The following is a 106,070-nucleotide window of genomic DNA, read 5'->3' on the forward strand; positions in this document are numbered from 1 at the left end:
AGTTTGTTGCACTTCTTCAAATTTGTTCCTAAGTATTTTATTCTTTTTGATGCTATAGTAAATGGAATTGCCTTAATTTCATTTTCAGTTTGTTCTGCTACTGTATAGAGATCAAATTGATTTTTGTATAGTGATCTTGTACCCTGCAACTTTGCTGAGCTCATTTATTAGTTCTAATAATTTTTCAGTTAATTCCTTAGAATTTTCTGTTATCTACAAAAGCATAGCATCTTTGCTCTGTTAAATACACATGTAGAGTCTCAGGTGTAAACAAAAAGAACAAAGAGTGTCGCTCATTATCCCATTACACAAAGGGTTAAATGGTAACCCAGTGCAGTGGCCCTCCCACCAACAGTGCTCCCTGAGGGGAATTCAGGATGGGAAAAATAGGATGAAACATTCTGTGCTTAACAGATAGTTAAGATGCATAGCTAAGCAAGAATTTCAATGTCCCCAGATTCTTGCATCTTCCATGTATAGAAAAGCACTAAAATAATTAACTTGAGATATCTGTTCTTTGTGATTTGCAGTAATCTTATACCAAGATGTATGCTTGACTACATGTATTTTCCAGCCAAAAAAAATCATATACATATTGGCTCCTCCCCCTATCTCTTTGGAGCAGTCCCCTCAGAGCTACTGAGAGGCTATTTCCCAGGCTATAGTCCTCAGTAAGTTCCCTGAATAAAACTTAACTCACAACTTTTACCTTGTGTGTTTTTCTTTAAGTCGACACAGGAAAGCAGACCTTAGGCTATAAATGTCCAGAGGTGAAGAATTAGATTCCTGAAGTCTGTGGACAAACTTAGTTTGTAAGTATTATGGAGGCTGTCATTGACTCATAAAGGCTTTTCAAGGGCATTAGAGCCTGAAGGTTCAGCAAAAAGGATATGTACTGTAAAAAAATAAAACTGGCCAGGAGTATTATAATACCTGTGCCACTACAAGTTAATGGGCTGGACTTCCCTGGTGGTGCAGTGCTTAAGAATCCGCCTGCCAGTGCAGGGGACACGGGTTCAATCCCTGGTCCAGGAAGATTCCACGTGCCACAGAGCAACTAAGCCCGTATGCCACAACTACTGAGCCTGCGCTCTAGAGCCTGCAAGCCACAACTACTTGAGCCTGCATGCCACAACTACTGAAGCCCGTGTGCCTAGAGCCCATGCTCTGCAACAAGAGAAGCCACCGCAATGAGAAGCCCGCACACCACAACTAGAGAAAGCCCACGCGCAGCAAGGAAGACCCAAAGCAGCCAAAAATAAATAAATTAAATTAAATTTTAAAAAGTTACTGGGCTGTCACTTGTAAGTTTTCATTTACTCCTCACAACATCTATGAAGGATAATGAGAAATAGAGTATATTGTGGTAGCTAAGCGCACTAGGACCTTGGATTCAGAAAGAGCAAGCAATCGGCAAAATCCAGAGCATAAGACAGTCTACTGGACAAATAACCTGGCTTCTCCATGAAATCAATTACAAGGGAAAAAAAAGTATGTGTGTTTTGGGGGAGTGTAGGGTGAGGAGGTGACTGTCAAAGAATACAGTAGACTTAACAACTAAATGCAATGTGTAAAACTGTTTGGATACTAATTTGAGTAAACGAACAGTAAAAAGACACCTTAAACAATAGGAGAGGCTTTTAAATGGACTAAATATTAAATGATATTAAGAAATAATTATTAATTTTGTTGGATGTGCTAATGGCATGGTGGTTATATTAAAAAATTTCTCACTCAGAGATGTATAATGAAGGATTACACATAACCCCTCATTATATGAGTAAAGTAATATCCGGGATTTGCTTTAAAATACTGGAAAAAAATGAGGAGGGATAGATGAAACAAGACTGGAAAATGTTGATAATTGTTAACACTAGATGATGGGTATGTGGCGCTTCACTTTACTACTCTCTTTCTCCTTTCATATATATGTTTAAAATATTCTATAACCAAGTTAAAAATAAAAATAAATAATAAAATATATAAAAGGAGAGAGAAAAACAAAAAATACCTGGTCTGCTTCCTGGCTCAGCCTCTTACTAGCTAGGTTACCTTGGGGGAGCTATTTGATATCTGTAGAATGGCAATAATAAGGATACGTAAAGCATTTAACACAGTATGGGCTGCATAGTTAAGCTCAATAAATGTTACCTAATATTGTTATTATGAAAGAAATAAAAAATATGTAATAACAGATTTGATTTACAATAATTTTAAAACTTCTTTGTGTCAAAATATCAATCATTAATTACAGAATAATTTGTAACTGAGAACACTGGAAACAATATAGATATTCATTTATTGGAGTTTAATTAAATAAATTATATACATTTTTATAAGGGAATTTCATGCATCTATAAAAATAATCATATTTCTAAGTCAAGACCTATCAATTCTATCACTTAGCATCATTTTGGAGATACTACCTAATGCAAACAGACAAGAAAGAAATTAGAGGTAAAAATGAGAAAGAAAAAGGTAAAATTTACCTCTGTGGATGATATGCTTACATACTCAAAAAAAAAAAAAAAATCAAAAGAATCAACTGAAAAATGTATAAACCAAAAGAGAATTCAAAGTAAGGTAGCTGAGTACAAAAACTAATATAATAGAAATCAATAGCTTTCAAATATACATCCAATTAGAAATTATATTGGAAAAGACCCCATTTAAACTGCAAAAATAATAAAAGATAAACTCCCTAGAGAAGAGGTTAGCAAGAAATGGGCAATATCTATAAGAAGGGCACAAAAGAATACTTGACAAAATATAAAGGCACCTCTTATTCTTAGATAGGAAGATTCAATAGTATAAAGAGGTCAATTTTCCCTAATTAAAGATATAAATTTAATGTCATCCAAATAAAAATACCAGCAGAATTTTAGACAACTTGACAAGCTAATTCAATAGATCACATGGAAAAAATAAAAAGCAAGAATCTTCAGGAAAAAATCTAAAAAAAGAGAGTAATAAGGGGAAGACTAACCTGACTAGATATTACAACATTATAAATGTGTGATACTGGTCAAGGAGAGATATACATATTGATGTACCAGAATAGAAAATCTAGAAATAAACCCAAATACATACAGGAATGAAATAAATTTGTTGCCCACATATCCATACAAAAGGAAGTTCTAAGGGATGTTCTTTATGCAGAAAGACAAAACAAATAAAAATAAAAATAATAGAAATGTGTAAATTTGCCTAGTTGGAAGTCAGACATCTCTCAAGCTTGTCTTTGGTCTTTACAAAGCTCAACAAAAACTACTTGCAGATTATCGAATGTGGTCTCTCATGCTACACATTTCAGTATACTGTTCTTTGTGTCTGAATGCCATTTTACATCTCCCAATCTGCCAAACCCATACCCAAGCTTCAAAAAAGTTCAGGAGTCATTCTTCCATTAAGTATTCTTTCTTTGAGAAGAAATAGAGTATGTGCAGTGTCTCCTAAATGTTGACTTAACAATTTCTTGCATCTCCATTTTGTTCTTCATCTGTTATTTGTTCTTTATACCACTGCCAGAGGAATATTGTTAAAATATAGATCTGATAGTGTCTTTCTCCTACTAAAAAATAGTTGATGCCTACTAAATGCCTGAGTGTCTATAAAATAAAATACGAACTTCTAGGGACATGAGAGGCTTTCAAGGCCTTCCAGGACTCACCTCCAACCTACTTTCTGTCCTCAGCTCTACCATGTATATGTGTTAGCACCCTATATTTAGAGCCACTGCAGCCCTTACCATTCACACACACAGCTCTCTTGGTGCCTTTGTTCACCCAGAACCTTCAGCCTGATATGCCGACTTCCCTCCCCTAACCCTACTCCTCACCCCCAACCCAAATCTCTCCAATCCCTCATCCACCCCAATCCCTAGTCTTCTCTGCTCACTGAGATTTTTCAAAGCTGTTTTCAATGAAACCACATCTAAAATCGATTAAGAATGACTCATTCCTGAGCTTCCATAATTCATATTTATTTTATTATGGTTGATATTATTAATAATATTGATATCAGTTGTTTATATGTCTGTCACTAGTCTATAACATTCATAGAAGTCAGGGCCATGTCTTACTAATTTGTTTCATCCTGGTAGCTCTAAATACTCTGCTTACCACATGGTAATAAATACTGACACACAAAAATAAATAATTTTTGCACAGCAAGAAATAAAGTAGCGCCTGACACATGGTAAGCATTCAATAAATGTGAACTCTTTCTAGTGGTAATAACAGATGCTCAATAAACATTCTGTGAAAAATGGCAAAACCAGTTGTGCTGATCTATTATTAGCCAGCTAAGCTATTTTAGAATTGATACTGCTTGGGAATCATTATAAAGAGTTTCAATTTCCTCTTTTGGTGACAGCAATATTTTAGGTTCCAGAACCTCAGAAAGGGCCTTAAGATATTTTTCAAGACCTAGGTTCATGTATCACTTAATCTGGTCCCCATACAGATAGAATTAAATATTGAAATCTTTTTATATCCATTTAATCCCTGAAACTTAGTATAATTCTTTTTTTTTTTACACTTTTCTGTCTGTTTTTAATAGATGAAAGATTTACAAAATCATAATTAGTCTCCTTCAGCAGCTAGTGTGGCCAAGACAAATCACATCAAAAGTACTTGTCAACTTACTTCCTGTAGACTAGAGGATAAACAAGTCTCTCTCTTTTCTTTTTTTTTAACTTCTCTCTCTTTTTTTGTAACTTTTCAAGGTAAATAAAGTATATATTATTAGGACTTTTCACAGCCAAAAGTCAGTTTTTCACTTCCATTCCATTTGCTGTGGCTTATTTGTTTTCACAGCAGTATGATATTCTGTAGCGTATCTGTTTCACAGTGTATTCATCCATTTTTCTCTTGCTGGACATTTAGATTGTTCTAGGTTCTTTTCCTCTTTCAAATAAGTCAGCAATGTATTCTTCTGTGTGTCTCCTTATGCACATGTGGGAAAGTCTCTAAAGATGGGTAAGTACTTCCTCATCTTTTTTAAAAAATATATATTTATTTATTTATTTATTTTTTTTTTTGGCTGCTTTGGGTTTTCGTTGCGATGCCCTGGCTTTCTCTATGAGATCAGGCATCTTTTCCTGTATTCATTGGCTTTTTAGATTTCTTCTGTGGATTGCCTGTTTGCATCTTTTGCCTAATTTTCTATTGAGTTATTTGTTTTTATCTCATCAATCTGTAGTTTATTTGTTTTTACATATACATTCTAGATACTAGTCTTCTGTTATTTATAGGCTATGTCTGTTCAGGTCCTCCAAGAAGCAGACACCAAGAGGGAATTAGAAGTGCAAGACAGTTACTGGGGGTCAATGCTTCTGAAGGGTAATGGGAAAAGGAACAGGAGCGGTTGGGAAGAATCTTTAGACCCCAGTGCAGCTCTTGATACCGTCTCATTGTGGCTTCTCCTTTGTCTTTGGATGTGGGGTATCTTTTTTGGTGAGTTCCACTGTCTTCCTGCCCGTGATTGTTCAGCAGTTAGTTGTGATTCCGGTGCTCTCGCAAGAGGGAGTGAGCGCACGTCCTTCTACTCCGCCATCTTGAACCAGTCTCAGTACAATTCTTAATACTGAGTAAGCACTTTAAAAATGTTGGTTGTAAATGTCCATCAACAGATGAATGGATAAAGAAGATGTGGCACGTATATACATGGAATATTACTCAGCCATAGAAAGAAATGAAATTGAGTTATTTGTAGTGAGGTGGATGGACCTAGAGTCTGTCAGACAGAGTGAAGTCAGAAAGAGAAAAACAAATACCATATGCTAACACATATATATGGAATCTAAAAAAAAAAAAAAAATGTTCATCTCACTGATGAACCTGCAGGGCAGGAATAAAAACGTAGACATAGAGAATGGACTTGAGGACACAGCGGGAGAGGGGGAAGCTGGGGTGAAGTGAGGGTAGCATCGACATATATACACTACCAAATGTAAAATAGATAGCTAGTGGGAAGCAGCAGCATAGCACAGGGAGATCAGCTTGGCGCTTTGCAACGACCTAGAGGGGTGGGATAGGGAGGGTGAGAGGGAGGCTCAAGAGGGAGGGGATATGGGGATATATGTATGCATATGGCTGATTCACTTTGTTGTACAACAGAAACTAACACAGTATTGTGAAGCAATTATACTCCAATAAAGATCTATTAAAAAATAATAAAAATGTTGGTTGAAGGAATGAACAAATAAATGAATTAGGACAAATTGTTTATGCAACAGAATCTCCAGACAAACTGTGAGCACATCACATATAAGGAATATGTTTTGTTCATCTTTTTGTCTCCAGCACCTAGCATGGTATCTGACACAAAATGAATGTTTACTAAATAGCTATTTATTAAATTAGAGATAAGCGATAAATACAGTTCACTTTATAAATGCAAAGAAGGAAAAACAAAACACGTTTGTTGTATCATGTAACCTTGTACCAAAGATTTATGAATAGATTTATTAATGGGGTGGAACTTCTACCTTGAAGATATAGAAGTAAATGTGGAGACTGAGAAGTCAGGTCACCTTAGTCCTCTAGAGTGGTTAAAGCTAACTAGTCCCTGTGAATGAGAATGTAGCCTAGCTGAAGATCTCTAGCCTCTATTTACACAGCATTGGCCCCAGGACAACACAGTCAGGGCAGGCTGTGGTCACATCTCTTAGCCTAAGAATGCATACCTGTTAGGGAAATTTCCTATTTCTAATGAAAAAATAAAGACCTTGGGTGGAGAGAAGAAAAGTAGTAGGAGTGTCACTTGAAGCACAAACAAACATGGAAACTGAACAGACAATCTCTGTATCATTACATCTTCTTCAAGAAAGGCACACCAATTCCCTTCCAAGGTATATCAGTATGTTGCACCATTGTGGAAGGAATGGAAGAGCAGGATGGGGTTGGCTGGCTGAAGTCACATCTTGGGGAAGCTGGCCAGGTTGGCAATGCCACAAGCGTTGTTCTTATTCCGGGCCATGAGGATATAGCCTTTGTTTCCCCAGTTTTCTCCCCAGCTGTAGGACCAAGCAAGGAAAATACTTAGTACCCTCAGTTTATTCAATAAAACATTTACTGAGTATTGTATCTGAGTATAGGTACCGATGTTTTACAAAAATGAATAAGACAGTTTTTACCTTTAAACAGTTTAAAGTCAAGAAATGGAGACATAGTGCTATAGGAGAAATTGCTTCTGACCAAGGGGATCAAAAAGGGCTTAACAAAAAAGGTGGCATTTGAGCTGAGCCCAAAGGCGGATAGAATTTGGACCTGTGGAAATGGAAGCCAGCAGGGGAGTGTGAAATGAGTAATAGAGGCAGGAAAGCATGGGACATGTGTTAGGATCATGTAGCTGAAAAACAGGGTGCTTGACAGGGTGTAGTGGGAGATCAGGTTGAGTGATCTTTACTGCCAGGCTAAAGAGTTTGACTCTCTGGCCCATGATAGTAGAGGAGACACTGAAGTTTTCTGATTGGGAGAGTAAAATCATTCAACTTGTGTTTTATGAAGAGTAATCTTGAAAACGTGAGTCTAGAGCATAAGAAAGAGGCAAGAGAGGCTGAAGCTGGTGATCTTGGTTTCACAGAAGAAATGAATGAAGCTATGAGAATTGATGAGATTGCTAAGGAGACAAGTGGAGAGACTGGAAGATTAGATACAGGTAGACAAAGACAGAGACAGAGAGAGACAGAGAGAGGGAAGATTGGTCTATACATCTTCCTAAATTGTTTTCATGAGCTTTCTGTCCTTTTTCCCCAACAAGAAAATTCACCAGTTACCCGGTACATTTTACTTAAGACTTTTACCCTTCCACCGTTCCCTTCTCCAGGGGTCCTCAATGATCCTGATCCTGCCTAGGTGTGTCCTTTATTCTTCCCAGCTCTCTTGGCACTTGATCAAGAAAGGACAGGGTAAGTGCTTGGGCTGGGAGTCGAGAAAGGGAGAACACAAGACAGAAGCTGTGGGAGAAGGAACATCCTCTTAGAAAGGTGCTCAGGTTCACTCTTAATTGGGACTGTGATATAAAAAGTTGCTTCAGGTTTGAAGCAACTTCCAGCCTTACATTCTATCCTGCCAGCCCTCCAGGCAGCAAACCCAACTTGGTTATACTACTGCATTGGCCTGTGCACTCCCCAGAGTCTAGGACCCCTGCTCTTTGGAGTGGTGTTGACCAATGAGGAAAGAAAAAGAATAACTACCCTAAATCTGCTCCCCTACAAAGTCACAAGGGGCTAAAGAGAAATGGGGAGCCAACTACTAATAACGTGTAGTTTTATTTGTTCCCAATAATAGAGAGGGAAACACTAATTTTTGTTGTTGTTGCTCATATCTACTTTCTGAAAAGCATTTCTCTTCACAGACTTCAAAATCTTTGGCCAGTTCTTATATATGTCTATCCTAAGTGTATCTGGAAGGGCAAAAAGATGCACAAGAGGATATTAAACTTTTACTTTGTTTATACTGTACCCTACTGCTTATAGACAGACTGATGATGGAAACCTCCCTAAAAAATCAATCACATTAGAGAGAAAAGAAAGAAAAAAACATAATTCCAAAGCTCCTGCTGGTTCTTGGTGCTACTTTATGTTCTCATTAGCTAGGTCTGTCTTTCTTAGGGGGCTATGAGATCACTGAAGGCAGACATCTGCTCATGTGTTTGTGTATGTGACTAAGCACCTTGAACATATAGCAGCTGCCCAACACATACCTTTAGTACTCTTGTCTGGTCGTTAAATGTTAGAATTAATAGCCTCTGATTGGGAAGGTAGAATTGAAACATCTGAGAAAACTTTCTCTTGATTTACGAGAAAGAAAGAAATATTGGGAAGTTGGAGTTGAGGGTAAGTGTTAAGAGGATGACATGTAGTGTTCCCATCATTACCTGTTTTTAATTATCCAGTGCTTGTTTCCCTTCTGGATCCCGTATCCCACTGCCAAAACGGCATGGTTCAGATTATCGCTATTGCAGTTTTCATCGTAATACACACCTAGGAAACAAACTATCAAGGTGAAGCTTTCTGCAATCCAAGGGTCGCCCTGTGGGGTCTCCCACTCTAGGAGACCCTCTGTAGAATCCCATCCCAGTCAGGCGGGCTTACGACAGAGATGCTCTGTGCTGTGGCAGCTGTTTCTGCCTGGCAGACTCAGTCTTTATGGAAACAAGTACTGAAAATGCTCAGTACCCTTCGAGAAGCTGCCTAGCCCACGTCATAAGAGAAGGTTGATTGTGCTCCATAGGAACAGTGTCTTACCTTTTCTGTAAAACTGGAAGGAGGTCAGGCTTGCATCAATGGCCACAGAGACGGGTCCCACTCGGGCCACTGCCCTCTTCAGGGCTTTTTCATTTCCCTCAGGGATCTCTCTGTACCCTCTGCACTTAGCTGCCTTGCCTGTTGGGTTGTACATACAACTTTCATCCTGGAAAAAACAGGTTGAAATAGGACTAGGACTAAGCAACAGGCAGCGAATCAGTGAGTGAGGAATTCTGCCAATGTTTTGGGCGATGTCAGTGCACTAACAGGGGCAGCAGACTAGAGTCTCTAGAAAGGGTCTGTTCTCTCCTCACCATTTTAGAAACTATAAAAAAAAAGAATATGGGGCTTCACTGGTGGCGCAGTGGTTGAGAATCTGCCTGCCAATGCAGGGGACACGGATTCGAGCCCTGGTCTGGGAAGATCCCACATGCCGCGGAGCAACTGGGCCCGTGAGCCACAATTGCTGAGCCTGCGCATCTGGAGCCTGTGCTCCGCAACAAGAGAGGCCGCGATGGTGAGAGGCCCGCGCACCGCGATGAAGAGTGGCCCGCGCTTGCCACAACTGGGGAAAGCCCTCACACAGAAACGAAGACCCAACACAGCCAAAAATAAATTAATTAATTAAAAAAAAAAGGATATGAAAAGTGGGTACCTTGTACCGTATACAAAAATCAGCTCCAGGTGGTTTTAAAACATAAATGTGAAAGGAAACACTGTAAAACTTAAAAAAGAGAATATTTTTTATTTCTACCTCAGGGTAGAGAAAGATTTCTGAAATAAGATTTTTTTTAAAGCACAAATCATCTTCCGGTAATGTAGTATGTGTGATCCTCAGTAGGCAGGGAGGCAGCAGCTGCTGTGTGGGGAGGAGGCCAAGGCCAAGACCCAGCTAGAGGGAGGCCCTTGGTCCCATGCACATATAACAGGCAAAGAGTTTTGGCTGGACCCTTGTGCTCTCATGAGATAAAAGCACATAACATGACACTAAAACAAATTAATAAAGAACTTAGCAATTTAGTCTGTGAATTTCCAGTGTTATGTTTTGCAGGTCTAGTTAACGATGATATGTTTCATTGTCAAGCCACAATTATGGAATCTAATGGGAACCCACATCAAGGCGGTGTATTCTTTTTGGCAGTTCATTTTCCTACAGACTACCCCTTCAAAACCCTAAAGTTGCATCTACAAGAATACATTATCTAAATATTAACAATAATGGCAGGAGTTGACATGATATTCTAAGATTACAGTAGTCTCCTGTCTTAATAATTTCTCAAGATTCCTTTGTTATCTGCCATATGATCCAAACCCTTGATGCCTCCTAGTGCCAAAAATTGCATAGATCTACAAGTAAAATAAAATATCTAGGGAATGGATTTGGAAGGATACCACGTGATGATACTTTAAAGTAAAAATAACCTGCATTATGGCTGGAATGAACTTAAATTACTGTATTATCTGGCTGCTGCCCTATCAGATCTCTTCTTTTTCTTAATTTTGTTTTTCTTTACCTCCTTCCATTCATTTACACGTTCATATAAGAAGTTCTTTCAGTTTTGGACAATAACTGCTTTTTAAAACTGTAAAGTAGAAAAGAGAACAGTTGTCCAAGATTCAGAATGTTAAAAATGGAACACATGTCTTATACGGCTAATTCTTCATTTTAATTGATTATGAGACCAAAATCATTGCACATTTCTCTAAAATGCTGACGAGATCATTTGAGGGGGTAGGAGAACAGAGATTATAAGTCAATTGCTCCTTCTATTCCAAAATAGGGTTTCAAATGTTATGTAATTTTCCTTTAAATTATTCAGAGTTTCTGAGTTATTAAACTGTCTCTCAACAAACTGGTTAATATAGTACTGAATAAATGATGCAAGCTGTCAATGGATAAGTGATCAACTAGTAGCTCTAATAATATTTAAGTTATGTTTTTAATATAGTTAGACAACCCTTTAAATTGGTTGCCTGGATTAATCAATATGAAAAAAGTTATAAACATGAATCTGTTTTTTTGTATACACTGTTAGGATGTGTTTAATTTTTTTGATGTCAAGTGACAACAAAAAGTTGTCAGAAGAATATTTGACAGTTTTAAAAAGAATATTTTGCCACGCCCAGGTTATCTCACTGACTGGCCTGATGTACTCAGAATTCAAAAGCTAACCTTTTAGGACAGCTTCAGTGTGCTGCACCTTACGGCAGCAGCCCCAGGGTCAAATATGGACTGGGGACCCAGCAGTTCTGAGAACTGTACACAGAGTAAAGAAAAAGCTTTCCACACACAACCTCCAACTTCTCTGACTTACTTACCTGACAGCTAAAGAAACCATAACATGGAATACTAATGGCATGACATTTATGAAATGCAGTAGTTTTGATGTGGCCAATGTCACGATGATGTGCTGAAGTGACATTACTATGTAGGTTGCTGAGTATCCAGTAAAATGGATCTGTTCAGTCATTTACATTAATAAGCATTTTTGTTGCAGGAGATACCATTTCAGATGACTAGACACGAATAAATAAAACTCGTTGTTACTGGATTTTTTAAAGGCACAAATTGCAAAGGAAACAAAATTAATAATTTTTCTACACTAAAATTAAGAACTTTTCTGGATTGAAAGACATCATAAAGAGAATGAAAAGAAAAATAGACTCACAACACACATAGTATTAGTATCCAAATATCTTTTTTAAATTCCTAAAAATCAGTAAGAAAGAGAACACAACCTAATTAAAGATGGGAAAAGATATAAACAGTCAATTCACTGAAGAAGAAATGCAAATGGCCAGATAAGTATACCAATGAAGAGATGAATCAATAGGATTTCTTATACTGTGCAGGTGGGAAATACAAATTTTTCCAAACACTTTGGTAAACAATTTGACATTATCTAGTAAAGAGGAAGATGCACATACCCCAAGACTCAGACAATTCTGTTCCTAGATATTATATTCCAGTAAAGAAATTCTTGTACATGTGCATAGAAGACATGCCCGGGAATGTTTGCAGCAGATAAACAGATCCAATAGATAGATCTTGGCTCTGCTACATAACTAGAGGTGTGAGTTTGAATATGCTACTTTATCTCCTTAAGTGTCAATGTCCTCACCTATAAAGTGAGGATAAGGGTACCTTACAGGGCTTTTATGAGGATTAAATGAGAACATGCACTAAGTACATGGCTTAGCACATGGTAGCCATCATTTGTATTACTCAGACCTGTTATCCCTGCTTCAAAGGCTCTTATTGCAAAGGCCCCATATTATATTATCTATCAACCCCATGTATATAAAAAGCCCTCAGATCTTCTTCCTTTTAGATAAGAAAGATCTTCCTATTACTAAAGGACCTTATAGGAGGAAGTGAGTTGATCTCTAAAACTGCAATAAATATGAAGCAACTTGCTTTTTCTCTCATTTTATACATGTTAGCATGTTAACTTACATAATTTGCTTAAATGTTCCCCAAACCCACACTGAGATCATACAAAATAAGGCCAAGTGATTCATGAAATTAGCATGGTGGGCTTGGAGATTTGTGATGGGAGTGGAGGAGTTGAGCAGAGAGTTACAGAGACCGACTCAGAGATGTATGGGATAACCTGTCCTCTGTTTTTTCTTCAGGGCAGAGAGGCAGATAGGAACCACGGTAGCCTAAGCTCCCCAAATTCTCCCAGACTGTGGGAATCTTCTTGGCCTTCTGTGGGAAATTATCCCATCAAGAAGGCTGGATAGGGTAACAGAAAACAAGATTTCTGGACTTGTTTCTGGTACAAAATGTCATGCTGGGGAAGGAGGAGCCATTACAGAGCTGTATGACTGCACGGGACAGTCTCACCTGTCCCACATACGGGTAGGCATCTTCAGAGTCAATGCCCCGGTTCTTCTGCACATACTGGAAGGCATTGGTCATGTAGCCCCCTCCGCAGCCATCATTCTCAGACACACAATCCACCAGGTTCTGTGGACTCAGATTTAAGAGTTTGCCAGTTTTCTTCTTGAGTTGGCCCTCCAGGGCACCCACAGAGCTAAAAGCCCAACAGGAACCACACTGACCCTGAGAGGCATAACAGAGAAACTATCAGTCATTGCTGTTCACACTTTTTGTTTCTTCCTTCTACCTGCCTGATGAAATTCCATGTTTTATAAATTCCAGCACCTGTCCCCTTTGCTGTGAAGTCTTCCTATTTCCCTTCATTTAACCTTTGTTTCAGTGTTCTATTGCTATTGTTGCTATTGATAACTGTTGTTACTATTGTTACCATTAGCTGTAGTAAAGCAGAGTACAGCTCTTCCTCCAATGAGTCCATCATAAATTGAAAATATAGTAAGTCGAAAATGCATTTAACACCCCTAACCTACTGAACATCAAAACTTAGCCTAGCCTACCTTAAATGTGCTCAGTACACTTACGTTAGCCTTCAGTTGGGTAAAATCATCTAACACTAAGCCTATTTTATAATCCAGTGTTGCATATCTCTTGTAATTTATTGAATACTGTACTGAAAGTGAAAAACAGAATGGTTGTAAGTGTACTGGTTGTTTACCCTCATGATCAGATCATGTGGCTGACTGGGAGCAGTGGCTCTCTACCACAGGCCAACATCAAGAAAAGGTTTCGTACCACATATCGCTAGCCTGGGAAAAGATCAAAATTCAAAATTTGAAGTACAGTTTCTATGGAACGCCTATCACTTTCACACCATCATGAAGTCAAAAAATCATAAGGTGAACCATCAGGAGCCGGGGACCATCTGTACTGGTTTTGCAATGCACTAGATGTGTAACCTTGGGTAAATTACTAAACCTCTCTGTACCTCACTTTCTTTATGTGTAAATTGTGGATAGTAACAATATACTTAATGGAATTATGAGAATTTAAAAAGTTAATTCATGTAAAGGATGAATTATTGTGTGTAATAATAATCTCTCAAAAAGTGCTAGCTATTATTATTAGTGTTTGTTCAGCTAGATTATGCATTTTTCTTTCTTTCCTGTTCTATTTTTTAAGATTGGGGATTTCTTGAGGACACAGGTTATGTCTTAGTCATCTTGAATCTCTACTGCCTAGCACTATATCTGGTAGGTTCTGAAAAAAATGTGTTTGTTGAATGAATGTTAAATCAAGTGTTCATCTGGTGGATAAATCAGCCTTGTTAAGGTTGTGGGAAAACTTACATTCTCATGCTGGTAAGAATGTAAGATTGTACAAACTTTTTTGGAAAGGATTCTGTGACCTACTGATTCCAATTTTGGGATTTGCTTTGCATAAATATTTGTATATATTCACAAAAATATATGCACACAGGTGCTTACAGCAACACTTTGTAGAGAAGAAAAAACAGAAATAACCTAAATCTACAAAAACAGATGATGAGTTAAATAACAGAATAGACTTTATTCTCTTAGCAGGGGGAGAGGTAACTTAATTCTTTGCCCTCTTTTCCTGATGCCCTCCTACCTTAAGAACAAAGAAGCAGAAGGGAGAGGTCATGCCAGTTTCCATACCCACACCCAAGAGAAAGAAGGGTACCTGGTTTTTGACAGGAGTAACATATCCCTTCTTCCGATAATCAATAGAGTCTGGGCTGCCTTCCCAGTCTGGGATATAGAGGGTGTCATTACTGCGGGAATGAGAGGGGGGTATTTTGAGTCCAGTCATCTTCTGAACCACTTCTTCACTGGTCTGGGACAAAGAAGAAAGAGGCCAGGCATAAGCAGGGAACCAAGACAAACAGGGCAGGTAGACCAGGAGCTAAGGATCAACTCACCATATCCCCCAAGTGGTTCATGGCCAGTTCATATGTATGGACACCAAGAGAGGCCTCAAGATTATGGATGGAAATATGCTTCAGGTTTTTTTCCCAAATTAAACGCCGAGAGATTTCATCCACCTAAACAGAGCATAGTCAGTATTGGCATAGACTGTGTCCTATGTACAAAGTTATCTACATAATACTGTGGAGGTTTCTAGAAGATATTAAATTTACAATCATAGAGGGTTTACAATCTAGTTGGGGAACGGACCATGGGATTATTAAGAGCATGCAAAAGAAATATATAAAACAAATAATAGAATGCAAAGCTCTGGAGAGACATATAGGGAAAAAATTGCTTACGGATTAATAGCATTAATCTGAGAAGGCTTCCCAAAAGAGAAATATAAGACAGTTATGAAGAAAAGGAAGGATAGGACTTGATGGAGGGTGAATTGAGGAGTAGTAATGGAAAGTATATGTTAACAGTTAGGGACCAGGGGCAGGTTTGCTTGGTTGTAGTGGTTAAAGTATTGGGGTTGAAGAAGGGAGTCTGGAAGCTAGGATTAGATGTCTCAGGTTCCAGCCCTCCCACCATGTTCCCCTCCAGGTTTCCCAGGCACCTTGCTGTTATACTGCTTTCTGTAGGTCTTCTTCCATAGCTCCCACTGGGTGTTCAGCATCTCTTCGGGGTACAGAGCAAGGCTCACCACAGGCAGCAGTAGTAGAACCTTGAGCCCCCACATCCTGGAGAAGGGGATAATTAGGGGACACTCTTCTCTTTGCCCAGAGGTTCCTAACCTGGCTTGGGATGAGGAGATAGCTGGAACCATATTCTCAGACAGGTGGTTCTTAACCTTTGGGACACATAGACTCCCATGACAAGCTAATAAAAATTTTCAACCCGCTATAGTCCCTCTCACCAGAAAAATGAATGCACACACAATAATTCTGGGGAGTTCATGAACCCGAAGTTAAGAACGCCTTCCTCTGGACCACGAGGCAGAGGAAAACTAGGCTTTATAAGGAAGGTAGACAAAGATTGAGGATGACTTCCATATGATAAAAACAGTGATAGTCAGGAGGGTTCTGGGTTTGGGTGGGATGCTGATACATCTGGTTACAAGTATTTTGACCTAGGGAGAGTCAACACACACACACACATATACACATACACACAGATGCACTTGCACAGATAACCAGAAATGGGGTAGAAAATGGACAATCAGGATGGGACAGCACCTGTCTGCTCCAGTGTCCCCAGCAGACTTGGAGGAGATAGACAAGGTAAGTGCAGGGTGGGATGAGTGGGGTCGAAGAATACACAAAGGAGAGATTTTCAGCTAAGTTTTGCTTCCTGATCATTTCTTCAAGGCATTCTTTTGTTCCTTGCCTAAATTCTGATACTTCTCCTGATCTTGCCAGGAGAGGGCACAACGGAAAACTTGACAGCGTTTCCTATTCTCTAACTATGAGATGTTTACTGTCTCCTCAGTCTTCTTACGCATTTCTTCCTCCTTTCTCTTCCTGCTCCTTCCTCAGGCAGGAAACTGTCCTAATCTCAACCAGCTGCTGTGGGCAGGAAAGTTTTTCTTTCTTTTTCTGACCAAAAACCCCACAAAACCTCTGTGACTGCCTCACGGGACAAAAAGCCTCAGAACCAAAGTTTGTTAGAAGAATGTAAGACAGAAAAGCAATGTTCTGTGATTATTAGATACACAGTTTTTCAGTTTATTCTAGCTTCATCCACTTCTCACAGTGTCTCGCTAATTTCATGCCCTCCATTTTAAGAGCAAGTTAGTCTGCATCAAGTCACACAGCTTGCATAATTTTTGAATTTATAGTCCATTTTTGTGTAATCTTTGCAAAGTGGCAAAATGTCCAGGAGGACATTTAATATCTGGAGTGTTAAGGGCTTTGGGATGTCTCAAACAGTAGGAAGACCTTACTGAGCTACCACCTCCCTGCACCACTCCTCCTCCCGGCTAGTAAGTTAACCCTTTTGGTACCTGCCCACCCACCCCCGCACCCCACCCCCCAAAAAAAACAACCTTGAGAGGTCACTCCTTGAGGGATGGGTAAAGGATGCCCTATATTCTTTGCTTTCACTAATAACCATGTATACATACACACAAACCATAAAAGGAGTCCTAAAGATTTCCAGGCAGATTTTACTTAGCCAGGAAATAACCTAAGAAGGGCATCACTGTTTTCATCTGCAAAGCCTATAAAGTTCATTTTGATCCCCAAGTCACTACATTCCTAATATTCCTAAAAATGGAGAACTGAAAGGAATGAGAAGCTAAAAGACCTAGGAAGTTGAAAATGTTACCTGCTGATGGGGATCTGTTCTCTGGGCTCGTCTCAGCAGAGAAGTGTGGATAATGTGGGCGGACGACTAGGGGTGCTGGATTTATTCCACCAGGATTGCGGAAGTCAACTCCAGCTGTTGGCTGGAAAATATGGATGGGGAGGGCAGTGGAAATAGAAATGCTAAGAGAGGGGGATTAGGGAGGAGGGAAGGAGGCAGCAGATTTGCATCCTTTCTGCGTGTGCATGTGGAGCATGTGTGCCAGGGCAGAGAGTTGTTAGGTATTTAGTTTCACGTGGCTGCCTGCCTTTGAGAGCAGACAAAAAAAGACCTCAGTACATATTATCCAAGTTGTGGCTTACCTTCTCTTTCGTGGACAAAATATTATTTATTACACTGGTGGATTACAACTTTCCCAGCCCCTTTCCTGTTATTATTCATCTCTCCAACTTTGAAACCTCAGTTTTCCAATGTCTGACCCTCACATGAGGGATGAGGAAATGAACACAAAAGGCTAGAAAAAAGTATGTAAGGGAAGTCACAGGCTCCAAAATCATTTGTATTTTATAAACGTGTTGACTAAGAGTTGTCATTGCTTCCAGGCAGGGGAATATCTTTCCCAGACTAACATGGTTTTGCTGAGGAAGGATACGCCCAGAAAAGTCCAGATGAAACCAGTTCTAAAAGTAACCAGAAACAGTATTCCTGGTTATTCATGACAGCACTTGAATCAATGCCATAAGCACTGACAAATTCACATGTGACTTCTTTGTTGCTAAAACTCTCAGATGGGGGGTGCCTGATGAACATTATGTCTCAATTATTAAAGTCCCCGATCCAGGTCCAGTCATATGAGCTTCACCAAATGCTTCCCTCAACATCCAGGCATGTGACAGATCATAAGAATCTAGTTCAGTCCCTAAAACACAACCCCAAACATTTTCGTCCATAAACAGATGTGTGGGAAGAGGAAAAGGGGTCCTTGGAACAAAAAGGATAACACATGGGATCTAGAGTCAGTTTCTAGCTGGATTACACACATAGACCCTCAAGAACACAGGCTTATGCTTATGGGTTTTTTAAATTTCCTAATGAAACACATTGTCCTAGAGGGAAACCAGGTCTAGACCTGAATAGTTTAAAATTTCCCCATCCCTAATTCCTTTAAATCCAGAAGTGCCCTCTTGGTCTCAAGTCCCAACTTTCCCCCTCTCCCAAGGACTTGGGCAATCCCCCACCCCCATCCCATGGTCAGATGTCTCTGATGATTTTACTCAGAATGAGTCAAGATCAGGAGGACAACCAAGGAATGCTGAGTGATCAGAGCCCTATGATTTCTGATTCCTGAAATTATAGACATACTGTGCTTTATGTTTGTATATTTGAAGCGCAAGCTATGGATTCAACTAGTTGTGGCTGTTTGTCGTTTATGAGCTGGGAGGGAATAATAAAGCCGCAATCAAGATCACACAACACAGGAAAGTTTACAAAAGGAAAAAATATTTTGTTTTAAAATCTTTGCTACATGTCATTATTTTTGCCACTGTAAGGCTCAGCACAGATGCCAGCAGTACAGAAACGGCCAACAAGGGAAAAAAAAAAAAACAATCAAAAATAAAACCCTGAAGGAAAAGCAGAAACAAAACCCCCAGAGCATCTTCTCCCGCCCCTCCCCTTCCCCAGAAGCCCTATAATAACTGTACAATATTATAGTCCTGATCACATTTAAAAACAGCTGATTATTAAAAAACAAGGATTTCATTGGAAACTCAACTTTTTGGTTTCTTAAACTGTGATATAAATATATATGTATATTGTATGTGTGCACATAGAATAAAAAAATAAACTGTCTCCTTTTCCACTCCACTACCTGGCACCAGATTGGAGACAAAAGGGAGGGAAACCTAATGACATTCTTTCAGCCTCTCCAAGGCCACCTATGTTCCTCAGTCCCCTATGGCTACATTTAGTATGTCTTCTTATTCAATCTTGCACTTAAGATACTGGCCCGAGCCAAACAAATAAACAAAAAAAGGCCGATACACATGGCTGTTACCTGAGGAAGGTAAAGAGTGAGAGTAGTAACCTGTATCCGCGTTTATATGGCTATAGTTAATTGCTAAGTGACCCTGTCGGGATGGGAGTCCAGGTCCCATTTATCACATGGATTTATTACACTTGTACTATAAAGCAAAATCCAATCTCAAGATTGGAAAGGGAGCAAAGAGGAAAGAACTATAGGCCCAGAAGAGACCTAAATCTCCGTTTCCTGCAGACTGGATACTTTGAGAATGGGATGAAAGAGGTTACTTTGCAAGAAGGCTTGGTATTTGGTTTAAACTCCACCAGTGAGGATTTTCACTGGGACTGCTAATCCAAGAAGTTGAGTTTCCGTGCATATATAACCTCTACAGAACACACATCATATGTGATTCTGACAGAAAAATGCAGCATTATCCTTACGGCCAAGTAGGGGGTTTCTAAAAGTGTTTATCTTGCCAGCCTACTTCTGTAATGTTTGCAGATCTTCCATATAAGGTGAGAGCACCAAAAGCAGGAATGACCCAGCTTTATCACTATATGTGTTCGATGAGAGACCAACGATTTCAATAGAAGACTTTATATATTTGCTTATAGTTGCCTATTGGCTGGGCATAGATATAAGTGCAGCAAAGACATTTATTTAAATACTCTTTGGCTGCAATACTAAGTGGAAAATACATGGAAGAGTTAACTCCTTAGGACTCTTTAAAAAACACAAAGAAAGACAAAATCTGGGACAAATTTTGCATAACTCCCCAATAGGGAGAAAGAAACACAGAAACAAATGTGTACGTGCTCATGCACAAATATGTGCACATGCATGCATGCACACACACACACACACACACACTCTCTTTCTCTCTCTCTCTCACACTTCCTTACTCATGTTTCTTTCCAGAGGAATTGCTCACAGGCAGCAGAAAGAGCCTATGCTCACTTCCTAAAGCCCCATGTATACCTACCATGTTTCATGGTCCTCAAACATGAGGACATTTCTCCCCTCCTCCACCTTATTCAGAATTTCTTTCCAGAAATAAGCCATAGTATCCAAGGCAAATAGTGGATGCCAGGTTCTCTAACCTGCCCCTTGACCCAGCACAAATCATCTCTGCACAAAATTTCTGGTCAGGAGACATAAGGAAAGGCATTCTTAACCTTATCCAGTCTCAATTTTTCAAAGGGTCCCCAAAGCCTTGAGGATTCACTCCATTTCTTCTATAAATGTTATCTCAGAGAGAAACAAGGAAGACAAGGGAAAGGACAGAAGGAAAAGGGGGTATACATCAGGGGTGAGGGAAGGGAAGGGAGAGGAACTTTTATTCTGTTTATAGAAAGATTTGCTTTTTAAAAACAAATGGTGATCTTTTTTTTCTCCCCCACCCCTTATCCTCACCCCAATAGTTCTATTCTGAAAAGGAGGGAAACATAGTTAGATCAGGAAATTCTTCATTGTTGTAACTGTTGCTCTGGTCTCCCAGCATGGACAGCATCTCCTAATAAGAGAAAAAGAATAAGTTTGGGTCACACACCTTGATCCTTTACATTTATCAAGCTGCCTCCCAACATTCCCCTGAACTGTCATCTCTGGTCCCAGAGAGTTTCTGCTGCGCTGAGTTCTCTTAGCCTTCCTTACTCCCAGCAACACTGACTCCTTTAGATGACAACCTTTTTTCCTAGTTCCTTCTCTGTCTTCCTCCTACAGTTCCACATTTTCCCTCTTTTCTAGACCTCAGTATTTTCAAAAGGAGAAAAATCTGTTTGTCACATTTCATAAAACCCCCCTCTGGATACATATGGAATATCTCTTATCCTATTATGTTTTCCACCAAACCCTTGTTTCGCCTTCTTTCAACCTGTGTTTTAAACTAAGCTCCTCCTTTGTCCCACCTGAGATTACTCCACTGACTCTTGCAGTCCCCTCAGGATGTATGTAAATAGACCTTAATAGCTGTATTCAGTATTTTTATACCTAAAGTACTATCAAGTGGGTACATGGTTCTCCGTGAATGGGCCAAAATTACTTTTTTTGACGTCTTCACATGGCGCTTCACATCACTAATGATGGTCTGGTTAAAGGCTGTGCAGCACACTAAGTTCACAATCTTTTCAATTAATGACATCTATTCCTATATGTCTTGACTCTTTTCTTCTCTTCTTACTAACCTCAATCAAACACCTGAATCCATGCATGCTTTCTTCTCAGTCTCTCCTCCCTGACTCTCTCCCAGTTTCTGGTTTTCTGAAGTCTGTTCACCCTCTCACCTGGAAGACCTCTGGCTGGCCAGGTTGCTGTGCTGATGGCTGTTGAACATGTTGCTCATTAGAAGTTGAACGATGATGAGGCTGCTGGCCCTGCCACTGTGGCCAGACACTCACACCCTCTGCTGTCCGTGTCTGGAATTGTCCTGCAGTCTGTCCAGTCTCAGGAGCTAAAAATACAGCAAGGAAGAATAAACAACTTCAATCTGCTAACTCCACTAGAGAGGAGAAACTAGCACATTATCACATGCAAATCATTAATTTTACCCAGATACTTTCTGCCCTTCTTTCTGCAAATCAATGCCTCTTCTATTTCAAACCCTGGTCCCAGATTCATTTTTCTTCTCTAGGTACCCTTTCCAAAGAGTCCTTTGCTCATTCAGACTATACTTGCATATTATTAAATGTATAATACTTTACATGCTTTTTGTTATATGTGCTAAAGTCTTTTTCATGTGGGTAGGTTTTATATTCCAAATGGACTGTCACCTTGCATTTTCCTATAATTAGGTCAGTACAGCCGTGACAAAAGCAAGCCATTTTAACTACAAAATCCTTTCTCTCTCTTTTTTTAAAAATAAATTTATTTATTTTATTTATTTATATTTGGCTGCGTTGGGTCTTCATTGCTGCACACAGGCTTTCTCCAGTTGTGACGAGCGGGGGCTACTCTTCGTTGTGGTGCGTGGGCTTCTCATTGCAGTGGCTTCTCTTTGCTGTGGAGTACGGGCTCTAGGCGCGCGGGCTTCAGTAGTTGTGGCTTGTGGGCTCTAGAGCACAGGCTCAGTAGTTGTGGCACATGGGCTTAGTTACTCCGCGGCATGTGGGATCTTCCCGGACCAGGGCTCGAACCCGTGTCCCCTGCATTGGCAGGCGGACTCTTAACCACTGCGCCACCAGGGAAGCCCAAAATCCTTTCTCTTTAGTGGTGTGATTTTCCTCCTAGTCTGAACTCACCAAAGTTGGATCCACGATTGGTGAGACTTGGGTAGGCAGCGGCACCAGGTGATGCAGTGGAAGCTCCAGGGAGGGACATGGGGCTGAAGGAGGATGGAGTCTGAAAGCTGCCTACACCAAATTGGGAAGAACGAGTCTTGGCTGTAGCCTGGGTAGCCACCTGCTAAAAGAAAGAAAGGGGTAGAGAGCAAATGGAACATTAACATTATTGCACAGGCCATTCCTGTGAGAGTTAACATTACCTCTGTCAATCACTGGATTCTTTTGAGCCAAGCTCATTACTTATATCCCATTGTATATTTCTTCCAATTAACTCCCAATCTCCCTTGACACTATTTTTAGACACTTGTGATAAATTGCAAAAAACAAAGAACTATGGGATTAGTAATAGCACACGTTTAGAGTTGTGAGAATTAAACGAAAATGACTTAAACGAAAGCATTTTATAAACTGTAACGTTATACAAAAACTAGAGGTATTAATAATAGTATAGCATTATATATAGAGAAAAAACACTTTGTATCATTTTATTTAGTCTGTACCACATTTGTTTGTTCCTAATGATGTTTTTTTTTTTTTTGGTAACTAAACATTTTTCTCACTACAGTAGTAATGCATATGCACTGTGGGACACTTTCAAAAGGAAGGAAAATAAAAAGGAAATAATCATCCATAATTCTACCACCAAAGACCCATGGTTAACATTTTTGGATAACTTCTTCCAGTTTTTATTTTCCTATGCATTTTTTATACAATGAGGTCATACTGCATATAACAATTCTGGAGCTTACTTCTGGTTTTGGCTTTTTTATTTAAGATATTACTTATGCAATATAAGTATATATCAACATAATGACAGGACATTAGCTTTAGCCTTAACATATATTTTATATATACACATATATACTATATGAGGATTTTTCAACACAATTTTTTTTTTTGGTAAATAGATATCACTGTGTATAAATTAGTGATTAATTTTCTCCTTTGTTCCTGTATTTTGTAGCCCTAACCAAAGTGGAAACTTCTCAGAATTTACTCCAAAACAAATCTGAAACTGAAACCTGTTCAAGATGTTTGTGACCAATTTTGATTTAAGGTGAATGTGAAAACCATGGACTCTGAGATGTCTGTATTATCTATGGTTTTTAATTACCTAGCTGCTCCCAATAAAGATAAAAATTGGAAGGAAGGGGATGGGAGGGGTGGAAAGAAGATGTCTAAGACAGACAGCAATAATTTTACATATGTAGAAAAGCCTAACCAAACAAACAAAAAATACACAAGGGACAGACACAAGGGACAGATGAGAAGGTTTACCTGGGCAGAGAAGCCTGGGCGGGTGCTAGGGGTCCAAGCTGGGGCTGCTCCCTGGGTAGGATTGGAGTGGCGAGAAATCTGGGCCAACATCTGCCCTGCAGAAGCTGATGGCTGGACAATGGTTACAGGAGGGGCCAGACCACTATTTCTAGGAGTGAACAAATAGTGAGGTAAGGATTAAAAAGGTGCATTTATCACAGAATCTAGGAATCAAAGGAAAATCTAGTGCTATACCTAGATTCCCTTGACTCCCTGGGGTCAAGGAAAACTTGATAACAGAATTTGGAAAAGACAAGAAAGACTGACAGTCACACACTGATCAGGACACACAGAGATGGAACCTAGAACATGGCAACAGGACAGGTGCAAAGAAAAAGGAGGAAGAAAAGCAAGCTTGTCTCATCCTAGGCCTACAAGTTCCACTGCTTTGTCTGAAATAACCAGAGAAAGCTAGGGAAGAATAAAACTTGGATCCAGTAACTGAATCCCTCAGTTGCCATGTAAAGCAGCACACACATATGGGGCTCACCTGAAATTCTCTGCCGGCCGGGAGGTAGGAGGGAATGTGTTGCCCTGGGAGAATAACTGTTGGGTGGCAGGGACAGTGCTGGAGGAGATGCCTTTACTCTGATCTGTGGACCAAAAGGAGTTGGGGGAGGGCCAGTCAAAGGGCTGTAGTATATTAGTTCAGCAAGTTCCTATTTACTCATGAGGTATTAGAATTAAATGGAAATATACTGGGAGACTACTGATTGGGCAATTGTAGGCCCATCAGTAAGTGATGAAAATGAGAATTTAAAATAAGAATAAGGAAGAAACATACCCGTATTGATGTTGGAGTAGATTTCTGAAAATCTTGGATCTCTATCTTGGGCAAATAGACCCTCTGACTTCTCGAGGGGCTTGCTGTGTTCTGGCCCTGTGGTTGTCACAGGCTGAACAGAAACCTGTGGAAATACAATGATAAAAATAACCAAGAAGGTTTAACATGACAACTCAATAACCCTAAAACTCATGTAAAGATACACATATACTCTAACTGGCTCTCGGGGATACTTCTTAAGGAAATGTTCACCATCCTTCAAAGAAGACACACTAACCTGGGAATGATTGTAGCTGGCTAGTCCATCTCTTCCTGGTACCACATCCAATTCTGTTTGCTGTTGCTGCTGCCTGTATGTTAAAGGCAAGTAAAGAGAGAAACGGGAAAAGAGATTTTTAAAAAGAATCTGGGGAAAGGGCTTAAAACAAACAAATAAACAAAAAAGTGGGACTGTATACGGCCACCACCGCAGGCTAGTCACTGCTCAATAAATGATTCTTCGACCATTTCTCACCTGGGTGCCAGCTGCCCTGCGCCCATCTCCAGGGATAAATTAGCTGTGGGACCTAGCTGTGGCCTCTGGATTGTGTTGGGCAGTGTAGGCCGTGGTTCCTGGCTAGAGTTCCTAGGAAAATGAAGAGTAGAGAGAACAAAGAAACAAAAAGTATCTGACTCTGTTTGTACATAAGACATTATAGATTCACCTGTACATGGGGTAATCACTGATAAATTCCCCTTTCAAGTCCAATCCTACGATAACCTGTAACTTCAGATTCAGCAAATAATTCACACTACAGAAAACATGGTACAAACAGAAACTATGTCCTATGGAACAAGAGTTCATCCTGTTTGGGCTCTAACTCCTTCCAGGTATTCAATACCTAGTCGTTGTGGATGTGTGTATGTATATGTTGTATATCCATATATTGTGTTTTTAAAAAAGCGTAAGTAAAAAACTGAAAATACACAATGAAACATTAACAAAGACTATTTCTGGATAGTGAGAATTTTTTTCCTTCTCTTTACTATTTTCAATACTTTCCGAATTTTCTACAGAGTATTTATTACAAAATAAAATATTAAGAATCAACTAAAACTTACTGTAGTGGGAAAAACTGTAGTATGCAAAAATGGGGAAAGCCATTATTTCCAGAAACAACTTCTTAAAAAGACTTAAACATTTCAAAATTTAAGCAAAACAGAAACACAAAACAGTTGTTGTTTTGTAATATAAAGATACAAAATCAAAAACCCAAAAAACTACAATGACCTGAGTCCTAAGTTAATGAAAATTTCTAACTGAATCCACTCTGTTATACTAAAATTAATTAGCAAAGAACTAAACTTTACAAGCCCTAAAAGTTGAATTGGAGGACAGAGACTCAATGTTGTCACTGATATTATTCACACTTGCTAATTATTTATAATCAGATCTTCACACATGGGTTTAAGGCCAATTCTACACAGAGAGATTAAATGGAAAAGAAGTACCTTGACAACCAACACCCACTAGGATGGGTACAATAAAAAAAGACAGCAAGAATGTGGAGAAGCTGGAACCCTCATACATTGCTGATGAGAATGTAAAATGGTACAGCAGCTTTGGAAAACAGTTTGGGAGTTCCTCAAAAGATTAAACATAGAGTCACCATGTGACCCAGCAATTCTACTCCTAGGTGTACACCAAAGAGAATAAAAACATATCCACACAAAAACTAGTACACAAATGTTCATAGCAGCATTCTTAGTAGCCAGAAAGTGTAAACAACTCAATATCCATCAACTGATGAATGGATAAACAAAATGTGGTATACCAATACAAAGCAATATTATTTGGCAATAAAAAGAAATGAAGTACAGATACATGCTACAACATGGATGATCCTTAAAATATTATACTAAGTGAAAGAGGCCAGTCACAAAAGAACCATATATTATATGTTTCCATTTATAAGAACAGGCAAATTTATAGAGACACAGAATAGAATAGTTGTTACATAGGGCTTGGGGAGAATGACCGTTAATTAGTACAGGATTTCTTTGGAGGTAATAGTTTTTTTGTGTGTGTGGTAATACTTGCACAACCCTGTGACATACTTAAGAAATTGTACACTTTAAATGAGTAAACTGTATGGTATATGAAATCTATTTTAATAAAATTGTTTCTTACAAAGCTGAGAAAGTTCAAAGAGAAAAGAATCAAGGAACAGAGAAAGAGAAGCTAACAAAAGAGTGAATATAGCTATGCTCTAAAAGCAAACTATGGTCCATGGGCCAAATCCAGTCCATTGCCTGTTTTTGTAAATAAAAGTTTACTGGAACACAGCCATCTTTATTCATTTCATTTGTCTAGAACTGTTTTTGTGCTATAACAGCAGAATTGAGAAGCTGCAATAGAGACTGTATGCCCCACAATGCTAAAATATTTAGTATCTGGTCTTTTACAGAAAGTTTGCAGATACCTGCTCTAGAAAAAGTTCCTGTCAGACTAGAGTAATAAACAGGTGTATAAAACAAAATCCTTTCTAGAAAGGGTTGAAACATAAAGTTGAAATACAGTTGACCCTTGAACAACACGGGGGTTAGGGGCACCGACACTCTGAGCAGTCGAAAATCTGAGTCTAACTTATAGTTGGCCCTTCGTATATGCAGATCACGTAGTACTGTAGCATTTACTATTGAAAAAAATCTGCATATAAGTGGACCCACACAGTTTAAACTCATGTTGTTCAAAGGTCAACTGACCAAACCCTTCACATTTCAGAATCTAGTCTCTAAGCTACTGTTTGTTAAAATTTTACTCTACCTGTATAAATCAACTATACTCCAGTAAAAAATTAAATTAAAAAAAATTTTACTCTACCTGGATGAACTACCCCAAATTCTAAGAAGTTGGAAGATGAAGAAATAATGCTGTTTACTACTAGAAAAGTAGAAGAGGAGGTAACGTGATAAGGCTAAGCAGACTTGGCCTGTGAGAAATCCCAACATTGGAAAAGGTCTTTATGGTACATACTTCACATTGGTGTTGGTACAGATGATGTACTCAATTTCATCTGAGTAAGGGTTCTGGAAAGTAAAAGAGCTGGTTCTCATCCAGAGCCATTCTCGGTTCTTAGACCGAAACCGGAACATGACAGATAGCACCTGGCCTTTTAACTTCACCACCTGAAAAAGTTTTCATGCTATCAGTTGAAACCCACAAAAAATTTTCTTTAGACATTTACAACCTTAAGATCCTTGTGTCACTGTCCTTGAAGTAACAGTCTCTTGCAATGTTACTAACAAAACAACATTTTGTTGTTTTGGGGAGTAAAAATAAGTGACTAAACAATAAGGAGGTATATTTATCATGTTTCTTCTCAGAGTCCCAAGCTATCTAACCACTCTTGTCAATATCAAACAGGAGTAACAATTATTCCAGGAGAGAAAAGACTACCTTTCCCCACTTCCTTTGGAAAGTCCCTTAAAGATACACTGATCTAGCAAATTTACTAGTTTATAAGTTTAATGACACTGAACATAGCTTACATGTTGCCCCTCAATCCTAGCTTTTTCTGCCAAGCCTGAGAATTTCTGTTTTCATAGCACCCATGAAGGTTTCTATAAATAAAACTAAGTTGGCTTTAGTTTTGTTTTACTTTTATTTTTTAAAAGAAAGCAATTTTAGATCATTTTAGTTTCTAATCTCAAAGAACAGAAAATAATCTTTTGAACCCCCTCCTTAACAGTAAAAAAAATAATATTAGCAGCTAACATTTATTTGGTACTTACTATATGTCAAGCACTATAGGCTATGTGTTTTTTTCTTTTCTTAAGAACAACATTTATTTAACATTATAAAAAAGAAATGAGATATGAACATCTACATTTAAACAATAATAAGTAGTCTTTAATACTTACATGTGCTCACTGTATAATATATGCACAATGAACATCATTACATTTGTATACAAACTAAGTAATGGATTTGAAACCTGATTATTACTGTACATATCCATGCCAATGAAGTATAAGCCCAGTAATTCAAAATACCTACACTTTAAATTGCTTTTTAAGAAAAAGTTAAGTGATAACATTTGTGTTTAAGTTGACAAGAGTGTGGCAGTAACTGCTGACATTACAATCTGCCTGAGAAATAATTATAACAGAAAACAGGACATACTTCACTTAGCAATAATAAAATGGCACATTTAAAATACATAAATAAAACTTTAAAAAATCAAATGTGAAACAAAGCATGACAAGAACCAAAATGGGAAGAAAAAAAAAAGAGGAAAACAACCTTCATTAGAAATAGCAACTAAATTTATGTACTGAAAAGCAAAAAGAAATACAAATCCATCTAGACTTAAGAAACATCAAAATCTAGAAATCAGCAACTAGTAAGCAGCAACTAGTCTGCACATTAAAAAATACCTTTGCTTCTGTACTCTAGTATCATAGCAGCAACTGATGTCAGAATAAAAACCATGAGATTACAGAGTGTATGTATGGCCCATTGCTTTGGAATAAACATTTTTCTAGAAGTGATAAAGTGATACTCTGTGGCCCAAAGTGTCAGAATTATGAATTTCATGGATTTAAAATATACTGTACAACATCTTCTCGCACTACCAGAAGTCCACGTCCTTAGCTTTGAATGGTTTCAACAGAAGTCAGAATAGCTTTTCTAAGACTACACATACAAAAAAAAAAAAAAAAGACTACCCATACATGGAATGTGAGTGGATGGAACAGGTGATGCTGAGGAATTAGAGAGACAGAGAGACTTTTTACTGCCATTGTCTGATTTCCTCTAGAAGTTGGGCTTTGTGCTTTAAATGCTTTATCTTATATACCCATTGTATCAGTAAAAACACTATTGAGGCTTAAAGAGGAAAATTAACCAGTCTAATATAAAGTAAGAGCTACTATCTAAAGCCAAGTCTGTCCTGAAATTAAATTCGCCAGATGTTTTCAGGATCTAGGGCCTGAAATTAAGAGTTTGCTTACAATTAAGAGCCAACTTTCACTTATCTATAAAAGAACCGTCAAATGAATTTTTCAACTACTATCCACTGTTCAGTGAAGTGTAGAATATTTTAAATACTTTAAAGACAGCCCCTTGGATATAAGACACTGAGTAGCCAAAGCCAAACAAAAATACCTTGAACATTATCCATAGTTTCAAAGTACTGGTCCTTTTCTGTTTCTTAAAAATACAAGCTAAGTACTAAAGAACATAAAACTGCAGGACCTGCCACAGTACTCGATTAATCAGCAGTCAATAAATATTTGTGGAATGAATGTAGTAATAGATATTAGATTAAAATACTATTCCAATCCAAACCAGGAAAAAAAGTTACCTGTTGGAAGCTGTCTCTTAGAAGCTGCTGGTCTTCAGGATGACAGAATTCTACGATATTCTTTCCTAAGAGTTCCTAAAAGAGAAAAAGAAGAGTAAAATTGACACTTTTATGATCATCTAACTTTCCTGGGCCATTAGCAGGCGACTTGGATTTCATTTCTCTTGCTTTTATCCTAGGATTATGGATAAGAGTGGAGGGGGGGGGGGAAAAGATAAACAAAAAAAGATGGAATCTGCTAAACAACTGACCTCTAGAGCATTCTTCTTTTTCAGGATATTGTACATTTATTTTAACTGAATTTTTTACAGATTTGAGGTATAATTTAGATAAACTCACTCATTCTTAATGAATTTTATAATTCTAATTTGATGACCTATAATAAATCTATACAGTTGTACAACCATTACCACAATTCAGTTTTAGAACATGTCCACTGCACCCAAAAGTTCCCTTCTGCCCGTTTGTAGTCAATCCCTGCTCCTAATCCCTTGGCCAACCACTGATCTGCTTCTGCTTCTTTAGTTTTGCCTTCTCTATACAAATGGAATCATACAATAGGTAGTCTTCTGTGTCTGGCTTCTTTCATTTAACACAATATTTTTGAAGTTCATCTATGTTGTTCCATGTATCAATAGTATATCCCTTTTATTGCTCATAAATATTCTAACATGGATATACCACAGTGTGTATCCACTCACTAGTTAATGGACATTCCACTTTTTGGCTATTATGAATAATACAGATATGAACATTTGTGTATAAATCTTTGTGTGAACATATGTTTTCATTTCTCTTAGGTAAATACTTAGGAGTGGAACTGCTAATTTGTAGGGTAAGTGTATGTTTAACTTTTTAAGAAACTGCCAAAATGGTTTTCCGAAGTAGTTATACCATTTTACTTATCTACTAACAATATATGAAGGTTCTGTTTCTCCATGTTCTTGCCAATACTTTTTGATGATAGCCATTCTAATGGGCATATAGTGGTATCTCATTGTGGCTTTAATCTGTACTTTCCTAATGACGAGCAACTATTTATATGCCATTCATATTGCTTCTTTGGTGAAATGTCTATTCAAATCTTGTGCCCCTTTTTTACTGGCTGGTTGTCTTAATGAGTTCTAAGAGTTCTTTAGTCTGGATACAAATCCTTTTTCAGATATATGATTTACAAATATTTTCTCCCAATTTGTGGCTGGCCTTTTCACTTTCTTAATGATGCCCTTTTAAGAGGGCAAATTTTAACTTTTATGAAACCCAACTTACCAAATTTTTTCTTTTGTGAATCATGCTTTTAGTGTCATATAAAAAATCTTTGCCTAGGGAATTCCCTGGCAGTCCAGTCGTTAGGACGTGGTGCTTTCACTGCTGTGGCCTGGGTTCAATCCCTGGTGGGGGAATTAAGATCCTGCAAGCTGCACAACGTGCCCCAAAAAAAAAATCTTTGCCTAACTCAAGATCACAAAGATTTTATCCTATTTTCTTCTAGAAGTTTTATAACTTTGGCACTTACACCTTTATATCTTCGAGTTGATTTCTGTGTACGGTGTGAGGTAAGAGTCTAAGTTCTTTTTGTTTTGTTTTTCCTATGAGTATCCAACTGTTCCGTCACCATCTATTGGAAAAGCTTCTTTTCCCCTTGAATTGTCTTGGCATCTTTGTTGAAAATCAGTTGACCATAAATATGAGAACAGACTCGATTCTCATCTACTGATCTATGTAACTATTCCTACACCAACACCACGCTGTGTTGGTAACAACAGCTTTACAACAGGTGTTGCATCAGGTAGTGTAAATGCTCTCTGACTTTGTTCTCCTTTTTCAAGATCTCTTTTTCACCAACCTCTTTACAGAAGTCCCTCCTGGCAGCTATAATTTTGAAAGTTTATATAATGACTTGTTTCTCAATTCAGACATAGTTACCTGGTCTGCTGAATGAGATATCTAAATAAATCATAATAACTGGTGCTAAATTTGCATACTTTATGGGTTACTATGCAACTAGATGATTATGAATCACCTAAAGGTGGCCATATCATTATAACTAGTTAAAATGAGCACTTTTGTATCATTATCTGTATTAATATCACTAACAAAAAAGAAATACATATTTGTACCTGCTGCTCCAGCCTGGTTTCACAAGCCATATTTTTCTAGATCAGATGATAACCTTGGTAGGAAGCTGAAATTATATTTAGCTATCAACAGACTAGGATCATCTCTTTTTCTGAATTGGGGCTGACATGTTTTGGCTATCTCTGGAATTATATGATTGAATAATCTCAGCATAGCAAAGGGAAAACAGAGGCCTAAATATCAGTGGTGTAATAGCTCCAGCTCCTCACCTGTGGTTGGTAGCCAACAGTAGCCACACAGCGATGATCCACAAAAGTGAAGATTCCCTCAATATTGTGTCGAGAGATGAACTCTGTTGGTTGACAAACATTACTCATGTCTGTACAGTTGGGAGAACTAGTTACCTGAAAGAAAAGAGATAAAAATGAGATAAAATGACACCATTCTTTACAGACGTATTTCCCACCAGGTTTCCAATTTTAGGAATTTCTAAACTTTCACAACCCATCCAGAAAGGAAAAAGTGATCATTACAGATAGGGCATGAGGCCTAGCTCCATTCCCTACACATGTATTCTTCACGAACTTTGTAAAGAAAGATAATAATTCATTCAACCTAAAACCCACTTACTTTCATTTAGCTAGGTGGTATTCATTATTCAGATTGGAAAATTATACTCCCAAGCAACCAAGAAACATCTGTTTTTATAAGGAGAATCAAAATAATTCCAGTTCTCTACTGTTAGTCATGTAATGAAAAATGAAAAGATCTCTCTGCTACTGTATAGGAGCAAAAGAAATTAGTTGGAAATAGAAAATTCAGCACTGCAAAGCTAAAAGTATGAAAGAGGAAAAGATCTCTCTCTCTCACTCTCTTCAGCTTCTGCTAAATCCAAGAGAAGCAATGTTAACTATGAATACCATATTCCTCAAAATATTCAGAGTTTTTCGGAATTCTTCATTTGTATTCAGAGAGCAAAAGAAAAAATAACATGAACACATCCTGAAGGAGATTTTCTCCCACTGAAAATGGGTGATATAGATGTGGAAAATTCATACTTGCCTGTAGTCTGCCAATAGCCACTAGGCAAAACTTGCTCCCCTGGCCAGCCTCTGGGTCATCATCTGGGAGGGAGACACCTTCAGGAAGGTGAAGTTAAAAGGTTTAACAGGTATCTCAAACTAAATTGCCTTCAAAAGTCAGATATGTAAAGATTTAAAACACATGCAGGTATGAAGAGACTAGGTATGAAACAATACAGACTGCTGAAAGATAAGAATAAAGGTAAACAACCCAAAGAACTTACCATATATATCAGGTACTATTTTAAGTACTTTTATATATATTAATTCATATATTATACTCACATTAATTATAATAAACTGCAGAGTACAGGTCCCACTCAAAGTATTCTAAAAGACTATGCTGGCCAGACCAAATACATATGAAGACAGCCATTTACTCTGTGACCATATCACAGGCAGAGAACGGATGTCTTGCCTACCCTGTGACTTTCAAAGTAAGCAAACAACCAAAAATGAAATTAAACCAAACACCAATAGTTATTTATGTCTTTTGGAAAAGAGACAAGCTAGTGTTTCAATGTTTATGTGGAAAGGGAAGAAGGTTGCATTTTCCCTCTACTCTTTGCATATTTTTCTTCTTTTTACCAAGAAAAATAGTATTTCTTTGAGAGCTATACAGAAGTATAAAAGATCATGTATATCTCAAATGCATGGTTTATACAGTATATAAACTAAAAAGTTCAAACTTCATTACGACTTAAAATTAATTTTTCTTAATTACATTTAACTACCATTTATTGGGTGCCTACCATATGCCAGGCACTAGGCTGGGTGTTTTTCTTACATTAAATCTAATCCTCACAATAACTCTATATGGGTTATATTATCTCTAAATTATAGATGAGAAAATTGAGTGGTTTTTTTCCCCATAAAAGTCAAGCAACTTACCCTAAGTTATACCACTAATAAATAACAATGCCAGAATCAAACCCAGGTTTTTCCAAATCCAAAGTTTAACCTCTTACCAAAATACACCACCTTGCCTCTCTTAGTTTCTATCTCCCTACAACCCCCACTTCCCAGGCACACCTAGCCAGCAGGGAGGTAATAAAGTTGCTACAATTTGGAAATTCTGACAAGCCAGGTTAAAAGGCTGATCCTTGTACCCCAACCACTTTTCTCACATTCCCTTTTTGACTTCAAGTTCTAGTAAAATTAATCTGCTCACATCCTGATTTAAAGTCTTTGCAGAGAATATCCCCTTTACAAGTTACTACAACCAAGCCATTTCCCCCCTTCTCCATCCAAGTCTTGCTCCTACTTTAGAAAACTTTCCCAAATCAACTGCATTCAATGTCAACTGCTTCTTTGCACACAAATACTTAGATACAGGTATTCAGTATACATTACTATTTGGACATTTAAAAACTACATTCTGTGACACAGCCATCACCAAATCATTTTCAAGTCTGAGTAATCCATCTCCCTAACTGGAATATAAGATCCATAAAGGAAGGGAAGGAGTCCACTTTTTCTTTCCTATTACAGTTTATACCAAAGTACATTTCATATACTACAGGTACATGATAAATATTAGCTAACTTTCTTGGACTCTGTGAGGAACTTGCTGCACCCAGGAAGAAGTCACTATTCAACTTTCCTACCTGCTGGGGGCCAGGCCTTGATATAGCCTGTGCAGTGGACCACCACGAAATGAGGTTCCCCATCCTTCACAGAGCCAAGTCCATTCCTAGAAAAATTACAGGTGTGAGGAGAAAACCCTACCCAGTAACATTTAAAAGGCAATGCTGGCTTAGTACCTTTAACTTTAGGCTCTTGGGTGTTTATAAAACAGGATGACTGTACTTGGACCTTTCCCACCCAAAAGTGACCAGCATATTTTTTACCTTTGCCAAAGTAAAGCAACTGAAAGGTACTGCAGCAGGAAGAAAGTATCAATAGGTAAAGTGGTAGCATAACTTCCTTAAACAGGATGAGCAGAAGCTTTAGAAGTTCAGGAAAATATTGCCAGAAAAAAAGTAACTGGGAAGTGAGGGATGAGGGTGAGGGCTGCTGAAGGAAGTATGATAGTAAAATAGTTGAAAATGTGACGATCTCTAAAGGTACTTGGCCATCCCTTTGGTTTTTTTTTTTTTACAGCTTAGGATCTCACCTGCATCTGTTTCTCACAAAGCTCAGTCTATTCATGGAGACTGGGTCCACAGCGCTATTGCCACACCTGTTTCAATGAACAGAGAGATTAAAAGCAATTAAGTTGCACTATCATTCATACAACTCAACAAAAAAACAAACACCCCAATGGAAAAATGGGCAGAAGACTTAAAGAGACACTTCTCCAAAGAAGAAATACAGATGGCCAATAGGCACATGAAAAGATGCTCAACATCGCTAATTATTAGAGAAATGCAAATCAAAACTACAATGAGGTACCACTTCATGCCGGTTAGAATGGCCATCATTAAAATGTCTACAAATAACAAATGCTGGAGAGGGTATGGAGAAAAGGGAACCCTCCTACACTGTTGGTGGGAATGTAAGTTGGTGCAGCCACTGTGGAAAACAGTATGGAGGTTCCTCAGAAAACTAAAAATAGAATTACCATATGATCTAGCAATCCCACTCCTGGGAATATATCCAGACAAAACTATAATTCAAAAAGGTATTAGGGCTTCCCTGGTGGCGCAGTGGTTGAGAATCTGCCTGCCAATGCAGGGGACACGGGTTCGAGCCCTGGTCTGGGAAGATCCCACATGCCGCGGAGCAACTAAGCCCGTGAGCCACAACTACTGAGCCTGCGCGTCTGGAGCCTGTGCTCCGCAACAAGAGAGGCCGCGACAGTGAGAGGCCCGCGCACCGCGATGAAGAGTGGCCCCCGCTTGCCGCAACTACAGGAAGCCCTCGCACAGAAACGAAGACCCAACACAGCCAAAACTAAATAAATAAATAAATAAATAAAATAAAATAAAAATGGTATTATACATGCACCCCTATGTTCACAGCAGCACTTTTCACAATAGCCAAGACATGGAAACAACCTAAATGTCCACTGAAAGAACAATGGATAAAGAAGATGTGGTACATATACAGAATGGAATACTACTCAGCCACAAAAAAGAATGAAATAATGCCATTTGCAGCAACATGGATGCAACTAGAGATCATCATATTAAGTGAAGTAAAACAGAAAAAGACAAATACCATATGATATCACCTATATGTGGAATCTAAAATATGACACAAATGAACCTATCTATGAAACAGAAACAGAATCAGGGACATAGAGAACAGACTGGAGGTTGCCAAGGGGAAGGGAGGTAGGAGAGGACTGGATTGGGAGTCTGGGATTAGCAGATGCAAACTGGTATATGTAGAATGGATAAACAACAAGGTCCTACTGTATAGCACAGAGAACTATATTCAATATCCTGTGATAAACTATAATGGAAAAGAATATATATATGTATAACTGAGTCACTTTGCTGTACAGCAGTAATTAACACAACATTGTAATTCAACTATACTTCAATAAAAAAATAAATTAAAAAAAAAGTTGCACTACACTATCAAAGAAGCTTCCATCAGTTAACAGCCAGATAACAAGCTCTGAATACAACTTGACACAGAAAATTGGTAACAATGCTCCTAACAAGGAAGGATAAAGAAGTCAGGTTTGGTATTTCTAAAACTTGTAACTGTCCCAGAGTTTTAAGTCAAAATGTTCTACATGCTCTGCAAATGCAGAGATTCTCTACATCAGGGGTTAGTATACTTTTTCTGTAAATGACCAGACAGTAAATATTTTCAGCTTTGTGGGCCATACAATCTGTTGTAACTAGTCAACTCTGCTATTATAGCACAAAAGCAGCCATAGACAGTATGTGAACAAATGGGCATGGCTATGTTCTAATAAAGATTTATTTACAAACAAAGAGTTGTGGTTTGTTGACTCCAGCACTATGCTGCAACACAATCTATTTGCTATATTTCGTTATTATTTATTTTGCTCCTGCCTATGTCTTTGCATTAGCCATGTCCACATATTGTGACACTCTCTCCCATCCTCTCTACTTTCTTTCTTTCACTTCTTTAATAATAATAAATAAAATTTACATAGAATTTTAAATGTGTCATGCACTATTTTAAGCATCTTTACATATATTTATTCATCTAATCCTATAACAACTTTATGAGGTTGATATAACTCCCAATATTAGATGAAGAAATAAAAACACAAAGCAGGGGGACCTCCTTGGTGGTCCAGTGGTTAAGAATCTGCCTTCCAATGCAGGAGACGCAGGTTCAATCCCTCGTCAGGGAACTAAGATCCCAGATGCCATGGAGCAACTAAGCCTGTGAGCCACAACTACTGAGACCACCTGCTCTGGAGCCCGCGCACCACAACCAGAGAGCCCACACGTCACAACTACTGAGCCCATGTGCTCTGGAGCCTGCACACCACAAATAGAGAGAAGCCCACGCACTGCAACGAAGAGCTCATGCGCTGCAACTAAGACCCGACGCAGCCAAAAATAAATAAATAAATAAATAAATATTTTTTAAAAAAAGCAAACACAAAGCAGTCATTTAATCTGCTCAAGGTCTCGGAAGATAAGTGATAAATCCAGTAGTCTGGGTCCAGAAACTACTCTAAACCACTAAGCCACATAATATTCAATTTTGTAACTCCCCCAGGAAACCTTTCTTAATATCCTATTCATCATTTCTAAGAAGCATCCTCTCGTACAATGTAGTCAATTTCCATTATACAACCTGAATTTATTTTGTGACTTTAAGAGGTGTTTTCTCTAGCTGTGAAGAAAAGTACCACCATCCTTTCTTCAGAATCCTAAAATGTATAGTATATAATTTATTAATGCTAAATATTAAGTGAAAGACATAATAAAGTCTTAAATTTCTACAAAAAAAGGAGGGGTGCAGAAATGGTCTGAGTATATGGATGTTGCCTCGTGATATACTGGGGAAAAAAATAGGTACTGGCATCCGACTACTATGGATTAAAATAAAATCCTGTATCAAACATTATCTATGTAATCCTGGGAAGTCAATTTCTTTGAGTCTTTTTTTTTTTTTTAAATCAGCAAAATAGTAACCATGAATTCTACCCTATTGGGCAGTTGTGGGAAATGAGATGACAGACATAAAGCACCTATCATAATGTTTGGCATAGGAGGAATTCAGTGAATGTTAGTTTCCTTAACACTTTATTCTGTGTAACAACTCACGTGGGTCTTGAGAGCTAAATTTAATCTAACTGGAGCTTGGATTTAGAAGTTTAACTCCTCTGACCAGAAATCAAACCCTCAGCTCTTAATTCTTCCTATGGCAAATCACAATCCTCATCCTGACACTCACCTCATACGGCAAATAAAAGATCTCCTTGAGCCCATACACATCCTCATGGAAGACTGTTGACCTTCCTTTTTCACTGTTCCAGTCTTCAGATCAAGGATACGCCCTGAAGAAGGATGTGAAGAACAGTCTGGAGTACATTCTTGTGTGTGGGGAAGAGGGAGAGAGAGATACTGCAGGCAAAGAAAAGTAAGTAGCCTATTCATGCTCTTCAATCTCCTTGCTTATAAGAGAATAAACCAAGTAGGAGATGGATTTTTTTCAAGCCTAAAACACCTCAATTCCCATCAGTGAATCTTACTCTTCAGTTCAAAGCACTGGAAATAACTTTGTGCAAGGCAAGACAGGAGTAGAAGTAGGTAAAGTTGGCAAGCAAGAGCAAGGCTATATCTTTAGGTCTGATTATTTTTATAAACACGCATGCATGTGCGTATGCACGCGCACACACACGCATGGAGTGAATGCCACTGGTTTAATAACAAATAATTTTATATGCTACAGAAACACCCATCTGTCTCATGCTAAAATTGTTCCTCCCTTTATTATATAGAAACCAGTGGGAACTTTTGGGAAAAAGAAGAACTAGAAAAATGAAATCCATAAAAACATAAATGAAAGCTAAATACCAACATTAATATGACCATAATGGATTTTATTTTAATTACCAGTTTTAATCTGCTTCCACATTAAAATTTTTTCTATATCACTTAGGAGCAGATGTGACTTGTTTCCTTAGGGCAAAAGGACTGAATAACATTAAATGGGGGATGGAGGTGGGGGCAAAAACAATACAGAAAGATAGTATAAATACAAAAAAAACACCTTATACACTGATAATCATTCCCCTCTAAAAATAAAAATCTACTATCATAGAACCTAATACCAAGCCAAAGCCAAGCACAACTGGGTAGAAAAAATACCAGGTATTTACCCATACAAATGAGACAGAAACATGGATAATTTCATTCTTCTGGAATGGCTGGAGGGGTGAGGGTGGGGGTTATTGTAGGCTTGGCCTTTACTGTGTGTTTACACTAATATTAAGATCAAAGTAAACTTTTTATGAGCATTGTCACTAATGAAACATTTTCTAAAGATGAGCTACAAAATATATTACCTGCATATGGATAAAAAGAACAGATTATATTCATTAAAGGAGAAAATTCTAAAAGTTTTGCCAGATTCAATCAAAAAATTTAAGAGTTAAAACACCTCTTCTATCTCAGAAAAAAAAAGAAGAAAGAATTTGCCATTCATTTTCCTTCCACATTAACTCATACCTGTCAAGGCATTTTCCGAAGTGGAAAGCTGCTCACGAAGTTTGTCCACATCATCTGGGTGCACCTGATCATAGAGTGTGCTACCAAACCATTCAGACTGCGGCTGGTTCAAAACAGGGGTCACTGAGTCAGAGACATATACCACCCGGCCTGTCTCACATGAGACAATAAACAGAAAGCCATCTGCTGCCTCCAAGATCAAATGTTTCAGTTCCTGCCCAAGGAAGAGAAATACAAGTTAATACTGAACTCTTTTGAAAAACCAAATATTATTCATGGAAAGAAGTAAGACACTTCAGGCCATATGTATCTCTCCATAAGTAATTGCTGGCTTCTGTCTAATCCACAGGCACGGCTTTGCAACCTAAATGTAACTGCCTTCACTGACAAGAGAGTTTTTTCCAATAGGTATTTCCTCAATGTGTCTATGTCACTATCCATCTCCTCCTCTTTACCTCAGAACTCAATACAGGGAATAAAAAGGCTTACCATTAACAATAATTGAGTTCTTGGGCTTCCCTGGTGGCACAGTGGTTAAGAGTCCGCCTGCCAATGCAGGGGACACGTGTTCAAGCCCTGGTCCGGGAAGTTCCCACATGCCGCGGAGCAACGAAGCCCATGCGCCACAACTACTGAGCCTGCGCTCTAGAGCCCGCTCGCCACAACTACTGAAGCCCGCGTGCCTAGAGCCCATGCTCCGCCACAAGAAAAGCCACCGCAATGAGAAGCCCGCGCACCGCAACAAAGAGTAGCCCCCACTCTCCACAACTAGAGAAAGACCGCACACAGCAATGAAGACCCAACACAGCCAAAAATAAATAAATTAAATAAATAAATAAATTTTAAAAAATTATTTTTAAAATAAATAAATAATTGAGTTCTTGATCTCACTCTCTCTGGTCTCTTTTTAGGATCTTGCTCTACAAATATATGCGTTTTTCTCTCTCTTTCCCCTCAGACCTTTTTTTTAAAAAAATAAATTTATTTATTTTTGGCTGCATTGGGCCTTCGTTGCTGTACGCGGGCTTTCTCTAGTTGTGGCGAGCGGGGGTTACTCTTCGTTGTGGTGCACGGGCTTCTCATTGCGGTGGCTTCTCTTGTTGCGGAGCACGGGCTCTTGGCGCACGGGCTTCAGTCATTGTGGGTCGTGGGCTCTAAAGCGCAGACCCAGTAGTTGTGGCGCACGGGCTTAGTTGCTCCGCAGCATATGGGATCTTCCTGGACGAGGGCTCAAACCTGTGTCCTCTGCACTGGCAGGCGGATTCTTAACCACTGCGCCATGAGGGAAGTCCCTCCCCTCAGATCTTAAACATGATCAAGTTTTCTCAATTATATACAAAACTTCCCTCAACTTTGCCCAATTCATCTTTCAGCGCCAAGCTTAAATTAAGAGTAATGTTACACTCACTGGCTCTACTCTCTTACTTTTCACTTATTTCTCAAACCCACTGCAATCTTCACTCTAAACCACTACATTCATGTTTTTTCAGGTTACTAATGTATTCCTAACTGCCAACTCAAGTCCCCTTTCCTGAGTCCATATCATTTTACTCAATCTCACTGCATATCTGATAGTGTTGTTCATTTTATTCTTTAAATTTTATTTCTCCCTAGCTTCTATGACACTGCATTCCAACTTATACTTCCTTTCCAAATGTGCCTTCTCTGTTTCAGATTCCCTTTCCTTTGTTCAAGTCTCAAGTGTAGGCATTTCCAAGGTTCTATCTTAAGTTCTCTTCTCTATTCCATACTCTCTCCCTGAGAAATCATATCCACTCTTCCACTAAGAAATGATACCCAAATCTATATGCCTAGACTTGCCTAAAATCTATTAAGCATCTCCAAATAGACATTTTACCAGCAATTCAATTTCAACATCTCAAAACCTGTCATTTCCCCCTTCGAAAACAATCCTCTGTGTTCTTCTAGCATTCCCTTTCTTGATTAACAGTATCCCCTTCCTCTCAGGATACAGGCCTCAAAACTCTAACTCCTTTTTCTCACACTCCAGGGGTAACTCAGTTTTATCAATTCTATTTTCAAATACAATGTCACTGTCCTAGTCATCTCATGCCAAGTCAAATGGTCTTCCTGCTTTCACTGTCTCCAATCCATCCTTAAAATGCTACCACATTTTTTATAGCTCCCCATTGCCTAAAAATTAAAATCTAAATTATTTAACATAACACCTAAATATTCCATCATCAGGTCCCAGCCTACTTTTCTATTACCATCTCCCAAGGCATGCTAAACTACCTGATTTTCCTTGAATAACCTGATTATTCTCACTATGCTTTTGATCAAGTTATTTCCAATATTTACAACACTATTCCCCTATTCTTCGCTTTCCATATTTGCACTTCTACAGGACTTATTACTGTACCTCCTTCTGATACAAAACTGATTCTGTGTTTATATTATGATTGATTTACTTACATGTCTGTTTCTACCAGTGACTATCTCTTACCATTCTTTACATTTCTAATAGCACAAAGCAGCTGGTTAGCTTACAAAATGTGCATTACTGGAGTTTGTTGAATCAATATCTGTATGTGTTCTGTTAGAACAAACTGATTAGCTATTTCAATGTACATATATATAAAATCTGTGCTATATGTACTTTCATATAGACCATCCTATTTGGAAAATTCTTATTGCTTTCTTCCAAATTATATTCTTTCTTTCCTTCTAATCCTCTGAATAAAAGCATGGCATCATAGGTCAATTTTTTCTTCCCTATACTTCCTATATTTTACAAATTTTTCTGCAATAACCAAGTGCTATTTTTAATAAAACACAACATGGCTTCCTTACTCTTTGAAGTTTTTGCTGACTATTCTCACTCAGGCCTGGCCATTCTATTCACTTTAGCTATCCCTCTAGTATATATATATATATATATATACACACACACACACATATCTAATCCTATATAAATTATTAATAAGTTTTTTTAAGGCATTTCTTCTCCGTACCCATTTCCTATCGTTTTTCACTTATGTGTGTATCCTACCACTCACATATTCATATTCAGACTGAGTTCCTGAAAGGCTGGAAATGTTTTTGCCTTCTCTATTTTTCTCATAGTGCATCAAATGTAACAGAGCACATCTCTAAGCAACAACAACTTCCTATTAGACTCCTTGTATCACTAAAACTGGAAGCTGCTTCCAGAATAAAAAATAGATTCCTTCCATCTTCTATAACCCTAAAGCCAAGGAAAAGGACTGGTTCATGGACACAGTCATCTCTTCTCCCTGTGATTCCACTGTTCTTCATGAGTACAGTTCTAAAGTACCTATAAGTTTTGCTAAATAGCTTTCACAATTCTTCTCTACTTCTCACTGCTCCAAAGCTAATAAATGGTATAGTCAGGGATCAAAACTCACTTTCCCATGGTCTGAATATTTCCTTCAGAGTGGAATTCTTGTGCTTTAAAGAATCTACAGGGACTTCCCTAGTGGCACAGTGGTTAAGAATCTGCCTGCCAATACAGGGGACACGGGTTTGAGCCCTAGTCCGGGAAGATCCCATATGCTGTGGAGCAACTAAGCCCATGTGCCACAACTACTGAGCCTGTTCTCTAGAGCCTGCAAACCACAACTACTGAGCCCGCGAGCCACAACTACTGAAGCCCGCGCTCCTAGAGCCCATGCTCCACAACAAGAGAAGCCACTGCAATGAGAAGCCTGCGCACCACAACTAAGAGTAGTCCCCGCTCGCCGCAACTAGAAAAAGCCTGCGTGCAGCAACGAAGACCCAAAGCAGTCGAAAAATAAATAAAATAAATAAATTAATAAATAAATAAGAAACTACAGACTCAGCTCTGCTCTCACTCCCAATATAATGCGCTATTCAGGATTATGGTCATCTACCCCAAAAAGATCAAAACCTTCAAAAGATTCTAGACTCTCTCAGCTGTGCTTCCCAGAGACCTGATCAGTGAGGAAAGACGGCTTGTAGGTGCCATCAGTGGATGTGTTGCCAGTTCCTCGCAAGGACTTCATGTGAGAAACCGCCATGCGTAAGATGGTTAGCTTGTCTGGTTTTCGAGCCAGGGCACTACAGGTGGGTACCATGTCTGACAGTTCTGTTATGTAGGCTGTCATCTTGTTCCGTCGGCGCCGTTCAATTTCACTATGATTTTCCCTGCATGGAGAGAGAGAGAGGAGAAGCCCCATCCAGGTGGTCACATCTGGCCATTTGGGAGCTGGGAGAGAGATATGAATACCAAGTGAGCTGCTGAAGAAATGTGGTATTTAGATTTAGTGATGCTTAAGTCTCAGAAGTTAAAGTAAGGTTTGCCAAACTTCTCATGCAGAGCAAGTATGGAATAGAAACTAATGAGGCAGACAGGGTTCAAGCAGATACCGGCAATTCTAACTCCTGGAAACTTCACTTCCTATGTAAATTACCACTCCCTCAGAACAAAATGTGTTTTAAGAAATGACAGTCTTAAAAAATGTCGACAGCAGCTTGGCTGATTTCATGTCTACCAATTCAACTTTTTAAAGGCTGAAAACATAAAATGACCAATTTTTTCCAACATAAGTATGTTGCTCAACAGCTGATACAAGAATTGATAGTATAGATTCCCTTGGTCTATAAAATGCTGTTTGTTCTAAACATCTGTCTTATTCTCAACACTAGACGGCAGAATTGGAAGTTTTACTTGTCCCACTAATGCACAAAGCCCTACCTTCTCTATCTGGATGTGGTGCCAGTACACTGAGCTCATGAGATTTGTAAGATACCATCTACTAGAGGTCCCTTATGGGCGCCCAATTTGGGACAAAGTGAACTGGAGAATAGGAGGAAGTGGACAGGAAGATGTTTAAAGACCTGAAAACATACAATCTGGATCTCACCAGGGTAAGTAGAACATATCTCCAATAATGACTTCCTCAAAATCAAACAGAATATCATCGTTAAAAATAATAATCCAGTAGTTTTCAAACTGGATTTCTGGAAAGCCTAATAGTTCCTCAGTGTCTTCTATGGGACTGCTTCAAGGAGAGACCCAAACAACATGCTACATTACTGTTTTTACTTGAGCAGCTTTGTTTTTGTCTTTTTTATTGACTTCTATTACCACTTAAGGATTCTATAGGAACAAAAGTTCTCAGCCAAAACAAAAAGAACACAACAAATCTAACATAAATCTCTTTTTTAATGATAAGAGCAAACTAAGGTCAAACAGCTAATTGACTCTTCTAAGGGCTGCCCTCATTCCCAATGAATGCAATGTTCTTCCCACCATACCACACCAATCAGTTTTATGAAGAGTGAAAGAGTTCGTAGGAGGCCATAAATTGAAATGGCAGCAAAATGAGCTTGTGGCCCAGCTGAAAGAGGAAATGGTAGGTAAGAGGGGGGAAATAATAAAAACTGGTACTGGTATTAGTGATCTATCTCCTACTGAGTCATCCCAAATCACAGAGACCAAAAAACAGGAAAATTTGGGCACAACATTTCTTCCACAGTATTTCTACATTATCGACAACAGTCTCCAAAGAGAACTCCATAGTCTCCTTTACTGAAAAGGTCTCACAACATAGATTCACATTTAGTTACTTTGCCTGAGAAACATAAAATTCTACGCTCAAACATAAAGCACCCATTTTCCTAGTATCTGACAGATTTCTGACACTGAAATCCATAAGGCTGATCTTTTAAATAGCCACATCTAGGCTGCTAAGCTTTTCTGGGAAACACAAAAGATTCAAGCACCAAAGCAACACCAGTACTGCCGTGACAAAGTAATCTAGGCTGTGAGTCTACATAGGAAAATAAGGGTGAGCCTTCTAGAGAGGTGTGGAGTAAATACTGAGGCCTAAAGACTGGGAACTAATTGCAAACACAGATATATTTATTGGTTTTCTGATAAAGGAGTATTTCCCTGCTAAAGCACCAACTGGCACAGCTGCACGGTTTCTGAAAGCTTTTTATTCTGTGAAACTTAGTGCTAAGATAAAGATGAAAAGAGAAATCTATAAAAACTAATAGCAATTTCTTAAATTCCTAAGTAAAGTTCCCTCAACCACCCACTTTCTGATGGGGGAAGCCAAAGTTCCTGTTACACACAAACTTCTAAAAATCTTGTCCTCTCTTGCCACAGACAAGGAAAAACACGAAGAGAAAGGGGAAGAAAAGAGCAGAATAAGAAAAAGGATAGAAAAAGCAGCATGATCTGCTTCATCATGCCAAAAGACACTGTTCTCCTACCTGGCGAGTCTCTCCTTATCCGCAGAGCTCTGCTCATCATCCGACCTAAAAACAGAATTAACGAACTAAGCTAAAAGTAAAATAAAAAGAAAGAAGGAAGGAAGGAAGGGAGAGAGGGAGGAAGGGAAGAAGGGAAGAGAGAGGAAGGAAGAAAGGAAGGGAGGGAGGAATGCAAGGAGAGAGGGAAGGGACAGAGAAAAAAGGGAAGGGAAGGAAAGAAAAGAAATAGAACAAAACAGATGCAGAGAAGAGAGGGGAAAATGGAAATATGGACAAGAACCTTGCCTGTAACTCTACAAAGCCATCTGTTAGGATTAAGAAAAAGTAACTTACAGGACAAAGGTCAACATAAAAGCAAGGCCAATATTCATTATAAATTAACATAATCTGAGCACAGAAAGCCAATCATTCTCTGTAGAAACCAAGGATATACAGTTTGAACAATAAACAAACAAGGGAATACCATTCTCACACACTGCTCCCAATCTGAAAAGAAAATGATATCCACATATGCTATTCTATAATGAAAAAAAATCAAACAGTAAATCATGATAAGAATGTCAAACAAGTGATCACAATCTTTCTATAACACACATACAGCACACATTCACTCACAGACAAAATAGCCAAACAGCTTCACTGGAGAAATTACATAAATAAAACTAAGAGCTAAGTTTCTGATATATCCCCTATCAATAATTTGATCCTAAAGTAGTAAATTTCTATTCAGTCACTTTCCCATTTCTCTGCAATAAAGCCATAACATTGCCGGATCCTAGTACCAACTCCCCCTTCCCTGGAGTGGGCTACAAAGATTATCACTAAATTTCTCTGGATAACTAAAATACTATAAGGGTTGATGGCAACTGAAGAAATAAGGTGTTGGTAGGCCAGTTTATCAGTAATCAATTCCATCTTAAATATATATATAAATATAAAGAGATTAACAATAAATAGAGTAAGAAAAAAAGTCTTAAGTATGACATAACAGGCTGAAAGACTAGTTATTAAAAATGACAAGTACAGGGCTTCCCTGGTGGCGCAGTGGTTGAGAATCTGCCTGCTAATGCAGGGGACACGGGTTCGAGACTTGGTCTGGGAAGATCCCACATGCCGCAGAGCAGCTAGGCCCGTGAGCCACAACTACTGAGCCTGCGCGTCTGGAGCCTGTGCTCCGCAACAAGAGAGGCCGCGATAGTGAGAGGCCCGCGCACCGTGATGAAGAATGGCCCCCGCTTGCCACAACTAGAGAAAGCCCTCACACAGAAACGAAGACCCAACACAGCCATAAATAAAATAAATGAATTAATTAATTAATTAATTTTAAAAAAATGACAAGTATAATGACTTTATCAATATATGGGAAAGTTTCTAAAAAATGGCCAGCAGGAAAAAAAAAAAAAGAGAGAGAGACAAAAAATAACATAGTAATGATAAGAACCATGTGAAAACTTATGCATACTGACCAGAAGAGAAAGAAAACAGTGATATTAAGTGAAGTTTCATGTTCACTGGGTTGTTATAATTCCTTAACAAACTACAAATCATTTTTTCAAAAAGTTGGGAAAATTCATTTAAGCTTCTGAAGACCCTCTAACTGAATTCCGAAGGAGGATATGTGAGGTGAACTAGCTTAACAAATCATATCTTAAAGAAATGAGTTCTGGGAATTCCCTGGCAGTCCAGTGGTTAGGACTCTGCACTTTCACTGCTGAGGGCACGGGTTCAACCCCTGGTCAGCGAACTAAGATCCCACAAGCCACACAGTGTGGCCAAAAAGAAAAAAGAAAAGAAAAAGAAATGAGTTCTTTTGTTTGACAGTTAAATATCTAAAATTCCTATTACTACTCCTACCCCTACAGATCCATAATCCCTTACACTCTAATATTTCCAAGTGAAATACATGAATGTATAAATATTCACATTAAGCAAGACAAATGAAGGCTAAAACAGTTCAGTTCATGTTTTCATAGCTTTTAGGAATTTCAGTCAAGAGACTGTGAACCTGTACCACCACTACTATTTGATGGCTTCACTTTCTAATGCAGCTTTTGAAAAACTACTCCCCAGATCCCTATTATTAACTTCTCATTTTAGAGATGGTTCACATACTAAAATGTTTACAAGTATCTACTTCGATAAACAAATTCTTCAAAAACCTCTTAAATCCACTCCTTTCCTACTGTCATTGCCACCATTCTAGCCCAGGCCCTCACGATTTTATCACTGTCTTATTATTTCAGTAGCCTCCTATCTACCTCCCTGACTACAGTGCTTCTGTTTAATCAGTCCTATATAATGCTACTAGAGAAAAATCCCATATGCATTTTATATAGTAGCATCTCATTCAAAGCTTATGATGGCATCGCACTGCTTCAGAGTAGTTTTAAACTACTCTGACTGATATTTCTTAGCCCTCTACATCAATTTTTCTCAATGTATGGGCCCCAGACCAGCAGTATCAGCAATGAATAAATAGTAAGTGCTTATTAGTTAAGCACTGGATTTTGGATTATTCACTTTTCTGAGATGGCTGCAAACTCGATTTTTAAAAAACAAATAATTTACTACTTAATAATATATAGAATAAACTTTCTAAAAATAAACCAATATTTGACTTGAGAAGGATCTGTTTAATAAAGCAAAGTATTTTTCATCCTCTTGACAGATAAACATATTTTTTTCAATAAAAACTCCAGTCTTCGCATAAATCATTTCTTTGCTGTTATTTTTAAAAGAATAAAACCATTATCTATACAGATTTTGTAGATCCACTTAATAATAAATGCAACAAAGAAATTCATATTGTTTGTGTCCCTGTGGACACCCAGCAAGCACACTGTATAGATATCTATCACATACATAAAAACACTGTGTAAAATATACCATTAGTTTGAAGCTGTAAGTCTGAAGCCCTGTTACCCGAACGTAAACAACAAGTGTAATACTAAGTTTCACCAGCTTTCAGAAGAAGAAACAGACTGGATAGAGAAATTAACTCTCATTGAGATAAAATTAAAACTCAGTATTTTTGAATCGCCTGGTCCCACGACAAGGACCAAGATGCTCTACTACATTACCTGGCAAACCGCTCCTTATCATTAGACATCTGATCGTCATCACACCTGAAGGAGAAAAAAAGGGGCTTAGTCCAAGGCATTACACTTGTTATATCTATTTCACTCTGAAAGGAAAACTAGAAAGGGATAAAAAATATTCAACAAAAAAAAGCCAATGAAAAGGCATCACAAAGCAATAGAGATAATAACAGCATCCCACAGAACTTAAAAACCCATGACTATTATTTGTCTGGTTTCTAATGTGTCCTTTACTCTTACTTATCAGACATTCCAAAAAAAGATGATGATCTCATGAGGGCACAGCTGACTACCCTGTCAACACCACTGAGGTTAGGGATTGTTTTGTTTTTGTTTTTCATTAATTACAGCAAAAAACGTGTAACACAAAATTTACCATCTTAACCATTTTTAAGTGTACAATTCAGTAGTGCTAACTACAATATATTCACACTGTTGTACAAAATATCTCTAGAACTTTTTCACCTTGAAAAACTGAAATTCTATAGCTACTGAACACCATCTTCCCACTCTCCCCACCTCCATCCCAAGCCCAGCTCCTGGCAACCACCATTCTACTTTCTGTCTCTCTGATTTCGGCTACTTTAGATCCTCATATAAGTGAAATCATACAGTATTTATCTTTTTGTGACTGGCTCATTTCATTTAGTATAATGTCCTCAAGGTTCATCCATGTTGTACTATGTGATGGAATTTCCTTCTTTTTTAAGGCTGAATAATATTCCACTAGCTGTATATACCACATTTCTTTATCTATTCATTTGTCAATGGATATTTGGGGTGCTTCCACCTCTGAGCTACTGTGAAAAATCGGGCAGTGAACATAAGTGTGCAAATATCTCTCCAAGATCCTGCTTTCAATTCTTTTCGATATATAACCAGAAGTGGCACTGCTGGATCATATAATTCTGTTTTTAATGTTTCAAGGAACCTCCATACTGTTTTCCAAAGTGGCCGCACCATTTTACATTCCCACCCACAGTACACAAGAGTTCCAATTCCCCCATATCCTCACCAACACTTGTTATTTTCCGGGTTTTTTGATGGTGGCCAGCCTAATGGCCTACTCATTGTGGTTTTTGATTTACATTTCTCTGATTAGTGATCATGAGCATCTTTCCATATGCTTTTTGGCCATTTGTATATCTTCTTTGGAGAAATGTCTATTAAAAGTCCTTTGCCCATTTTTTAATCAGGTTGTTTTTTTGTTATTGAGTTGCAGGAGTTCCTCAAGTATCATGGAAATTAACCCCTTAACAGATATAGGACTGGCAAATACGTTCTTCCATTCCATGGGTTACCTTTTCACTCTGTTTCCTTTGATGTGCAAAAGTTTCTAAGAGTCTTAAATTATGATTTAAACAATGAACTTTATACCTCTTTGATTAAGGAAACACAATCCATTCATCTCAACAACTTCTATTTAATAAGCTGATAAATCTTGTTTACTACTACAGAAACCGCAAAGGAGGATGTGTTGAAGGAGGAAAACCTAACTCTGAAAACATTACTCTACTCTCTGGATGATCTAAATTTTCCTCTTCTCACTCACTGTCACAGGATATAGCAAAGACCTATCAACTTTGGGCAGAAAGAGCTTTTGGGAGATATGTAAGACTCATAAAATTTGCAGTTAAACCAGTTATTAAATTACAGCCAGGGCTTCCCTGGTGGCGCAGTGGTTGAGAATCCGCCTGCCAATGCAGGGGACACGGATTCGAGCTGTGGTCCGGGAAGATCCCACATGCCGCGGAGCAACTAAGCCCGTGCCCCACAACTACTGAGCCTGCGCTCTAGAGCCCGCAAGCCACAACTACTGAAGCCCACATGCCTAGAGCCCATGCTCCGCAACAAGAGAAGCCACCTCAATGAGAAGCCCACGCACTGCAACGAAGAGTAGCCCCCGCTCGCCGCAACTAGAGAAAAGCCCGCGAGCAGCAACAAAGACCCCAGGCAGCCATAAATAAATAAATAAATAAATAAATTTAAAAAAAACTACAGCCAGAATTTATACTGCTCCTTCGCAGGCTATAAATCCTCAACTAATTTGACCCCAAGAATTTTCAAAATTTTTGAAAATAACTGGAAAGCAGAAGTAGAACGACGGGCAAACATGGAGGTATGGTGGAATTTGGGCTCAAGGACAAAGGGTTTCTAAGACACAAACTATACTGTAAATCAGATGCTACAAACTTTTAATGAAAACAGTGATCTAAGCTGAAAAAAGAGACCTATAATTTACATATTAATTTTGTTTGTTTGTTTGTTTGTTTTAATTTACTTTTGGCTGCGTTGGGTCTTCGTTGCTGTGCACAGGCTTTCTGCAGTTGCGGCTAGCAGGGGCTACTTTTCATTGCAGTGTGTGGGTTTCTCACTGTAGTGGCTTCTCTTGTCGCGGAGCACAGGCTCTAAGCACGCAGGCTTCAGTAGTTGTGGCACGTGGGCTCAGTAGCTGCAGCGCACAGGCTTAGTTGCTCCGCGGCATGTGGGATTTTCCCGGACCAGGGCTTGAACTCGTGTTCCCTGCATTGGCAGGCGGATTCTTAACCACTGCACTACCAGGGAAGTCCTTTCATATTAATTTTGAATCTCAAGAATGAATCTTCCAGATATTTGCTACTCAAAGTGTGGTCAGTGGACCAGAAGTAGCAGCATCACTTAGTAATCTATTAGAATGCAGAATCTTGGGCACTACCACAGACCTAATGAATTATAATCTTTATCTTATCAAGAACCCCTGGCAGATTTGTACATGCATTTGTCTGAATTTGAGAAGCATTATTCTAGATACTAGCAACTCTGATAATATACCTAGAATTTCAAAGCCTTCATATTCTTAAAAATTATTTTATAGATGTTGTCTGGAGAATATAACAAAATGACACTTGGGACTTCACTGGTTGCACAGTGGTTAAGAATCTGCCTGTCAACGCAGGGGGCACAGGTTCGAGCCCTGGTCCCGGAAGATCTCACATGCCACAGAGCAACTAAACCTGTGTGCCACAACTACCGAGCCTGCACTCTAGAGCCCACGAGCCACAACTATCAGTAGTTAGTTAGTTAGTAGATCCCATGTGCCACAACTACTGAAGCTCGCATGCCTATAGCCTGTGCTCTGCAACAAGAGAAGCCGCTGCAATGAGAAGCATGTGCACCACAATGAAGAGTAGCCCCCGCTCACCGCAACTAGAGAAAGCCCACGCACAGCAATGAAGACCCAATGCAGCCAAAAATAAATAAATTAAATAAATAAATTTTTTAAAAAAATGACACTTGAACAAAGTGATGAAAAGAGGTAATAAATTACAGCTTTCATCCACCAAGGAGATTTAATATTGATTTACAGATACAATGCAAATAAGACTTTCACTCATTGACCAAAGTGGAGAATTCCAATTAAAAAAAAAAAAAATTTACTGGGAATTCCCTGGCGGTCCAATGGTTAGGACTCCACGCTTCCACTGCAGGAGACATGGGTTCGATCCCTGGTTGGGGAACTAAGATCCCACAAGCCGTGAGGCCAAAAAAAAAAGTACTGATGGTCAAATAAAAAAAATTGGTGATGCCTCACTTGGGCATAATGACCTACTTGGTAAGATGAATTATGAAAACCTTTTTTTTATGGTTGGGGAAAAGACAAATAAACCTTTTAAAATTTGCATATAGTTTGTGACTACCAGATTTTGTGGAAATGGAAGCAATGACTCAGGGATAGAGCTAACTGATAGGTATAAATAAGACTAGCGTTTACCTCTATCCCATTCATATGCACAACACAGTTCCACTAACAGTATTTATCATTATAATTAGGGGTTCCTAATTGGAGGAATTCCCAATGGAACTGTATGAAAAAAGTCTATTCTTGAACAGAAATTGAAATCTCTACCCCTCTTCACATTTGTTGACACTCATTAAGTCTCAAGAGCTCTCTTGGAGAACTGCTTTCTCCAATATTTTGCAACTACCTCTTTATGGTGGCCAAATCATGGTTGTTGTTTTCAAGAATATATGGCAGTGTTCCGCGACTAGGCAGTAGCTAGAAACACAAGCTTTCACTTTAAACATTGCAAAAACAACAACAATAATAAAAAAAGACACACAGATAGATGTAACTGACTAAACTAAGCAATATAAAACTAAACAATGGCAAGCAGTTTACAATATGGGCATCCTCTGTGTAAAAACAAAACCTGAGGAGACAATGAGTGTGTGTATGTGCACACATATATGTGCATTTAAATACACTTACATATGCACTGAATATTTCTAGAAGGATACTTAATAAACTGGAAACTATAATTGTCTAAGGGGAAGGATTCTGAAGGTCTGAAGTGAGGGAAGATGTACTTTCATTACATATAACTTTGCACTGTTTAAAAATTTTGCAAAATAATGTTTATATTTTTTTAAGAACTTAGTTAATAAAACAAACAAATAATGAAGCCTGGGCGCTCACATAATAAAATAAATTGTTTAAAAAACAGGGCTCCTTTATTTATTTCTCAAATATTTGTTATTCTGCAATGTAGACACTACCTAGGTAATATTTTCAAATTTGAAAAGAAAAAAGGCAGGTTGCAGTCAAGGTTATCTTCCATTCTTTGACTCTTATTGCTTTCCTTACTTAAAAACAAAGCCAAGTAACTGGTCATAAGCAAAAATAAAAATTTCCCTTCTCTGAAAGAACTCCTTCATCAATATATTGAAAAGTCCATTTTCAGTTCTCCAGAAGATTCACTACTCAAGGATACAAATTCCAATTCCTGCTCTGTAGGAGAAGTCAATGAGTATTAGAGGGCATGAAAGATTAGTACATTAATGACCCCCAAACTAATTACACTTTGCAGTATTCACTACCTGGTGTAGCACCATCGTGTACTGAATCAGGACTCGGACACATGACTTGCTTTAGCCAATGGGACAACAGCAAATGTCAATCCAAAGCAATAGCTTGATAAGCATTTAGACTGGGACTTGCCCTTTGGATTGCAGCCATCACCATGTAAAGACACTCAGTCTGCCCTCCTTAAGGATAAAAGACCACAAAGAAAGAGATACCCAGCCTTATCAGCTGAGTCCAGTTCCCAGCTGACAAGGCAGCTGAATGCAGTCTTATGAGTGAGTCTAGGCAAGATCAGCAGAATAACCATCTAACCAATCCACAGAATTGTGAGAAATAATAAATCATTGTTCTTTTTAAGCCACACAACAATAGATAACTGATACAGAGGGTCTTGTAAATTCTCTGCTCTCCTCTCATTGAGCTCTTTCCTTTGGAGCTATTACCAGAATGCTTGAAAATTTTATGGGGTATAATATAATAGGTAATTTTAGTTTTAGGATGAAGCACTCTCCTTAGGCCTAAAGACAAAAATATTATGAGTCAGAAATATAAAGATAATGAACTAATTTTTAATATCAGAAATCTAGAGAAAGTTTTTAAAGATCTTACCTCAAAAATTTACTGTTCCCTTCTCCATCATCATCAAAATCCAATCTGGGGAAAGCCAACAAAAAATATTATAAGCTTATTGAAAATGCAGAACATTAAAAAAATTAAAATTCTAAATCCACAAGCTATCTGAACACCCACTCAGATGGAAGAAGGAAAAGAGGAAGTGGAATAAGTAAAGCTATATTACCTCTTCCTTGTTGTACCAAACTGGGCAAAGAAATTGGCCAATCAAAAAGGAATACCGGGCTTCCCTGGTGGCGCAGTGGTTGAGAGTCTGCCTGCCAATGCAGGGGACACGGGTTCGAGCCCTGGTCTGGGAAGATCCCACGTGCCGCGGAGCGGCTGGGCCCGTGAGCCACAACTGCTGAGCCTGCGCGTCTGGAGCCTGTGCTCCGCAGCGGGAGAGGCCGTGATGGTGAGAGGCCCGCGCACCGCGATGAGGAGTGGCCCCCGCTTGCCACAAATAGGGAAAGCCCTCGCACAGAAACGAAGACCCAGCACAGCCATAAATAATTAAATAAATAAAAATTAAAAAAAAAAAAAAAAAAGGAATACCTATTGCTACCTTTCATTTTCCTAGGGTAGCAATCCACCTTTGCCAAAGTTTTACATCACAGTACAACCTCTACAAAAGGAGCAGGATCAACTCAAAAAGACAAGAAAAAATTAATATGAATAATTCAGGTCTGTTTTTCACTTCTATAGTCTGCTTTAGGCTATGTTAAGCTCTCTGAAACATCTCTCAAAACAGTGATGTTCCATAGGGAGTGATTTTAAGACCTCTGGAGGGTGGCTGGTTGGTTGGTTGGTTGTTTTTTGGCTGCGCTGCACAGCTTGTGGGATCTTAGTTCCCAGGGACTGAACCCAGGATTGAACCCGTGCCCTCAGCAGTGAAAGCGCGGAGTTCTAACCACTGAACCAACAGGGAATTCCCCGAAGGTTGTTAAATAATGTTTCTCTCCTTCATTCACCTAATGAACATGTAATATATGCTACATTCCGGATACTGTGCTAGATGAGGTGAAAACAAAAGACTTGCCCTCAAGGGATTCTTTGCCTAGACAAATAAATATACAAGTGAGAATGAGAAAGCGTCATATGGAGAGCACAATCACTAAACTTTAAATGTTTAGTGAAAGCAGAGGTGACTTTCATTTCAAGGGATTAGGCAACATTATAGGTAACGAGACAGGCCAATCTCCTATTAATCTCTATACTCCATTAAACTAAAACACTACTCATGTTACCACCTTAACCCAATGATCTTGGCATCTCTACTAGTGTGATAACCTGATATTATGGGCCTCTAAATGGGTTATATATGAAGTACATAGCATCAACCCTGAAAGTGTCCATTCCTCTTCCTCTCTGTAGCCCCAGATCACCTGTCAAAGTCTACCTATTTACCCAATAACTCCATTTCTAAGAATCTATCCTAAAGAAATAACTCAGAGAAAAAAATTTATGTACAAAGATATTCATTAAGCATTACATATAACAGCAAATCTTCAAAACAGTTTAAATGTCCCAAAATAGCAATTAAGTACATCCCCTCCATGTAAGTATTTTAAATTATGTTTCTATAGCATATGTAACAATATGGAAAAAAGGTTATTTTATACAATTAGGTGAAAAGACCAGGCTATATAAACCTACATAATTATATGATTATAACTATTTAAAGAAATCTACATATAGAATAAAGAATGAAGTAATTACACTAAAAAAACTGATGGGAGATGACTTTGGGTAGTAGGATTATTGCTCTTTTAGTCTTCTTTCTATATTTTCCAATCTTTCTTTTAAAAAATGTATATTATTTATTTTAATATATTTTCCTGATTATCAATAAAACACACTCACTTCAGAATATCTAGAAATAACTAAAAACAAAAGAAAAAATAAATCACCCATAATCCCATCACCCATACATCTGATGAGTATCCTTTCAGTTTTTTTGCTATGCACACGTTATGTATTTTTTTCTGATAGAGTTGGTATATTACATACACTGTAACCTCTTTTTTTTAATTTTATTCTTTTTTTAAAAAAATATATTTATTTTATTTATTTATTTATTGGCTGCATTGGGTCTTCCGTTGCTGTGTGCCTTTCTCTAGTTGCGGTGAGCGGGGGCTACTCTTCGTTGTGGTGCGAGGGCTTCTCATTGTGGTGGCTTCTCTTGTTGCAGAGCACAGGCTCTAGGCACGCAGGCTTCAGTAGTTGTGGCACATGGGCTTCAGTTGTTGTGGCTCGCGGGCTCTAGAGCGCAGGCTCAGTAGTTGTGGCACACGGGCTTAGTTGCTCCGTGGCATGTGGGATCTTCCGGACCAGGGCTTGAACCCGTGTTCCCTGCATTGGCAGGCGGATTCTTAACCACTGCGCCACCAGGGAAGCCCCTGTAACCTCTTTTCTCAATATACTGTAAACATTTTTCTGTACCAATACATATTTGTCACTTCTAATAGCTGTACATTTTCAATACTTTCTCAAGCAATCCCCTAATTTTGATAATACTGCTTCTAATTGTTTGCTATTATATATAACCATAACACTGTATTTAAGAGAGTAGACAATAAAGCTAACCTCCCAAGGTTCATATCATAGATCTTCCACTTACTAGCTTTAAAACCTTGGGTAAGTTACTTATTCACCAGCTACCTCAATAAATGAGTTAAAATGTATAAAGCTCTTGGAGACATAGCAAGTCTTAATATGTTACTCATGTTAACACCTTAACCCAGGGATCACTCTTGCATTACTACTGGTAAGAGGAAACTTAAAGACTACTTATAACACTAGCTACATAGTTATTAAAAGCAAAAGAAAGAAAAAAAATTCAATACTTTAATGCTTTAAAAAGTAGGTAAAATACTACCCATTCTTCCAGGCCTTTCTAAAGCAACCTCTTTTCTGAAGCCTTTCCCAATTTCTACCAACCAATGGTGGTATTTCCATACACTGAAACACACAGCAGTGTATTTGTTCCTTTCTTAGCAAACCTGGCATATTCTATCTTGAATTATATTTATGTGTGTAATGATTATCCCTTTCCGAACATAAGCAACTAAAAGACGAAGACTGTGCCTTATTTACCTTTGTATCCTAGTAGCAATCGGCACAATGACTTACACTAATGAGGCATCTAATAAATAATTTTGGAACTGAATGGACTCTAGGTTCCAAACAAGGCAACATATCAATAACTTAAAGGAGACATATTCTACAGTTCAGCATTCTCTAAATTCAGAAAAGTAAAAAGCCTACCAGGGACTTCCCTGGTGGCACAGTGGTTAAGAATTCACCTGCCAATGCAGGGGACATAGGTTCGATCCCTGGTCTGGGAAGATCCCACATGCCGCGGAGCAACTAAGCCCGTGCGCCACAACTACCGAGCCTGCGCTCTAGGGCCCACAAGCCACCACTACGGAGCCTGAGCACCACAACTACTGAAGCCCGCGCGCCCTAGAGCCCTTGCGCCGCAACTATTAAGCCCGTGTGCTGCAACTACTGACACCTACACACCTACAGCCCGTGCTGTGCAACAAGAGAAGCCACTGCAGTGAGAAGCCCATGCACCACTACGAAGAGTAGCCCTTGCCTGCCGCAACCAGAGAAAGCCCACGTGCAGCAACGAAGACCCAACGCAGCGAAAAAAAAAGGCCTACCAAAAAAATTTTGAGAATGCAGATACAAAGCTTAATGAAAGCAGTGAAATTTTCTCAGCAATGGTGAAATCTTTGGGCTTAGCCAGAGTCCTTTACCTCTTAGAGATTTTTGTTTTAAAAAAACAAAACTGCTCCTAAGAAACTAAGATAAAAAAATCAATTCAATACAGAGAAAAATCCTGGGACTAAAGAAAGTTATCTGATAGGAGTGTAGTAAGTAGCCAGAAGAAGTGAGAGGGTTAGGAACAGATGGTTCAGCGACTAACAAAATCAGGCTGGTTTAAAGGAGAGACGTTTGTAACATACTACGCTCAAACTCACCCTGGTCGCCGCTTAATAGCCCTCTGGACAATGGCTCCTCCACCTTGAATCCCAGGCCCAGGGTTTCCAGAGGCAATGGCTGCACCCAGTGATGGTACATCTGATGTCATTTCTGTCAGAGAAAAACAGAAATACAGATTTTAAAAAGATTGTCCTTGCTTATCATCATCATCATCATCAAACTGGCTAGAAGAAAGGCTCAAGCTATGGATAAAATCTCAGGAGTTTGCTAGAAAACCCAAAAATGCTCACGTCCAGACTGCTTTTCTTGAATTCTTACCCTGGGAAAAGATGTCCTTACACTTCAGTTCCCCCAACTTAATACAGTTTGGAAGAGGTAGTACTACATTCTATAGCCTTCTCTTTTAAAAGCTGGACTTCCCCAGTGGTCCAGTGGTTAAGACTTTGCCTTCCAATGCAGGAGGCATGGGTTCGATCCCTGGTCAGGGAACTAAGATCCCACATGCCGTGGGGTGTGGCCAAACTCTTAAAAAAAAAAAAAAGAAAAGAAAAATGTTTGATTAAAAGCTGGTAATAGGGGCTTCCCTGGTGGCGCAGTGGTTGAGAATCTGCCTGCTAATGCAGGGGACACGGGTTCGAGCCCTGGTCTGGGAAGATCCCACATGCCGCGGAGCGGCTGGGCCCGTGAGCCACAGCTACTGAGCCTGCGCGTCTGGAGCCTGTGCCCCGCAACGGGAGGGGCCGCGATAGTGAAAGGCCCGCGCACCGCGATGAAGAGCGGTCCCCGCACCGCGATGAAGAGTGGCCCCCACTTGCCGTAACCAGAGAAAGCCCTCGCACGAACCGAAGACCCAACACAGCCAAAAATAAATAAATAAATAAATAAAGTAGCTATAAAATTAAAAAAAAAAAAAAAAAAAAAAGCTGGTAATAGTGACATAATATTAATCTAAAACACACACACAAATTGGTTTACATATTTCACTAATGCAACAAGTATATATAACTTAGCTCCTCTGATTTACTTTTTTTGGAAAATACAAAAAAACCCAAAATAAAAAAATCACCTAAATTCCAATACTCAAAAAAAATTATATAGAGGGACTACCAGTCCCCACCAGGGACTTCCCTGGTGGTCCAGTGGTAAAGACTCTGCACTCCCAATGCAGGGGGCCCGGGTTCGATCCCTGGTCAGGGAACTAGATCCCGCATGCCACAACGAAGATCCTGCGTGCTGCAACGAAGACCCAGTGCAGTCAAATAAATAAATAAATAAATGTGGTTTTTTTTAAGTTGAGCTCATTTTATTTCTTATTTTTTCCCTCAGATTATATACACCTATCTCTCTGCTCAAAAACAGGCACATTTGGTCATGGCTAATTATGTTCCAAAAAGCCTGCTACAATTTTTGCTCCCACTAACAGGATATGAGAGTACCTATTTCCCTCACCAGGACTGCATATTATACTTTTTAATTTCACCAAACCTGACAGGTAAAAATGGTACAGTACTTGTTTTAATTCTTATATCTTTTTACATTAGTCATCTGAAATCAATGAGGTGACTCTTCATATATTTGATATTTTTATACTGAATATCTTTTTCTAATGAATTTGTAATATCTATCAGTATATAAAGGATATTAAAGAATATCAATATATAAAGGATAATATATGACTGTTATGTATTACAAATATTTTTTCATCACCTACCTTAGCCTTTAAATATATAACATTTCACAATTTTATGCTGTAAAAGTTATCAGTGTTTTCCTAAATAATTCTGGGATTTCTGTCTTACCTAGGAAAGCTCCCCACCCTCGAGATTATTTCTATATTTTCTTATAATACTTTTGTGTTTCACATTTAGATTTTTAATCCATCTGGAATTTACTACTTATGCCTACCTGGCATAAGGCAGGACTCTGATTATTTTCTTATACATGGTTAGATAATTATTCTAATATCATTTATGAGATAATCCATCCTTTCCCCACTTATCGGAAATGAGTCCTTTACTACTTTACTTTTACTTTACTACTTTACTTACTTTACTTTACTTTTAGGTGTCTACAAATAATTGATCTCTTTCTATACTTTTATTCTGTATTAATATATTTTCCAGCTCCTATGTCAATACTGAACATGTCTGATAACAACAGCTTTATAGTACATTTGAATTATCTAATAGGAAAGTCCTACACTCTCCATTAATTTATTTTACAAAATTTTCTTATTAAATGTCATATACTACTTCTGCTTCAGCCAAAAATAAATAAATAAAATTTTTTAAAGTTTTAAAAATTAAAAAAAAGTTTAAGAAATGAGTGGGAAATCAATACCTTCTCTGATGGAAAACTAAGGAGGATTTGTCACCAGCAGACCTATCCTAAAAGAATAGCTAAACAGGGACTTCCCTGGTGGTCCAGAGGTTAAGAATCCACCTTCCAATACAGGGGACGCGGGTTCGATCCCTGGTCAGGGAACTAAGATCCCACATGCTGCGGGGCAACTAAGCCTGCACGCTGCAACTTCTAAGCATGCGGGCCACAACTAGAGAGCCTGCGTGCCGCAAACTATAGAGCCCACACGCTCTGGAGCCCGCACACCACAACTACAGAGCCCACATACTCTGCAGCCCACATGCCACAACTACAGAGAAGCTCGCGCGCCACAACGAGGAGTCCACGCCACAGGGGAGGATCCTGCATGCCGCCAACAAAGATCCAGCATACCTCAACTAAGACTCAACACAGCCAAAAATAAAATAAGTAAGTATTAAAAAAAACTTAAAAGAAAATCAGCAAAGATATAGAAGTTCTCAATGATACCTCAATCAACAGGGTCCAATTAACATTTATAAAAACACTACATCCAACAACAGCAGATAAACATTCTTTTCAAGTGTCCCCAGAACATATACCAAGACAGACCATATCCTGGGCCTTTCAACAAACCTCAACAAGTATAAAAGAATTGCGGGAATTCCCTGGTGGTCCAGTGGTTAAGAATCCACCTTCCAATGCAGGAGATGCGGCTTCGATCCCTGGTCGGGGAACTAAGATCCCACATGCCACGGGGCAACCAAAACTGCAAGCCACAACTGAAGAGAAGCCTGCATGCCACAACTACTGAGCCCACGTGCTCTTGAGCCCGCAACTAGAGAGAAGCCCGCAACGAAGAGCCCACACACTGCAAGAAAGACCCAGTGTGGCCAAAAATTTAAAAAACAAATAAATAAATAAAATAATCATAGATTGGATTCTCCAACCACAGTGGAATCAAACTATTTAGAAATCAGTAACAGAAAGATAACAGGAAAATCTCCATTCACTTGGACACTAAATAACACATTTCTAAATAATCAGTCAAAGAGGAAGCCTCAAAGGGAATAAAAAGTACAGTGAACTAAAATTAAAATGAGGACTTCCCTCGTGGCGCAGTGGTTAAGAATCCGCCTGCCAATGCAGAGGACACAGGTTCAAGTCCTGGTCCGGGAAGATCCCACATGCCGCAGAGCAACTAAGCCCGTGCACCACAACTACTGAGCCTGCGCTCTACAGCCCACAAGCCACAACTACTGAGCCCACGTGCCACAACTAGTGAAGCCCGTGTGCCTAGAGCCCGTGCTCCGCAACACGAGAAGCCACTGCATGAAAAGCTCATGCACTACAACGAAGAGCAGCCCCCACTCGCTGCAACTAGAGAAAGCCCATGTACAGCAACGAAGACCCAACACAGCCAAAAATAAATAAATAAATAAATTTATTTTTTTTTTAAATTTTAAATGAAATTACAAGATGGCAAAGTTTGTGGGACACCCCAAAAGCTATAGTCACTAAAATGCTATATTAGAAAAGAGGAAAAGTCAAATAAATCATCTAAACTTCCACCTCAAGAACCTAGGATAAATAAATAAATAAATAAATAAACCCAAAGGAAGCAAAAGGAAGGAAATAATAGAAAACACAAAATAATAAAATTTTAAAACAGAAGAACAATTTAAAAATAAAACAAAGAGTTCTTTAAATAGATCAATAAAATTGACAAACCTCTAGCAAGACAAACAACACACAAACTACCAAAATCAGGGAAAAAAACCCCAGGGATATCACTAGAGACCCTGAAGAAATCTAAGAGATAATTAGGAATACTAAAACTTACACACATAAATTTGACAATTTAGACCAAAACGATCAATTCCTTAAAAAATACAAACTAAAACAACTGTCCAAACACAAAATAGGTGATATGAATGGCCTCATACCTATTAGAAAACTGAATTCATAATTTAAGCACTCTCAAAAAAAAAAAATTTTAGGTCTAGAATTTTTTCCAGTGATTTCACTGGAGAATTCTACCAAACATTTAAAGAACTAACAGCAATGCTACACAATCTCCTCCAGAAACTATTTGAGGAAGGGGACACTTACCAATTCATCTTCTGAAGCTAGTATTACCCTGATACAAAAACCAGACAAAGACAGTATAAAAACAAAACAAAAACTAGAGATCAATGTTCCTCATGAAAATAGATGCAAAAATCCTTAACAAAACATTAGTAAATAAAATTTAGCAATTCTAGCAAACAATTTAGCAACACGCAAAAGAACTATACAACGTGACCATATGTGTTTTATTCAAGGGAAGTAAACTTGTTCAATACTTAAAATCAATCAACATATTAATTGGCTAAGAAGAAAAATAACATGATCATATCAGCCTATGCATAAAAAGTATTTGCTAAAATTCAATACCCATTCTGATAAAAACATAGAAAAATTAAAATAAAGTGAAATGTCCTCACCTTGATAAAAGTATCTACAAAAAGAAAGAAAGAAAAAAAAAACTGCTGCTAATATTACACTTAATGGTGAAAGACAATGTTTTCTCCCTAAGATTCGGGAACTAGGAAAAAATGTTCACTCTCATCACTTATTTAAACATAGTGTGGGAAGTTCTAGCCTGTGCAAAAGTGCAGGAAAAGGAAATAGAAGGCATACAGATCAGAAAGGAAAAAATAAAACTGTCCCCATTTGCAGATTACATGATTGTCTTTGTAGAAAATCCTAAGGAATCTACCAAAATAAACAAAAAAACCTTCCTAGAACAAATAAGTGAATTCAACAAAGTTGCAGTATACAAAATTAATATACAAAAATCAATTGTGTTTCTATATACTAGCAATTAACACATGGGCATCAAAATTTAAAATATAAAACCATTCATAACCACTTCAAAATAGAAAAAATATTTAAGTGTAAATCTATCAAACAGGCACAAGATTTGTATGCTGAAAGAATGCTGATCAAAGAATCAAAGACCTAAATAAATGGAGAGACATACCATGTTCATGGATTGGAAGACTCAACAAAAGATGTCAATTCTCTTCAAACTGATAAACAGGTTTAATGCAATTCCTATCAAAATTCTACCCAGATGTTTTTGAAGATATAAACATGACCATTCTAGGGACTTCCCTGGTGACACAGTGGTTAAGAATCCGCCTGCCAATGCAGGGGACACAGGTTCAATCCCTGGACCGGGAAGATCCCACATGCCATGGAGCAACTAAGCCCACAAGCCACAACTACTGAGCCCACGTGCCTCAACTACTGAAGCCCGCATGCCTAGAGCCCATGCTCCACAACAAGAGAAGCCACCACAATAAGAAGCCCATGCACTGCAATGAAGAGTAGCCCCTGTTCGCCGCAACTAGAGAAAGCCCGCGCACAGCAGCAAAGACCCAACGCAGCCAAAAATAAAAATAAATAAAAACTAATTGTATTAAAAAAACTTTTTTAACTAAAAAATTTTTTAAAAAATTAAACATGACCATTCTAAAATTTATACAGGAAGGTAAGGAAACTATAATAGCTAAAACAAAGAAAAAGTGGGAGAAAAGAGTCTACCTGAAAGACTTCTAATATAGCTACAGCAATTAAGACCGTGTGGCCCTGGCAAAGGGACAGACACTTAGATCAATGGAACCCAGAAACAGACCCACACAAATATGCCCAAATGATTTTGACAAAAGTGCAAAAGCAATTCAATGGAGGAAAGATAGCCTTTTCAATGGTGCTAGAGCAACTAGACATCCATAGGCAAAAAAATGAACCTTGACCCCTTATACAAAAATTAATCAAAATGGATCATGGACTTATATGTAAAGTGTGACTATGTAACTTTTAGAAAAAAACACAGGAGATGGACTTCCCTGGTGGTGTGGTGGTTAAGAATCTGCCTGCCAGTGCAGGGGACACGGGTTCGATCCCTGCTCTGGGAAGATCCCACATGCTGCGGAGCAATTAAGCCCGTGAGCCACAACTACTGAGCCCATGTGCCACAACTACTGAAGCCTGTGCACCTAGAGCCTGTGCTCCGCAACAAGAGAAGCCACCACATAAGAAGCCCGTGCACAGCAACGAAGAGTAGCCCCTGCTCGCTGGAACTAGAGAAAGCCCGTGTGCAGCAATGAAGACCCAACACAGCCAAAAATAAATAAATTAAAATAAATTTTTTAAAAAATAGGAGAAAATCTTCAGGATCTAGGGACTAGTCAAAGAGTTCTCAGACTTGGTACCATAAGCATGATCCATGAAAGGAAAAACTGGTAAATTGGACATCACAGAAATTAAAAACTTTTGCTCTGTGAAAGACTGTGAGAGGATCAAAAGACAAGTTACAGAGTGGGAAAAACATTGCAACAAAGGACAAAGGACTTGTATCTAGAATATAAAAAGAACTCTCAAAACTCAACAGTAAAAAAGCAAACAGTCTTGAACAGACATTTTACCAAAGAAGATACACAAATGGTAAATAAGCATATGAAAAGATGTTCAACATCATTAGCCAAGAGGGAAATGCAAATTAAAGCCACAATAAGATGCACTACATACCTATCATAATGGCTAAAAAATAATAATAATAAATACCAAATGCTGGGAAGGATACAGAAAAAGATCACTTATACACTGCTGGTAAGAATATAATATAGTGCAGCCACTTCGGGAAACAGTACGGGAGTTTCTTTAAAAACTAAACATGCAATTAACATACAATCCAGCACTGCACTTGTGGGTATATATCCCAGAAAAATGAAGACTTACATTTATACAAAAACCTGTACACAAATATTTAAAGTGCTTTTATTTGTAATAGCCAAAAACTGGAGAAAAAATCCAGATGTCCTTCAACAAGTAAATGGTTAAACTGATATATATACCCCTACTCAGCAACAAAAAGAAGTGAACTACTGATACACATAACCTGGATGAATCTCCAGAGTATCACGGTGAATGAAAAAAGCCAACTGCAAAAGGCTACACACTCTACAATTCCATTTGTAGAACATTCTTGAAATAACAAAATTATAGAAACAGAGAACAGGTTAGTAGCTGCTGGGGATTAAGGAGAGGGTGGAAGTATGAGGAACATGGGTGTTGCTTTAAAAGGGCACCACAAGGGACCCTTGCAATGACAGAAATATTCTGTATCTTGACTGTACCAATGTCAATATCCTGGTCATGATATTACATTATAGTTTTGCAAGGTACAACCACTGGGGGAAACTGGGCTAAGGGTAGGGGATCTCTGTATTATTTCTCATAATTGAATATGAATATAAAATCATCTCAAAAGAAAGTTTAATTTAAAAGTTTTAAAAACCTTTTAATGTCATATACTTCATCCTCCTTTTGAACTTTAAAATCTATATAAAGTTCTAACAACAAAAAAACGCTTGAGGTTAATTCAATTACATTAAATTTATATAATAATTTTGAGGGGCCAGTAGCATGATATTGCATTTCATCATCCAGGAATATTATTCAGACATTTCCTAATGTCCTTTAATAAAATTTTACAGTTTTCTTCACGTCTTACATCTTTCTTGTTATATTATTTTTAGGTATTTTATAGCTCTTAATACTATTGTGAATGAAATCTTTTCCATTTCAACTTCTAACTGGTTATTGCTAGAATAAGAGAAAGCTATTGACTTCAGTGTGTTTATATTGTACTCAAATAACTTTACTAAATTACCTTATCTAAAAGCATTTAGTTTATTGGACTTTATTTATTTATTTATTTATTTATTTTTGGCTGCATTGGGTCTTCATTGCACACGGGCTTTCTCTAGTTGTGTCCAGCGGGGGCTACTCTTCATTGCGGTGTGTGGGCTTCTCATTGCAGTGGCTTCTCTTGTTGCGGAGCATGGGCTCTAGGCGTGCGGGCTTCAGTAGTTGTGGCACATGGGCTCAGTAGTTGTGGCTCGCAGGCTCTAGAGCGCAGGCTCAGTAGTTGTGGTGCACAGGCTTAGTTGCTCCGCGGCATGTGGGATCTCCCCAGACCAGGGCTCGAACCCGTGTCCCCTGCACTGGCAGGTGGATTCTTAACCACTGTGCCACCAGGGAAGTCCCTATTGGACTTTCTTAATATACAATCACATTATCTGCAAGGAATGATTATTTTACCTTTCTTTACTCAATATTTACACTAGTATTTAGTTTCCTTCTCTTACTGCATTATTGCAAGGGTTCTTAATCTGTGGGTCAAGGGATAAAATCCACTGGGAAACTTGGATGAAGAACAATTTTCTTTCTTTACTTTCATTAATCTCTAACTGAAATTTAGCATTTCCTTCAATCATGAAAGTACAGTAAAACACAGTAGTTTTAGCAGTATCTGCGATTTTGTCATCAATAAAATCAGATATCACATGATGGTTATTATGGATATCTAGAATTACTGCTACATTCAATACTACTTTGAGAATATGGCAATTATTAGACTTGTCACTACATCTTATTTACTGTGTTAATAAAGAAAAAACATTAATTTTTGTATTACAAATTTGTAATTTTTTATATTTTGATAACTATATTTTTAATAGAATTGATTTTTCATAATACTATGTAGTGTTATTTACACTCTGAACAACATTCTATGGGTTCAACAGGGAGAGCAAGCTGCATGCCAGGGTGATCTGGGGGCCTAGGGACCTGCCCCACCAGCTCACCAGAGTTTCCTCCCATGTGCAAGTCTTTCTGCCCCTCACCAGGGTCTCCAACTTGGCCCAGACCAGAGGAGGTTTTTATTTAGTCATGGATGCAACACAAAAAGTGTGATAAGAACTTTTGAAGCCTCGAAGCAAAAGTGTTACTCCTTGCCTTTACAGTGAGTGCATGGATAATCAGTGATAATAATAACTTATTTTTTTCTAAGCCCTCACTGTGTGCCAGGCACTGTGCTGGGCAACTTGTGTGCCTCTCATTTATTCCCACAATGACCCAATGAGGTTGAAGAAGGGTTCAACAGATGTCACCAGTCATAGGGGTCCACATGATACAAAAGGTTAAGAATCTCTTTATTTATTCACTTTTTTTTTTTTGGCCACGCCATGCAGCTTGTGGGATCTTAGTTCCCTGACCAGGGATTGAACCCAGGCCCACAGCAGTGACAGCAAAGCACCAAGTCTTAACCACTGGACCGCCCAGGAATTCCCATATTCTGATTTAATAGTCTTTTTTTAAAAAAATCAGGAATGGATTTTTTAAAATCAGAAACAACTGTTTTTATAAAGCATTTATTGATACAATCATTTTTCCCCCTTTAGTTTGTTAATGACACAAAGTATATAGGTTTTCTCAGGGTGACCGATCCTTGAGTTCCTGGAATAAATCTTGCTCAATAAATTGTAGTGGGCTGAAGAGTGTAAAAATGCATGTCCACAGAGACTCAGAATGTGACCTTACTTGGAAATAGGGTCTCTGAAGATATAATTAGTGAAGACGGAGATCTTAGGATGGGCTCTAAATCCAATGACTGCTGTTTTTATAAAGCAATGAGACAGACATTTGGATACAGAGACTGGAGTGATGTGTCTACAAGCTAAAAAAGAGGGAACCTAACCAGCCAATATCTTCATTTCGGACGTTGAGTCTCCAGAGTTGCAAGAGAATAAATTTCTGTTGTTTTAAGCCCTCTAGTTTGTGGTAATTTGTCACTACAGGCCTAAGGACCTAATATAATAATGATGTATGATTCTTTTAACATACTCTGGATTTAACTTACTAAGATTAGCTCCTTTTAAATGGAAGAGGAACTTAGTGTGATGTTAAGTGTAGCACAGTTAAGGAGTATTCTTAGTGCACCGAATTGAAGCACCTTCTATTAAAATCATAACTTGACAGAAATTACAGAAAAATAGTAAATATTTTAGTCAGTCAACACAGTCTCCCAAATTTATAGAAAAGCTACTTCTTGGGACTTCCCTCATGGTCCAGTGGTGAAGACTCCACACTCCTAATGCAGGGGGCCCAGGTTCGATCCCTGGTCAGGGAACTAGATCCCGCATACCGCACCTAAAGATCCCGCATGCTGCAAAAAAGATCCTGCACATGGCAATGAAGATCCCACGTGCTGCAACTAAGACCCAGCACAGCCAAATAAATAAATAAATAATTTTTTAAAAAGCTACCTCTAAATGTGACTTCCTTTCCTGAAATAGGAGAAATAATATAAAACTAAGTCATTGAAAACATGAATGAGGAAAACAGAAATGATAAACGAAGCATTAAAAGTTGAATAGATAATGAAATGTTCAAAAAGAAATGTTAACAATAATTCATCATATTCCTACCTTGTATAAAATATGAACCACTCTGGATGTGTTTTCTTTTTTTCATAAACCTATTTATTTATTCACTCATTTTTATTTTTGGCTGCGCTGTGTCTTTGCTGCTACACGCGGGCCCTCTCCAGTTGTGGGGAGCGGGGACCACTCTTCCCTGTGGTGCACGGGCCTCTCATTGCTGTGGCCTCTCCCGCTGCGGAGCACCGGCTCTAGGTGCAGGGGCTCAGTAGTTGTGGCTCTCGGGCTCTAGAGCGCAGGCTCAGCAGTCATGGCACACAGGCCCAGCTGCTCCACAGCATGTGGGATCCTCCCAGGCCAGGGATCGAACCCATGTCCCCTGCACCGGCAGGCAGACTCCCAACCACTGTGCCACCAGGGAAGTCCTGGATGTGTTTTTTAATATTTTACTTATTATTCCTAAAACCTACCTCCAAATTATATTTATAATAAACTGCATCTAAACTCAAAATACAAAACCTCTTTTATGCATGTCTTTTGTTCCATGCCCCAGCATTATAACTGCCTTTAATACTGGACAAAGAGAGTACTCAAATACTCACCGTTAAAATGTTGATGCATCACAAAGCTACAGTAATCAAAATAGTGTGACACTGGCATAAACACAGACACATAGACCAACAGAATAGAATACAGAGCCCAGAAATAAACCCTCACATATACGGTCAAACGATTTTCAACAAGGGTGTCACAACCGTTCAATGGGGAAAGGATAATCTTTTCAACAAATGGTGCTGGGAAAACTGGATACCCACATGTTAAAAAAAATGAAGTTGTATCCTTCCTTACATTACCTCATATACAAAAATTAACTCAAAGTGGATCAAAGACCTAAATGTAAGAACGAAAACTATGCAACTCATAGAAGAAAACATAGGGAAAAAGCTTCATGACACTGGATGTGGCAATTTCTTGGATATATCAAAAGCACAAGCAACAAAAGTAAAAAATAGATAAATTGGACTTCATTGAAATTAGAAATTTTGTGCATCAAAGAACACTGTATCAACAAAGTAAAAAGGCAACCCACAGAATGGGAGAAAACAGTTGTGAACCATATATGTTATGAGATTAAAATCCAGAATACATAAAGAACTCCTATGACTCAACAACAACAAAAAAAGACAACCTAATTAAAAAATGGACAAAGGACTTGAACATATGTTTCTCCAAAGAAAATATACAAATGGCCAATAAGCACATGAAAAGATGCCTAACATCACTAATCATTAGAGAAATGCAAATCAAAACTACACTGAGATATCACCTCGCACCCATTAGGATGGCCACCATGAAAAAGAAAAAAAATAATAATATGTGTTAACAAGGATGTGAGGGAATTGAAACTCTTGTACACTTTTGGTAGGAATGTAAAAGCTGCAGCCACTATTGAGAATAGTATGGAAATTCCTCAAAAAATTAAAACTAGAATGAATATATAATCCAGCAATTCCACTTCTGGGCATATACTAGAAAGAACTGAAATTTGAAAGCAGGGTCTTGAAGAGACACTTGTACAACACCCATGTTCAAAGCAGCATTAGTCACAATAGCCAAGAGGAAGAAGCAACACAGTGTTGATCAAGATGAATGGATTTTTAAATATGTAGCATATACATCCAATGGAATACTATTCAGCCTTTAAAAAGAAGGAAATTCTGCAACATGCTACAACATGGATGAACCTTGAAAATATTATGCTAAGTGAAATAATCCAGTCACAAAAAGATGACTACTACAGGATTCCACTTATATAAGGTACTTAGAATCGTCAGATTCATAGAGTGTAGAATGGCGGGGTGGGCTGGAGGGACTGGGGAACAAGAAGTAATTGTTTAATAGGTACAGAGTTTTAATTTTCCAAGATGAAAAAGCTCTGGAGGTGGATGGTGGTGACGGCTGCACAACAATGCGACTATACTAATGCCACTGACCTGTACACTTAAAAATAGTTAAAAAGAATATGAAAAAGATGTACATATATAGGTATAACTGAGTCATTCTGCTGTACATCAGTAATTAACACAACACTGTAATTCAGCTATACTTCAATTAAAAATAAATTTTAGGGGCTTCCCTGGTGGCGCAGTGGATAGGAGTCTGCCTGACAATGCGGGGAACATGGGTTCCCTGGTCCTTGGTCCGGGAGGATCCCACATGCCGCAGAGCAACTAAGCCCATGCGCCACAACTACTGAGCCTGCGCTCGAGAGCCCGTGAGCCACAACTACCGAGCTCGTGTGCCTAGAGCCCGGGCTACACAACAGGAGAGGTCACCGCGATGGGAGGCCCGCGCACCACAACCAAGAGTGGCCCCCGCTCACTGCAACTAGAGAAAGCCCGTGTGCAGCAACAAAGACCCAACACAGCCAAAAATAAATAAATAAAATAAAAATTGTTTTTAAATTGTTAATATATAAATAAATTTTTTAAAAGTTAAAAAGGCAAATTTTTATTTATTTATTTATTTTTTGGCTGTGTTGGGCCCTCGTCTCCGCGCGAGGGCCCCCTCCAGTTGCGGCAAGCGGGGGCCACTCCTCACCGCGGTGCACGGGCCTCTCACTGCACGGGCCTCTCACCGTCGCGGCCCCTCCCGCTGCGGAGCACAGGCTCCAGACGCGCAGGCTCAGCAGCCGTGGCTCACGGGCCCGGGCCCAGTCGCTCCGCGGCACGCGGGATCCTCCCAGACCAGGGCTCAAACCTGCGTCCCCTGCATCAGCAGGCAGATTGTCAACCACTGCGCCACCAGGGAAGCCCGCAAATTTTTTTTTTAAATAATTTTTTAAACATCTTTATTGGAGTATAAATTGCTTTACAATGGTGTGTTAGTTTCTGCTTTATAACAAAGTGAATCAGTTATACATATACGTATGTTCCCATATCTCTTCCCTCTTGCATCTCCCTCCCTCCCACCCTCCCTATCCCACCCCTCTAGGTGGTCACAAAGCACGGAGCTGATCTCCCTGTGCTATGCGGCTGCTTCCCACTAGCTATCTATTTTACATTTGGTAGTGTATATATGTCCATGCCACTCTCTCACCCTGTCACATCTTACCCCTCCCCCTCCCCATATCCTCAAGTCCATTCTCTAGTAGGTCTGTGTCTTTATTCCCGTCTTGACACTAGGTTTTTCATGACCTTTTTTTTTTTTCCCCTTAGATTCCATATATATGTGTTAGCATACTGTATTTGTTTTTCTCTTTCTGACTTACTTCACTCTGTATGACAGACTCTAACTCCATCCACCTCACTACAAATACCTCCATTTCATTTCTTTTTATGGCTGAGTAATATTCCATTGTATATATGTGCCACATCTTCTTTATCCATTCATCTGATGATGGACACTTAGGTTGCTTCCATGTCCTGGCTATTGTAAATAGAGCTGCAATGAACATTTTGGTACATGACTCTTTTTGAATTACGGTTTTCTCAGGGTATATGCCCAGTAGTGGGATTGCTGGGTCGTATGGTAGTTCTATTTTTAGTTTTTTAAGGAACCTCCATACTGTTCTCCATAGTGGCTGTATCAATTTACATTCCCACCAACAGTGCAAGAGGGTTCCCTTTTCTCCACACCCTCTCCAGCATTTATTGTTTCTAGATTTTTTGATGATGGCCATTCTGACCGGTGTGAGTTGATAACTCATTGTAGTTTTGATTTGCATTTCTCTAATGATTAATGATGTTGAGCATTCTTTCATGTGTGTGTTGGCAATCTGTATATCTTCTTTGGAGAAATGTCTATTTAGGTCTTCTGCCCATTTTTGGATTGTGTTGTTTGTTTTTTTGTTATTGAGCTGCATAAAAAGGCAAATTTTATGTGTATTTTGCCACAATAAAAAAATTTCAATATATAAAAAAAATTTTTGAGGTGGATCTATATCATTGAGATGGAAAGTTATTCACCATATATGATTATGGAAAAATAAGCTACAGAAAATTATATATAATATAATCCTTTATAAAGTTTATATGCATAACAAAAGCCTGGAAGAATTCATTTCTATTTACTGCATGCCTATTATATGCCAGGCATTGTTGTAGGCCCTAGAGATAAAACAATAAATAAAAGAAACAAAAATCCTAACTTTTTTTTTTACATGTTAGTGGAAGAGAAAGATAAATTGAGAAATGATTAAAATATAAAATGGGTTGATAATATGAAACTGACATTTTATAGGTAAAAAATGGATAGTCATTTCATTTGGTTTGACCTAACAATATGTTATATAGTGATAAATGTGGAGAAAAATAAACTAGGGGAGTCAACTCAGAAATACATAAAGTTTCAAGCAATTTTAGATATTGAGGGAAGACCTCGCTGAAAAGGTTAACATTTAAGGAAAGGTCAGAAGGAGGTAAAGGAACAAACCATGCAGGTATCTGGGAGAAATGCATTCCAGGCAGAGTGCAAAGACCCAGAGGTGAGAGCATGCCTAAGTTCTAGAAATGGTGTGGATGACATCATGGCTAGAATGGAGTGAGCAAATGTTACACAGTAAACTATTAACAGTGGTTATCTATGGGATGGCATTTAGAGACTCCTATATTTGATTTTCTACATATCCATTTCGTTTTCTCTTTTACATTAAACATATATTACTTTTACAATCAGAAAATGCATGATCCCAATTTTTTAAAAAGAAAATTTATGTGCATGTGTCTATGTTTGTGGCATGCGTTGAAAATCTGAGAGAACACAGCTCAAACTCTAAAGTGAGATAAATCTAGATTCCAATCCTTAGGTTACCACTTACTACATATGACCTTGGGCAAATTATTTAATCTCTCAGGGTTTATCTGTAAAATGTAGCTAATAACAGTACCTACCTTTGGGGAAGATTAAATTAGATACTGCATGTGAATAGTGCCTGACACATTGTAAAGTACGCCTTAAATAGTAGCTTTGTAAAAATATATTGACCACCAATTTTTTAACTGGTTTTGCCATTACTAATTTTTACATTACAAAAGTAATATATTAAAATATGGATATACAGAAAATCAGATGTAGACGTCTCTAAAAATACTCAAACAACACAGAAGCAAACAGTCAAAAGTAAAATCCTCCACACATATACCCCAACTTCCCCCATGGGAAACTGCTGTTAACATTTTGATATGAATCCTTCCAGACCTTTTCCTATACACCATATATTACAGGGTTTTAGCAATTTTTACATAACAAAGGAGAGGGACCATATTATATTTATTCTGAAACTTTTATTTTTTTCAATTAACAATGTATCTTGGAAGGTATATCATGTCAATAAACACTGTTAGCTCATTCTTTTTAAGTTACACAGTATTTCATAGTACAAAAGCACACATTTACGACATTTGTTTCAATGAACATCCTTGTATATCTTTTTTTTTTTTTTTTTTTTTTTACATCCTTGTATATCTTTAAGCAAAGATGCCAGTATTACCTACAACTAAAAAATTTCTAAAAATGACTTGCTGGATCTAAAGGAGCACATTTAAAACTGTCCATTACCCTCCAAGAAGGTCATATCAATTAAGAACCTCACCAATGGTATCAAATTATCCATACCTCCAACAGCACTGGACCTTAGCAATCTTCAAATTTTTACTAATTTTCCAGGTATAAAATGATTATCATTGTTGGTTTGATGTGGATTTCTCTATTATTAGTAAGACTGAGTTTACTTTATATGTTATTACTATTAACTTTTTCTAGTTAAATTTTAAATAGCTAATATATGTAACTTCCCTAAGAAAAAAAAAATTTTCCCATAAAAAATAAATTCCATACTTTCAATAATAGGTTTTTATGGGATCTAAAGGTTAGAGAAATTTAGAGAAAAAAAAGATAATTGAGATGGTTTAAATTAAGGTCTGACACAGTCCCTAGCACAGAGAAGGTACTCAACAGGAAGGAAAAACTAAAGGAAATAAAGCCACCAGCCAGCCAGACAGCCAGCCAGGAAGTTTCAGAAAAGTAGGTCAAGCTGGACTTCAGAAAAACTAAAGAAGAGGAAAAAGGCATTCCACATAGACAAAAGAACATGAGCAAATCATAAAGGGAGGTATGAACATAGCTGTGAGGAGCTGTAGGGAAACAGGCCTATAAAGAGCATAGAGTCTGTATTCAGGAGAAAATATAAGATGTCAAATGCTAGCCAAGTGTAAGAAGGCCTTGAATGCCAAGATGAAATCTTAAATCTGATTCAATAAGCAACTGAAAGACAAAATATATTAAGTCAGAGTGACAAGAAGAAAATGTAAATTAAAAGATTAATTTGACAGATTTAAAATTTGAATAGAAGCAGGGAAACTAATTAGACTAATCAAAAATGAGGTGGGGGGTGTAGAAGGCAGGGCAAAAGCTAAAGCTAAAATAAAAAGGATTAATTTGATATCTGTTTAAGCAGCAGATGGATTCCCAGATCCTCTCCCTGTCCCTTCCAGTAGGGAAAATGCCCCTCCACCACCCAGTCAAAAAACTGATTTATTCTCTGGAGAGTGTAAACCAGAGGTCCTCTGGACTGGGGAACACCAGGCAAATTTAAAAGTGAGGTTACGATACTGAAAGCAGGGAAACTAACAGCAGTGTATGCAAAATGGACGTATCCTGTTGTACTGCTTCTTTCCTGTATTCCGCGTTTCCTCTTTCTTGGTTTACTCTCGCCTATTGGCAAAGCTCATCCCCTAGTAAGTTCCTGAGAAAGAGTATAAGGGAGACCTTGGGTATGTGAAAATATCTTTCTTCCACTTCACTAACTGATAGTTTGCCTAGGTATGGAGTTCTAAGTTGGAGATTACTTTCCTTCAGAATTTTGACGGCATTGCTCCATTGTCATCTATCTTCCAGTGTGACTACTGAGAAGCAAAACTAATCTGATTCCTTCTTATTTTTAACTGAGCAATTTTCTTCTCTCTGGAGCTTATAGGATACTCTTTGTATCTGATACTGAAATTTCATAATAATGTGCCTTGAGTGGGTGAGTTTTTCATTCATTGTTCTGGCTCCTTCAATTTGAAAACTCTTGCCTTTTACTTCTGGGACATTTTATTTAATCAAAAGTTAAAAGTTTGGTTAAAAGAAATAAAAATGGATGTCATTGGGGAGAAGGAGCTGAGAGAAGGGGGTAGAGGACTGCTGTTTTTATAATAAATCATGTAAAACTAAGTCATTAAATATATGCATGGGTAATTTTTATTAAAATAATTTTTAACATATATATGTTTAAATAAATCTATTTTAAGAGTCACAGATGTAGAAAACAAACTTATGGTTACCCAGGGGGAAAGGGGGAGAATAGTTTGGGAGATTAGGACATATACACACTACTATATATAAAACAGATAACTAATTAAGAACCTACTGAATAGCACAGGGAACTATACTCAATACTCTGTAATGACTTATATGGGAAAAGAATCTAAAAAAGAGTAGATATACGTATATGTATAACTGATACACTTTGCTGTACAGCAGAAACTAATACAACATTGTAAATCAACTATAATCCAATAAAAATCAATTTTAAAAAATTAATAAATACATCTTTTTTGGTATATATTTTATATTGTTAAAATGTTTTATATGTTTTAATATCCTTATATGTTTAAAAATGCTTTTTAGGGCTTCCCAGGTGGCGCAGTGGTTGAGAATCTGCCTGCTAATGCAGGGGACACGGGTTCGAGCCCTGGCCTGGGAAGATCCCACATGCCGCAGAGCGGCTGGGCCCGTGAGCCACAACTGCTGAGCCTGCGCGTCTGGAGCCTGTGCTCCGCAACGAGAGAGGCCGCAACGGTGAGAGGCCCGCGCATCGCGATGAAGAGTGGCCCCCGCTTGCCACAACTGGAGAAAGCCCTCGCACAGAAACGAAGACCCAACACAGTCAAAATCAATCAATCAATCAATCAATCAAACATACGCATCTGATTCAAGATCCTCAATTAAAAAAAAAAAAAATGCTTTTTTTTTAAATGCAAAAAAAACAAGATGTGATAACAATCAGATAAATACATAAAAGAATCCAAACACATCTAATTGCTTAGCCTGGGGAACTGGAAAAACTGCAATAGTCACAAAAGATACAGAAAAGTTAGGAGGGTCAGCAGATCTGAAGGAAATACTGGTGACCATATATGTAAAAATAACATGTTACACTTATTCCAATAGAGGTTTTTTTAAATAGATGAAAATACAGGAAAAGAAGCTTATGTAAGAAGACAGGAATAAAAATTTTAGAGAGTCTTCAATATATAAAAGATAAATGAAGGGAAGGAGATACAGTAGTTACCAAATAAATGTTTAATTGAGGCAGGTAGGTGGGCAAATAGAAATGAAGGAAGTTGATTGGCTTACTAATTAATTAATCAATTAAGAGTTCCAGTCCCAGGAGTGAGACTAGAAAAGGAGAAGCATAATGAACAGAAAAAGAAAATGAGCAGGCCTAAGGAACAAAGAAGGAAGAGCCAGTGAGAAAGAACAAGCAATGCAGTGTCTCTGAAGCCAAATTCAAGAAGTTCATCAAAACGGGACAATTATGGGATATGAAGAACTAGGAGAAGGATTCCAGTAAAAGTTATTTAAAGAGCTGAAAAACAACTTTGAAGAAAGAATACAAGAAGTTATAGAAAAGATTTTAGGAACTGCAACACTCTTCCAGCAACTTTTTCAGCACCTTGCACTCACTTCTCCATCCAAGCAACTGTGCCATCCTGGCTGTCCGATGAAGTATTTCACCTTCTTCATCTACTAAAAAAGACAATACCCCACCCTCCTCCTCCTCAAAAAGTATCCATTGTGCCACATTTCTGTAGGAAGTGACTTTAAGTCACAATGGAGAAAGTCTTATAACTTAGTAATTAAGAATACTGACTGTGTAAAGACCACAAATAATAAATGTTGGTGAGGATGTGGAAAAATGGGAATCCTCAGACACTGTTAGTGGAAATGTAAAATGGCGTAGCCACTGTGCAAAACAGTATGGAGGTTTCCCAAAAAAGACTAAAAATAAAACTACCATATGACCCAGCAATCCCACTCGGGGGAATTTATCCAAAAAAAAAAAAAAAAACTAATTCGAAAAGATACTTGTACTCCAATGTTCACAGCAGCATTATTTACAATTGCCAAGATATGGAAGCAACCTAAGTGTCCATCAACAGACAAATGGATAAAGAAGATGTAGTACATATATACAATGGAATACTATTCAGCCATAAAAAAGAATGAAATTTTGCCATTTGCAAAAACATGGATGGACTTGGAGGGTATTATGTTAAGTGAAATAAGTCAAACAGAGAAAGACAAACAGTGTATGATATCACTTATATGTGGAATCTAAAAAATAAAACATACTCCTGAATGTAAGAAACAAGAAACAGACTCACAGATATAGAAACAAACTAGTGGTTACTAGTAGGGAGAGGGAAGAGGGGAGGGACAAGATAAGGGTAGGGGATTAAGAGCTACAAACTACTATATAAAAAATAAATAAGCTACAAGGATCTATAGTACAACAAAGGGCATACAGCCAATATTTAATAATAACTATAAATGGAATATAACCTTTAAAATTGTGAATCACTATGTTGTACACCTGAAACATATAATATTGTACATCAACTATATTTTAATTTAAAAAAAGAAAAAAAAACTCCTATAAAAAAAAATGTGACTGTGTAGATGGACTGCCAGCAATCAAAATGTCTCTACCCACCCCCTAAAAAAAACTGTCTCTACCCCCTACTAGCTATGTGACTTCAGACAAACTAATTATTCACTCTGTGCCTTAGTTTCCTCATCTGAAAACAAGAATATTAATATATACCTCATGGGAGTCTTGTAAAGATTAAATGAGGGGACTTCCCTGGTGGTCCAACGATTAAGAATCCACCTTCCAATGCAGGGGACCCAGGTTCGACCCCTGGTCAGGCAACTAAGATCCCACATGCTGCAGGGCAACTAAGTCCGCACGCCACAACTACTGAGCCTCCACACCACAACTAGAGAGTCCACATGCCACAACTACTGAGCCCGTGTGCTCTGGAGTCTGCGCGCCACAACTAAGACCAGACGCAGCTAAAATTTAAAAAATAAATAATTTTTTTTAAAGAAAAAGATTAAATGAGATAAATATATGAATATTAAGTGAGATAATATATTTAGAACAATATCTGGCATATAATTATTGTTAGCTATTATAAATTAATTCATGATGTTAATGGCTTAATTAGTGTTATACTTTCAAAGGTATTTTCATATTAACAGTGCATAAAGATATGAATCTCCAATGCCAGGTTTTACAACATTCATTTATTCAACAAACATTTACTGAACTGTAGTCCTACATACTAGGCACCCCTGAGAGCAGTAGGGTGCTGTTGTGAACAAGGGAGGTAAAGGTCCTATTCTCATGGAACTTAAATTCTAATTAAGTTGTTAAAGTCATAAACTTAGTTTGTCTACTCAACTACAGAGAAAATGTGAAGGGACAAATACAAAACGAAGAAATGATGAAAAGAGATGCAAATTTAGAGAATTTATTTGGAAACTAAGAGATGGTTTCTAACATACAGAATAGCCAACAAAACAGGAAAGTGTAGCCTGGCATGTAGTAAGAACTTAATAGATGTTTAATAAATGTGCCAGTTCCTCTCTCTAGGTTTGTTTTCTTACATGTAAAATGATAGGAGTTATCTTGAATCCAACTCCAACATTCGTTGATGTCTACTTATTGAAATCATCACAGCATATTAGGCAGCATTCTTAAAAACAGATGGCTGTACAGGCAGGGCCTATCATTGGGTGTGGATGATGGGCCCAAATAGACTCCACTGAGCTCAGGCCTTGCAGTTCACAAGAGCTTTAAATGTATTCCTTTACTGTTACATCTAAATAAGATCAGCTATACAACCACAGAGACACTGGATAGCACTGACAGAAATGTCACCCTTGCACCTCTATACAGGACTATACCGCCAGGGAATTAACATTTAAAATAAATATTGTAAATAGCCTGAAGGGAAAAAAAAAAAAGATGGTTCCAAAGACAGTTTCTACAATTAAGGATTCAAATTTTACTAGTTTTGAAACTAAAATGCTCCAAATGTCATAACCTAAGTAAAATCAAGGAAAAAAATGTTTAGTTTCCTTGAGTGTTGCAATTTAGTTTTTTGAAGATCAACCACCACTTGGTACTGTGGAAATCCCTATTGTTACTGCCTTGGAAGAAAGTCATCCATAGCAGACAACCACAAAAGACTTTCACAAAACATCCATGAAACAACGTATTCTCATCTGTTAGTGGATTGTTTGAGTAGAGGAGTAGAGCTGGAATGCAAAAAACTAAAGTGAGAGACCACTATTTCAAAACAACAAGAAAACTAAAGTTCCAAGAATGCAGAAGTATCTACTTCTTAATTTCTAAAAAAACAGAAAAGATTCAGTTTGGTGCCACAATTCGAACAGCATAAAAAGTATATGGATTAAGGTTCTTTTTCAAAAATGTTAATTGTATTTCAATTGCTGAATTAGAAAACTATATTTAAACACTTTTGAAATAGGTTTTTGCAATACAATATAATTTTTAAAGTATCTTGGCATCGTAATTTTATACTGCATAAATTCCTATTTTCCCGTATCTGAAAAAGGTTAAGTAAAGGTAATGGGTAAGAATTCTGCTAATTGATGCTTTAAAAACTATAATTTATGGAAGTAAAAATTGTGTGAAAAAAAAAAAAGTTTTCCTAAGTGTCAGCCTTACAAACCCAAACAAGTGTTCCTTCCTTTGCCTTCTACCCATTCTCTACCCACAATAAATGGTACCTAATACCACAAAAAGAGGTCCCTGGGAAAGAGACCAGAATCAAGGGAGGAGAAAACTGCTCTCCTAAAAATTCATTCACATCTCTGGTTTGAATACTGAATTATAAATCAAACAACTAATCTGTTCCCAAACAGTGCCTTAGCCAATGCATTACAAATCACACATGCAATTTTTTAAATGTTTCTCAAAATTTTTAGTATTCCATAGACAAGAAAGATATAGCCTAAGACTTCATGGACCACCTACCCACTCACTTCTACTTGCCAATGGTAAGTAGAATTAGTGAAAAATAATAGAATATGAAGAATTATCAATTACGCAGAAAAAAGCCACCACCACATTAGAACTATTACTTCAACATAACTCTTAGATTGTGGAGTATAAACCATATCTTACTCTTCTTTTGATACAGCACCATGTTAAGACATAGAGAAAAATGCAAAGGAACCAGGTCCCCTGCAAGACCCTGAAGGGCCACCAACAGTCTCTAAATCAAACTCTAAATACAACCAAAATGATCAAGTATTGTTATTAACACTAAGGATTAACTTAAACGAAGCTTAGAAGAGTTAAATAATTATTACCAAAATTCTTTGCAGACATATGTGAGGACAGAACAAACAAGAACCATAGGGAAACTTAACTAGCAAAATGACAAAGCAGAAAAAACTCAAATCAGTCTGATGTCCCTAGTCCCTAAAATGACTCTAAGGAGAAAAGGTTTGACCATGCAACAAAGAATTCTGACCTGAAAACCATTTACTTTCTTTTCACTGAGCACAGTTCATTTCCACCCTGTGTCCCTACATTTATGGTCCTCATTTCCCAAAATGCAACAGGCTACCAAAACTCCACAATGCAGCTATCATCTCTTCCTTTTGATACAAAGGGGCAAAACGAGAATCGAAGGAGGAAAATGCACTTTCTAATTTAATTATCCTGTGTTGAACTTGGGATCAATAACTTGGAAGAGATGGGAGAATTATCCAACATCAAAAAAGAACCCTAAAAATTGCAGAAGCAGGCTGACAAAGGGCAATAAACAAAGTAACTCTTTCATCATAAGCAAGGATTCTGCACAAATGAATGTTATTTTCTGCTTACAGATTTAAGTTGATATTGATCAGCTAATGAAAATGTGGTCAAGAGATTGTCATTCTGGTTACTGTTGTTTAAAAAACAAAACAAAATAAAGCAACCCCACCCACGCTGCTGGGAAAAAAGCTTCTGACATATGCACTAAACTTGTTCACCCAGGCCACCTCTTAATAAGAGAAATGCTTTGCAACTTGACTAGGGTTATATAAGTATTTTGCAATGTGTTATCAGTTTAAAATCTTGTTTATTTACTCCCTAGTTAACAGGTTATTTTACTTCAAGGTCAGGTCTGCCATAATAATAGCATCTTTCCGATTTTATTCCATCACTCAGCACTTCCTGCAATGCAATTTTAGCCATTAACTTTATCTCCTTTTCCTCTTAAAAAATTTAAAAGATTTAAAAATATGATATTGACATGTGACAAATTAACTTCTTTAAATAGGTCTGTTCCCAGAAACATGGTAGGAAAGACAGTAAATTTCAGTGACTCAATTGTAATAGCAAAAGCTGAGTATTGTAAAATACTACTGCCTTTCAGAGACACGAAAAAAATCCAATTTAAGTTTTAACAAGGGAAGAGCAGTGAATCCTTCCCACTACCATATTTTCAAGTTATTCACCCCCACCTCTCACTTCTTTTTTAAGGCTATCAAAGATAGGGATTTCTGGGAAATAGCCAAGGTCAGCAAAGTAAACTAGGATCCCTAAAATGAAATACTTCCTAGGGAGAAATAACTGTAATGTCCTGGAAAGAGGACTGGGACTAGGAATTTGAAGACCTGATCTGTCTAGACCTGCTGCACTACACCCCGTTCCATCTTTTAGACATTACTGACTAGATTTTTAACGTTCAAGCTCCCACTTTAGAAGAGATGTTCATTGAGAAATAGCATGAACTGAACTTTTCTTCAAGAATGGGAACTGCCTTGACCCACCTAACAAGATTTAAATCTGGGTCCTGGATGCTTGCTGTTGGCAAGATCTATCCTGTAACTCAAACATTACACAAACCTCTGCCTTCAGCAGCTAATGACACTAGAGGCACCTCTTAATACATAAACGCAAGTTTCAAAGGATAGCCCTCGGTAGGGAGGGAGGAGGTACAGCTTTTTTATTTTAAGAAACTGAGTATGAATTCAAAGATTTTTAAAATTTAAAATCTAAACGTTTGGAAGTAACACCTCAGCTAAACAGCAACGTGGTCCTATGAGTCCCAACTACTTTTAAAGTAAAACGAGCCACACTGCCCACAGTTATTCGGCATCAAGCAGGTCCACAGTGGGCAGAAGGCTGAAAGAGGACCACAACGCACACCAGAACGCCGCCACAAGAGTGGAGGCGGGCCAGCCCCGCACGGACAGCTGCTCGAACAGAACTCGGGGCAAGGAATCCCCAACTCCCACCCGCCTGCTCCCTCCCTCCACCTCGGGTCTCCCCTGTTCCCCAGGGGCGGGCCCCTCCCCCAGGTCACTCCCCTCCCCCACCGCCCCGTAGCCACCCCCGCGCGTCCCAGCGCCCTCAGCCGCAACTACGGCCCCTCAGCGCTGGGTCTACCCAGTTGCCAACCCCTTCAGCCCCTCCTCCTTGAGAGGCACCCCAGTCCTCCGTCTCCTCACCAGGGTTAGCAGTAGTCGTCGCCATAGCTGTAGATGCCACCGCCGCCGCACCCCCCCCCAGTGGGAGGAGCCACCGCCAAGGAACCGGGGGGAGGGGGAGGGGAGAGCCACTCCCCAGACGCGGCGCCGTACTGCCGCCAACGCTACCGCGGAATCCAAGATGGCGGCTGCAGCAACCGCCCCCCCGCCCCACCGTCCCCAGCCCCGACGACGGAGAGACCCGCCCCTAGAGGGGGCGGGGTCAGCCCCAAGGCCAGCCTCCTCGGGAAAACTGACCAATGGAATCGCAAATCGACCAGAAGCAGGGCTGGCCACGGAGCCGCCAACCTGTCCAGTGGAGGAGGGAGGGCGAGGAAGAAGTCCAGCTGTCTTTCTAATTCCGCCTCTTCTACCTTAGAGGTCAGCGATCGAGTGACGTCAGTGAAAAATAATTTTACTAAAAAGCTTCGCAGGGTGGTGGATTCGCCTGGTTGGCCACTCTGCAGATGATTTGTTTTGTAAATCTTCTTTAGGTGCCCTACTGCTTAAACTTCACTTAGTGATTTGTAATCCTTTCTAGTTTTTCCCTCTTTTAAGGACCTTTGTCCCTGGTGGGAAAAAGGTCAGCAAGTTTTGAATGCCTGCTATAGAACTGGTAGTGTAAGAGGATCTGGGCGCTTAATGTCTGGTAGGGGAGATACCGACAGCCTAAACAGGAGGCAATGTATTTTGATTAAGAGTGGGATAACTTCCTTTGATCAACGATAGGGACATAGTGACGGGTTTTTAGTAGAGAAGTGGTAAGATGATTGCACAGATTTATTTTCTAATAATAGGAAGCACTGAGCACTTCGAGCCAGACACTGTCCACACTGCTTTATAAGTACTTACTCATTTAATCCTCATAACAACACTGTGAGGCAGATTCTATTATTTACATTTTGCAGATAAGGAAACAGAAGCAAAGAGGTTAAGCAAGGGACACCCAGCTGGTAAGTAGTGGTGCGGGAGGCAAACTGAAGAAGGCTGACTCTGGGAATATATTCCACCCATCCCCCTGTTTTAGCACTACAGTGTACTACGTTTTCACACATCTTTCACAAATTGTCTAACATAAATTTATTCTAATTTTAACAGAAATCCCATTATGCTATTGAGCACTTTGAATTCTTGTAGGTTGTATATGTACTACAAAGATTACACAGATCCATTTCTCTCATTTAGTTATCAGTATAGTTTATCTCAGCCAAGGTATTTTAACATAATTTGTATATTATTGTTTACATTTGTTAAAATTAAATTTCTCTTTGTTACCATTTTGTTGTGTTATATTTCCAATTCACCAAAAAGAGAAAAATCATTCAGTCAAATGAAGTACATTGAAGCATTAGAAGTAGTGGTGAATAAAGGTAACAAGTACTTCAATTCAAATTATGTATTAAATGTAGCTAGCTATTAAACAAGACTGCAGTGCAGATATAGAATATGAATTATTATGTGGCTTTAAATGTGGTAAGTTGATCCAAGCAACAAAAAATAAACAAACAGTAAATAGGAAGTACAACTATGAAGATCTAAAAATTGGATTTTATTGGGCTAGCATCCATTTGTCCCTTGCCCACTACACCTCGACTGTCAGGAAATTTTGTCAATGACTTGGAAAGCCATCAAAGCCTTCAAGTCAGTTTTGACACAAATACAATAACCTCATTGCCAAGAAATGTATTTTTCTGGAATAAAAGCAAAGTAATGTTTTCCAGAATGAAATAGATGAACTTGTGGATAAAAAATGATCAAGTTACATCCCTCGTTTTTAAAAAAAATGGTAAAGGTCACTTTGTTTCAGAGATAACTTGTGCAACTAGCTACACAGTTAATAATAAATATTTTGCTTGGAGAAAGTATAACAAGCTATTGGCAAAAATCCCTAATCAAATATCAATATCATACAAAATCATGGTATACAACATGAAAGGGCAGTATCACCCTGTACTTGCTAAACAGACGTTTATCTTACGAGTGGACACACTGATGTACACAATATGAATCATTTCACAGTGTATATGTGGTACACAAGGAAAAATGCCCAGAAACTTCCTGTTTGGTTTATCATTAAAAATTCAGGTTATAGAAGAAGACATTTTCATTTAGAAAAATTTTCACTTAAAAAATTATTTTGAGAGGTATGAGAAAATCTGAAAAAGGTAGCTTATGATCAAAACTGATGGGGTTGTAGCTTTGGGTGTACAAAGGATATTATTCCTACAATAAGCGAAATGTCAGCCCACTTCGTGTTTTATTCAGAGAACATTGGTAGTCAAACAATATTTCTCCTGATTCTGATTCAACATATAACAAAGTAGTGTAAACTGTAAATATATCACTATGTATATAGTAATAGCAGCCAGTAAGCATAATCATTGAGAAGAAACAGGCAAATGTTAGAACACTGCTTTTTCCACAATAAAATATGGAGGCCAGTAATGGGGAAGGTGCTCTCACAAGTTTCTAAATAAGGGCTGGAGTAAAAATCCCTTCTTTACTATACAGATAATGCTAACAAAAAGTATTTTAATTTTTCCAAGTAGGCTTGTTCAAATGGCTTATCTGAGCAACATTTTCATTAATTTTACTAACCTGAATTATTACTTGAAATTCTAAATGCCATGATTTTTAATGTTAAGAACAAAGTATCAGGATTTTTCGGGACTTCCCTGGTGGTGCAGTGGTTAAGAATCTGCCTGCCAATGCAGGGAACACGGGTTCAAGCCCTAGTGCGGGAAGATCCCACATGCTGTGGAGCAATTAAGCCCGTGTGCCACAACTACTGAGCCTGCACTCTAGAGCCCGCAAGCCACAACTACTGAAGCCCACGCACCTAGAGCCTGTGCTCCGCAACAAGAGAAGCCACCGCAATGAGAAGCCCATGCACCGCAACGAAGAATACCACCCCGTCTCTGCAACTGGAGAAAGCCTGTGCGCAGCAACAAAGACCCAATGCAGCCAAAAATAAATAAATTAATTTTTTAAAAAAAAGAACAAAGTATCAGGATTTTGTAAGAAAACCAGACTTTTATGCAAATGCCTTTACTGCCAGGAGTTTATTATTTCCCAATACATGATAATTTTCTTTCTTATTAAGAGAAAAAAATGGATGACACATTATTCAACATATTTTCAACCACATCCAAATGTTGCAACTGTATGGAAAAAATGCTTTTCAGAGCTGAATGCAATCCATGCAATTGAATACAACTACTCTTTCCCAAATTGAAATCTTCAATTTTTTAGGTTGCCATATGCTCTTCTACTTAGGATCTAACACTACTAAAAGCTGTCTTCAATTAGAAGCTCCCCATGACGCTAGATCCTTGCTAGATTCAACTGTTCAGAATTATCTAGTAGCCACCAAACACTCATTGCAATATCTGACAAGCTCATGGTGCATTTAGATTTTCTAATTTTAGTAGAAATAAAAATTAAGAAGTCGATTGTGAAACCTGCCCTATTGCACGTGTTTTCAGCTTGCCAATATTAAACAGCTACCATTACTACTATTAAATGTTTCACTAGCACAAGTTTTTTGGTAAGTTCATGGTAAGCCAGTTTTTTAAATTACTTAAAATGGTGGTCTGCAGATACATCAGTTTTACTTCGTCTCTCCGGATAGAGTTGCCAGATTTAGCTAATAAAAATATAAGCTGGCCAGTCAATTTGAATTTCAGATAAACAACAAATAATTTTTTAGTATCAGTGTGTTTTAAATATTGCATGTGACATATTTATAATTAAAAATATTCATCTTTTATCTGGAAATACTACTTCTCGAAGTTAAGATTTTAAGGAACACTGATCCAGGTTATTTCGGGGAGGGGAGAGACTAGAAGCAGGAAATCCACTTAGGTGGATTCTACTTCTGCAGAAATCCAGGGGAGAAATTACAAGGACTTGACATAGGTCAATGGAACCGAAAAGAAAATGATTGCCCCAAATACTGTTGTGACAGAATAATCAACAAGGCCTACCATGTAATTGTATGTGGAATGAAAGGAAGCTGTGATGTCAAAGAAGTCTTTTGGATGATATCAATGACAGAGACAGATGCTAACTGGAAGTTCAGATTTGTTCAGTTGAAGTTCAGTTGTTGGATTGGTTGGTAGGAAAACCAGGTAAAAATGCTTATTAAGCATATGGAATTACAGGACATCTGCGCAAAAGAGAGGACAGGACCTAGACCTAAATTTGTGCATCAGCCACAAGAGACTTGTGGTTGCAGGGATGATAGCACAAAAACTAAAACAGGTAAGAAAAAGGACACAAAGAACACCTCAAGAAATGCCTGTTACAGTCACAAGTAAATCAATGACATTAGAACACTCCTTCACACCCTACACAAAAATAAACTTAAAATGGCTTAAAGACTTAAATATATTTAATAAGACATGACACCATAAAACTCCGAGAAGAGAACATAAGCAAAACATTCTCTGATGTAAATTGTAGCAACATTTTCTTATGTCAGTCTCCCAAGGCAATAGAAATACAAGCAAAAATAAACAAATGGGACCTAATCAAACTTATAAGCTTTTGCACAGAAAAGGAAACCATAAACAAAATGAAACAACAACCTACGGAATGGTAGAAAATATTTGCAAACAATGCGACCAACAAGGGCTTAATTTCAAAAATATACAAACAACTCATACAACTCAATAACAAAAAAGAACCCAGTCAAAAATGGGCAGAAGACCTAAATTCACATTTCTCCAAAGAAGACATGCAGATGACCAATAGACACATGAAAATATCTTCAACTTCGCTAATTATTAGAGAAATGCAAATCAAACCTACAATGAGGTATCACTTCACACCAGTCAGAATGGCCATCATTAAAAAGTCTACAAATAATAAATGCTGGAGAGGGTGTGGAGAAAAGGAAACCCTCCTACATTGTTGGTGGGAATGTAAATTGGTACAGCCACTATGGAAAACAGTATGGGGGGTTCCTTAAAAAGCTAAGAGTTGCCATATTATCCAGTAATCCCACTCCTGGGTATATAACCAGGCAAAGCTATAATTCGAGAAGATACATGCATCCCAATGTTCATAGCGGCACTATTTACAGTAGCCAAGACATGGAAGCAACCTAAATGTCCATCAACAGATGAATGAACAAAGAACATGTGGTATATACATACAATGGAATACTACTCAGCCATTAAAAAAAAGAATGAAATAATACCATTTGCAGCAACATGAATGAACCTAGCAGTTATCATACTGAGGTAATTCAGAAAGAGAAAGACAAATATCATATGATAACACATATATGTGGAATCTAAGATATGATACAAATGAACTTATCTACAAAACAGCAACAGACTCACAGACATAGAAAACAAACTTATGGTTACCAAAGGGGAAAGGGAGGAGAGAGAAATTAGGAGTTTGAGAGTAGCAGATACAAACTATTATATATAAAATAGATAAACAACAAGGTCCCACTGTATAGCACAGGGAACTCTATTCAATATCCTGTAATAAACCATAATAGAAAAGAATATGAGAAAGAATATATATATATATGTATGTATAGCAGAATCACTTTGCTGTACATCAGAAACTAATACAACATTGTAAATCAACTGTACTTCAGTTAAAAAAAAAAGAAATGCCTGTTTCAGGTTATGGAAGAAGGAAGAGGCAACCTGGAAAGAACAGGGCAATGGAAGCCAAAGGAATTTCAAGATAAAAGAGTTTGAGCAACAGCATCATATGTTCAGAGATGAAGATGAACAAACCTAAGGGAAGTAGAAGGAGTGAAACCCATATTTCAGATGAGTGAGACGTGAATAGAAAGTGAGTAAATACAGGCAGGTTGTTAGCATACTCCATTTTCTCAAGAAATATGGCAATTAAGAGAATATAATCAAACGTTAGTTTGGGGTGAGGCATAGGGTAGGGGTAGAGATATAAAAATATGTCTATAGACTGAGCTTGTGGAAAGGGGCAAATGAAAAGTACAATTAAAAAATGCAATAAAATATACGTGCTCAAGAATACAACTAAGACTGATCTTAGTAGGGACCAGGAGATAGGTTGGGCTGCATGCGGAAGTGTTACTCTCAGAAAAACCAAGGCATCCTTTTACTGAAAATGTATAAACATTTTGAACTAGAAGAAAGAGAAATTGACAACTCATGTGCAATGGCTTCAATTCTCAAAGAGAAATAATAGCTGAAACTTCCACTGAGAATAAGAGGTAGAAATGGTGTTGGTTGCAGCCGTACAGCTGTAGGCAATTGGTTAGAAATTGTATGGATAAAAAAGTATGAATACAAAGATTGTCAAATGCTCTGAGGGCCCAAAGTGAGAAGGCATAAAGTTTCGTGAAACTATGGAACATTGTTATTACTTTCTCTGCCAATACTCAGAAGCCTGAGGAAAGAAAGGAAACAGAGCAATTTACCCAGAATTGGAGAAATGACTGACAAATTAGATCAGTATATTGGGAATGGAAGATTCTAGAGCTGCAGAAGAAGTACAGTTTACAAGTGTGTGGAAGGGGGTGAGACTGCTCAGGGAAACAAGAGAAGCCAGAAAGAGGTTATTGGGCTGAGAAAAGAGGTTGAATTCTGGAAGCTGATGTTGATAAAGAGCAGATTCAAAAATGAGGGATTGGGAGTGGTAGAGGATAGGAATGAGGAAAGGCACAAATCAAAAAATGTTATAAGTAAAAATATATTTTAATATATATGTATATGTATATATATATATATAAGAATATATAAGAATACATATATTCTTCAAATCAGTAAGTGAAAGATGAATAGCCCAGTTAAAAGAAGGGAAAGGATAGGTTACAGGAAATCTACAAAAGATATTCAAACAATAGAACTTCAAATACCATAGTATTTAGGGAAATGTAAGTTTTTAAGAAAATAAGATATTATTTTTTGCCTATTAGATGGACAAGTATTCAAAGATTGAAAGTAATCTATATTGGTGACACTTAAAAAAACAAGAATGAAGCATAAATTGCTATAACCGTTTTGGTGTGTAATTTGGCAATACCTATTAAAATTCTGGATGTTCATATCCTGTAACCCAGCATTTATATTTCTAATATTTTGAGGAATGTAGCCCACAAAATATTTCCACAAGTACCCAGAGATATATGTACAGGATATCCATTGCAATGTTGGTATAATAATAAGAAATTCGAGGGACTTCCCTGGCGGCGCAGCAGTTAAGAATCCGCCTGCCAATGCTGGTCCGGGAAGATCCCACCAAGCAAGATGCCACGGAGCAACTAAGCCTGCGCACCACAATTACTGAGCCTGCGCTCTAGAGCCTGTGAGCCACAAGTACTGAAGCCTGCGTTCCACAAGTACTGAAGCCCGCGCGCCTAGAGCCCGTGCTCCGCAACAAGAGAAGCCACCGCAATGAGAAGCCCACGCACTGCAACGAAGGGTAGCCCCCGCTCACCATAACTAGAGAAAGTCTGTGCGCAGCAACGAAGACCCAATGCAGCCAAAAACAAATAAATTAATTAATTAAAAAAAGAAGAAATTTGAGACAGCCCAAATGCCTATTTATAGAGAAAATGGACCATGGGATATCTATGTAATGGAATACCTGCGTGCTCAGCAGCCATTAAAAAGAATGAAATGGATTTATATGTATTAAAATGGAAAGATGTCCAAGATATACTGTTAAATGAAAAAGCATAAAATAAGTATTATTTTGTAAATAATAATAAATTATGGTAACTATAGAAATTGAAGCTGGAGAAATCCACCAAACTGTTAACAGTATATCTCTAGAGAGTGGGATTAATAGGAGATTTCTATCTTTTGGTGTGTATCTCTGTAATGTTTGAATGTACTATGACTTTACATTACATTTATAATTATGCAAAACAGAAAGATATAACAATTTTGTTTTAAGGTCCATCACTAAATAGATGGTACCTATTATAGTGAGTGGTTTTGTTTCAGGCTTTAGTTTTTCCTGGAAAGAAAGGGATAATACCCTTGCCTTCCCTCAGTTCCTTCACACAATTTGAAATGGTATGGTCAAGGGCAAGAGAAATTTGGAAACTGAAAATATTTTTTAATCGCTATAATTAGTGTTACCTGGGAAAATAAAAGTTTGGGGGCTGGGACTATACCTCATTCTCCATTCTGTCCTGAGGATCCAGCACAGTGATTGACACACAGTAGGCATTCAGTAAATATTTAATAAATATAGCACATCTTTCAGGAGAGTTACTTTTTTAAGGTGTGATGATAGTTTAAATTTTGTCTAATTGAAACAAATTAATTTTGACTACATAATATGCCCATGGTACAATATAAGCCACCCAATTCTCACCTTGAAGCCCTGGAGTGCATCCCTCCAGAAATATTCTGTATACTTATAAGCATACACACACACACACACACACAAACGCACACACACATGCACATACATCCTATGGAAGTTTTTTTAAATGAACCAAATAAAACCTTAGAGGAAATAGTAGTAAATTTTGCATTTGAAGCATATGTACATGTATAATAACTAATGCTAAGTGGAACAGTTTTGACTTTTCTGATCCAAATGTCCTAAGTAAATTCTTTTTGAGGAAAAGGGGAGATTTTAGAGCTTCACTGTTCTTGTTGGCAAGTAATTCTCAAACTTGAGCATACATTGCAGTCACCTAGAAGGGCTGGTTAAAACACAGGTGCTGACACCTCCAAAGTTCCTGATTCATTAAAGCTGGAATGGGGGTTCAAGAATTCACATTTCTAACAATTTCTCAGGTTATGCTACTAGTGCAGAGAATCATCACAGAGACCAAAGAAGCTGGCTACTGACCCAACTTCTAACACCCATGTGATCCTACTTAAAAGGTATTACTTGAGCCATTAACCTTGGCTGCCCCAGCCCTAGCAGAGTTGTGGAAATATACTTCTACTGATCTAGGCTCCAGTTTAATCTAGTGGGATCATTTTCTCACTCACTATGGGAGTGTCTGAAACTTGATCCCGTTTTAGTTGAACTATTCATGACGCTTCTGAGTTCAGTGTGGGAGTGGGGAAGGGAGAGAGCCACCAACCACTCTCTTTTTGTAAGAAGGGGTTGATGAAAAGAGGGGAAGCTGCCAAGAGACGTGCTTGAGTAGGAGGAGACTGCCCTATCAACAGCCAGCTTTGGATATCACTCTCTCAAAAGGTAAATAACTACCTGTATTGCCTTCCTGGTAAAGTTTTTATGGGCATAATTCCAACAATTCTTCTGAATTGAATAACACCTTTCTACAAGCTTGGGGAATACTAGGGAAATGACTGAGGGAAGTAAAGAGCTTTTCTTCCTTAGAGATTTTTTGAAAAGCGAAATTTTCATTTGAGAAGGGATGTCTTGGGCACAGTCGTGTTTGAGGCAAATTAGGGGGAACTTCTGTTAGTCCTATTAGCTAGAGGAAGTCTTTGATTTTAGGGATTATCGTTAAGAAAGCTTCATTATTGTATTTCTTCACCATCACCTCTCCCTTCAGACTAAACTTATGGCCACGAAAGAATCTGGGTCTTTTTAAGTTTTGGGTTTTTTGTTTTTTGGATTATTTTTAAGAAATATAGGGCACTACAAATGGGAAAAATTAAATGACTTGTGAAGAGAACACAAGGAAAGGAGAAGGTGATTGATCTTTCTGGAAAGTGTTAAGTGAAAGAGGGACTGACATTGCTATAGATTTGTAAGTAAGTACGGTTATTCTGTTTCTTACTTTAGCAAGACCAAATTTTACATAAACCAATAGATTCAGGCCCTACCTCTTTTTCCCTATGCTAGTCCCGAGCAGTGCTGCTATTCAACCCAAACAAAACAGGAACTGAAGTGCTACTTTCAAAAATTCTAGGGCAGTTCTTCTCTTTGGAAAACAGATCTTGAATTTACCACTTTATCTGTCATTTGTATCTGTCAAGAAAAGCTATTTTATCTAAGGGTTTTCAGAAGAATGGAAACTGAATATCCAAGTCTCCAATAATTTATTGTGATCTTTTCCCATTCTAAAAACTTTAAACCTAATTTTGTATTAAAAATCTTGTTTTCTTTTTCTTAAAGAGAGACCTCCAACTTGTATAAACTTCAGACCCTATAAAACCTGGATCAGATCCTTACATTTGAAAATAAGAGCCAAGAACATACGTCATACTTGAAACCAAAACAACATCATCCTTTTTCTTTTCTCTTTTCAATAAGAATGTGTTTTGCTTTTTTTTTTTTTAATAATGAAGCTGCTTTTCTTTTTTTTTTTTTTTTAATTTAGGGAAGGCTCTTTTATTTATTTATTTATTTTTATATTTATTTTTGGCTGTGTTGGGTCTTCGTTTCTGTGCGAGGGCTTCCTCTAGTTGCGGCAAGCGGGGGCCACTCTTCATCGCGGTGCGTGGGCCTCTTCACTATCGCGGCCTCTCTTGTTGCGGAGCACAGGCTCCAGACGCGCAGGCTCAGTAGTTGTGGCTCACGGGCCCAGTTGCTCCGCGGCATGTGGGATCTTCCCAGACCAGGGCTCAAACCCGTGTCCCCTGCATTAGCAGGGAGATTCTCAACCACTGCGCCACCAGGGAAGCCCGTGTTTTACTTTTTAAGGGAGAGAGAGGAAAGATAGCCTAACAGGGGCGAAATTTGGCAGCTATGAGTGAGAAGTTTGAATAAGTAAACTAGAGAACTTTGATTCAAAGTTCAGGAATTCAGATTTAATTGGAGGAGAAGAAGAATCAAAGATAACTTGATGTTTTCAATTTTCCAGACATTGAAGGTTGTCCGTCCCTCTGTAGCATACAAGGCTGTTTGCAAACCGCCCCCTACCTGAAATTCTCTCATCTCTTCTAGTTTTCCTACTTGTAACTATTCCATCTGTGGTTCCTTGACCTCCTTCCTCCACCATAAATGCAGACATTCCCTTGTTTCTAATTCTACTTTGACCATCTCATCTACTCCTGTGATTCAACTATCCTGTCCTTGGGTGACTATCAGCTCTAAAGATCTCGCTCTTCTTTATGCCTAAACTTCGGTCCCATGTTTTTGCCTCCTGAGCATAAGCCACACCAGTACCTTTAAATTCACCCTACCCCCAGGGGCTTTGCAGGAATGATTAGAAGGCTGATGCGACAAGATTACTTTTAAAGGTTCCTTCCAACTCTGAGATTCTATGATTTTATACCTTTCATTTTCATGTATTGTCAGCTCCAACATACTGAATTAAGCAGTATTTCCCCACAAGTTCCCATGCTTCCTTGTCTCTATCACTGTTCCTTCATCTGGAGTGTACTTTCCTTACTCCAGATTGAGCTTGACCATCACTTGTAGAAAGACTTCTGTGACTAATCCTACCCCAGCTGAGTTTGTTAATCAGACAAGGGTCATCCTGTCCATTCTCATCACCCAACAGAAGCAGAGTGTTCCTTCTGACACTGGAATCTCTACATCAACAAACATTTCCTACTAGGTGTGGGCACTGTGTTAATCCATGTTGCGAGAAGTCACAAAAAAAAAACCCAAAAACTTTTAGATTTTTGCCCTCTAGAAGCTCATATTAATGGAAGAATTTCAGGTTAATTGTTGTCTCATGCACCCTCCACATTCCTGCCAGTCTAATATTTCTAAAACCACCATCTAATGGTATAATTTCCATGCTTAAAAGCTTTTAATGGCTCCCCACTGATTGCAAAGTTGAGTCCAGAGTCTTTAAAGTGACATATAAGGCCCCTAGGATACTGCTTCTGCCCATTCGGTGGGAGAATACATCTCAAATACTTACTGAACACTTACTGTTTCTCAAACATACTATGCTGTCCTCCCTTAAACTTTCATGTTTGTACTTGAAATATCTTCTCTCCTGCTTCTCCCCTTTCCCACTTTTATCAGCTTGGTAAACTCCTACTCATTCTCAGGCCTCAATTCAATTCAGGTATTTGCCTCTTCAGTGAAACCTTCCTGATTCTTCCCTTTGGGTTCCTTTCACACTTTTATCAGCGATTGCTTTGGAATTATTTATTTTCATTCAGGAGGTATATATTTTTGTTTATAATGGAGATGGTTTACATAGTATATAAAATCATAGCTAGAAATCTGTAGTAAGGAGAATAAATGATAGAAACACAAGTCTCTTGAAACGCAATAACGGAGAGAAGTTGGAAAATTAATGAACTATCCAGACTGTAAAGGGTCTAGTGAGATATGTAAGTACCAGGGTAAAATAATATGACCTTTTTGAGGGACTGTAATGATGAATAAAGAGAAGGTACATGACTGCAAATGTAATGAGATATTAAAGAAATACATCTAGAAAGTGCCATCTGAGGTATATACAAATGGATAAAGACACAGGCATGGTATTAAAACTGCAATGAAATTGCTTTTCTCACTACAACTCAGTTATCAGCAAGTACATATTGAATACCAAGTAAGTGCCAGGATGCATTTCCCATTCCAGTTACAAAAATTCAAGAGAAGAGCTTTGGCCCAGCTTGGATGTCTACCCCAGACTGTTGAACTGTGGCAGCCAGCATGGTGGAGCCATGTCAGAACACGGCAGCTCTCACAATAGCCATATGGATGGACAGGAGGGGAAGTGTGGGGCAGACAATTTCATAGAGGCCCACTACCTTCTGTTCTGGCATTTATCATTCTAATACCGGTGTCATAGTTGTATGGATATGTCATCTCCCATACCAGACTGTAGGTTTCCTAAAGACAGAAATCAGGCCTTGTTATATATCTTTTTATGCCCACAAAACCTAGTTTTTGTGCTTTACTTATTAAATGGTAAATGGTGCACTGAAAGCAAATTGAAAGTTGATAGAGTTCATATAGTAATAGAGACAGATCTGTTTGCAATCTCTAGTTCCCAAACCACACAAATCTGTAGGTAAAATAAAGTGACAAGAGCAATGATAAAGGAGAATTTCTTGACTCTCCCATACCCTAGGACTGAGGTTTGAGTGAACTCAGGGGAGGTGGGTCAAAAAACACTTTGCCTCATAGAGACTGTATTGTCAGAATATTACCTCTGCTCTGACTCTAGCTAAACCCACAACCTAGACTATCTCTTCCCTTAGGATGAATTTTTCACCAGGGAAATTTCTAGTTAGAAATAAACCAGATGTCTGGAAGACCAATTCCCAACCATCATAAAGACTTGTTTTTTTTGTTTGTTTTAAAGATTTAATTTTATTTATTTTTGGCTATGTTGGGTCTTCGTTGCTGCGCCGGGCTTTCTCTAGTTTGTGGTGAGCGGGGGCTACTCTTCATTGCCATGTGCGGGCTTCTCCTTGTGGTGGCTTCTCTTGTTACGGAGCACGGGCTCTAGGTGCACGGGCTTCAGTAGCTGTGGCACGTGGGCTCAGTAGTTGTGGCTCGCGGGCTATAAAGCGCAGGCTCAGTAGTTGTGGTGCACAGGCTTAGTTGCTCCGCGGCATGTGGGATCTTCCCGGACCAGGACTGGAACCTGTGTCCCCTGCATTGGCAAGCGGATTCTTAACCACTGTGCCACCAGGGAAGTCCCAAGACTTGTTTTGACACTTAAATTCTGGGACACACACAGGCTAAGCTTAAACTGGAATCCTTTCTTCAAGTCATATCATACATTGAATATCTATTACATTTCTAGCACCAAATGAACCGTATGTAACCCAGAGTAGTTGTCAGCACTTTGAACTGTGGAACTTCTTAGCCTCCCCTCTCTGCTGCTGTTACACACTATCAATACAGCACAACTGTGATATGGGAAGAGTTTGCTCTAGAACTCCACTTGAATGAAAAAGTAAAACAGCATTGACTTCCAGACACTCCATAGCAAGAGAAAAGGTGCAAGAAATGAGGAACATAGTAAACTCAGGGAGGATAATAATAGCGAACACTTATATAGCAGTTGTTAAGTGCCAGGCACTGTGCTGTGTTCTACATACACTTATTTATTTAATTTCAACATCTGCGTCATAGGATTATTGTATTATTATCCCCATTTTACAGATGAGGAAACCAAGGCTCTAAAAAGTTAAGTAACTTGCTCAGGATCACCAAGCTTTATTAGAGCCAGGATCCAAATCCAGAGGGACTGACTACAGAATTCATGTTCTCCACTACCATCTTATATTTCATGACTGCTATTGAATTGTTCTCATTGGGGGTTGACTTATCTGGAAGGAAAGCCCTTTGCCCCTCCAAAACCAAGAATTGCACGGACAAGCAAGAATTTCCAATGAGCTCTCTCTAAGCTGTTCCCTCTTCGGCTCTTCAGAGGACACCCCCACAAACACATAGTGATCTCTGGAGCCAATGAGTTCTGTATGCCAAAGAATTTTTGATTTCTGATAATATACTTGCAGTGCAGGAAAATTGTTCTTTTCCCTGCCTTCATCAAGCCTAATACTTTTTTTTAATATTTATTTATTTATTTTGGCTGCGCCGGGTCTTAGTTGCTGCACACAGGATCTTCGTTGTGGCGTGCAGGATCCTTAGTTGTGGCATGTGGGCTTCTTAGTTGCAGCATGCAGGATCTAGTTCCCCGACCAGGAATCAAACCCATGACCCCTCTGTTGGGAGCGGGAAGTTTTACCCACTGGACCACCAGGGAAGTCCCTTGATACATTCAAAAGAAAATATGTAACATATTAGTTATGAAACATAGTAATAAATGAACTGTTATGAACCCATGACCCAGTTTAAAACATATAGCATTACCATTTCAGTGCATCTACCTGTGTGTTCTTTCCTTTAAATCATCTTCCTGCCTCCCTCCCAGAAGTGATCATTATCATGAATTTTCTATATCACTCCTCTGCTTTTTCTTTTTTTTTGGCTGCGCACCCGGGCCACAGCAGTGAAAGCGCCAAGTCTCAACCACTGGACTGCCAGGGAAATCCCTCCTTTGCTTTTTCAAAAATAGATTTATCACATAGGTATGCATCCCTAAATAGTGTATTGTTATTGTAAATAGTGTTTTATTTTGAGATTTATAAAAATAATATAATAATGTATGCAATCTTCTGTAATTTGCTTCTTTCACTCACTAATATGTTTCTAAGAGTCACCCATATTATTGGATGCAACTCTAGTTCGTTCACTCATTCTTTTCACTGCTTTATAATATTCGATTGTGACTATACCATAATTTTTGTGATAATTCTCCAGGCTGTGGTCATTTGAGTTGTTTGGTTTTTGCTTGTATGTACAATGCCACAGTAGCATTCTTTTATATTTCTCCTGGTATATACACGGGAGTGGAATTGTTGGGTTGTGGAGAATATGTATATTCAACTTTACGAGGTAATGCTAAATGGCTTTCTACAGGGGATTTTTATCAATTTGTACTTCGATATCACTGATGGGCAGTGTATAAGAACTTTGGATGAGTTACATCCCTGCCAACACTTTGTATTATCAGACTTCTTAATGTCTACCAATCTAGTGGATAAAAAAATAATATCTGTATTTCAATGATTACTAGTGAACTTGAACACCTTTTCATATATTTTTGTACCTTTAATGTTTCTTTTTTTTTTTAATGTTTCTTTTTTTTAACGCCAGTTCATGTCTTTTGCTAATTTTCCTATTATTTGTCCTTTACTTATTCAGTTGGAGGAGTTATTTTTCTAACTTTGGATACTAATCCTTTTTTAGAAATATGTTTCTCCGAGTTTGTGATTTGTATTTTTACTTACTTTATCGTGTCTGTGGTGATCAGGAGTTCTTAACTCTGAAGTCAAACTTATCCATCTTTTAAAATATATGTTGTGCCATTTGTGTCTGGTTTAAGAGATCTTTTCCTATCCTGAGGTCATAAAAACATTCTGTATTTTCTTCTAAACATTTTAAAGTTTGCTCTTGACCATAGATGTGTTTTTTAAAATGGATATCCTATTTTCCAGTATCACTTATTAAATAGTCCATTCTTTTTCTGCAGTCAAAAATGCCCATTCTGTTATAACTCAAGTTTCCCTAAATGTGCAATTTGTTTCTGGGCTTTCTAGTCTGCTCAAATGGTCTATTATCTACACATGCACATACACCCCATGTCAAAAGTGCTATAGCGGGCTTCCCTGGTGGTGCAGTGGTTAAGAATCCGGCTGCCAATGCAGGGTACACGGGTTCGAGCCCTGGTCTGGGAAGATCCCACATGCCGCGGAGCAACTGGGCCCGTGAGCCACAACTACTGAGCCTGCGCGTCTGGAGCCTGTGCTCCGCAACAAGAGAGGCCGCGACAGTGATAGGCCCGCGCACCGCGATGAAGAGTGGCCGCAACTGGAGAAAGCCCTCACACAGAAACGAAGACCCAACACAGCCAAAAATAAATAAATAAATAAATTTATTTTTAAAAAAATACTATAGCTCTGTAATAAACCTTAATAACTGATGTGGGAAATCTCCCCACCCTATTCTTCTTCTTTAGAATGTCTTTTTAATTCTTGGGGCTGTGAGCTCCCATACACAATTAAGAAAATCAGTTTGTCAGTTTTCTCAAAAAACCCTGATGGGATTTTGGTGGAGTTACACTGCCTCTAAAGGTTAATTTGGGGAGAGTTGGAATTAACAGTTCTACCATGTTGAATCCATAACTTTGGCATATCTCTCTATTTACTTAGGTGTTTTTAATGACTTTCAGTAAAGTTCGATAATTTCTTCCAAACAGGTCCTGCTCAAATTTTCTTAGATTTATTTTTAAATACCTTATATATTCTTATGCTATTGTAAATAATGTGTTGTTGTGTTTTTTCTTTGACCACGTCACGTCACATGGCTTGCAAGATCTTAGTTCCCCGACCAGGGATTGAACCTGGGCCACGGCAGTGAAAGCGCTGAGTCCTAACCACTGGACCGCCAGGGAATTCCCAACGGTGTCTTTTTAAAATTACATTTGCTTATTGTTTGTTACTGGCATTTAGAAATGCAATTGACTTGTGTATCTCATCCAGACACCTTGCTAAATTGCCTATTTCTCATATTTTCTGTAAACTATTCTGAAGGAAATGACATCTGTGAATAATGAACATTTTTGTTTTTTCCTTTTAAATCTTTATTTCTTTTTTCTTTTTTTTCTTTCTTTATCTTATTTTACTGCACTGGTTAGAACCTCCAGAATGATGTTGAATAAAGTGAAGCTAGTGAACATCTTTGTCTTGTTCCTGATTTTAAAAGGAAAATCTTTCAACTTTTGACCATTAAGTAGGATGTTTGCTATACATTTTTTGTTGTTGTTGGTAACTTTATTGGGTTAAAGGTGTTCCCTTCTACCCCTATTTTGCTAAGAATATTAATATGGGCGTTTTATATTAGTATTGAAATTTATCAAATGCTTTTTCTGCAACAACTGAGGTATTCATATGGTTTATATATATATATACATGCTACACTTCTACTTCTGGGATAAACTCAGCTTGGTATCTATATCCATTAAGGCTTACTTGCAGAGAACAGAAACCATTCTAGCTATTCTAAGCAGAAAGGGATTTAATACATGGAATTAGGATGTTTTTAGTTTCACATTACCAAAAAACCCCCCAAAGCCAACTCAAATGTGATTAAACAATATATGGAAAAGTATGAGTTTGCTCAGTGTTGAATGCATGGTTCTATAAATCAAGCTTGTTAATTGTATTAATCAAATATTCTATATCTTCACTGATTTCTGTCTAGTTGACCTATCAGTCATTGAGAAGAATGTGTTTATTATCCACTACAATTTTTATCAATTCCTCCCTATAGTCCTATTGTTTTCTTATTTCTCTTGAGACTATTTTATTAGGTGCATACAATTTAGAACTGTTACATCTTCCTACTGAATTTTGCCCTTCATCATAATGTTACTCCTCTGTATCCCTAATAATGCTTCTGGTCTTAAGGTCTATTTTGTCTGACATTAATACAGCACCTCAGTTTTCTTTTGGTGAGTATTTACTTAGTATACATTTTACTTTCAATGTTTTTATGCCTTTAAATTTTAGGTGAGTCTCTTATAAACAGCATATGGTTGGATTGGGGCCAAGACCAAAAAATAGATGTTTGTCATTTTTTGTCTGCTCAACATCCAAAACCTCTTCTTACTTGAGGGAAATCTTCCTTTATGTGAGTCTGTGAGAGGCAGAACATCATTTTCACTACAGTGCCTAGAGATACCAAATATTCCCTCTTCCACCCTGTGGTTGCTAAAGTGCTGGGGCATGACTCAGCCTTGACCAGTCGGATGCTCCAGCCAGGGTCTGGAATATTGAATGACACAAAGATGACACAATTTATAATTCAGGCATGGCAGAGGCAGCAGTATCCAATGACGGTAGCAGCAGTGCTCAGCAACAGCAGTGTCCAGTGGTGGTAGTATCCAGTGCCGACAGTGCCCTAACCAGACTTTTCCTGTGCTGACCTTGGCTGTGGTTCTCAAGGCCTGGCCTCTCTTGGTTTCTGCTTGTTTTATAGGACCAGTTCTCCTTCTGCTTGATTCTGGAAGCCACCTGATCTCTTTATAATAAATACCCTTTTTTGCTTAAGTAAAGGAAACCCTGTTTCTATCGCTTGCAAACAAGAATCCTGACTGATATAAAAGTGTTCTTTCTTCCTCTGGAATTGATGAAGAGGAGATAATATGAAAGGGGAATATGTGAGGTCTGGATTTTCTGGAGCCATTCTTGTTACAACAGGAAAGCCAGCCTCGGTATAAAATCAACACAGAAGAAAGGTAGACATATAAAGGCAGAACCCTGATTAACGCCTTGAATCTCTGGATCCAACCATACCTAAAGTTATCCTTACTCTGGACTTCAGTCTTATAAGTCAATAAATTTCATGTATTATTTAATCTCACTTAAGTGGACTTTTCTGTGTCTTGCAACCAAACACATCCTACCTGATACCTTTCCATTCTGCCTTTGAAAATGAATCCCTCGTTTGATTCTGCAATAGGCTTTTAGCTGCTATTCTTTCTTTCCTAGTTGAACTCCTCATAAACTATTTAAAATCTTGGTGTCTTCATTTCCTCACTGCCCTTTCCTGCTTAATCCACTGAAGTCTGGATTCCTTCTTTACCACTCAGCTAACACTGTCCTTTTACATCAGCAACAGTCTTCTCCTTTCTTAATTCAATGCCACATTCTCAAAGTCATTCATTCATTCAATGAGCATCTTTACATGCTCACTTTTGCAAAGTGTAGTGCTACTGTCATTCATTGAACAGATACTTATTGAACATCTAATGTATGCCAGACTTTTAGATAAAAAAACAAATTATATAGGGTCTTTAGTCTCATGTAGGATTACTATTTTATGAGACTAGACAGAAACTAATGATAATAAACTATAGTGAATGTTACTAGAATATCTCCCTAGGAAATTAACATTTAAGCTAAGGCCTAAAAGTTGAATATAGAAGGATGGGAGTAATGCAAAGATAATGTTAATAGAAAAGGCATGGAGGCAAAGGAGGATCATGCAAAACTCATGGAACTGTGAGAAGCCCAGCACTGCTGGGTAAAAAAGTACAAAGAAGAGAGTGGCAAGAAACAAGATGAGACCAAATCATGGACAGCCTTGAAACTCCATCAAGAAGTTTGAAGACAGTGGGAAGCTGATGAAGGATTTTAATCAGAAGACTGATTGATTTACATTTGTTAAAGATTGCTTTGTGGTTTGGAGGAGAATAAGAGTGTTTTCAGGAGATCAGAGAGTATTTGCAGGTGTCTGGCATTTGGTGGCCTAGAGCACAGGGGTGGCCATAGGGATAAAGAAAAGGGAATTGATCTGAGACATATTTGGGAAGTAGGCCCAAAAGGATATTAACAGAGGTAGAGCGTGATAAGCCACTGAAATGTGGAACGCAAAAATACACATGACCCTGCCCTGAAAGAGCACTGTAGAAAGGATAAGGCACATAAAGAATGTAATACATACGTAAATGAGATACATATCTTAAAGACGGTACAAATATCTACCAATCTTCCCCCATTTTCCAGCTACCAGACTAGTTTTCTCTCATCTTCAGTTTAGGAACACTTCCTTACAATTCTCTGCCAAGGTACAACTCTGCCCATTATGAACGCAATTCTTGATATTCTTTCACAGAGCAATTTAGTTCCTCACCATCCCAATTAATCTTTTATAAAACAATATTTTAGCTTTCTCTATGTGTCACCAAAAGTCCCATTAAACTATTTTTCACAACAAATCTATCGGCATTTTTTCTCTCTAGGCTTGGATAATGTTCAGGGCTCTTTCTCTCATGATGTGCTTTTCATGAGCTCCCCAGAAATTCCCTCACTAGGGTTATCTAACTGCAGATCCCTCCAGGTCAATGTTTCTCCTCTGACTGGTCTTTACAATGCTGAATCCAAGTTTACCTCCAGCCATTTTCTATTAAGGTAACCGTCATCTTAGCAGGAAGCTCTGTTGGGCTAGATCCTCTTTTATGTGACCCCCAGGCTGGTCCCTCTCTGTGGTCCATATCTGGTCCTCAAGAAAAAAAAAATTCCCCTTGATCAATTCAATCTCAACACTGCCTTCTTCTCTACTGCCACAGGCTTCTTCAGCCAACCTCTTTTCTTTATTTCTTTTTTCAAATTTTGTTTTACTATGGTAAGAACACTTAACATGAGATATACCTTCTCAACAAATTTTTAAGTGTATGATACATTATCATTAACTACACGTACAATGTCATACAGCAGATCTCTAGAGTTTATCCATCTTGCTTCACTGAAACTTTATGCCTCTTGATTAGTAATTCCCCATGACTAATGATGTTGAGCATTTTTTCATGTTCTTATCGGCCATTTGTATATCTTCCTTAGAGAAATATCTGTTCACATCCTTTGCCCAATTTTTAATTGGGCTGTCTTATTATTTAGTTGTAAGAATACTTTAGATATTCTAGATACAAATCCCTTATCAGATATAAGATTTGCGAACATTTTCTTCCATTGTGTGGGTTTTTTCACTTTCGTGATAGTGTCTTTTGAAGCTCAAAAGTTTTAAATTTTGAAGAAGTCCAATTTATCTATTTTTTTTTCTTTTGTTGCCTGTGATTTTGATGTCATATCTAAAAATCCGTTGCCAAATCCAAAGTTATGAAAATTTACTCCTTTCTTTTCTTCTGAGTTTTATAGTTTTAGTTCTTATATTTGGGTCTTTGATCTATTTTGAGTTAATATTTATATATGGTGTGAAGAAAGGGTCCAACTTCATTCTTTTGCATATGGCTATTCAGTTGTCCAAGCACCATTTGTTTTCTTTCCTCATTGAATGGTATTGGCACCCTTCTCAAAAATCAGTTGACAATACATATATGAGTTTATTTCTGTACTCTCAATTCTATTCCATTGATCTATATGTCTATCCTTATGCCAATACGACACTATCTCAATAACTGTAGCTTTATGGTGAGTTTTGAAATTGAGAAGAGGGAGTCCTCTGACTTTGTTCTTTTCAGTATTGTTTTGGTGGATTAAGCTGTCTTTTGTTTTTTGTTTTTTGGGGTTTTTTTGCTGCACCACATGGCATGTAGGATCTTAGTTCCCTGACCAGGGATTGAACCCACACCACGTGCATTGGAAGCTCAGGTTCTTAACCACTGGACCACCAGGGAAGTCCAATTAAGTTTTAATAACTGAACCTGATCACTTCTGCAACATACCTGATTTTTAATTAAGACGTGGGAATGACAGCACAAACATAGTGATTAGAAAAAATAAAACAATTTTATGTTCATACCTAATAAGTTAAGACTCTACAAGAAATTACCTAGAGTAAGTACTCAGAATTTGAATAAATATTAGAGAACGATTTGGACTTCACACAGAATTGGGGTGTTCAAGACAATTTTACCTGGATTTAACAGAGCAAGGAAGCCCCAGTTGATTTCTGAGATACACATAATTGCTCATGTTTTGCCTTGGAGTATTTCTTCTGATCTTGCATGTGTGTATTTCTTGAAGGTCACCTATACTAATGTTACCAGTTTCACAAGTGCGTCAAATAAATCTTGCTAATTTTTTTTTTGAAAACCCTCTGGTTTCAACATAACATTATTAAGAAAATACATATATACATATACAAACCAGTAAACTTGTTTTATCCTTTTTTGTCTAGGAATATGACAAATCTGAAGACATTCCTGAGGAAGTAGCTACAGCTGGACAAGGGTAAAGAGGTGTGTGTTCTCATGGATGATTCAAGCCTGTCCAGCAGTGTTGATGTAGACAAAGGCTTTGCCATTGCCTTTGTTCTTCTTCTTTTTTTGTTCCTAATGGTGATGATTTTTCGGTGTGCCAAGTTGGTGAAGAATCCCTATAAGGTC

At 38.2% G+C, this 106,070-nt stretch overlaps 2 protein-coding genes, 2 non-coding genes and 1 pseudogene across 7 annotated transcripts; 3 read left to right on the forward strand and 2 right to left on the reverse strand.

The window, feature by feature from the left end:
* Positions 1-6,331: 6,331 nt before the first annotated feature.
* Positions 6,332-17,511, reverse strand: CTSK (cathepsin K). Its single transcript, XM_007178004.3, has 8 exons — positions 17,354-17,511; positions 15,645-15,768; positions 15,037-15,159; positions 14,799-14,951; positions 13,104-13,322; positions 9,254-9,419; positions 8,884-8,989; positions 6,332-7,018 (listed from the first exon to the last, which is right to left on the reverse strand). Exons 2-8 carry the CDS (start codon positions 15,765-15,767, stop codon positions 6,919-6,921), a joined length of 990 nt encoding a protein of 329 aa, XP_007178066.1. The 5' UTR covers position 15,768; positions 17,354-17,511; the 3' UTR covers positions 6,332-6,918.
* LOC114237144 (ubiquitin-conjugating enzyme E2 D3-like) lies at positions 10,235-10,652 on the forward strand (annotated as a pseudogene).
* Positions 17,512-18,815: 1,304 nt separating the features above from the next.
* On the reverse strand, positions 18,816-83,921 carry ARNT (aryl hydrocarbon receptor nuclear translocator). Of its 4 annotated transcripts, none has more exons than XM_007178006.2 (22): positions 83,765-83,921; positions 58,625-58,736; positions 54,633-54,677; positions 49,163-49,207; positions 46,083-46,127; positions 43,793-44,006; positions 39,858-40,071; positions 38,581-38,683; positions 35,360-35,425; positions 34,851-34,936; positions 33,224-33,300; positions 32,431-32,565; positions 30,083-30,157; positions 27,751-27,902; positions 25,249-25,359; positions 25,012-25,084; positions 24,735-24,858; positions 24,441-24,543; positions 23,912-24,059; positions 22,592-22,751; positions 21,638-21,804; positions 18,816-20,868 (listed from the first exon to the last, which is right to left on the reverse strand). In XM_007178006.2, exons 1-22 carry the CDS (start codon positions 83,787-83,789, stop codon positions 20,779-20,781), a joined length of 2,370 nt encoding a protein of 789 aa, XP_007178068.2. In that variant the 5' UTR covers positions 83,790-83,921; the 3' UTR covers positions 18,816-20,778. The 4 variants fall into 4 exon arrangements, with proteins under 4 accessions (XP_007178068.2, XP_007178067.2, XP_007178070.2 ...); XM_007178005.3 differs by having other exon boundaries at positions 22,592-22,754; XM_007178008.2 differs by lacking the exon at positions 46,083-46,127.
* Positions 59,712-59,784, forward strand: TRNAG-CCC (transfer RNA glycine (anticodon CCC)). The gene has a single exon. It is a non-coding gene; the product is annotated as a tRNA-Gly (tRNA).
* TRNAR-CCU (transfer RNA arginine (anticodon CCU)) lies at positions 68,856-68,928 on the forward strand. Its single transcript has one exon. It is a non-coding gene; the product is annotated as a tRNA-Arg (tRNA).
* Positions 83,922-106,070: the final 22,149 nt, after the last annotated feature.

The sequence above is a fragment of the Balaenoptera acutorostrata genome, chromosome 1 (assembly GCF_949987535.1).
Source record: "Balaenoptera acutorostrata chromosome 1, mBalAcu1.1, whole genome shotgun sequence".
NCBI lineage: Eukaryota > Metazoa > Chordata > Mammalia > Artiodactyla > Balaenopteridae > Balaenoptera > Balaenoptera acutorostrata.

What these genes read in the sequence shown, in the direction of transcription:
- CTSK (XM_007178004.3), bottom strand. Translation starts at nt 15,767, where the DNA reads ATGTGGGGGCTCAAGGTTCTACTACTGCTGCCTGTGGTGAGCCTTGCT. An exon ending in GAAAGCAGTATAACAGCAAG is followed by an intron (nt 15,160 to 15,644) that starts GTGCCTGGGAAA and finishes TGCTCTGTTTAG; the next exon opens with GTGGATGAAATCTCTCGGCG. An exon ending in TTACTCCTGTCAAAAACCAG is followed by an intron (nt 13,323 to 14,798) that starts GTACCCTTCTTT and finishes TATGCCTCTCAG; the next exon opens with GGTCAGTGTGGTTCCTGTTG.
- ARNT (XM_007178005.3), bottom strand. Translation starts at nt 83,789, where the DNA reads ATGGCGACGACTACTGCTAACCCTG. An exon ending in TCTTTTATTTGCCGTATGAG is followed by an intron (nt 35,426 to 38,580) that starts GTGAGTGTCAGG and finishes TCATTGAAACAG; the next exon opens with GTGTGGCAATAGCGCTGTGG. An exon ending in GCCAGCCAGAGGTCTTCCAG is followed by an intron (nt 20,869 to 21,637) that starts GTGAGAGGGTGA and finishes TTCTCTTATTAG; the next exon opens with GAGATGCTGTCCATGCTGGG.